This window comes from Drosophila simulans, chromosome 3R (genome assembly GCF_016746395.2).
Source record: "Drosophila simulans strain w501 chromosome 3R, Prin_Dsim_3.1, whole genome shotgun sequence".
NCBI classification, from domain to species: Eukaryota; Metazoa; Arthropoda; class Insecta; order Diptera; family Drosophilidae; genus Drosophila; species Drosophila simulans.
Window position 1 is genome coordinate 13818326 of NC_052523.2, and position 137417 is coordinate 13955742.

Below are 137417 nucleotides of genomic sequence, written 5' to 3' on the forward strand. Positions count from 1 at the left end.
GTATGTTAAAAGGTTCATTCATGTTGCGCTTGTTTTGACTTTTGTTTCGCGCCATCCTCTCAGCCTTCCTGAAAGACATTTGTAGTTCTCGGCTTAGTTTTGGTCTGGGATTCGTTCTGGGGTCCCCGACATCTCGGTGCATCCATGGTATCAGTTTCGCTCAGCAGCTTCACGGTGTTCCCTTGTCTGTAAATTGATAGCCAGCCAAAATAGTCCGCATATTTGCCATGAACAATTTGAGCTCGAGAACATAAAAACCGTAGCAGAGAATGCATTTTACCAGGATTGCACTTTAAAATCTTTTTATTTCAGATGAAATTGATACATTGCTCCCATTTTAAAGACTTTCAAATAACTATTTATAAAATGTAAACTAAAATAAACTTAAATTAGTTCAGATTCCATTCAGTTTTCATAACTCGGTTTTCGTTTCAAGTAGCTTTAGTTTATTTATGCTGCTGCCACAACATTCCATGATGACTCCAATGCCTTATCCTCAGCACCTAAGATCTGTGGGGCTCTAGTTTTCCTACTTTGTTTGTTATCTTTTATGCCTTCATAGCTTATAAAATGGTTTGGATAGGTTTTGGTTTTATACTCCGCAGATCCGCTAATGGCAATTGCCAAGTCGGTGCGCTTTTGAGAAATGCTTAAAGCGTGAGTTAGATCATTTATCGCATTGAGATTAGTAGGGGTCCAGGCCTTAATGACAGCTTCTAAGGAGTAATATCTATTCTCCTGGGTCTGGTTAAACAAAGCCAATTGGTCATTTAAGAATGATAGTTTTCTGATGGAAGTTTTCGTAAGATTTCTAACTTCGGGAACGTTCTTCAGTTCAATTAGAGAATTAACTTGCGATTTGTTCAGATTGGCAAACGAATCCCTTAAGCTATTTACTTTTGGCTCGATATAGCCAAGTATAAGTTGGTTTACAAAGTTGAGTCTGTCATCCAATCCTTTTGCGGTGCGCAGGATTTGTCCTTGGGTAACGTTAAGTTTATCTGCGAGCTTCCTTACACGATCCTGATTCTGCTCTTGGAGTCTAGTTAAATCTGATACGGCTTCGATTGATCGGTTGGCAAATACGTCTATCCTCTGAATAGATGTGACAACGCCTCGAAGAAGTTCCACTTCCCAAAGCAGAAACTCCTGTGTCTGGTTTTGGAGAAGCTTCTCGATGACTTCAATTGCATCAAGGTACTCTGCCTGGTTGTCCAGCTCAGCGTCGATTTTCCAGTTAATTGCGCTGACAGCATCAAGCTGAGTATTAAACAGATCTAGGGCTCCTGCATTTTCAGCCAGGAGTGCAAGAATCAGTTCTTCTTCTGTTGGCCGTTCAGTGGTTGTAGTTGATTCAGTTGTGGTAGTTCTCGAATCTTCCGTTGATACCGAATTTGTGGTGCTATCTATTGTTGAACCAACTGTTGTGGAAGCTGTTGTTGGTGAAGACGAGGTGCTGGTTGCAATTGATCGACTTGTAGTAGTCGTGGAAGACTCGGTTTCGGATTCTGTTGTGCTGAAGTCAGATGTGTTTGGTGAGGAGGTGATTGAATCGGTTGTGCTTGAACTAGTTGTGGAAGTCTTAAAATTTTTGGTGGAGCCCGATGTCGAAATTTCGTTAGTCGTAGAATCGCTTGTGGAAGAATCACTTGTGGATGAAGAAATTGGGCTGGAATCAGTTGTTGAAGAAGATGTGGTCGGAACAGCTGTGGTTTCAGTAGTTGCAGAATCATCTGTGGTGGAGTCACTTGTCGATGGAGAAGTTGTGGATGCAGTTGTCGTGGAAGAAGTAGTGGAAACAGTTGTTTCTAGAATTCTCGTTGAAGCTTGAGCTGTGGTTGAAGGCTCTGTCGCAAAATCGGTTGTGGTGGATTCATCTGTGGTGGAATCATTAGTGGTTGAATGAGGTGTGCTGGAATCAGTTGTTGTTGTAGCAGGCGTTGAAATGTGAGTAGTTGTTGTAGCTCCTGTTGTGGAAATGTTTGGTGTTAATCCGTCTGCGGTAGGTTCACTTGGTAAGCCAGTTGTCGTAGAACTTGTGGTGATTGAAATTGGCGTGGCTGTAATGATTGGAACATCAGTAACTTTTTTGGATCCAGCATTGGCCACTTCGTCGATATCCTCAAAGTCCACGAATTCCTCCATTTGATTGAGGGAATCTGTTGCAAAAGCAGCCCCCGCAACGATCAACAAAAGAGTTGCAATTGGAAGAAACATTTTCAGACCGCACTTAATGCTTGTTCTTATAAAAGAACTAAGAGTTCAACTGCCATTTGATGGCCTTCACCCCAGCTTAAATACACTTTACATTGCCGCCCACGTTCACGTTTCGGTCTCAGGTGGCAGGTGTGCTATCTTCAACCGCTTTCTGATTGTCAGCATTCTTTTTCTTGTACCGTGCACTTTTTCTTTTATCGGTTTTATGCTGTGCTTTATGGGTCAGCTTGTTCAGCACGAGTTTGATGTTTGAAGAAGCCACCGATTCTGGTTCATTGTACTTGCAAATGTAGACAAAGGAAAGAAAAACAAAGAGACACATGGCTAGATTTCCACCAGCGACAATTGCGGAATATCCATCAATAGGAAAGCTAACTATTAACCACATAAAAGTCAACGCCAGTCACATGGGGGTCACACTCAAAGTCAAATTTTAATGAAAAAGTGATTCATCATTTAAGCGGCTGCATCAATTAATGGCCAACGGGGTGAGTGGGGCGCAGAAGGGCGGGCCCCTCAATAAGCGGGTCAAATTAGAATAAATAGTTACACAAACAAGCAGACCCCTTTGCTCTCTGTTGCTCGCGGTAAGGGGGCGGGGAATTATTGCAACAAATCAAAAAATTAAAAATAAATAAAAATGAATTGAATAATTTGGGTCACCAATATATGGCTCTCTCCCCGAGGCGCACAATGCCTACGGAATGGGTCGAGTCAAGATGATGGTGGTCGCTTTTGGTGGTTATATGGGGATTGGGTTGGTTTGCTTTGGGTGGGACGCTTTCGATATTCCTCATTAATTAATTGCCGCATAATTCATGTATTGCATGCTGCATGGAGGTACTCAGAAAAATGACTTAGGTATTAGAAATAAGCTAAAATTACAAACATATTTTTTCAAGTCTCTTAAGTGGAATTTAGAAAAGTTACCATATTCGACGATTTTTTTTTGGGAATTTAGATTATTAATCAAGTAGTACTTTTAAAAATATTAAAAATTAATTAATGTTAGTGATTCATCGAATTATATCTTGTTCTACAACTTAAATTTGGGCTAGCAATAAGATTTCAGATATTTCTCTTATTTATCATCAGTTTTCTATTCCAGTGTTGAAGGAGAACATTCGATGCGCGTTCCATTCGCTATTGAAAACTATGAAAATATTTGGAAATGGCCCTATGTTTCGAGTCCGTTCCGACTTCTTATACTGGTTGACATTTAAACCCATTTCGATCGCGGCAGAACGGGGCTGATCCGTTGGTTGGATGGGAAGGGGATGAGGATGAGGAGCTGGGAGCTGGGCATGCAATTATGCATTCATCAAGATTATGACACGACATGCAAGTTCCTCTTGTGTCTTTAGCAGCAAATGAATTTGTACTTGGCTGTGGGTGTTGTTCTTGTCGCGGTTTTTGCTGTAGCCCCCAGTGTTTTGATAGAACAATTTTGCCGCGGGCTATCTTTTTTTTCCATTTTGCTGCAGGCTGTGGTGGCAGCACACGCGATTTGGAAGCGGCGCGTAATTAATCGTCAAATGAGTTTAATTGTTTATGTCTCTCGCTCGCGTCTGTGAACTGAATGCGGTGTCTTCAGATGACTTTCAGATAGGAGATAGCAGAATGGCAGAGCACATCGAAATTTGGCTCACAAGCACTTAACTAAGCAGTTTAACTAATGGCCTGAGCTAAAAACAAACTGTGCCGCGGATTAACTGGATTACTTGTATTTAATTTATTTATGGATGCAAGCCATCTTTGGTATTTCCTAATGATACATTTTAATTTTTTCCGTACAAAGCCATCGCCTAACAAGCTCTATTAGAACGCGAAATTAGAAAATTACGAACCAGCAGCAGGGAAAATTAGAAGAGCATTTAGAAAAAACAATTTCAGCTTTGCGGGGTGCAAAGTCACCGAAACTGGGGAACCCTGAATCCTGCTTCCTGACATACGCCGTCGTTCAACATTCATCATCATCCAAGTGCAACCACAGTGGATGTGGCTTCCCGCTGATTAAAGCAAAAAACAACAAAATTAACAAAAAATTTGCATTTTAATACAAAAATTTTGGGCACGAGCTACAAAAAAAAAAGAAGATGTGCGTACCACCCAGTTTCGGTTTTTCCACGGGGGCTGAAACAAAAGAAGAGCTAATAATTTTATCAGCGACAAACAGTTGACAAAATCAGCAAAATTCTTCTTTTTTTTTTTCCAGCCAGGTCCTGCATCCGTTTCGCCTGGAAACTTAAATTAACTGTGAAAGAGACCACGCAGCCAAGACATTTGTCTTTTCCCACTCCCCATAACCAGGATTTTCCGCGGCTAGTGGTTAGTGGTTAGTGGTGGAGTGTTCTTGGGAGTCGGAGTCTGTCCTGGAGATTATTAATCATCTTTTGTGCGCTGCTTTTCGTATGCCTCATTGCAGGGTCCTTTCCTCCTTTTGAACTTTCTGTCTTCTCCAAGTCTGAGCTGCTGACTTCCATTCCCGTTCCGTCTATTTGCCGCATTTTCAGAGGAAATCCTTTTCCAAGGAAATTATTTTGTTTTTTCTCTAGCCATACTTTGTATACGGTCTTAGATGCTGGCTAATGAATTTCTCTTGATAAAGAACTTCATAAATTTTCAACTTAATTAAGCTGCACCGCCTGTCAGTCGGCAGCTTAGAACGTGAGAGAGACTTGTGCGTGTACTACTTCTGAAAAAAAAAAAGAAATTGGATGACAAGGTGGTTATGATGATATGAGAATGGTTCTTCGGATTGATTTACAGATGTAGCTGGTAATTAAGATTGCTAAGATAGCGCTTAAAATGTCAGTCAGCACAATCCATAAATCTTCAGGTGCATGGGCTCACTGGGATAGGAAATCATATCCGGCATTATAATATAGCCTCAATATATATTTAAACTTATACCCATTTCCTTATGCTTTTAAGCCCTAGAGTGATTTTTCGATTTGGTAATCTCTAGGAAGTGTGCCAAGCCAGCAAATTGATCAAAGAAAGCCTTCAGCTCTTTCCGTGTTGTGATCCTTGCCTTGTTGGGCTTAAAGCGTTAATTCGTAATTTATGTGTCACACAAATCGAAATTGAATGCCAGGCTAAATTATGGAATATTTATCATTTCACACGGGCCCAAACGAAGTGAGCCAAAAGTTAGCCAACGGGCATACATACATACATAAAAAGGCGATCGGGGCCAAGAAACGTTTGTCAATTCGAATTACGAATTACGACAAAGTGCGCTTAAGTTATGTGCGTGTTTCGTCTGCGGCGGAGAAAGGAGTCGGAATCGGTATTGGCCATAAAGTTGGGCACCCATTTTAAGGGACCGTTCCTCCAGGTCGCCAAGTATGGTGGTGCCTGCTAACCGTAAACCGAAAAGCGTATAGCGTGGACAAAGAGTGAAATATTTATAACGTTTGCATACACAGAGTGTCGAGGAGGAATGGATGCAACTGCCGGCGGCCGTTGGCCAATGTCCACTGTCCCCGTGTCCATTGGCTGGCAATCCCTCCCTGCAGCGGTGGCAAGTGTTAATTGGAATCAATTTGATAATCTCCTCACCCGATCCACGGATATTCAGGGTATTCGAATGGCTGCGGGTCCGGAGTGCAGACCAACTCTGCTGAGTTCATGATAATTTCGCGGATGTGCGATTTTGATTGAAAATTACGCTGTGGGGGGCTCAATGCTCGACTGGCCGAGTGTTTCGCTTTTATCGCAACAAAGAACATAATTCAAGGTGAATTAATTTAAATGCCAATTTATTGCCAAAACAGGGACCCTGCATCCGTGAGGCTCACTGTGTTAAATGGAGCAGCCCGGAACGGGTCAAGAATAACTGTATATATGCAAGCGACAGATTGATCATAAATATGGCTTTAAGGTAGGCGAATCTGTTGTGAAGTTCTTTCCTTGATAAATTTGTTTTGACCGCGAGTTTTATTGTACGTTGCATTGGCATGTTGGTAACAGGATTTTTAGCAATATAAAATACAAAGAATAATAAACAAATAAGAAAGGAAGTAGCTTTTTACACACTTATACTATCTAAAGAACTTTTATGATTCCTGCCTTGGTTTAAAAGTAAGCTTTTTAGTGATGCAATATCCTGGACATCATAATATTGCGACTAACCCCATCCTCACTGAACTTCTAATTAAGCCAGGAGTAAGGGTCGCCACAATGCCCCCTGAAATGCCACCCATATCGCTGGTGGCAAACCCACCCCCAAGGCTGACATGTGGCTGATTAACATATTATGCGACAAAGTGCCACTGGACACACCACACACAGATCCAGGCAACTGTGGCAATTCAACGCCTGTCACTGGCTGTTTGCGCAGATAATTCACGCCAACGCCAAAACAGAGCTAACCCAAAAAGTGGCTGGGGGCGGCGAGTCGAATCCAGATACAGATACAGATTCGTACTCGGATTCAGATACAGATTCAGATCAGTGAGGCCACAGAGCGAGTTTGCATCGGTTTTTCGGGGTAATTGAAAAAGTTACCTCGACTTTTGTCGTTCTGTCTGGCTGCAGGAGTATCTGGTGTATGGGATATGACGATTGCTATCGATGTCAGCGATAGGTGAGTGAGAGACAGTCGGCTTGCCTTATGGGCCAATTAAGGGTTAAACATTTTGCATATGCAGTCTCTGTGATTTGCATAATTTCGGGTTGGTGTATCTGTATCTGTATCTCTATCTGTAGCTGTGGGTCGTATCTGTATCTGGCTATGTTGGTGTCCAATTTCATTAGCAACGTCCAGTCCCCAAAGCGAACCTTTCAATTTGCTTGGTGTTTTGAAATGGAACTTTCAGGCTATCTGTCAACGAAATGTGTGTGTGTGGTGTGCTCGCTCGCCAGATCCCAGCCTTTTTGTCACATTTACGAGCATTTACATAAAATGAAATTGAATACGTTGAACATTTTTGGACATGTGGCCAGGAGGCAGGACAACAACCCTCTCGCAGTCTCCTTTTGTCATAATTTAATTAGTAAAGGTAACAAATGAATCGTAACCCCATCCAGACATTCGGCACCCCGATTGTGTTTGACCCCATCCCAGCTCCTTGAGGGACATAATAAATTTCTGGCCATTTCGCACAAGTCATAAATTAGGCATTTGGAATTTGTTTTCCAATTACACATATTTCACACCGCATGCCAAATAATTTAGCCTCACTGTCAGCCACTCGCGAACAAAAAAATGGCCGAGGGAGAATCGAAAGCTATTTCTATTTGATAATTTATAACGCACGGCAGCCGTACGTACGGACCAGGCTGTACAAGTACAAATTGTCAAAAGTGTTTTGCATCTCGAGAGGCGGCCAAGGACCACCCATGGTGCACTGCCTCCCCCTCTTAGCCCGCTTTCCTGACCCCAACTCCCAAAGATCGCCGCCACGCGACTCGTAACGAGTCACAAATTCGCATTGCAATTGACCAGACTCGGCGCAGTCTCCCATCATAATTTCTCGGCCAACAACACCTTCCTGGCCCCAAAGTCCGGTTTTACAGCAATCCTCCCCGGGGGGACCGAGATTCAGAGGAATCAGGGGGATGCGGTGTTCCACGGGGAGGGGGTATCTGCCACCCGCTTCGCCGGTCCATGGCATGCCACCCAACTGGCCGCTTATTTTTGCGTATTAACGCGCGAAATAATATTTTATTTTGACCATCGTCAAAGGATTGAAAAATGCCCGCTAATATCTTAGGGTCTTTGTGACGGCTTTGTGTGTTCAGCGGAACGAGGACCATAGCCTATGGGTACCTGGCTCCACATATCTGCATTGCATGCATTCTCCGACCTGGAGGCTTATATAATTATTCTTTCTTTTCATAGGAAGTGCGCTTCGTTTGTGAATGGTAGACAAAATGGACAACTTCAAGGAACTTGGCTAGCTACTATTAATAAGCGTTAAGTTTTCTAAAAACTTAATTATAAAATTGCTTAAAAATAACTGCAAAGAGAACTGTAAAATACTGGCCATAAAGTAAAAACAAATTACTCATATTCGTTTTTATTTGCACCACAAAGAGTATTTTCTTATAAGTAAAATGCAGTTTTGCCCCCTCTAATATCTAGTGACAATTGACCTTTATGCCAGACAGACATAAAACTAGTCGCGCATTATATGACCATTAAAAGATATTAAAAAGATTTTATGTGAAAACGATTACCTAGATTTTTGACTCAGCGTAAAATTTGACTATGTAGATTCTGTAGCATTCAAGCTAAATTAAAAGATTGCGACAGGCCACTTTAACACCGCTTAAATATATTAAATTATTCGCAGTTCTTGCTATATTTAATACGAGATTAAAATGCATTGGCCATTTTGCACAATTTTCCGCATAATTTTGCATAGCTCATTTATGGCATCCTAAAGATAACAATTTTGTGGTACGAAATATAGTTCACGGGCACACCTCCTCGCGCGGAAAATTGCGATTCTTCAAGCCAAATTCCCACGTTCCACCACCGCAAGACAAGACCAGGCCAAAAAGGAGAAACAAGCCGAGTGCGAATGCAAATGCAACTGCTGTGGATCAATCATGTGCCTAGAGCCAAGTACTCGGTTTCAGCCGATCAGCACCACTCAAGAGCAAATAAGTGTTGAGTGTGGGGGATTGGGTTTGGGATGGGGATGGGGGAAATAGTAGTGGAAGCAACCGTTACCTTCTTGGCCAATTGGTCACAAAATCTTAACACCTCCTCCAAGGTTGGCGATGATCAGATGCTCAGTTGATCGGATGGTGATGATCGGATCGCACTGATCACTCAGTGGCGGCCATTAAAGTCAAATCATTTTTCACATTTAGATGCCGGCCGTTGAGCAGCTGGAGGATCGTCGTACAGTGAAGCCTGGTGCGGCACGGCGGCTTCAATTGATGCCCAAAATCCGAGTCCATCCATCTGAAATTGCCCCGATCACGATTCGTGGGGCTGTGGGGGGTGGCGCATTGAAGTGAAGAGAAATATATTCGATGGCAATTGCGATGACTTGGCCATCGTGTTTCTGGTACTGGAACTGAAACTCCAACTACAACTCCAACTGGTACTGGGACTGGGCTTACATAAAAGTAATCAAATCAACACCTTCATCAACTCCTTTGGCTACGCTCCAACCGCAAAGTGCCTTCCTTATTTCGGATCTTGGGCCAATTTGGGTTTGGTAATTTTTCTCCCTGGCAACTTTGGAGCTCGGCTGTGGAGCAGTGGCGATCGGCTGTCGATCAAATTGTTATTTTCGATATCTAATTTGTCATTTGCGGCAGCGGCAATTTGCCCATTGGGCTGAATATCGGGTCTTAGCCTGGGCCTTAACTTGGTTTGACTCCAAGCTTGAGCTTGGCTACACGCTGTCTGCAAATGCACGATCCTTGAGATGGGCAGATTGGGCTTTGCCCGGGGCAAACTAGGGAATCCCGGCGATTATCTTGTCGGCGCGTGAAATTCCCCAGCCCCGAGCTCCGGAGGAATTGACCCGCAATTGATACCAATCCACGGCAATCCATTACAGAGGCTAAGCGCACAAGTTGCATGTCTCATTATTGGCAATTTCAGAGCAGTTCGGGTAATTGCCCTCCGCGAATGCGGTTTCAGCCCGGTTTCGCGAGGTGGGTGCTTGCTTCGGCATGACTTGGGCATTTATTCCGGCAACACATGGTATTTGGTTGCATCACGTACCGCTTAATGGCCAGATATATTCGTACATATGCCCGCTTTGAGGAAGTTGTCCCGGAAAGTTATGAAAGTTTCCCTAGTTCAGCGGTCATCAGATGAGTGTTTCTGGGTTAAAGATCAGTTTGGGGTGTGTAAATGTTTTCGAATCGGAATTTTAGTGGAAAGCGGCTTAGTCTCTTAGTTGAAATAACTTAATTAGGCTTGGGAATTTTTAATTTTTTATAATGAAATTAACAATTTAAATAGTTGTCTCGTAATACTTCCGATTATGGAACCATCCTTTCCAAATTGTTCTAAAAAAGCACAAATTTTTGTTTAAATAAAATGGATTTTATTTAACATACATTTTTTCAATTTTTTGGTGACAAAAAGAACTGAATGCTAATGCATTTCATTGAACGCAATAATCATTTCGTGTGCTGCTGATACTGATGTCTGTCTAATGTGATGGGTCTACAATCGGTGATAAGGACACGTATTCGAACACTCACGATTATTCACACTCTCGCCGACACTTGCTTTTTAATTACAACTGCATTCATTATTTGTTATCAGTAGGTTTACTTTATTAAAAACATTGAAATCACTCTTAAAACTGTATTTACACGTGTTTACGTGATGCATTTAATAGGCAATCAAATTGTTTTAATGTTTATTTATACTTAATTTGTATTTACATACGTTTTGTTCGATTCATACTATGTTTTACTTTTTAATACGCATTTCATTTGAGTACTTTACTTATGTACAATTTGGCTGCAGTTGCTTCGTAATAATGTTATTACCCCAGGAAAATGATACCAAACAGAAAATGCAAACACAATAGCGGATTCATTGTAAACGCAAATTTTTATTATTACAAAATATAGAAAACTTTTCATACTCTATACACATAAATAAGATAATGCTTAAGCTTACGAAAAAATCGTTTAAGAACTGAAACTTGCACTGAACATTTTGTGTTTTTACTCGTAATGGTTACTAAATAAAAAATTCGCTAAATTTTGCATTCGTATTCCAACAATTCGAGCTTCCCGTACAGATGCATCTTTGAGATACATCCGGCGAGAAGAACCAGTCGAGAATCGAATGTTTATAAATTTTAAATTTTACTTAAAGTAAAAATAAAATTGCTAAAGCACACATAAAAATTGCCACACATCAAGTAAACATAGCTTAAAATTTTTGGTATATTTCTGCAAACCACTGGGAGTAGAGTTTCGTTTATGTATTCATATATGTACTATATACGTGTATATGCTACATTACATATATAAATATTTTAACTATCTTTATGTTTTGTCTTTTGAAAGTGTTAGGGGTTTTTTTTTTCTCTTTCCACAATGCATCTTCTTTCATTGATTTTCTCAAGTGTTTGTGGTCTAAAATTAAGTAGAACTCAGTGCCATTTAAATATTATACACATTCATTTGTAAAGACGTTTTTTGGCGTCTTTCTTTCTTTTTTGGGGCTTAACTTTTGAAGTTCTCTGGGATATGTCAGCTGAGATTCGTTCTGCTCACAGCTGGGGCGGCCTAGAGAAAAACTTGAATATTTCGAGGAGTTATGTACAAAGTTACAACAAAAGCTACAAATGGAAAATTATTCAATTAAGCTACGCGGCGCTCATCCTTCAACTGTTTTTTTTTTTACATTTTTCAATAGTTTTTTTTTGGGGGTTTTATGGTTTTTGTGGTAGGATGGGGGCAGGGGCGGGGTATCTACAAGGTTGCTTTATAGCCCCATTTCTAGATGCATAAATAATTACACTACTTGACATCCACAATGAGAGGAACTTCGCTGATATCGATTAAATTTGGCGGCGATTGTTGCTGTTGTTGCTGCGCGGCTGTTGCTGCTGCAGTTGCTGTTGCAATTGCAGTTGCAGTTGCTGTTGCTGTTGGCGTCGATGAGGCAGATGACAGTGAGCCAGCCGAGGATGAGGAGGGCATTGCTGCTGCGCCGTTGCTGTTGCTGCTGCTGTTGTTGCTGTTGCTGCTGCTGTTGCTGCTGCCCGCGAGCAACATGCGCTGGTGATGTTGCTGCAGGCACTGATTTGCATTGACTGCAGCAGCGGCCATCATCATGGTGGCGGCATCGCAGTAATTAGACAGCATCGTTGTGGTGTTCACCGTGGATGTGGCTGCCGTCGCTGGTGTCGCATAAGCGGTGGTTGGCGTGGTCATATAATCGGTATTGCTATTGCCACTACTGTGGATGTTGCTGTTGGCCCCGCCGAAGAAACTGCCTGCACTCATATGATTGCCGACGTTGTTGTTGTTGTTGTTGCCGTAGTTGTTGATCTGCTGATTGCAAATGCTGCCGCCGCTGCCGTTGTTACCGTTGTGGCAACTGCTGCTGCCGCTGCCGTATGTTTGCTGCATGACAGCAACATTGGCGAGCTGGTCATGACTGGCAGCGACAACGTTGTGGCTGCCACATCCAGCGACACCGCTACCGCCTCCACTACCGCCACCGCCACTGCCTCCGCCGCCGATGCCGATGCCGCCTCCGCCGGAATTGATGTTGAGCGTTGCAGCCGCCACAGCTGCGGCCGATGATCAAGTTGTTGTCAATTGGCGCCACATCGTGTGTCACATCGAAGGCAGATAGGGCCAGGAGAAACTGTTGCCGCTCAGCAGCATGTCGCGTATCAGCGTTTCAATTGGCGTTTTGCCGACTAGACGCACAAAAAACAATTGCTCAATGACCTAGCCAAAGAAACAGAACGTAAAGGAAAACAAAGATTTTAATTAGGAAAGATATTTAATAAGCAATAACTAAGCCCTTAATCGAACGAGCTAAACTTGTAGCTTAATGAGCTAGAATTTAAAATGATAAATATATTTCATAAAAAGGTTTGTTATGAAACCATGCTGTTACAGCTTTACAATTTGTATTTTCCCTTTCCTTGATATTCCAAGTACCTCATACTTAATGTTTTTTGACGATTTATTGTGTAATAATTAGCTAGATAATAAACTTACTTGTGAGGAGACCGTTCGCAGCGATGGCAGTCTGAGGAGCAGCTTGCCGAATCTCGTGGGCTGGTTGGGATACTGCGTCCGGCAGTATTCCTCGAGGGCGCACTGCGACTTCTCTTGCAGGGATTCAATGTGCGTCACATCGGACAGGCCGCAGGCATCTTAAAGATAGGCATAAAGAAAGGAAACTGATCAGTTCGCGGATTCACAGTTATGAATGCAAATACATGGTCGATACTCAAGGGGGCAGTTCACCTGGCGCCGGCAGAGAGTTTCCAACTCTCGAGTCTGCCTGTCACGTCAAACCAATAACCGAACATGAGCCGCTGCCACGCCCACAACGGCTCAGTTCAATTGCGCTGAGGCTGAGCACACTGAATAGCACAAGACAAGGCAACAATACACAACGGCAGTGGATCGATGACGAAACGGGTAGATTACGTCATGTCTATTTGATTTATGTTCAATTGAAGTCGGTCGGTCTACTGAGAAGTGAACAACAAGCGAGTACAACACTTGGGTTAATTAAATTCGGGAAAATTAAGCCGCAAGACAACGCCCTGTCCCCGCGAAAACGATACGATACCAATGGATTTTCCATCTTGTCGGCGGCTAGCCGTGGCATTTAATTACAGCGATGCTAGATTGCGCATACGCAGCGTGTGCCGTCGAGTGTTAATTGCCAGGCACCAAAAGTTTGCTTATCAATTGCCGCTGTTAAAGCATCAACAGAAACGGCAACGAGCGGTTCTTCTATTTTTTATACTCAAATACTCAAATACACACATATACTTTTTTTTGTTGTTGTTTGAAATTCAAATTAGACATCAGCACTTGTAAATTTGCATAGCTTCAAAGCATTTCAAATGGTCGACGTTGCTGTTAAGAATGGCGTTTCGAAATTGCATATGAAATTTTGTTTGCTTAATTAGTCACTGCACACACGAGGACTCTATTACGCAAGCGAAAAACTGAGACCTGCAGCTGATATATCATTTTGCAGTCGAGCAGGCCGAGCTAATGATTGGGCCATTTGCCATTTGCCCACCGATATCATCGTGATGTGAGCTCATATATCCGATTGCCGAACTCTCTCGCCAGTGATTGCATGGCCAGTTGTCTTGGTCTTAAACTGCATGTCGTTAATGGCACTCTGGGCCGTGTATTGGCCGCACGCAGCTCCGAATCTGAGCTGGCCATAAAAGACGAGTGTCAGCTGAAAGCCAAAACCACAGGCAAGATCTGTTCGATGATTGGCTTTGGCTGGCAGATAAAGTAAAATATTCGACGGCAGTTATCATATAAATTCGCCGTGCTTTGCCCCCACACAAAGCGCGTAAATCAAGCTAAATGATTTGTCGCCAGCGGCAACAGGAATTCAATTAGCCATTATTAACCATTCGGTTTCATAAACAACGGCCAAAACAACGAGGTAACTAGAGGTAATGGTAATAATCGTGAAGCTCTGGCTATACAAATTAGACATGGTCAGTCCGTCGAGCTCAACGAATCACTTCATTGGCCATGGCCATAATTGTCAATTGACTTTCCATTAGCTTGGACGAGATCCGAAGGATCCAAATGGGGGGAGTCATAAGCACAGACGGCGGAGGAGGTGAAATTGTGCCAGGCCAGGCATTGAACATTTTTAGTTTCATTGAAATGCATCGCGGATGACGAGGACTCGGGATGCGGAGGAGTGGGAGTTGCATGCTCAAAGTGAAAGACATTCCACATCCAGGTCGGGCTCCACTCTGGGGAAGCACCAGCCCAGATCGGAGCTTTCTCGAGGGGTTAGCCTCGTCTCTGGGTTTTGATTTTTTGGCTTTGACTCTGGCTTTTGTTAACTGTTTTTGGCTTGTAGTTATGTACCCTACGACGAGCTTGGCTTCGATTTGTATTTGTGTGTTTGCTTTTCAGTTTTCAGTTTTCGGCTTTCAGTATTCAGTATTCAGTTTTCAGTATTCGGTCGGTTTTGGGTCGTCGCAGTTACTAACTCAGCGAGGGAGAGATCGTGACCGCGTGTTTTAAATGCATAATGACCGTAAAGTAGTTGGTTGCCCAACCAACCAACAGCAGACATATCGAAAAAGGAGCAACAGGAGTTGGGGGGCTAAACTGTTTAACAAAATTATGAATTGCTGCATTATATTTTATTAGATTTGTGTTCTTTATGGCTCCAGTTCTGGCCGGGCAGCAGGTCGTGCCGCGACCGCCAGAAACAGTTATAACTTTATTTAGTTTTAATAAGGATCGGGTCGTGTGGGGTCAACTGTGGAAAAGGAGTTCCGCTCTATCGACTGCATCTAAATCTTGAGCAAACAGTGACTCCTCCGAAAGACTGGCAAAAGGGAAAACCCAAACCTAATATCGAAACGCGCCCTTAATGATTCTAATCAACTCAAGTCTGCCCCTGCCCAAAAGTTACTGTTAATTGCCAGAGTCTCAGGCTTCGGGGCACGTCGCTGGCAATTTTCAGGGGAAAAGTAGCGCAGGCGATCAATGAGCGCCACAAAACGATTTGAGCGTTGCTGCTTCGAGCCGAGACTGCTGCTTCAGGCCAGGCGAAAAACACACACAGAATGTTGGTCAAAAAGTGTGGCCAAGACATGAAAGCTACAACTCTTAACAACTGCAACAAACGACAGCAATCAGAGGGGGAGGGACTGGAGCGGGGTGCAGCTGCAGCTAGAGCTGGAGCTGGAGGAAGATGCACCATGGCCAGGCGGCAAGGTGGTGAGGTGGTCCCAGCCAGGTAACTTTGCCAGCCAACGAAGCAGCCAGAGGAGCAGACATGTCGTCAATGCGCTGCAGAAGATCTAGTAAGTCTATACCCGGTATTTTACTACCGCGATCGTGTCTCGTCTCCCACAATCTTCGAGCTGGAGACCATGGGTATGGGCATGGGGATGGGTATGGGTATGGGCTGCGCAGCGATTGATCGGCTGCAGTTTATGGACTCATGCAGCCAATTCAAATGCAATTGCAGCTTGCCAGTCGGTCCAGGGTCTCAGCCAGCGAGACCACGAACTCCACGCCACACACGCCCCCTCAAGAGTGGGGCTAAGCTGATCGCGCCGTGCACTGAGAAAAAGCTTATAGCTTCAATGCAACAAGCTTGAATAATATTCGACATTTTATAAGGTGTGAAGGAGAACTGAAGCCATTAATAGCTTCATCAACAACAATCACATTAACAATATGCCTTTGGACATAAGTCAAAGTTTTATATAATCCTAATCAAATCAAACTATTTCGTTCAGTGTAGTGAGGCCAAGCGACACACACAGCGTTTTGGAAATGGTAAAATTATTTTCATTGCAAGTTTGGCCAAGGCCTGGACTTGGTCCATTGGTCCATTGACTTGGGCTTGTAAGTAAGCGACATAAACGAGTGTTGTATTAATGTTCATAATGTGGTATCTCGACGTCAATAAACGTCGCCACAAAGAGCAGGAGGGGATTTGGGATATCTTCAAGCCAAGTTGAGTTCAGATCAGCGGAAAAACAATTGCGACGTGAATTTGGACAGCTGCTTGACACGACACGGAATGAGGGGGGGGTTACTAAATCATAATCTCAGTTTTCGCTGGCCATGGGGGTACTAAATCAAAATCTCAGTTTTTCCCTACCCATAACTAAGCTGATCTTAAAATCGCTAACTTACGCTTAATTGCAAACTTAGCTTAGGCTAAAGTCAAAGAAAAGCTCAGTTCACTCTATTTGCATACGAAAACTTCAGTGATTTATTTCGCGTGGAACCTAATTGTCTAAAAATAAGTATGTATAAGGTTTAAGGCTTTAAAAATATTTAAATTATTCGCATATAAGCTGGTGTGATTTATTTGAATACGTGTGTGCATGTTTTAGATGTGCATGTGTTTCAGTGTGTGTATAATCCCAAAGTCCAGAGTTTTGTTGCCACGTGCGGATGAGATTAAATTTTGTTTGTTTTTGTGTGAATAGCTTTGTTAAAAAATGAAATAAAAATGTGAGAAGATTAGTGTTAAATAAATGGATGGTTTATGAAACGGAAAACTGATAAATTTGCTGAAATTATGAACAAAATGAATTCAACAAAATTAAAAGTTTTCCAACGAGCTGAAATAAATAGAGTTTCCAATACCTTGGGTTAGAAATGCACCTTAAAAACTTAATCAGAACTGGTTCATCATTTTAAGAATCTAAGGATCTTGATTGAATTTGATTTAAACTTTCATTTAAATAAGTTAAATAATGTGAAACTATATTATCACAGTTCAAACTTTTTGGTAAAATAGTTTCCAAAGTACAAGATATTCAAACTATAAGCGGATTTACGATATAGTGGATTAAATTTCTTTTAAATTTAAGAAATATAAACCAATCTATCAAAGTTTACAGATTTTACATTATGGTACTGAAAAGCAATGATGAAGTTGTTTAATTTCGTTACAAAGTTTAAACAAATTGATCATTGCAAAGCAAAAGTATAAATATTTTTCAAAGCACTCAGATTATACGAATCCAAATTTACATCTTCTAAATAATGTTTTTATACTTATTTATTGTGATCAACGATAGATCCAATTTAATCAACAAAGCAATAGTTTGTTTTTAACAACTGCTAGTAGGATCTCACTTGGAAAGATTTGTATCTTTAAAGATGAAGCATTTATCAGTTCATAAGTTAGTTTGGGTTAGTAAGGTATTTGTTAGTAAGCCAATTGTAATAAGTAATAAACAAATAAATAAATAAACTAAAAATTAGTCAACAAGCGGTGTAAAGCATTAGTAAGCATAAACGAGTAAAAACACAAGCCAGGATTAGATTTTTGTTTAACAGCAACAGCTTTATATATATTCTTAAGATTCTTTTTTTCTCCTCCCTCATCTTAGAGTCTTTGTTTCATCAAATTTTTTGGCAAAAGTTCACTAATTGAATCTATGTAATTACCACTAGAATAAATTATGCTTAGTTTAAGGCAATAAATAGATAGAAACTAGCCATAGGCACTAATGTAAGTACATTTACAGAGGGTTTAGGTCTACCTAACGCTATCGATATAGATACAAGTACATTTACAATACAGGGGCTGCGATTTCTGTGAGATCCTACAACTGCCATCTACTACCGGCCAGGCTATAGGGCGAATACCTGTAACTGGGACTGCCGAAGGACGCGCTGCCGCTGCCGCTCGAGTGGGCAATGGCGTGGGCGTGGCCCACCCCCACTCCGAAGGGCGTGCTGTGGTGGAACATATCGAAGGCCGAACCGAAGGCGGCGCGTGGTGGCGTCTGATAGTGGAACATGGCCGCCGCCGCCGCCGCAGCCGAGGGCGTCTGATAGGCTCCACCACCCAGCGAGGAGGAGGAGGCGGAGGAGGTCACTGGGACGGGAGCGGGCACAGGGAGTTGGGCCACGGAGGAGGTGGGCACGGGAGCGGGAGCCGGAGCGGGAGCGGTTGCCAGCGAAGTACTCAGCGGCGAGGCGGTTAGGTTGCGGGAGGACGAACCGCTTTGCGATTGAGTAGGAAGCGAGGCGCCCAGCCCGCTGCTGTTGTTGTGACCGGAGCCATCGCCTCCGCCGCTGCTAGGGGGCGTGGCCTGGGCCTGGGCATACAAACTGGCTAGCAGATCCATCTCAGAGCCGGCGGACTTGGCCTGACAGCTGCTGAACGCACTGCCGGCGGAGGGAACAAGGGGAGCAGAGGCGGAAGTGGAGGCAGAGGAGGTGGGTACCTGAGCCTGTTCCGCCTGCTGCACTGCAGCCTCAACGCCGGCCACGCAATTCATAAAGGCTGCCAGGTGAAGCGGCGCCTGCTGCTGAGCATGGGACTCCTGCTCCTGACGATTCAGTTCGTCTAGGTGGTCACGCACCACAGCCAGGACATCATCATTGGATGCGGTGGAACCCTTGCCAAGCAGTGCTGAAACCTTGGTGAGCAGTGCCGGCACATCCTTGTACAGAATGTCCAGCAACTTACCGGTGGTGAAGAGCACGATCGCCTTGAGGCAGGAGTACTCCGCGGAGTCGACATGCAGCGCCTTCAGCTTCTCCACCTGCTCCTGGAAGATGCGGATGTGGTCCATGAAGGCCACCACACGATCGGCGGCCATCGGGGAGGCATGAAGTCCGGCGGCGGCCAACAGTGGCGCCACATGGAGCGGCATGGAGCACTGGCTGGCGTTCAGGACGAAGAGCTCTGACCAGACGAGCCGGAGCAGGGCCACCTGGTCGGTCACCTGCAGCTCCGGGAAGAAGGGTATGTTCTTGGCCCACTCGACCGCCGAGAAGAGCAGTCGGGCGGCCAGTTCGCAGATGTTGTCGATGCCCATAATGTTGTTGGGTTGCATGCACTGGCCATATCGCGAAGTTGGATACGGTTCCGCCCGCAGCAGGAGCGAGATGTAGGAACTGAGGTACGAGTGCCCGTTAAAGCCGGCAATGCCCATGGGATCCCCGTTGGCAATCTGGTACTGCCCATGCATGCCGGCCAGACCGGGCTGAGTGGGTGGTACGCGTCCACGTTGGACAGCTGGAAAGAAAGAGGGGAAAGTCAGGATTAGATTGATTGAAGAAAAGGTGATCAATAACTAACAAAAATGCTTGTTTGTATTTTTTCCGAAACTAATCTTAAAGTTAAGGTTTTCTCTTAAGAAAATAATCTTTGGAAGGCTGTACAGGCACCCTGCAAAAAAGGAATCTTGCTTTTGTTGGGCTTATTTTGACCGCCACATCACACTCGGCACAATGCGTGGCATTCAGCTCTGTTGGCAAAGCTGCCACAACTCACAATGCTCGCTATCTGGATATATCTGAGTATCTCGATCTGCATATAGAACTGCGTTGTTGTTGCTCGCCCTTTGTTGCAGGCGAAGACATCGTCATAAGATACTTTGCTGCCACCCCAGAAAGCCTTTCAACCCCTTATTCTATGTTGGCTCGACTGCTTAGATATGCAAATTTCAACTAAATACTTTCAACGCATCCTTCGGATACACACACACTGCGGGTATCTGCAGATACAGCAGATGTGGGGAGAGTCTTGGCAGATTTTGGGCAAGTACGACTACAGGCAGGAAAGGAAATAATGGGCAGGTTTGTCTGTGTGTGTTTTTTTTTTTCATTTTGCAAACAGTGGGGCTATATATAAACATTATAATTAACAATGTAAATGCTTAACAACTGAGCAGCTAAATGGAAAGTGAAAGGCCTTTTGAACTCTGGCCGGAAACGACATTTCGCCAGACATTGACGTGGATTCGGACATGGACATGAGCGCTGTGGATATGGATACACAATATCTGCTGAAAGTTAAGCCGAGGCCACTTGGACACGCTCTCGAGTGTGTGACATGTGAGCGGGAACTTAAAACTTGAGCACGTGCTGGCGGAAGATTCATTCATTAAGCAATCAGGCAAAAGGGCAAGTCGGGTTAGTACTATCTCGAAAACCCATTCCAAGGCAAACCCTTTGCGCTGCTTTCTTGGCTGCTGTAATCTGGGCCTGATCTCGGACGAAACCACAGGCTTAGGCAGATTCTCCATTTGGGTTTTGCGGCCAGCAGCTTTTAGCTTCTTCGCTGCTCTTGCGGTCAGACAATATTTTCCCAGGCGCATAAATAAGGCGCTGGACACTCAACCGGTTTTGCCGTCATAGATCACCAAGTGCATCTTATACAGAGTAGGACCTCTGGGATGGCCAACCCCTCCTCACTCCAAGTCGCACAATTACGCAAATGTATTGTGTAAATAAGTGTCCCTATCTCGCTTGCTCCTCCGCCGGATGGCCAGTGGTCAACTGGTTCGGGTGGTGCAACCCCCGGCTTAATTGCTCCGGCAGGGCAATAAACAAACACCTTCGGACCCGGGACAGAAAGGGATTTCAGGATATGTCCATTGTGCGGACTGACCAGAAACGCTTTCGCTTTTCCCTTAAATCCGTGTAGGAATCGGAAAGACGTTACGTTTCGTAGACGAAGCTGACCAGGTAGAGATCGGCGAATCCAGTTCCAGTGCCAGTGCCAGTTCCACTTCCAGCTGCACCACCATGGGCTTCGATCCACAATGTTTTGTGCATTTTTAGCAATGCTTTGTTTTAGTGCGGATTCGAATTGGTCTGGCCCAAGGCTCCGATTGCGTTGGCCAGATTGCGATGGAGCTCTAGGTGGCCCAGCTAGGCGGGTTGCCAAGGTGTGGAGTTTCCATCTGGCCGTGGAGGTGTTAGAAACCTTTTGCTGACCCACTTTCTTAACCAGCCAACTCTTTTCAACTAACTCCATCTATTGTGTGCCCAGAAATGCGTTCGACCAAGCCCACAAAACCGGCGAATGCAGGTGGTGTTGGCTTGCAACCGGTGGATTTGGAATTCCAGTGGTCAAAGTTCACGAGCAAGAGTTCACAGCTTCGGAATGGCCAGTCAGCGAGTTCCCTTCTCACCCCAAAATAGATGGAAATCCCTCTAAAAATTCATCATAAATCCCGAATAACTTTACATAATTTTGCTACCCCTAAAAAAAAAAAACTAGTTTTTGTGCAGGAAAACTTCAGCTACCAGTTCCGCCCCATCCCACTTCCCTTGACCAATTGACACTGCAATTTAATTAGAGCGACCCGGAACACCGATTTGATGTTGTTTTTTCAGGTTTTGTGAGGCTTTTTGTGCGCCAAACCCGTACAATTTCTTGACCCAGGGTCGTTCCAGGCACAACCTTTGTCCCGCTTCGCAGCTAAGTACCATGGACCTCTCATAAAGAGGGTAAAACCGAAGGAAACCGCCTATGCAGAATTGAGATTTTCTCACGATTTCTCAGCTTTGATAGCGAGGGACTAGTTTTACGCAGAACTTGTCATTAAAGAAATGTGACTCAACATTGAGTGGACAAACGCAAACGTTGAAAACAACCCAGATCCAGAATGTGGCAAAAGGTGTTGAACTCTTTTGCGTTTTACGAGGAGTTCTGGGGCAAGTACTGGGTGAGGAAATATTAGATTTAATGGGCTTAACAGGTAGATCGCCGACCTGGGTTCGGACTATGTCATTAGCCAAAAACTAGTCTTGGCTTAGGTAAATTTCAAATGCCTTTTTCACAATCCGACGTCGACTAAATAAATGTTTATATTCATTTAATTACAAGTGCATTGAGAGGAGGCTGCTGTAGCTGCATTTTAATTGCCCGTAGTCGCCATAAATTAACGTTTTCGTTCTTAACCCAAATCGATGTGTACACTGTTCAGACATCTGTAGCCGTTGCCGTTGGCTATAGCTATGGCTATATCTATTAGCATTTTGCGAAAAACCTGTCAATATTAGTGCAAATAATAACAGCTTAGTGTCCGCTAACTGCAGTCAGTCTCTATCTTTTGTATCTGCGACTCCCTGACAGACGCTAATTGTTAATGCTGACAAGTGTAACTGGCCATTGGCAGTCAGTCACTCAGTCAGTTAGTCAGCCAGCGAGCCAGTCATTCCGTCAATCAGTCAATCATTGTGCCGCTGCAGGAAAACGAGTCTCACCCAAGTATGCCAAATATTTGTCTTGGCCGTGCTTACAAATTAGTTACACATTGGGCTGCATTTGATTAACTGATCAATTGTGTCGCATTTCGCGCAGTGTACCCAACACGACTGGGCTTCATTGTAATTATGAACAAGCGATCGAACAAGTTTGCATTTGATCTTCGGGGTCAATAAGCTGGTCAATCGCCTGCCTAATTGTCTTTTCTCATACGACTTCTATTGGCGGCGGCGGAATATACGAGTACATAGTGATATGTACAGCGAGTATAGCATGTGAATTTGGGTGCCAACACTTGGCCTGATCCGCACTGATCTGGCATAGTTCCTGGCACCCAAATAACTCAACTGATCCGCACCGCAACGAACCGAACCCAATTGTTCTCGGCGAATTCCTAGCATGTGACATTTAGTCATCGAGGAGATGCTCTACTTCCGTTTCTTCGGCCGTTGATTTAATTTATACTGTTTGCCTCTGGGTTTGACTTTTAATTGACCCACAGCACACAGGCAGCAAGCACAGTGCCAGAATTTCTTTGTTCTGAATAACACATTTGTTTTTCTGTTCTATAACTAGTTGAGTTGCTGAAGATGATGATGCTGAGATGATGATCATGATGATGATGCTTACCTTCGCGTCTCATGCCCATTTTGAGGCACTTCTTCAATCGACAATATTGACATTGATTGCGATGATGCTGATCTATGGGACAGTTTCTGCTGCCGCGGCACGAGTAGGTCAGATTGCGCCGCACCGAGCGCTTGAAGAAAGATTTGCAACCTGAAAGGGAAAACATTCGATATTAATAATACTGGTATGTTAAAAAACCAAGCTAATTCAACTTAAACCCAGTCTTAGAATGCCTGCGAGCGCTACAAATTCCTTGGCACCACAGGCTCCTCAAGAAAACAAGAATTGTTACCACTTGTGTGAGGCAAAGTGAGTTCCGAACCACGTTGCCTTCCTGATGCCCATGTCAATGGTCATGTTACACGTTTCATGGCTTAACGCCTCCCATAAAATTACCTTTAATGGCTTTCAATTAACAAAGTGTATCTTGGCCACGGCGATACAACATCCCTCCCGAAAATAAAAGAGGGAATAAAACTGGCAGCAAGTTCAAGTTCGGCTTCAGCTCGAATGCCACGAATTTACTGTTAAGCTAGACGGCGGCCAGATCAGCCATGGCTCGTTGGGCCGCGCGGTTTTGGCCGCAACTTCAACTTGGCTAAGTGCTTTGGGCCGCAGTTGGGTGTTGTTGTAGGACAAGCCAGCGACACGGCAAGTTAATGTCGCCGACGCGTATCTAAACATGTGTATCACCTGGCTCTGCATCAGCGTTTTCTGCATATAGAGCCCAGCTATTTGGTTTGGGGATATATGTACATATATACTATGCGAGTCTGTATAGGAGGCATTGTGTGGACCTGGTTTTCCGTCTTTTTTTTCGCTTTTCCCCAGAGCAAAAAGATTTCTCACAATAACTCAAAACAATGGCATATGCTCATAAAATTCGTTTTAAGCTGTAAAATCATCATCAAACAAAATATGTAAGCGCTGAGCGTTTATGCAGACCCGATCCTATCCTATCCACTCCTACACCTACCCCCCGACTTATATTGCATGCGATCGCTGGCTATAAAAGATCTTTCAATGCTTTTTGCCAATGCGATCGTGTGGCTTCAGCCTCCCACCGAAATGGAAACAAAACGTGGTCCGCAAATTGAAATTGATTGAAAGTCGATGGCTTAATGCACTAGCGGAAGATACTTCAAAAAACCTAGATTAAGATATCGATATCGATTAAATTAAGACAGAGACTTTCATAGTGAAAGCTTAACTGGCCAAATTAAGGATGTCTTGATGATCCTAAATCGGCGATCTTCTTATCCTGAGCACTCGTTATAGTTAATCCACCAAAGGGCATTCAGTGTTCATCACTTTTGGCTCTTTCATAGAGACCAACCGGAGAGACAACTACGAACACATCTAGAAATACCCTCACTTACACACTGCCAGCTTTTACACCATATGATCTACGAATAACGATATTGTACCGAGTCACGATTTCTGCCAAAACGTACCGTTGCCTTTTGGCCGCCCCGTACCCCCCGTAATTTCCCCCACCGACTCTGACTGCGCTTCGAGTGTTCGCAAGAAGGGGAAGGGGGAACGAACGACTTGGCCAGAAAGGCAGAAAGCCACAAAGGCAGAGGTAAATAAAAGAACTTGCAACAGAGGCAAACTGCCCATATGCGCCTATCGCAACTCTATCTAGAGCTGCATCCCATCCCAGTATCCCGAGTATCTCTGGGTATCTTAACTTTTCGGGATGAACACAGGGGGGGAAACGATCCCCAGTGGACTTTGCGATGCGAAAGATGCGCGTCGTTATTGATGAAGATACGAATGCGAGTACGAGTACATCGCGCAGATACCGTAAACAAAATCTGAGACGGGGGATGGAGTGGATATCGTGTTATATCAATAACCGAAAAAGGGTGGATCGCACTAGCGCTTGAGATACGATAGTGTGGGAAGTCCGGGGCGAAGCCCTAGAATCCTTCCCCTTCTCTCTCTCTCTTCTACGGCTTCGGGCTTAAGCGTTTGGCTTTTTGGCTTAGCCAAAAGAGTCGAAGTCTTGAGTTGGCCATCTTCGCATTTGCGGTAGTTTCAATTACCGCTTCACCTAATTGCCAGCGGGTGGCTAAGGGAAGTACATAGTTCGCGTGTGCTACGCGCCATAAAGCGTTCAATACAGTTAGAAGAGGTTCCGAGAACTTAGCTAAGCTAAGCTAAGCGTTTTATTAATTGAACTTCCTGAAAGTGAGCTGGCTGCATCATCTGTGTATCTGCACCGCACGAGATCCCCTTGCCGCTTGGCTGGGCAATTTAAAGCGTTAAATTAGTTGGCTCTAGACCGAGAGTGTATCTGTATCTTTTGGCACATGCACTCGGGTGGCAGATGGCCCAATCAATTGCGGACTCCACTTTTCCCCATTTTCCCCAGCCGCGGTCAATGATCGCTTGGCCCAGAGGTAGCGGAACGGAGATCGGGGGTATGGGAGCCGAGGGGATCGGAAAATGGAGCGATGCAAAGTCAAAGTCGCCTTGACTTTGGCTCATTTTCTAATTACCAATGCACACACACACACACACAGAGGGTGGCCGGGGAGAGGGCCATCATTAAGGTGCAATAATTAAATGTTAAGCTTGCAACACGGAGCAGCCAGCAGCTAGTCCAAGTAATTAGCACAAACGGCAGCGCCAAGAATGGTGCACAAGTCCAGACAAAATATCTGGAGTACAACCGAAACATAATTACAGCCCCCGCCGACAGACACGAAACTGGTAGTAACTCATAACTCGGCTCATGCACTTGGGGTATCTACAAAATGCACTGATTATGAACGGGGTCTCTAGCAGAAAATAAAAAAAAGATACGGAAAATAAGAACCTGGAACGGAACAGGTGAATTCCGATATCCCACAGGGCTCAGACTTTTTATGGCTCAATATGGGTCAACTGTAAACCAAATGCCAATCTGGGAAGTTCCGTATCTACGAGTATCCGCATGAGCCCAGAACCAACCTATGCAATTGTTTCGCTGGAATCGGAGCAGTCTTAGCTGGCTTTTCATTTGCATCTTCCATATGTCACGTTGCCCGAGGGGAAAATGCAAAGAAAATGCCGCCTTAGATAAGCGATTTGGCTTTGATTTAACTGATGCTATGCGAAGTTATGCGGCAAGTCGCGTTCTCTTTTAGCCGCAAAGCCAGAAAGCCGTGCAAATGCCCTGGTCATGTAGCCAAGTACTGGTTCCTTTTGGGCCTGGCCATCCAGTCAGCCAGCCAGCCAGCCAGCGACACATGGCGATAAGCGGGGTTATGGCCAAAGGTAAAGACTCTACCGGCTAGATCGCAGCCGTTCTGGCCAAGTTGCAACTTGTTGTTTTGGCCCTCTGAAAGATGCACACAAAACGTGCTGGGCCTGATCGATTAGCCGAACTTGGTTGAAAACGAAAATTGCGCATGAAGTGGCAACAGAGGAAAATGCAGCAGGCAGTAAGCAGCCGAAAAGTTTTTGGCCCAGAGCTCGAACGCTTGGAGTAGCTGGGGCTTAACATAATTAATTAAACCGTTACATTATAAAGCGGATCAAGTCGGTAGTTCACGATTTCCTTACCCCAGAGACCCTCTTTCATTTCGGGGGCCTTTTTCGAAATCGCATCGTGTCAGGATGAATTTTTTGCGCCTCATTTTAAGAGACTTGAGTCTTGAGTTTCGGAATCGCATTCGGAGATTCGGAATTGAAAATGGAATCGGAATTGGAATTGGAAGTGGAATTGGGGGAGACTGGTCTGCGAGACGGGGCTAGTCTGCTTTATTGGCTCGAACATTTCTTCTAAGTACAACGATTTGTTGTACAAGCCAGCTTTTAATGATTACAATGTCTGCCTGCTTGGCTGCAGTTGCAGCTTGCAGTTGCAGTTTTTGATCCCCAGCCCTATTGGGTTTGTTTGTTTGTCTCACTGCCTTCTGTCTCTTCTGTCTCGGCAATATCTGTACAATTAACTTTTGTTTTTTGGTGATTTTCCTTTGGCTGCCCTTAATGAAGGGTTCAGCTCTGGGGGCTCATTAATGTTGACACAACGCTTGGGCAACAATTTCGCCTATATATACTCGTACAAGTATGGGATTATTGTGACAGCGTCGTTAACCCGATAAATGCCCGCGAATATTTGCCAGTGCAAACATAAAAATTTGTCAAAATAAATATCGTGGCCATAAGTTATCCCATATTCACATGAGTTGGGGAGCAAAGAAAGAGCTACCGAGTTGTAAATCATCAGAAAGCAGACTGCAAATCGCACGGAAGTTATAAATGTTTATCAAAAGGCGATTTATTTGATATATGTTATGGGCATGAAATTGACTCGGCCCGCTTGGTAAAGCCGTTCTCGTACCGCTAAATGCAAATTTTAATACAAGCCTTGAATTTATCTTTGCCTCCTGCTAATTAATAAATAAGAAATTTGCTGCTGCGGGCGTTTTGACCACGCCCACTCGCCACAAAATCCAAAAAAAAAATATATATAAAAAATACGAAATATATGCCCGAAATTGCAGCGTCATAAATTGCAATGTTCGGTGGGCGTTGTTAATTTCTGCATTCGTATTTACTTTGTTGTTTTTACTTGTGCTCTGGTGGGGGGCAGGTCGTATCACAGACAGCAAATTGATTTATGTTTGGCTTTTGTTAAATGCTCAAAGTGGAATGAATTTCCACAGCGAAAAGCGAATTTCAAAAGAGCGCCATTTAACAGATTGTCAAGAGGTGCAAAGTGAAAAGCAGAAATGTATCTTTTATTAATCAACCAAAAATAAATAGCTTTCTTCGCAGAAAACAAATGCGAATTAAAGCTAGATGTTATGGTTTTTTAACCCACAAGCAGTGTATATATTTATCAAGAAACACCATAACAAAATCTATATAATTTCCCCCTACTGTATTTCTTAATCTTTTCACTCAAGTTATTTGCCCACATCATAATGAAGTTAATTAAAAAGCCACACATGCTGAATAAAATTCTGCACAAAGGAAGAAGACAGAGGAAACAAGATTCTCCCCGCCAAATCTTCGGATACTGACCAACAAGTATTGTGCGACATCAAGAAATTCGGACATTTTTCCTCATCTTTTCAAAGACCTGGGATTGGGAGCCTCAGCTTGTGGGATCTTTTTTTTTTTTGGGTTCTGAGCCTTAATTGCTGAACGTGGGAATCTATTTAAATGAGTTTGATGTAAGCTCGTTCGCGGAAAATGTACATACTCGTACATAGTACATACATGTAGCCGGGAGCAAATGGAACAAGCTGAAAAATGTCGGGATTATTTATGCTGCCCCAAGTTGACAATCTGTGGCTGGCGGCTGCACTTCACACACATTATTTGTGGCAGCTAATGGGCTCGGCTGGCGCTTAACAATTAGTTGGGATGGCAATTTTTTACAGCTCTTTATGATCACCCCCGACCCCCCTCTCTTGTGGTCCTGCTCTGCTTACCCGATGTTTGTTTTAATTAATTGCATGCCAGGTACTTGGTACTTAGTGGTGCTGGCAGCTTTTCGCAAAATTTATTTGTCATTGTCATGTGCGCGGTGCGCCACTAAGTTATGCTAATTCCACATTTTGACATGGGTGCTGAGATAGTTTTCTTGTCGAAATTGGAAATTCAATTGGGTACCTAGAAATGGTGGCAGTAATATTTTGTGCAAACTTGCTGTTGTTTGTGCTACAGCGCTAATTGATGGCTGTGCAACTAGCCGAGAGATACGGGAAATCTGAGCTTTTCGGCCACACTAATAGCCATGACAAATAACCAAATTAATAGGGGACACAGGGGGCGGGGGCAGAACGTAAAGGGGTCTTGCCACATTAGAGCCATGCACTCATCATTAATATTATCGAGGCACTTTTATCAGCGCACATTTTTCAGCCGCCACTAAACCGTGACTTTTCCAGTTGGCTAAAGGTTACGGCTGCCATTCGCTTCAGCCTGCCGATGATGAGCGCAAGACTTTTGGCCGCTCGTCCTCCCAATTTCACCAACAGCTGGGCGCGAAATCAAACAAGTTGCCACCACAATGGGAGGACATGGGCAGGAGGATCTTCTGTTCAGCAGGATGGCTGAACAGGAGGAAGGGGGGAGGGAGGGGAATGAGAAGCGGACAACACGCATAAGCTACAATTAATCTTGCAGCTACGAGTACCGCGACTGGCGGGGTGTCTTGGCATAAATTCACATACCCATACCCAGGCACATAGCTAGCTGTGTGCCCTGAAACCTGGAAACTGGACATACGGATAGACATACGGACAGAAGGGACCTCCAGACAGACGGACAAGTGAGCACACACACACACACGAGCTTAGAGCTCAGACAGCCGAAACGAGTTGCCGCGCAACGTAGTGGTGTGGAGTGGAGTATCTTTCTTTTCTAAGAGCCACGAAAAGTATCTGCACCTCGAAGTGAATCAGCTGAAAGGACGCGACCAGGCACCGGAGTAGCAAAACATAAAAAAAAACCCTGAAAACGCCGGCAATGATATGGGGCTCTATGCGCTTTATTATGATTTTTCCTACGTTTTATTTCGCCAGCATTTGAGTGAAGCCAAAGCTACAGCTCTGCGCAGTCTGGGCGATTGCATAGAACAAAATAGATTGCTATCGTGGCAACATCATCAGGCCAACAGGCAACTACATACTATGCCACATGAAGGGATCCGGGGAAACACCTTCAGAATGCAACGAGGCGGTCACAGAGCCGCATATCTTCTGATTGTTGCTCTTGTGGGTTGCGCATGCGTACAAAATGCTCGGTGATTAATAATAATAGCAGCGCCCGCGAACGAACAGTGGGAGCCAACGGAGTGCCAAGTATCTGGGAATCTCTGCGATCATCATACCAATGGCCCACTGTGCCTCACTTCTTGGCTCTTAGCTGTGGCTGTGGCCGTGGCTTTGCCTGTGTGCTCCAGTGCCAGAACATTTGAAGAGATACGAGCATGACAAGTTCAACTTCAAGCTGCACTAAATGCCAGAGCGTATGCCAGATCTCCCTCTATCTCTGAATGCAGTTACCCATCTGGCCCGCCTCCCGCCTTCCATCGCCCATCTGCCGCCCCTCTTGTCCGGAACTCCAGGTGAGGCTCCCCTTATCCAGAAACCCAGTGAGAGAGACAATAAGAAGGTGGGCGCTTCATTTAGCGGCCGCCGCACAATTTGCATGTTTGCACAACAATTGTTTGGCTTAGGACAAAGCACGGACCGTATTTTATTTAGATAATAATTTTTATCTGACGATAAGGCTGAGAGGTAGTGCGTGCCCAGATCGCAATATGTAGCTATATTCAAGAGTAGCTCTCGTGCTGGGAACTCTAGTGTAACGGAACGCTGACCAGAAATGCAAAAGTATCTGAGTATCTGGAAAATCAACTGCCAGAACAGGGATTTTTTTGGGATACTTTATCACCACTTTAGGGGCAATTGCAGTTGTAAAATTTAATTAGACACAATAATATATAACAGCAAAAGACAGTAAGCTTATGCGCAAACATAAATCTCGCTGGGGTCAAACCAAACTATTGTTTCGATCATAAATGTATTTTTTGCTCGTAAAAACATCTTTACATGATTTGGGGCCCCTCCGATCAACTAACTAGCTTTCGGGCTCTGAGTAGGTTTATTGACTGCCCTGGCCCACAGATATACATTCCAGCTGCATCCCGACAACTTTTGCATGGCCCTGGGAAGAATTCCCACTGCTCTGCCATTCCGCCACACACCCACACCTGGCCGAGGGTTTATTGCCAACTCATCAAACTGCCATAACTCACCGAAACTGTCAAAAATCAGCGGCTGGCAGGCACGCTTTTGTGCTCGCTTTCTATTACGTTGGCCATTTCTGTTTGGTCATCCCCAGTTCGAACCCGAGTACGAAATCAATTGACCCCCAATTGCACCTTGGAGGTGAGATCGCTACTCAGCAATAAAAATTGCCAAGATGCGATGGTCCTCAAATAGATACATTGACATAAACACATCTAATGTACTGGTGGAGTGGTAACATCCCTAGCTCACACATTCACTCTAACTATTTCCCCCTATTTGATTATAATTTCGCGCAGTGTACTCACCTTCGCAGGTAAATTGTCCGTAGTGCTTGCCGGAACTCTTGTCGCCGCAGACGACGCACTCGATGTTCTGCTTGCTGTCGATCTGGGATCCACTGTTGCTGCTCTGCGAGTGGGAGCTATTCGCCTGGGAGCTGGGCGTGGTGCTGCCGCAGCCCGTGGGCTGTCCCTTGATGCTGGTGAGCATGTCCTGGCCATGGCCCTTGATCAGGGGCAGCATGTCGGAGCCGTGTCCGGGATTGACGCCCGAACCGGAGCCCGATCCGGAACCGGAGTGATGGCCACCGGCGGATCCACCATTGGCGCTGGGCAGGCTGCTGGACAGATCCTCCTTGATGCCAGGATGATGGCCGGATCCCGCCTGATTGAGGCTGGGGCAGGAGAGGTCCTGTTTGATCACCGCCGACTGCTGGCTGGCCACGCTGCTCGGAGTGGTACCGCCGCCGCCTGTCGCCACGCTGCCGGTGGTGGTGCCCGGTCCGGCGGAGGCGGCGTGCAGGTGACCGCCGAGGGAGGCCGGCGGCTCGTGCCAGGCGCTGTGCGGCGGGACGCCCAGCCCCATCGAGCGGGACAGGCCGATGTCGAAGGCCGACAGCTCCGCGCCGGATTGCGGGCGCGGATTGAAGAAGCCGGGAGCCGTGGACGGGGAGGCGCACATGACGCCGCCGCCGTACACGCTCAGCGAATTGTGCGTAATAATTTTGGCGGCCGGGTCGGAACACGTGGGATAATTGCTGGAATACACTTTGTACGCACTTGGTACGGTTCACACTTTGGTTTCGATAGAGTCCTCGGCTCTAGCTTTTAACTTGTATCCTTTGATTCTTATTTGTCAGCCGCGTTATAATTCTTTTTCTTTATTTTAAAATAAATTTAATATTTTCTTTTAAGCTGCATATGCTGTTAACATTTCAGCTGGCTTCACTAATAAAACACTTGGTTTATTTTTGAATTTTTGAATATTTTTTTGATGTTGCTTATTAATTTCCCGCTCGGCGCACACACGAGATATAATATCTTAAAGACTTTGAAATTTTTCAATTTCGGTATCTTTGCGTCATGCGGAGCAGCGAAATCTCAGCTGTTCTCGTAAGGCCTTTTAGAGCCTGACTGGCACAACATTCGTGGCAAAAGGTACACGACCCGACCCGACTCGACTCGACCGTTTCGACCTAACGACACATCACACAAATCTCTCTCCGCTCCCCATACTCAACTCAAACGGGCAGTGGTGCTGGTCTGCTCACTCCCGTTCAGCTGGCACTGCCGTCTAGTTGAGTGAAATCGACGCTCTCGCTCGCTCGCGTTGGTGGGGCAAGACCTTCGACGCGTTTGGCTGGTTTGCCACCACCACTGAACCACCACCACCAGTGCACCCAGTATGCCCACCACCACCACCGCTGAACAGAAGCAGAGTGGCTGCTCTCTCACTCAACGAAGCACACTCACTCACTCACTCATCCAATCCAACTAGAACCCGTTTGCTCTTATTAGCTCGCTGTTGGACGCATCTGTTAGATACTTTTACCGTTAAGGCTCTTTATCGCCGGACTTTTCGGTTTCGGGGGTCTCAACTTTTTGCCAATTTGTTTAAAATGAGTCTCCACCCCGAAATAAGTTTTTCGGCGCTGTTTATCTTTTTGCTGGCTACTCGAATGGTTCTGCTCTGGTTGGCCAACCGCCTTAAAGTGCGTTCTACTTTGTATTCCACCAATTTCAGTGGCGCTTAAAGTCCGATTTCTTATCTGGAGGAAGAGTTTGGCGGCCATAATGCCCGTTCGCGGTTAAATGTTTGCTTTAAAGCTTCTTTTCTATTGGTTGCCAACCAAAGAACATCGAGATAAGCTGGCTGCTCATGAAGATAGTGCGATTATAGGTGGGCAGGATGATATGGGATAGGAATAGATTACAATATGGAAAAGGTATATGTATAAGTAGTATAATCCATAATCTATAGTATATATACTAAAAGGAAAATCGTTTTAAAATTTTAAAATTGAATTTAAATATATAACCCATAATAGATCCAGTTACTTTATTCGTTTTTATCGCTTTGCTATTTAAGAATAAATAAGCCAATATTTATAGTGGCTCTTTATGGCCCTACAGAAATCAATAAATGGCTAATAGACTTGTTATTATATGAATTTTATGTGATTAAATGGGATTTACTCAGAGCTATTGAAAAGTTGCCATTAAAAAGTCTATCAAGAAGCACGTGTTGCATAGAATATTTATAAAATTGGCATCGCTTTCAGATACCGCGATTCATATAATGTGAAAAGCAGTGGCACTCGATACTGACCCCAATGTCGCGCAACGAAAACGCATCGTATTATTAACGCACAATATACCCGGGGACTGTCCCTAAATGAAAGTTTACCAGCCGTCGTGGCCAAGTGAAGCCCACTGACTGTCGTAATATAATTATAATAATTTCCCTTGGCTAATTGGATCAGTGCCTGGGCTCCTCGACTTGTACGTTGTTGACTTTGTTTACGTGTCTGGTGGAGATGTGGGGTTGGGGAAGTGCCAAAACATGAAATCATAACGATAATTGAATTCATTCTTAACGAGGACACCTCGCGCAACCTGATATGTCCATTTGGCGACTGTTACTTCTTGGCTTTTATTTGGAATTAGCATTTAACTACCGCCCATTTGCACGCAACTAACTTCAGGAGAGTGAAAACTTAAAGGCAATCGCTGGATGCCACGCAATACTGTTGCCACTTCGTTTTTCATCCAAAACGGGTGGTTGGGGAAATGGAAAATATTGGAAAAGTGTCGCTGGCTGCAAAGCCAAGAGTTGCAGGCCAGTCCAAAGGGCCAAATTGTGGCCACCGCACTTTGCACTTCCCCCGCCCCTCACCCTCTCTTGCCAAAGAAATGTGTGATTGGGAGTGGGTGGGCGCAGGGCGTAACGGGCCACGGAGTCTGGCGCCCTCTGTCGGTGCTTATCAAGGGGGTTGGGAAGGCCATGGGAAGGCCAGAGCGAAGTGCAAACGTACAATTGGATGATGAACGATACGCCACCCCGAGTTTGAATTTGCACTCGAATAAGAGAGAGAGAGAGAGAGCCACCTCCAATTGGACTCGGTTTCACTCAGTCGCTAGAGTTTCGTCAAGTTTTTCTTGCTCTTTCGCAGGCCACGCCCCCTTTGCAAGCATATAGCAATCCCACTCTGGCCAAGAGCTCCATCTCTCTCGGCTCCACTGCCATATCATTAACTGTATCGGAATTTCGCTCGTTTGCCTTTTTTTCTGTCCCATAAAGGCGGCTGAAAAGGAACAAAAAGCATTTGGCTGGCTGGCTTTTTATTAACACCGCTAGATGTCTCTCTCTGGCAGCCCCGTTTAGGGTCTAATTCAATTGGCAGCGTCTCTCTTTCTCGGGCCATATGACTTATGTGTGTGGGGTCTCTGTGGCGATGATCTCCCGATCCCCCGAACATCCTGATGTCTCCTCTTCCTTGAACCTAATCCTGTGCTCCTCGCCACCTCTTGTTAGTGTGCCTCGCACTCGCATCCATGTTGGGGGTAACCCCAACTCGAAGCCCAGCCCCAACCCTAATCCTCAATCCACTGGTTACATGGACTTCTGCGGAGTTCGCGCAGTCAGCCGGCACCTCCAACCCCTGTGGGTTAAATACTGACAACCCCATTTGAGCGCCTTTTTGCACTCGCTGCCACAGAAGCCCCAGTTTCCCTCCCTCCCACCTACCGACTCTTTCCCTTCCTGGTTGGCCATTTTTTGTGCTCCTCTTCTGCTTTGGACAGTTCATTGAAAGAGGGTGGTCCTCGGGGGAAAGGTGGGGAGTGGAAAGTGGAAAGTGGGCCCAGCTGGGCGGAAAAAGCTGTACGTGCAACTACTGTTGGCCAGATTGGAATGTGTTCCGTTCTTGTGGTGCAAATATAAAATTCACATGAAAAGATGGACATTTAATAGCCCCAAATTCTATTCAGTATGAAACTTTAATAGATGAAATCATCTTTCTTTTTATTTAAAAAAATAAAAAATATTTTTATAATATACTAAACAACTTAAGTTTACAATAAGATTGCAATCTAATTTTAAAATATTTTTGCACTTTATTCCTCAATTCATAAGTAAGTAAAAGAAGATATAGCATTAATTTTAAGTTCTTTTTGTATGGCGTGTCTGAGCGATTATTATAAAATAATATTAACAAAACCTAGATATAAATTGTTTTTGAAATCAAATGTAGATAACTTATGGTTGCGCCCATCATTAATTTCAGTTTTATGCAACATTATGCTTTGCAGCTCAGTTTGCCACATGTGGATGCACTGCAGCACTCCGATGCACAGAGCTCTGTGTTCCAAGGACTTTGGCTGGCTCTTAAGCATATGCACGGCCAGGGATATATGTTCTCGATCCAACATGGATCTGCTCCCATTCCCGGACAAAGCGAAAGCTGTGGAGCAGCCACTCGCAGTGTGCACCCCCTTTCGTCACCCCCTCCTGAAATAGCAAAACCAACTGGCATATAATTTACATTGTTGCTTGTTTCCTGCTTTCTAGCCACCCCCTTTCCACCCACAACACCCGGCCAACTTTTACATTGATAAATTTTTAGTAATTCCTCTTCTCTCTGGCGGTTTTGCTCTTCCATTTTTTTGCCTTTTGTCTTCCGTTGCTGGCAAGGACTTTATGAATAAGTGCTAAAATGCCAGAGACCAGGACCGCAATGGACCGGGCCATGTCATGCTGGTTAAACTGACGAACACGCGCCCGCCTTCCCTTCCCACGCCCACTACTGCCACGCCCCCTAAGCCGCACCATACCACACCATCCTTTCAGTTGGTCTGCAAAAAAAAGTTCCCTCCGCTGGCTGTTGTTTTTAGCCCGATGATTCATTGTGAAAGTGGAGCTGGTCGTGGCTGGAAAATGCTGAAATTGTATTCTGTTGCTCGGAGTCGCGTACACAAATGTGAAATTCGCCAGCCACAAAAAAAAAACAACAACGAAATTCAACGGCAACAAAAACTTTTGTTGTTACCAACTTTGTCATCCCAATATGCTTGATGAGCATTCATCACCGCGTGATGGATCTATTTCAATGTAAAATCGGTGGAGGGAGTGATTCAGTGATAAACTTTTGGAGGGACTTACAATTTAAATATATAAAGAATCATTTTTGATTCTTGCATTTGGGGGACAAATAAACAGGTTAGTATATACATATTTAATATTTATTCAAATATTATAAAAAATATCATAGAGATATCTTAGAGGTCTTAGATATCTTTCGTTGAATAGATCTTTATTTCTTAAATATATAACATTTTTTATTCCTTGCGTGGTTGTGTATATATGTGTATACCTTAGAACCAATTAAAAGTATCTGCAATTATTTAGTCTGTGTTTGTCCATCCGAAATAGCATTTAGGACGAAACCATTCCATGGAAGCCCCTTTGACATGCGAGCCACAAAGCTGTTAAGGGTTCGCTTGGCCACAAAAAGCCAAAGTAGGTGTACTGAATCGAATGGAGTGGAAGTGGGCGATGGAGGGTGGTGGATGGTGGCTGGGGAATGTGGCAGGGCCCATGTGTTTGTGCTCCACTCGAAATGTATTTCGAGAGCGCATGTCAAAGGTCAGCCACTGCTCACATGTGTCAGTCGCTGTCGAAGTATCTGTATCTGTAACTGTGTATGTGTCCGTGTGCACGTAATTACATGCGAACCTCCCCCTTTTGGGGTTTTTTAGTATGAGCTACTATAATATACGCTCCGCCTTGTTTATGGGTGTCTGTCCAGGCCGAAGCCATGAATTAAACATTCGCCATAAAAGCCTTTAGCTGCCGAACTGAAACATGTCACAAATCATTAGCACTTATTCAAATGCGACGAAGGGAGGCGGCGTCCCTCGAATACACAAAAACACAAGAAAAGCGGCCAACTGTATGCAAAAGATTAATGCAAAATATTCAAATGGAATATGTACATATCTTGTGACCCCGGCCAAGTTTGCCTAATTGCGTGAGACAGCCAAAGGTCAGAGGCGGCAGCGTTAACAATAAGAGATCACTGGACCAGATGCCCAAAAACCCTTGGCCAGGCATCACCAGCATCCCAGGTAGCCGATTGAACTCGAGTTCGAGTGTCCAGCGATGGACTTAACCTCCGCCGAAGGCAGAAGCAAGCTCGAGTCCCTATGGTAGCAACCCCCGTAAGATCGCTGGACATTGTCCAGTGTCTATACGAATTTTCTGCTCGATTTTCTTAAAATTTTACAGCATATTATGGCAGCGCCAAAAGGGTTCCGCTTGTCCACTACGATTACCTGGGTTTTTCGCCCATCTATCCACAGCGTTTTTGGGGTTGATTTTGGGTCGATTTTATACGCATTTCGATTTTAATTCCATCTTCGGCGTTTTTGCATACGGCCCAAGACGCTCGGGGATTTATAGCCACGGCTGCATCGTGGGAATCGGACAGTGGTCAGCCAGCCCGGGGACATTGGCCAGATCAGCTGTGTGTCCTTTGGCAGGACTCCTTGATGCCGGACAATAATCCGATTTTAATGAAGCGCAACGTTGCGGTCGTGATCGCATTTTCTCGGTTTCGGTCAGCCGAAAGAAAAACTCAATTTTGGATTAGGATTCTTGAAGGGAAGAACTTAAAAAAGTTATATAATATCTTTTTTTTTTGGAACTCGGAAAATTCATTAAAAAAATCCACAGAAAAATACTTATTATAACAAAATTTAAACATTTAACAGCATTTCTTTATAGTTAATGCTCGATTGTATCCATTAAACATATATATAATGAAGTGATCGGTAAACACGATATCATTTATTTCAAATCGACTTAACCCCTTGTCGGAATCATTGCGGAAGTGGCATCAGATGTATAGCACCAATCCATCCATTCAAATGTGAAACATTTAACAGCCTTATCCCCAAACCCAAACTTTCTCGCGGCTCCATGCGGGTCTCGAACGATCCGACTCCTTCTGCAGTCCCATCAAACCGATAATTGAGCAGTCAAACCGACGTGAACCCATGCCAAAAAAGACCAAAGTAAAAAAGAAGACTCTCCTCCAAGTTTGAAATGTTTTTGTCCGAACTGCAGCAGCCCGCAACAATGGCAACTCATTTCACTCGGGTTACGGCGGTGATGAATGATCTCATCAGCGAGGTGTCGACCAGAGCCACAATGATTGGCCCCAGGTTTTTATATTTTCTACCGCGGAACAGCTCCCAGAATAGCCTCCGAAGTACAGAGAATCGTTTGTGGCCAAGTGTAAAATTTAAAATTTAATAATTAACAATTGTTTTTTAATTTCCCAGCGGCAAATCAGCGGCACTGCGATCTAAGCTGGCTGCCTAAATTACTTTCCCCCTTTTTGCCGGCTGTCAATCGGTCTGGCCGAGATCTCTTTGTTAGCACCATGATTAATGATGCAAAATTATGAACTCGCTTGTTCTGGGGCGACTGACTGACTGGTCCGCCAGTTGTAAGTAGTTTTGTAAATCGGTTAAAGAAAAATGACTTCATTAAATTCATTAGCGCCCATGTGTGAAATTCGTTCAATTGGTTTCCGATGGATGGTTTCCTTTGTGGCACCCCGATGTGGATGGAGTCTTAAACGTGGGGCACCACCACACCACTCTTATTGTGGCTCCATTTAAAGAAGGCGAATTAAACCCGCCTAATGACACCCTATACGTATCTCTTACCCGCCGATTTTGGTCTAGCCGCAAACGAAATTTGGCAGACTATTCCTCGATGCCCAGAGCTATTTGTTCGGCCTGGGAAAATCAATGGGAGTGAGGTGGGAGTCGCGAGTCCGGAGAAGGAAAAGGAAAAGCCAAGATAATCAAGCCGAGCTGCAGTCAAATGTGCCACATAGATGGATGGATTTGCCAGTTTGGCTGGCTCGACTCATGTGAGTCGCGGTCCGCGACTCCGGCTATAAGTCATCGGCATTGATAGCCATCAATCGCCGACCGCTTTCCACGTTGCCAAGACCACAAAGCTGCCCAAAGTGGCGCGAAATCTAAGTACAATTAGTCGGGGGCTGAGTGTGGAGCTGGCCAAAGCTGGAGCTAACGCTGCATCTGAATCCCAAGACTTGCCTCCGGGACTGGGCTATGGAAATCCATCCACCAGCTCGGGTTCGTTCGTTACCGACTATTACTCCAACGCATTTTCCAAGCTTGACTATTTTTCTTGGCGGCGGCTGCCTCGGCAACCGCAGCTCCCCTCTGTCCATCAATTTGGCTTGTGGTCAGTCGCTTTGTCAGTTGGCAGAGCCAAAAGTCTTGGGCCTCATTCGCTGGCTAAGACGATGGCTCGTTGAACCTTTTTAACCGTTGCTTGGTCAAGAGTTGTTAACCATATTAAAGTGTTCAATGATTAATTACACGCGTCCAAGATTAATTGAAATCAATCAAAGCTGAAGTTAACTAATGGCAACACGTTTGTAATCCCCCAGCGCAAGTCCATTCTCCGTCTGTTTCTGTATCTTTTTCTGGTGTCTGGTAACTGGAATGTCGGTACCCTGGACTCGTACTCCTACTCCAACCCATAGTACCATCTCGCTGAAGAAGCCCCACGCTCATAGTAATTTTATTGGCCACATTTTTCGGTTACTCGGGCTCGGATTCCCAAGTTCTACCGTTGAGGATTCCCATGCTTAATTACAATTAGGGATTTTGTGGGCCATACGCATTACTTGATGGATGTTTAGTTTGGAAAAAGTAAGAGTCAAATTTGGTTGGGAGCTGGGAATCTGGGCATCTATAGAGACAACTCAAGATCGTAAAATTCCATCCACAAACGCCACAAAATACTCTACTCATTTCGAAGCTGTGAATCACAAGGAAAACCATTCAGTAATCATTTATTTGCAGCATGCTCTAGCTAAAGGATTAGATCCTGAAGTAGCCGTAGTACGGGTATTTGTAGTACGTAGGAATACCATTATGATAGGGATAACCATAGATATAGCGTTGCACCTGTCCACGAATGGTGGGCCGATTGAACAATATATTACGCTTGGGACGCAATCGAGGATTCACTGTGGCTCCGACATTGTTCCTTCCTGGCGATGAGCTAGTTTTTGATTGTTCCTTGGCGGAAACCAGGCTGAGGGCCAGGACCGATAACACGACGAATACAAATACGAAACGCATGTCCACTTTTGATATTGGAACTTGCGAAAGCTTAAATCTCTCGCTTGAACTGATACACAGCGAGATATTCAAAGGGTTTTTATAGTCTATGATATAATGAGATTCAAGTAATACCTAAGCAAGCTACTGTAGCCAATTGGTTAACCTATCGTGAATGATTTAGTGCTGGTAACAAAACTACATTTCATTTGGTTAACAAAATAATATTACTTTTTCCAACCGAGTAAATGGTATCTGGTATGGTAAGTCATACAGTCACGTTAATTTTATATTTAGTCATCCATAACATTGCAGCAACACTTCCTAATTTAAATCAGGAGCCCAAAATGATACCTAAAGCCCAAAAGGTGTGTCGTCCCAATTAAAATGAAAATATCCCTTTTTTAATTACGAGGTTACTCCGCTCGGAAGTTGTATCAATTGGCTGGCAGTCGACTAAGTTATGGATTATGCCCTCGGGGCAAAGGAAGGGGACTGAGGGACTTCCCTCAGATCGCTTACAGAGTTACACACGTGACACTAACGGGAGGAAGTAACTTTAACCATCGAGCGGAAGCAGTCAAAGGACATGCTAAACCGCTTCCCCTGACAAACCCCCACACACACATGTGGTTAATTATAATTACGCAATTTTAATATCAAAACAAGCCAGCCAACAGAGGAGAAAGGGAAGCATGTCCAAGTCCTGTTCGGATCCGTGGAGGGTTGTTGCTTTGCTTTTGGCTTGGTCGCGTTGAAAAGGCGAAAAGTGATGAATGAAATGCGATGATTTCCAGCTACCGAGCAACCCCCAACAGACAGGTTGAGTTGGCCACCTCACACTTACGAACACCTCCCACCACCCACCTCCGTCCACATTCAGCTTTGATTGAGCATATCCGGTGGGATTAGAACGAGGGGTTGGCCCAGGTTTGCTGTCAGTTGCGGCTCGTCCAGCCAACCGAGAGTTATTAGCTTTTATGATATTGATAGAGGCCGATGTCTATTGACAATTAAACAATGACAGCACCACCCAGACCCACTCCACTCCTATGCTACTGTCCGGAATCCTCGATTCGAGGGCGTACTATGTTTTGGGGTAAGTCATCGAGTTGGGCGTTTTGTTTGCGCGAACCCCTCGAACCTTCGATAAGAATCTTTTGGTGGTTTTGGCCGCAAATTGATATGCACAAGTGAGCGGAGGATAATTTCCGTGGCTTTCATGTTGATTACAAGGGGATTAGTACATCATTGCGATGGTCCAATAAAACTTTATGTGGTATTTAACGCATATGCTGCAAATTTGATTAGCTGACTGCTAAATGCCTAATTGTTAACTTGATTAATGGCTGCAGCTTTGCAGAAAAGTTGGCAGCGCAAAAAAAAAAGTAAAAGTCTGATGACATCCCTTAAATATTTACATAATTCTTTTGCACTGAGCTACTCGAAGTTGCGACTGCAGAACAAAGAACCATCGCATCTAGGCAGACAGACAGAGATTGGCCCAGAGGTCCAGCTAATAAAATCCAAATGATAATTATGACATTCGTACGTGATAATTGCCGCAAACCCCGACAAACTCCCACACAAGCCACCTAATCTGGAGAGGAGGAGCTCCAAAGTGCCCGAAAAGAAAGCAAACAGATCGTGACAGCTCGTGGAACATAAACAAACACACCCTCCTGGACTTATAATTAGCATGGCTCAGGAGCAAGACCTGGCGAACGCACTAATAAATAAATGGAGATTTTCTGTTATTTATTTTTAAAATATTCCCCAGTCCCCCAAGACAGGCCCGCTTCGAACACGTCGTCGTTTTGGGTCACACACATTCATTTGCTCGAGGTCAAGTTGCCAGATAATTTGGGACTCTGCAGATCCCCAACACTAGGAAAAACGCACACAACTTTCGTTTTCAGTCTTAGTTTACTGGTATAACAAAATTAGTAGTAGTAGATTTAACCAAAGAAAGGACCTCCGAAGCCGCCTCCGTAGAAGGGTCTTCCGTAACCTCCATAGAAGGGACGGCCGTAGCCTCCGTAGAAGGGACGTCCATAACCGAAGCCTCCAAGTCCTCCGTAGCCGCCGTATCCGCCGTATCCACCGAAAGGTCCTCCAAATCCGCCGAAGGGACCACCAAAGCCGAGCTGCCGCTTAGCACGCACCTTGGACTCCACAGCCTGGCCAATATCCTTTTCCACCGACGACAGATCGTTGGATCGATTGATGGACTCCTCCAGGGACAAAACAAGGCTAAAAGCCAGGCAAACAATAAGTCCGAACAAAATCGCGGAACGCATTTTCACTTTCGATACGGAAACAACCAATAGCGATGATATTTTAGGGTTAACTGACTTAGCCGGCACTTGAGATCAGCTTTTATAGTCGACTTGGAACGCAGAATCTAGCATTTATCGTATTTATATTAATGAGATTCAAGAACAATCTAAACAAAATACGATGTCCAAATGTGGAACCCGTTCTACCCAGGTGACTAAATACGAAAGGTAGAAGATTGAGATTCCCACCGGCTTTTGCGGTTTTATTTTCTTCATTTGACAAAATATTCCCAAATTCGATGACGAAAGCAAACAAATCTATAAACAGGTTCACGCGAACATCTCGTGAATTTCCGATCAAACCCAATTACCATAATGCAAAGTTGTATTCAATATTTGTTTAAAGAATTAACCAGATTCGAAGGGGATTCCTTTCATTGGAAAGTACGAATTGCGACTAAGAGATTTATAATTTTAAGGTGGTTAGGTAGGCTTATAACGTTTGTATCTAGCGCAATGTGATGCTAAGTTTCTAGATTTTGGCTAGTCATTCAAGAAACTAGTTTTTGGCCATAATGGGAGGTGTGAATAGTAAGTCATTCCGCCGTTTGTAAACATATATTGTTTTTCGGGCAAAACCTCAGACATGCGGAAGCCAGAATGTAGAATCATCTCGATTCTTAAGTATGTAAACAACAACAGGGCGGCACTTTTTTATTGACTGGAAATACCCCAGTGTGGTCACACGATCGGTGTTCGGTGATCAGTGATCAGTGATCGATGATCAGCTCTTAGTACAAGCATATAAAATTACCAGGGCATAAAGCTCCAGCAGACAGTCTGATTTGCTTTGATCTCTTACTCCGCGGGATCTGTCTGTCTTCATGTCTGATGTGTCCCCGTTTGCATTGCCATAAATCAGTTTGTCTGCCAAGGGGAAGCGTCGATCGATCGACTCGGTATCAGTATCGTTCCCATTGTCCGCCTCCCAGTTCCAGCCCCATTCTGATTTCGATTTCGATTCGGATTCCCATTCCCCGCATCTACAGCCACAGCCCACATCCACATCCAGATCCACACATCCACATGTGCTGCCCAGACATTGTCATCGCATTTGCTCTTCGATTCTCGATCTGGGCCGATCTGTGTGTAGTTGTCATGTGATTTAAGGGTTCCGTAAATCACGCTTCTTGTCTAATTTTGTCTCGCCCGAGATTCCCGGCATACTTGCCAACTCAATGGAATTATTTCTTCGTGTCAAGTGCGCCCATGAGTGCCACCTCACCCCCCCATCCAAAGAAAAGGAAGTTTTTGCACATGATCGCGCCACTTCGATCGCTGGCAGCTGCACATTTGCAACTGTATCTGCAACTGAATCTGCATCTGCATCTTCAATTCGATCTCAGACCGCTGCTGCATCTGTATCTGTATCTGAGTCTGCCATTTCATGTTAACTCACTTGCAACGTCTGCCGTTTGGGGATCCTCAATCGAGCATAACATTCGCAGACCCCATTGAGTTGTCTCCGCCACTTACGAAAAAGGCTTTGCCACAGAGTATCTGGAGTTGTCTGGGCCAAAAGTCGTAGACAACTTGTCAATTTGCATGCCAAAACTAGTTTGCCAAATGGCAGTGAGTTGCAGTTTAGGGTTGGGTCTTTGGAGCTGGAACGCAAGGCAAGTCTCAATTAGGCCCAACCTGAACTCCATAATTAATTTACATATAATTGCCACAATCGGAAGTCCACATCAAATGGCATAACGCTGTCCCCCCACCGGCGAGCTGTAAATTTGTGATTATTGCTGGGCACCGGGAAGTAGACCATATAGACCATGCATATATATGGCCGAACCAAAATGGTAAGCGCCACCTGACACGCCCTCGTCATTTGCCAGATAATTGTGTGTTCGGATTGCTGTCCATTTGGCTGACAGGTGGAATGGTCTTCGAAACAGAAACCATTTGGCGTGTCATCGAAACAATGGCCGTGGCAATCACCACGCAATGAAGTTGCCGCCCCACCGACTTCTTCTAATTTGGGAATGTCACCAGCGATTTGACTGACGTCCAATATGATTTAACTAACTTTTATGACACCAATTATCGTGTTGGACTTGCTGGGCCACTCAATTTGGACAGGTGATGTCAGCGAAACTGGTAACTGGACTTCGAGCGGAAAGAATTCTCATCGCCGTCACCCATTTTCGCCTTCCTCTGCCGAACAATATGAAGTATTTAAATGTATCTTTCGCCAAGAGATTTATGAATATTCAAGGTATTGGAAATGGGAAAAATTTGCACATTTCGATACGCAAATAAACATTTGAGTTTCCTTTGTCCGGCCAAGTTTAATTTTGGGATTTTCCCTGGGATTATGGGGTAGAATTTCGCACTCGCATTCGCTCGCTCCAGTTTGCACAAAAGATCTGTCCCAATCGTGATCGTGACGTGGGTCCCTCAAGCAGCTGGATATCTGGAGATCGGTGGTTGCATTCTGGATATACATTTTCTCGGCTTTGTCTTGGGTGCGTCGAGGTTCTGGGTGAAAATTTACCTAAGATTCCCGTTGGTTGCATGTGAATATTTGATGATCGGTTTTTCTGTATGCAAAACATGTTTGCAAATTTTTTAAGTGTTATTTTTTTTGCAGGCCTGCCCGCTGGGGTGGCGGCAAAATTTGCTCTGTTTTTTATTGTTCTTTGTTCGCATGGTCATAATAAGGCGGAACGTGTTGTAAGGAAAAGAATTGATGGCCTAGGGAGCTGGGATGAAAGTGACCTTAATTAGGAGGTGCTGACCTCGTTTTTTTTGGGAGATTCTTAGGAAAACTTCTGGAATATTGTGTGCCTGAGAAGTGGTTTTAAGATAAACATTCTTAATTCTTGTGGTAATTGTAAGTATACATAGGCTCAAGTTAATTTACGTGGCTTAAAATCTTTGGGACAAATCTTTGCAAAAATTATAGTACAATTACAGTAAATTAACATGTAATTTTTCGTATTTTTTGTAGATTTTATAAATTTGTTAGATTAAGTCGTGGACTTGCTTCACTTCTATAATCTTTAAGAAAGTTCTATCAGCATTTTAGTTTACCTAAAATCTCCGAACCATTTTCTTTGATTAATCTACAAGTATACCCTATTTTTCCCGCCAAAAAAAGTAACTGCATTCTGTCACACAAACCCAAAGTAATGCTCTTATTCAAATCCCGAACTTCACGCCTAATCAGCGAACTGGACAATGGGCAAATGCAAATGCTGCGTACATTTTTCGAAACGAAATCAGAGCATTAACACAGGAAAAGTAGGGAAATTCTTTAGAAAAACCTCCCTCCCTGCCATTTCTGCCCCTCAAGCGTTGATCTTTTGACCTTTACGCTTGAGTTCCTTAACTCGCCAGACATGCAAAGTAATGCATATGAGATTGCATATATGGTCGGGAGACTCTTGGGCGACATTTCTAGGGGTGGTAACCAAGTGAAAGGCGCGTACAGCCCAGAATGAAAAATGGCACTATACTGACCTCTAGTTTTCAGTACAGTCTTGCAGAAAGAAATTCCTAAATTCAATTTCAAACTTCAGCTGCTTAAGCCATAAATGTCATATTAATTACAATTTTCCATCAAACGATCATCATAAAACTCGAGATATCAAGTTTGGTAATTTGAAAAACCATTCCAAATGAATTGCTCCTACTCCGCCGATATATAGCCTATATATACCTATACTCAGGTGCCAGATCCCCACTTGAACACTATCGAAATTTACGAGCCCGAGGCATGAACCCTTTTAGGGCAATTTCACTTCAGCAATTCGATTGGGGAGGTGATAGAGCAAAGAACCCACACTCGAAATGGGGTGAAACTGGAATTGTCAGCACTGGATTCAAGTGGAGATCTGCCGAGGATCTGCTCTTTTTCGTTACTATCCTCTGTGTTGACAGAATACTTTCCGAGATGTGGGTGCAGTCGGTCCATGGAGCACGCGCCAACTTCAAGCTGCAGGCCGGGCCATAACTTCTCCGGTTGTCAGGCGTTTAGCTACTTAAACACTTAGGACAGCAGGCGGGACGCCCTTTCCAGTGGTTCTCTAGATGATTTGGCTGCTTTAATTGCATTTCTTCGATTCCACGCATGCCACTCACTCAACTACTTGGCGCTCCATTTCATTTTCGGCGACATGGGCCCCCCTTCTTGCCGCGCAGCGCGTGTATTAGTAAATTTATTTGGTTTTTGGCAGAGATTTCGTCTCTGGGAAATTTATTAGCACATTAAGATAAAATGAAGTCGTTTGTGCCTCCACGCTCCACTCGATCCACTCGCGGCTCCCTCGTCTGGCATTAAATTTTATTGCCTTTTTTGCCCATTGTCGTCGTATACATCGCCCTGTCCAACTGCTCCGGCTCCAGCTTTCGATGCAGCTCCTCCTCCTTTGGCCAAGGCATTTCGGGAATTCTGTAGTTTTGGTATTTTGAATAATGTCAAGCATCTTTATGGTAGATTTATTCCGGCTAAGCATCGCTCAGCATTTCGATGTGGTGGGGCCGCAGAGCGGTTGGCAGCAGGTGCGGTTGGGTTTTGGGGCATTAAGTATGATTAACAAATGATGAGCGTGTTCCAAGGAGCCCGTTAAACAGATGGATTACCAGTCGATAAATGTGGCTATTTGTGCCAATAACAATGTGGGTGTTTCAAATTGATTGAACCCAATTCATTCAGAATTTTACTACACTTATTGCTTGTGTTTAGTGCTCAGCTATGTTCTGTATTAACCACAGATTGTAGGAAGATATTTAGCTGACATTCTTTTGTAAGACAACCAATTCCCTAAACTTTTGATAAAAGCCAACCACCCTAACATCCTAATTGAGCATCATAAAGTAAGTATGAACTCTAAAAAACTACTACACACTGCTTTCAAAAAGTATCCCCTCTGCAAAGAAGCATAAACTACGTTTAACTAGTTCCCACTGAATTTCCACACAAAGTTGCTATCAGTGCAGCAGCAATCTATTCCCAAACCGAAGCATCAATTAAAGGGTTCCAGTTGCAGCACGCAACTAACTGCATCAATTAGGAGCTGCCAGCATAAACCACAAAGACCGCTGATTACAAGGTTTGGTGCTGCTGCAGTTGCCACCCCGCGAGTCCTGGCATTCCCATGCAAGGATAATGCAGCGAGTTCCGCTTTGGAAGTCTGACTTCCTGGCGGGGAGAAAAGGAACTAAAAACTGCACTTCACGAAGGATGGAGTGGGTGAGGGCGAGGGTGAGGGCGAGTACCCTTTTACATGTCGCAGGGGGTGAACTGCGCCTGTTGTCCTGGCCGGAGTGTCCTGCCACTGATTGAGTGCATGACTGACCAAGTTGACGGACTCTTGTTGACTGACTGACAATTAAATGACACACAGCGGAAAATGCGCTGCATGCAACTTCAAAGCGGCTGCAGTTGTCAGACGGCGTGTGAAACGCTGACTAGGAGATTTCCATGCCACAACAGGAAGTTGATGTTGCCACAGGAAATGTGATTTGTAGTTTTTCCTCTACTTTGCTCTCCTTTCCTTTTTTCTCTATTTTTGATTAAAATTTGTTTGTCCTGCGACGACAGGTGAGGCGGCAAAGCACCCGCAGCCGCAGCTGACTTTTCCACATCGATTTCCGAGCAGCTTTTTAAAGTCCTTGCCGGGCCAGACGCCATTTTGATGGCAGCCAGCCAGCCAAGTCAACGATCCAGCTCCTCCTCCTTCCCTGGCTCCTTCTCCTATTCCGCCGGCTGCCGCTTTTATTTGACAACTCGTTCCAAATAGCACAAAAGCCAAGCTGACATGGATACACATGGAAGTTGCGAGTCGCGAACGGATTTTTATTTCATTTTTTGTCGCTTCTCTCATTTCCTCGCTGGTTTTCATTTCGTTTTTTGTGTTTTTTCATATTTTGGCGCATGTCCTTTGCCGGCTACGACTCAAAAGCGGAAGCAGCGGTCTCATATGTACCACTGCTGTAGATGCACATAAAAAAATATATTACATATAACTGTGTAAAAACAACTTTTAATATTATGTAACGGAAGAGCCATTTAACAATGATATCAGTTACTGTATATTATTTTCGGAATAGATTATTCTTTAAATCATTAAATTAATTAGATGGGTTTTTTTTTTTGTGCATATTTGCTCCTGTTTCGGTGGCTGGTTTTCCTTCGCTGGCTGTAATCAACATTTTTGCAATGCTTCTGTCTGCCGTCTGTTTGTTTATCAAAAGAGTCAACTGTGGCAACCTGGTGGCACCCTTCCCCCGACCCACACTCTCTCTCTACTCCCCCCACCACCGCCTCCCTCTGGTCCTGGTGAAATTTTCAATTTAATTTTCCCCGCTGCCATTTCACTCTGTTTGCTTTGACTTCGTTTCTTTCTGGCTTTCAACTTCCTTTCATTTCTTCCTCCTTTTTTTTGTATTTTGATGCATGACAAGACGCATTTGACAGACGACGGGTGCACCTACACAAACCAATCCAGAACACAGATATATGTATATATCCTGCCGCCAGGATATTCGCATGCAACGCATTGAGGAAGCACACGCGCTGCTCATTTGTCTCGTGTTCTGCGAGCACAAGAAATTGAAGTGTCAAAAATTGTGACACCTACGATTGTGCCCTATGACGGATCGGGGCTAAGAAGGAACGCATATGGCAGGGATTAGCTGCTTCCATTCATTGGAGCCCAGTTCAATAGATGTGCCAACGTAAGACGAAAGTAAGAGCATAACTCTAAGCGTATTAAATAGAAAATAGAAGTCATGTTTTTTGTATGTAAGATATTCCTAATGAGATTCAAAAGCAGAAAAGTATATGAAAATCTTTGTCTAGATATAAATAAATGATTACACTACATGTAGCATTTAACATTCAGAACTCCTTCATCTTGATGTCAGGATCTCCTAGCTAAAACTGCATTCTTCAGTTAGCTATCGCTGAAGGGAAAGTGAAAAACTAGCGACACAGCACACATATCCCTAAACCGGGCAAGGGTTTCCCTCGGGTTGGTGCGAAGAGAAATTGTGATTTTATGCAAATACCGGGTGTGCGAGTGTTATGTTATGTAAGGGAGCGACAAAGATTCATTCCGTGTCATCAGTCAACTTGATGGTGTAATTATATAGCATTACAAAAACACAATAAAAGAGGAACAACCCGAGCCAATGCCGCACCAAGTTCAAGTGGCGAGTCCATAGCCGTGGAAAGTGTTAATAATAATGATGATGATGGTGATGCTGCCGATGTGGAAACTGGATGCTGGAAACAGGATATTTTCGGCCGAATAATTGACTGCAGTTACGCGCCTGTTACGGCCCAAACTCGCTGGCAGTTTATTAATTTAAATGTCACCGTTGCTGGGTAGTTCATCCCAGTACATCCCAGTACCAATGTCAAGAGGTGAAATTTCAAACCAAAACAGTTTCCCATTCTCCCAGATTTTTTCGTTCTTTAGTTCTTGAAAACCAACTACGATTTATCTTCATTAAATTGAGGGTTTTAACGAGCGCGGAAACTTCCGGAGTCGCACTACCTGTATATGAATTTTGAGTGTCAGTTATAGTCGGCTTAGTTCAAAGTTTAAGTCCATGCAGCAAGAAGTGGAAAGCTATGATTTTTCTTATGATCTCAAAAAAAGACGAAATAGAGCTGCAGGTGTCAACAAACCAACTAAGGTGGCCTGGTCAAGTGGAGGCCATTAAAAGAGCGTTGGGCCAGCAGTTAAAAAACACTAAAAGAGGGGACAATTCTAGCGTAGAGGTGATATAAACACAATACCGTTTAAAGAAAATTATAAAAAGTGTTTAATGGTCACCACGAGTCAACGGACAAAGTTCATTTGATGGGTTTATTTCTTCGAAGGGAAATTACTTCCACACCGGATATCATAATTGCTAGTTTTCTACAAAATCAACTATTTTCTGAAGACAACTAAAGCTTTTCCGTATTTAGATACATTTAATTCCGTTGGTGTTCGCTACAAAATGGCCACCCATTTCAGGACTCAACTCATGCGCCCTGAACATCAACTGTTGCCCTTTCGAATTGACCCCTTTGTCGAGGCCATCGAACAAAAAGAGTTGGCAGTAATAAAAGCGACATCCGAACATGGGACATTGGCCATTTTGGATGGGATTCGCACACAGCTTGACCGATGGACGTTGGGCCAATCCTGCCGTCAGCAGGATGCGCGCCTTGCCATTCAGTGGACACTCCCTTGGGTGGTAAGGGAACTGCCCAAACTGGTTGGAGCAATCCGCATTTGAATACAAAAATCATTAGAATTCAACGTGAAAACGTCTTAAGTTTCCTGCTGCTCGGACTGTGAGAAGAAACGGGAAAAAGTACGGTGGTGACCTCTGAACTCTGCCTATCCCGTTGCGAGCTATCGTCCCGAAGGGGTAATACCAAAATTACGTGCGTGACTGACCAATGCGCTGACCACTGTCCAGTTTCGTAGGTCCTCAGCCGCATCCTTTAAGGATATAGAAATACCAGCCCAACCCCGTTTGGCAGGCGCACCCGTTGTCCTTCAACTTTTCTTGGCTATCCCGTCTCGAAAGCTGTCTTCTTAATCATTAATAAAGTCTAATTTATGAAAATAATCTGTTTGCTCTGCGCAGTCTACGGTCCAGAGTTCCAAGTCCAGGTGTAATCCGAATCCATTCTGGGTGCCCAGACAAACGCTTTTGCATGGCCATGGCGCAACTGACAAATCCGAACAATGCGGCCATCAATCAACGGATTTTCGAGTTCAACAAGAGGTTTGCGTTTCAATCTTTTGGATAAGTAAATTCACAAATGTTTGCGTAATTAGCCTAATGGACAATTTGCGTAGCAGCGAGAGTTGAAAATTGGTTTTAGATTAGCTGGCCTTCCTGGAGATGAACATTATTTTGCATATCTGCCAGAAATAGTTTGATGAGCAGCGAATAAATTATACAAAAAAATTGAATTTTCTTTTTTATTACATTTTCTTCTAATTGAATTACAACATATAGTTGTTACCTGCTTTATGGCAATCTTTCGGCACGTGCAGCATCCCAAAGATGAGAGTGCAAAAGTCAAGCCAAATAAAGGGCAGTCCTTAAACAGCATTCGACTGTCCCAGATCGAGATAACCCTGTCCGCTGCAGATATACAAACAAATAAATCATATCAGAGGCAAAGGGATCTCCGACGTAAAAAACGAGATCAACAAGATCAACCCTTCGACGCAAACATTATGATCTTGGGCATTAAGAAGTAAGGGCAAACAAAGCATCCGAAAAAAGGATAAAAGGCGAACAAAGGTCCGTGGAAGCTGAGTGGCCTAATTTGTCGAGTTTCAGTTGCGAGTTGTGAGTTGCGAATGGCAAACCCCGACACAAATGGGCCAAACACCCGGAGAACCGCACTCACTAAATGGTCCACAAAGGAATTTTTGCGGAGGCTGCACGCGTAGGTTCCAAAAGGTCGGGTCCTGAATGCCACAAAGGGTTACCATCCCGGTTTCTCATGATCGGATTGAAAGGATTATGAGTTCGCGATCTTGGTAGTCTGTCTGTTTGTTTTTTTTTCTTTTTCAGTAGCCTCTTAGCTGCTTTGGGACCCCGGGCACTTGAGTGTTCATTGAGTTTTACGCATCTGACGATTAGCATGGGCAATCCGCTTCTGGAGATGAGAGTATCTCCAGATTGGCAACAATTGTGTGTGCAATGGGCTCATTGGGTTTTAACACTTTGATGGGAATCAGGGGTTGTTCGAGGTGGGCGTGTACTGACAAGTGACGACGATTTTCCCACATTAAGTGCGCTCAAAATGCGGCTCAGCTCAGCGGGATTCCCTGTTGTGCACTATCTGCAACTGTGGCTGCTTTTGTATCTGAGTGCCATTGAAGAGGCGTTCAAGCGCGCAATTTCGCATGTTATTTTCGCTAAATTGCGCTAATCGCTTAAACTTTTCAGCGACCACTCGTCGAGGGTGTGGCGAATGGCCTTAAAACCGCATTGTTTACGACTTAAGTCCCATTTAATATGTTGTCATGGCGAAAAAGGTTTATGCCGCATTTGAATTAGGCTTTTCTTTGGCGCAGCGCTTTGACACAAGTCACTTATGAGCTGGGAAACTTTCCACTTAATTTTGATTCTTTTCATATAGCACCCACACCACAAAGAAGCTCTTCAATGGCCACTTGAGGCTTTTTGTCGCATCCTTCTATTCAAATCCGAACCAAATTACATATTCATGTGCGAGGAGAGACTCTCTCAAATGGGTCTCAAGGGCTCGTTTCAATTATCCTTTCAGGGCGCTTTCAGCGGTAAATGTGAAAAGCTGACGACATCAGTTCATACCCTGGCCAGCATCCAACCAATTGGTAGTAGTTTCCTGCTAAGATGCACTGCCACTAAATCCTTTCTCGACAGTTGACGCTGCACATTTTGGGGCTCTAAACCCTTGAATTTAGAGCCTGACATGAATTGCGGAAGGAAGCTGCTAGGGAGCGGGTAATTCAATCGATTATGGAGACTTGGTCAGCGACACTTTGTGGTCAAACAAAGCCGGCTGCATAAAGCAACACGAGTTATGGGCCTCGGAAACCCGAAAAAGCGGATGAATAGAATCGATTTCAATGAGAATAGGCAGCCGGGCCAATATCCTTTGAGTGACTCCCTACGGATGGGATAAGATCTAAGAAATAGTCAAGCTGTGTGCGAGGGCCTCATTAAACGGTATTTTTGTGGCCATTCGTATCTCACAGTTGCATCTTGTTATCTCGTCAAGAGATTCGAGTGCGAGTGTGAGTGTGCGTGGGTAAACTCTCTGCTTGGCGACAATTTTGCGTCATTTGCGGTTGGCCAAGAGAGCGGGGAATCGTGCGGAGGGACCCTGAACCCATCCATCCAGCCATCCAACCATATAGTCGAGCCAACAAAAGGCGCCTTTGTTTGGATCCTAAGTAGTCGTATCTTGAAGAACGTGTATCTGTATCTTGGGCTGCTAAACTGCAGCTTGCATGTGTCGCTGCTCCTGTGAGTGGGCACCCTAATGTGCATCTAATGTGCTGCCACAGACCGCATGAGTATCCATCTATTGTCCCTCGCCAATCGACGGCCTTTGTCTTTCGATTCGAGGCGTGGGATACTGCTAACCGTTTGGCGTTTTCCAGCCGGCGGTGCGGAATACGCAAATACACACAACAATTGCATTATCTGCGGGAAACTACTTGCAGTGCGTTAATCTCAATCGCGGTTCAACGTGAACCTAATTGAAATTGTTCACCCTAAAAATTGATGTCGCCAAAGATCAGGGAACGCGGCTGTTCGTCGCAGGACAAAAGTTCAGTGGGCGGGCAGCCATGTATGTACTATGTGCAGAATTAATCTCACAACTCTCGCCTGATGTGGACATCACTTTGGGTCCTCAGCGGACTGATAAGATGCGACATCTGTAGAGTATATATTTATGTATTTATAGCTACTTATTTGTTCGCTATAAGCGTGTGGAAGTTTTTTAATATTTTTCGCTCTATACACTCGGTTTGTTTACATTTTCGGCCTGGAAATTGACAGACCGACAGAACGAAAACAAAGACGGACACTCGACTGATAGATTAGCGCGGTTGGTTTTTCGGTCCGAGGAGGAGGCTGAGGTAGCGGGATGGCAATCTCGAAAGCACTTTTTGATGAACGGACGTGCACAAGTCTCTGCTTAAAAGCAGGTCAATTGACCTCGCCTCAGTCGCTCTCTCAAATGGCGCTTATCAGGCACTCGTAGAAACGAAATGCTTCTTATCAACAACTGTCTGCAACGACACTGGGTCTCTGAGTGGAAACATCAAGAAGAAAACAGCTTGTAGAACGAATAAGAAGCCCGAGATTCTTCCCCCAATTCGTCGGAATTGATGTGTTTTTTTATTTGCTGAAAACAGCTCTTTGTACTTACGATTGATCGGTTTGAACAAGGGAAGCCATATTGCTTCAATATTTATTTAAATTCTGAAAGGAGTGGAAAGAAATGCACTCTCTTTGAAAACAACAATTAAGCTTTGAGTAAATATGTATTCCTATCTGATGATTATAAAAATCTTAAATATTTAATAGAAATTTCGTTTTCCCCTATCAAACCAGTTTAGTTTGAACAAAGGGTCATAACCCCTGTAATAGCCATCGATTGGGTGGTCAAAACCTGATCCAGTTATCGGTCAGATACCGTTGAATCGGAATGGAACCATTAGGGAAATAATTTTCCCTAATCCATCAGCATCCGTCAACAGCTCGGGCCTCTCAACTCGCCCAGTCTCACCTTTGCCTCCAACTTTCTCACACTCTGCCGGATCTGGATATTAATTAACCATGCCAAAATAGCGAAACTGACCATTAACACCGAAAAGGTTGAGAAGCCGAGGCGAACGGACGAGCAATGTCAAAAACTATTATCTCTCTAATGGGCGAAAACACACGCGTTGTGTCCTGTAAGGGGATACTTTCTCGGCTCATCAGATTCCGGCACAGATATTTCATAACTTCCACTGACCGCTGGCCAGTTCGAGTAGAGCGACCAAAGCAACCCCTTCGCCCAGCTTGAGACTTCTTTGGAATCCTTTCTTCTCTTTGCTTAAGCCTTTGTTTTCCCGGCATTGTCCTGGGCACCGGGCACTTTGCATAATCAATAATCCTTGTCGCTGGCCCGCCATTGTCGCGCTGACCAACACGTCTGAAAAGATAAATTATGGTTTGTAGTCAAATTGAAGGCAAACAATCCCGGACAAAGACCAGACCAAGGGAATGCAATGGGCTGGAAGCGACCGGGATGGGGTGGTCATCCGATCGCCCCGAAGACAGCTGCCGTGTGCTGGAACCGGACAACGTCCAAGGGACCCATGGGCCACAAAAGTCTGCTTTTATAATTTTTGGGATTTATGATTCAATCTTAGTACCGTCTTGGAAAGAGCTTAATGGGCACGATTTTCTTTAAGATTCTTATTTCAGAACAGTGCAGTTTGCAGCATAAATAACTTTATTATAATTTGGAATTACCCATTCCAATAAGTCACTGCTTTATATCAATGATAATCATAGTCAATCATTCCATGCCCATATCCTATTTAAATATTTACATTCCTATGCTGACATAAACATACAAATATTTAATTGAATCGAACCAAGATTCAAATTTAACCAATGAGTTTGCCCAAATCCCTGGCTAAAGCAAACATAATTACACATTTATTTAAATTGCGAACGGTATTCGGCGAAAAGAAAGCAGATAGTTGACCTTTTCCACTCGCTGCAATCGCCGAAAGTCCTTAGACAAACGGCCAGCTGTGCAAATGTCAAGACGTAAGTGTCAAAATGCTCATTAATAACGTCATCCTTAAAGGACGATGGCTGCAGGATCGGAAGCGATGTCCCTCCTGGGCAGGACAAACACACACGGACAGCTATGGCGAAAGATGGAATCGATGAGAATGCAAAAAAGCAAAGGTACGGCTAAGCCACATCATCAAAGCGAAGTCTGGACAATGGGCAAAGTTCGTCAAAGGATGTTTGCGCAAGTAAACATTGGAAACTATACACGCCAGGAAGAAGGATATGAGCTGTGTGTCCCTCGTGTATGGCAGTGTTAAATTGAAAAATTATGATAAATAGCACAATGGGATGGAGGAAGTTGCACAACAACCAAACCCACATCCCACTGAGAGAACGTCTTCGCGACGGTGTGAGTCACATGCAAAAGGATATTAATACCACGGCAGGACGAAAGAAGGGGTTGTGCCCAAGATCTGACTGAGTGTTGCTAAAGTGTGCACTGGCCTATAAAGGAGACCCATTCGCCACGGGATATCATTTACGATGCCGTGTCGTTTGACCGCCCAACGGGACTTTGGACCGCACCGTCTTAACCCCTTCTCCTGCCAGCAGCTTCCGTATCCGGAGGTCCTTTGTTTATCTACCCGGCAATAGTTCACATGAGCTTATCATTCGCAGCGCGAGTGTTTGCGAAAAATGTTTGCCAATTCGCGGGGGGTGTGCGAAGGGGTTAGCCTTCCAGTCCTTTTGGTCCTTCTATTGACAATTGTCGTTACTTTGGCTTTGGTCTGGTGGGATATTGTCGGCTTAGTCATGTAATGCTCCTTTGTCTTTATAGTTCGACTTGGACGTTGGCTGGTGATTACAGGACCGGGATTTGAACTGTTATCACGGGGCACATAACTTTGGATACTTTATTTGTCAGCGGGGTAAAAGCAGAAAGTGGGAAAAACCATCAGTCGATGTAAATGTTATGCACGACGATGGAAGTTTCCGGCTTGTAGCCACACTTCTGGATCCACTCCTCCACCTCCGTCTCGTGGATCACGCGCCTTGTGGTCACTGAATCAATGGTGCACATGGTGTCCCCCTCCAGCTCTTCGCCCACTTGGTCCAGTTGGTCGAGGCGATCGTAGATGATTCCCAGCACTCCGTGCTTCTTTAGCTTATTGCGGATCTCCAGGTCAAAGGTGGAACTCCCATAAACGAAGGCTTCCAGATTTATCTGGCGCAGGTGTGCCATAGTCGAGGGCTTGTTCAGTAGGGAGTTAGCATGAAGGGTCAGCCCCAGGAACTCCAGAGTGTTGCAAAATTTCACGGCGACATCCTCCATGCTTACCCTTTGGTCGGCATACTGAACCGGCGAGTTCGGATCCTCCAGCAGTAGAGTCACGGGATATATATTCTGCTTAAACCGAACCATGGCACAGATGTCGGCATCGAAGCTGCAGAAGACGATGCGCCGCTTTCCTGCCTTATTCAAAACAATCTCCAAGATAGTATCTACATAGAAGTTTCGATCGAAGGTGGGCTTAAAGCTGCCGCTCTCCCAACGCCGCATATTGGTCATCTGGGGCCACTTGATCTCGATGAGGAAGCCCATGTCGACGGGCAGATTCTCCTCATCCAAGAGGTCGAGGAGCAGAGGAAAGGGGCGCTGCTCCTGCAGCATTCGATCACAGGAGTTATCGCAGCCTTTGCTACCAGCGAACCGCAGGACCTTCACCTCCTTCAGCTGATCGTAAGAAAATGCCTCCAGGGGAACGGCAATGAGGTCCTTTCGTTTTGATCCTCCCATAGCGAGGAGCATTAGTTTGTTGAGATTCTCGTAGGCAAATATCAGCAGATCCTGATTCTCCAGAAGATCCTCAAAACTAGGCATTCTCTGCAGCATGAATCTCAGTACAAAATCGTGATACACCACCACCTGGGCATCCTGCGTGAGCTGGATATCCATCTCCACCATGTCCGCATTGGCCAAAGCCGCCTGCTTGAAACCGTACAAGGTATTCTCCCTTACCACATCGGATCCTAACCGGTACGTATTTCCCGATCCTTTGTGCCCAATGTTCATGCACATGCGATTTTTGCGCCAGTAGCGCTCGTAGCTGTGGCTCAAATCGCAACGGAAATTTGGCAAGGGTCGAATTATTAGATAACGCACGCACATCTCCATCAGTGGACGGTGGGTGGAGGCACAGGTAATCTTCACCCGCGCAGAGCCTTCAGTGCCCAGGAGCTGATCTGGCATCAGGAATCCGTACCCGTAATGATACGGTGGTTCATCCAAGCCTGCTTTATGGGCGTATGTGTACAGATCCAGGCGGTAGAGCGTCTCTTCCGGAAAAGCGATGGAACAATGAAATAGCTCCATATCCTTCGGCCCACATCTGGCTCCAAATCGTTGCTGGGAAGCCAAAGGATTTTGGACGCATAGATTGGCCACCTCGACTTGGGCCAATTGAAGATGCAGGTTCTCTGCCTTAATCTTCCGGGTGTCCAGATAATGCGATAAACGTGTTTGCGACGAAACCATTTTTATGGGATTGGCTGGTTCGTTACAAGGATTCTCCGGTACCTCAAACATGGGCTGCACATGGACATACAGGAGCCTCTGTTTCTGACGCTGCCAACAGAACGGAGCATTGAAGATCTTCAGGTGCACAATTGTCTCTGTGGTGGCCCATCCGCGGTCCACCCGGTTCGCTTCATCATCGTCGTGTGGTTTTCCAAAGACGTCGCAGCGCTTCAGCATGTTCTGACAAGTTCGAATCACTCTGGGATGTAATTGGGATTCCCAGAAGCGTATATATACTTCATCCGTCTCCGGATCGTGGATCACAACGCAGTACCGATAGTGGATGTCGATGTTACGTGGTATCTCCAAGTTTGCCTCAAACTGATAGCAATTGCATAGGCAGTTCATGCAGTCATGCTTGGCCAAAATGTACACCTCCTTGGGATCCCAGTTTCCGAGAGAGGGACAGTTGCCACTAATGGCAACATACTCATTTCCGTTGAGTGAACTGTGGAACACCACACAGAAGGGCCACTCGGTAGTCGGAACTGGAGGTGGAGGTGGTGGCTCTTGTGTCTCCGAAGCGTCACTGAGGCCGTCTTCCTCCGGTTTTCGCTCACACTCCTCCCGCTCGTTGGCAAAGAACCATCGATGCATTGTAATAGGCCAGTATCAAATGAAACGAGAATTTCGGAAGGTCTTTATAGGTACTATTGTATAAATTGGTATCAATTTGGTAACAATTATTTCAACAAATTTCAGTGTGTACTTGACAGAAACAAGGTATCATTTTGAAATAACAAATTACTTAAACAAGAAAAGCTGCTGCAGTTTTTTTTTAATACTTTTTTCCAAAAATCACAAGACTGAACTTATCCTTCGTGTTGTCTTAATTAGTTCTTACACGATCGATTCTGGAAATTCCCTCAGCACACTACACCCCAAGAGAAAATTCTTACTTTTGTTTTTTACATGACAAAACATATCATTAGCTAACCACAAAGAAACAGAAATATGTTTTGGGGAATATTACGAAACGCCATGAAACTTTCCCACCAAAGTCAACTAAGCATCCTGTCATACTTCCCGCAGGATGTGATCTTTTGATCCGGAAACTATAAAATTGGTACACCAAGCCCGAGGAAATCTCTGTGTCGCGGAAAAGGCACGCAAGCCCTCTTTCCCCTCGGAAACTGAAAACATTAAAACGAGCCACCTGCGACAGGATCGGAAAAAAGGAACAAGGATCGAGACCGAGTCACGCCAGAAACTAAAACTGAGGGGTTGCACTCCTGCTCGAATAGGAAAATTAGACTACGCTTTAGTCAGGGGGAAAAAACTAAATTAGTGTGGGCTTTAAAATTTAATTTTAATTGTGGCCTCTCCGAAAAACTGTTGGTAAACTGTGAGAAATTTCGAGTCACCGAAATGATTCCAAATATAGAAACGTCAGTCTGAATACTTGCGTCCGGAGCGGTGACAGTTGTCAATGAAACCATTTCGGGCACTTCCCAATTTGAGTATCTCACCTTACCGAAATCAGGGCAACACTTCGCTGGCTTCCCAACGTGGGGCGCTCTCGAATTTCCGTGGTGCCTAATCCGCTTGTTTACTAAACAAATCAGCTGAAAAGGGGTGTCGTCGCATGGAAGGGGGCAGCAGCGTAAGAGGGGTCTCCCAGGATGGATCGAAATTTATGCCCGTCAACGGCGATTAAACAGCAAACGAGGCAATCAAGACGATCCGGACACATGCCAGAAGACTCAACCCCAACCGCAGATGCTGCAACTCGTTAGCACTGTCTTCTGATTCCATTTGAACCACAAAAAGTATAAAAATATCACATAACTTGGAGTTTTAATGATGGAAAAGGGAAGTTACGCAAAAAATGACTGAAATTATTACTCTTCAGTTCTGGTTTTAAGATTAATAACTACATATTTGAAACATGACTATTCTAACTATTTCGCTGATAACAACTTTATTATGACAAGCCGTGTTCACTCGCCAGTATTAACTAATATTTGTTTTAACCCTCTCCAGCCTTTTTTATGGACACAACAACGTCAAGTGTGTCGCAAGTCTGGCTCTCGTTCTGGTTTGAGTCCTCTGCGGTGATACAGCACAAAATTGGAACACATGTGCGCTAGACCGCAGGACGAGTGCCAAAAGTGCTGTCCACCAGCCATGTCCGTTTTCCGCTCCTCGTCCTCTTTTCTGACCTCGTCCTGTGTCCACAAACAGCAGCTGGAACTGAAACCGAAACCGAATCCGCTGCGCCTGCGTACTGGACAGCAGGTAGAAGTCCTTTCGTATCTTTTCGTTTGCGTGCAGAAACACTTGACTCAGATTGTTTTGGACCCTGCGGTTGAGATTTTTATGGGTGTGTTGCAGTTGCAAGTGCAATTAAACGGCAAACAATGCGAGACCGCAGCTTGTGCCCAGGTAGATCAGAGATCAACTGTCAACTGGCAGCCGCAATTTGCTTGGAGCACTTCCTGGAAACTCAATACGCAATCCTAATTAAGCATAAAGAGACTAATTTCCCCCGGTGCCCCTATGTGCTCCATTGTGTGGGAAAATCTAATTGGAAATCTGTGAACACAGTCGCCTTTCTCGCGGTCTTCAAATTACGCTCATTGCACCGAGGCCTGTGCGCAGGCGCTCTGAAAACACACGGGGGAATGGGGGGATTACTGTGGAGAATTCGGATTTTCCGCTTTGTTTTCGTGTAGTTGAATATCCTTGGGAAAGCCGGCGATCAGGATTTCCTCAATGTTCTTCCAAAGGCAGTGTGAGAGCGGTAGGTAAATAATATTTTCTACAATACTTACATACGTGATCTTGGAGCAGTCCGATTTCCTGGTGGATGTCCTCAGGCAAATACGGATGCAGGATGTGCGCACAGGTTGGACAGGATATCCCCAGGACATTCTCTGAATAAACAGGTGTATAGAAGTATTTTCCCAGGGACAAACTGGCTACACTGCAAACTCCAAGAGTAATCATTCCCCCTTTTGGAACGGTAAACATGTCAATAAATCATCCCAGCACTTCGATGTCGTTCCACCACTCGATGGAAATCAATAGCCGGAAAATAGTTTTCCTAGGCAAGCGAAAAACAAATCCAACACCGAAAACACCAAAAATCACAAATTAGCTAAACGACAACTATAGTGTGAGAAAAAACCGAACAGGGACAGCATTTAAATACGGGAAAAATCATTGACACATGGGACTCCATCGGTTGCCCCGTCGAAATCAACTGCAACCTTATAGCAACATCTGGACAAGTATTAAAAAAACAATAACATACCCTTAAGTGACATCCACTGCGTCAGGATCCTCAACGGCAACTCTCGCCCGTTGAAGATTACAATTTATGACTGCGGCTGATTTTCCAAATATTTAACCATAAGTTGGGGCGACAACGTGCATTTCTGAAACCCATTGGAATTTGTTACACTGCGGTGGAGACGAGAAAAAACGACCAGGAAAAAATGGAACAAATTCTGAAAGATTTCCGTGAGAAACAATACAGGATGTAGGGATATTTAAATGAGACTGCGGAGAAGCTAGGCTATTTTAATTGGACGTGGGGGAAATCCAGGCAGTCAGTGACTTCAACCAGCTTTAAAAATCCCTTCCTTGCTGACTTATTTATGATTTCCACGAGCTGTGATCTGAAATTCGAAGCCGGACTATCTTCTCTAGTTATAATTTTCTCATTGCGATAAGCCTTTATCGCCGAATAGAATAGCTCTGAAAATTGAGCAGTTCAAATGTAATTTATTAGACGAACTGGGGTCCAAGATAAGCTAGAGGAGATTACATGGGATCAGAAATGCCACAAGCGAGTCAAATTTCACGTCTAACCAAAGGGCGAAGGAGTCCATATTATGACTCAATAATACTTTCAATATTTATATCAATTGTTATTAAATATTATTGGGCAGCCGAACAACCCTTACCCTCAACCCTTCTGTCGAGCAAATGTTCGATCCCTCCTGGAAATTGGAAACCACAAGGAGCAATCAAAGTCAGCGGCGAATGTGAGAATTATTGGGTTTCGGCAATTTAGTTGCAGAACGGAAAGAAAAGGGGCAATATACCCGCGTGTTGGGTGTCAGGGTTCCGGTGCAATCGAGCTTCTGTTTCTGTCGCAGATCGGACCAAGTGGTCACTCACTCGCTAAAAGCTAATTAACCGGCTGAGCTGAAAGACTATAGTATATCAGGGAACATAAGCGATCCCGGATGTGTCGAATGGAATTAGCATAGGGCGTGGAGGTGGGATATGCAAAGCGAAGCCCCAGATGTTTCCACATCGGAACCACTCTTATCACGACTTGGACTTCCGCTCTGCCCACCTTTAGAGACCCAGAGATCTGGGCTACCAGCAAAGGTTCTGCGGTTCCCACACGCTCCGCTCACCTGCAGAAGAACTATCTCGAGTACGACCCGACCCAGATGCAATGTATTCATCACTATTATCATGGCAAATGTTTGCCGACAGATAAACTATGTTTATATACGGTGCCGAGAGCCATTCTATTCATTAGTTTAAGTTTAGTTGCCTTGTTGACTTGTTACTGCATTACGCATACTCGCACTTCCTTCGGCCCTCGGACTCAGTTGGTTCATTCATAAAATTAGATTCCGCCGGGCGTCTGCTGCAATCCGAATGGCATCCCACGGATCTTGCACTATCTTTGAGATATTCGGAATGCCAAACAAATGTTGCCGCTAAGTGTAAATAAGTTTCGGGCAAATTCGTTCTGTTTGCCCGCCGTTATCTGCGCGTTCTTTTGATAAAAGTTTTTTTTTTACCGAAATGCGGCAGGCAGCTGGCTAAATTCGAGAACATTTCCCACAGGCCGCATACCCATGCACTCGGTTTATTCTAGGATGGACTGGAATTATTGGCCCGTTTTGGATTTTTGGGCTAAGTTCAAAGGTCAAGCTCGAGGAGTATGTTTTAAAAACCGAGCAGAAATTGGTAGTAAAACCCGTTTTTCCGTGTCCGAAATCGAGTTGGTTCCTAGTTTATTTTAAAGCACCGAACTGACCCATGAGAAGTTTTCGTCCATTTTGACCTTTGACACGGACGAACCCGAAAGCACTCACCCCTAAAAGAGCCCGCCAAACGGGATAGATCACAACTGACCGCTACATGGCCGTAAGCAAGAAGAGATTAGTGCCCCCTGGCAGTTCCGTTTTCCATCATTTGATTATGAATTAAAGACACAATCGCTCGCAGTCCGCGATCAGAGTTCAATTGCTCAATTAGCTCCGATCGGAACTCCTGTGCTGGAAGCTGGGAATGGATGGGATCGCTCATAATTGGCCGGCTCAATGGGATTTCCCATGTGGAGACATCATGCGGAGTGGCCACAAAAAGTGGGGCTGCTGGCTCTTAATCATGTTAATGGCATTAAGCAGCTTAATCGACGGCAAAGATCTAAGTGCTCGCGTCGATAATCAGCAACGGAGCAGAGACCACCCAGCCAGAGTTTGACTTCTACTCCTACTCCGATTGCGATGCCGAATCCGACTCCGAGTCGTCTAATTAAAAACAAAAGTCCGCCGCCTTGTAAATGTCAAGCGATTGCCACAGATCACGAACTTCTGCCTCTGCTGCTGTTTTGCAGTTGCAAAATCAAAATGCATTAAGCGAAAAGCAAAAAGCAGCCACAATTAGCCGGCAGTTCGAAGTCGGCAAATGACAAACAAATGAGCAGCAGGGCGACCCAAGTAAGTGGAGCTGTGGGGGGGGAAACCGAAACAAAAACAAAACTACAGTGGAGAATCATAATAAAATAATTGACGGAACTGGGGGAACTGGACCCCCTTGTATTGACATTTGCCATTGGGGGGCTGACATTTTAATACGACTGCTTGCGAAAGCAGAGTTTCTTCTCGTGTTTTTGTCAAACGATTTCATAAAAGCTCTGTACCCAAGGAACTGAAAGGGGTCAAGCTGTCTGGTGATCTTGGACCGGGGGCAGGGTTATGGCTGGTGGCAAAGGTTCGGCTCATGTAAATATTTATGTAAAATAGTGCCGAAATAGTTGAGTTTCGCAGTGACTCCATCGTAAATCTTTGGACCCCCTCAATTAACACCTTTTTGTGCCCAATTCTCACACTCCGGCCATCTGGCCAGCATGAGAACAATAGGCCCAGTTAGAACGCCCTCAAAATGAGCATGAAATTGCTTACGGAAGGAAGTTCGGATGCCACAAAAACACGGCCTAAAACAATTGCTTAGACATTTAGCACGCGGCACGGGAGGCGAGAGTGGAAAAACTAGACTAAAATAGTTGTATTCCCCCATGCGAATGGGAAACCAATGAATGAGCCCAGAATGACCAAAGGGAAGTGTGCCGACATGAAGACATAAAAGGCTAAAATGTCCATAAATATGGTCAATTATTTTGGTAGCCGGACAAACACTGGACCTGCGTAGGAGGTGTCCGCATCCGCAGCAACTCCCGCCTCAGGTCCTTTCCTTTCGCCAGCCCGTAAATCACCGAAAAGGCAAGAAACGGGCAACTGGAAGACAATGGCTCTCGGGTAGGTGTGTCACCTTGCACAACAATGGGCGACACCTTCTGGACGAGACAAAGACATCATCACTGGCCGGCCAGGAGCCGGGTTTTAAACTATTTCCCATTCGGTCCACACCCACGGCAGATGTCTGTCCGCATAGAAGTCGATCCTGATGCGGCTAATGCGGTAATTAGATAATACCTGAACTGCGGCCTAGAAAGGCACGCGGCACTTCCCCCTTTTCGCCGACTTTGAGTTCGATTACCCGGAGGCTGACAAATACGGGTTAACAGATTGCAATCAGCTGCGTAATGCGATACTCGGGGCTAATATAGAAAGCGAAAGAAACAAACAGCGAGCATACGCAATTGTCGCGACTCGAACTCAACTCGTTGCCACAGTTGCAACCCCTTGGCAGGAGGAGATCCTGCCCAGGATCTGTATCAATTTCGGTGACTTCGGGGCATCCCTCAGCGAGCATCCTTTGAAATCAAAACCGCAAGCATTAGTAAACCCATTTTTTTGCGCTCTCTTGTTCGGCAACCGCAATTGTAATTTTATAACCCAATTTGATATGATTTTATCCCGCCAGAGGCAATTAAAAAATGCCCTGCGATTGCTCAGCTCGATTGAAACGGCGGAAAGATTTGGACGATATTTGATACTTTGCGCTAGATGTTTTGATTAGGCTTCAATTTAGTGGGAGCGGGAAAATCAAGCCAAATTCATAGAGTTTCCAGCATCCCCCAGTGCATCATTAGGTCTAACCCTTTCCCATAATCCTGCTGCGAACTTTGAGCTGGTCAACCCTTTGACCAGTGGTCAAATGTCAGTTTTCGGTGATCTCACTGCGACAAGGGCAGCTGCTGATCTTTTCTCAAGATGCTGCTGCATCCCTGCCTACATTCTGGAGTCAACCCCCGGGGTTAACATCTTGTTTCGCAACTTTGTCAAACACAATTAAAAAACACACACGATATAATAATGGAATTTTGATTGAAGTGCCAGCGAAGTGTCAATCACAACAAAATGATGACGTTTTCCAAGGATCAGAATTCGCAAAATGTTATTGTAGTATTAATTAAATGGAGTAGAGCAGGGGGAAGAATAAAAATCAAATGGTTCACTTAACACGACTGCTTGTCCTTTTTCGAAAACCCCTGAGAATGGTGGAAATTTCATTAAAAATTCTCCGGATTTATCCCAAAAAATCTAGTTTTTCTTTTGAGGAAAATTATACACATCATGCACCCAAAAAACGGAATAAAAGCCCTCGAAAATGCTGATATATGCAAATGCAAAAGACGTTGCTGGGTCATCGGGGTCATCTCGTCCACACCGAAGGGTTGCTTCACTATTTGTCCAGGTGTGTCCCAAGAAATAGCGCTCGCTGATGTGGTTTTTCATTAGAAATCCATAAAACTGAAATCGCAAATTGCGCTGCCGGTCAGCATATTATGCGTGACAGCATTTATGGCCATGACAATCGTATCGCCATTGGCATATCTTCAGGGACTTGAGATAGTCGTTTGTTCCGCATTTGAGGCAGATGTCCCACCATCAGATACTTGCCCGGATTCAATTAGCTGCAGATCGAGGGAGTTCGAGAGGGAGGAAGATCCTGGAGCCGTATATTTTTATGATGCTTATCAAATGGAATGCGTACAAAAGATCCCACGATTGTGAAACCTTCAATTAGTTTGAACTTTAGGACTTTATTAAAGTGTGATATATCTGTGTAGCTTTATTGTTCAGATTTTGGATCTTCTTAAACGAACGTAACGTATTTTTGAGGTCATTCAAGTCTCAAGAGTTTTTGGCGGGACTTCGCTATCGAATTTCCCGGATTTTGCCATCGGAATTCAATCAATTTTCAATACCATTTTCTCTATTCTTTTACTTTTGTGCCTCGGAAGCCCTTAAAGGTGCCAAAAATGTAGCATAATCTTAATGAAAATTTGGAGAAAATCTCCTTGGGCTGCCAAATCAAACAAAACAAATCCAAAACAGCCCATTGTATTCGCGGCATTCCGTTCTGAGCTGTCAATAAATATTTATGAATATAATAAAGTCAACTCCTGACTGAGAACAAAAAAGTGATGCCACGCGGCTTTTCTTTTTTCCCTACGCGAAGGAAAACAAATTTGCTTGCTTTCAATGCTGTTGTTCCATTTTCAAAGGAATCAAGACGGCGGCTCATGCATATGCAAAAGGTAAGCAAAAATATTTGCAGAGCCCAAGAAACTGGGTCAAAGGTTACTGCACACGCACACACACATGCATCCTACTCCCAGCCCAAGGGATTTTCACCAGGGTGTGATTTTCCATGAAAACGCATATGCAAAAACCGCGCTACCTCCCCTGGCAGTTTTCCCCCTCTCGAAAGTGCCGCCCCTCACCACGTTCCGCTTGACAATTATTTTTCGCACATTTTCAATGAATTCTGCGTTAATTTCCGTTTGATTTTTGAATTCAATGCGCCGCTTTTTTCACCCATTTTTTCCGTGTCCGGATAACGGAATGGCGAAAATGCCATAGTTACAGTTACTGTTACGCGGCCAGCATCATTAATTATAATTTTCAATTTGATGTGTCGCCGGGACTAATTCGATTTTTATGTTCTGCCTGTGATTTGGCGAAAAAGTCGGTTTTACTATTGCCATGGTAGTTTCTAGAGCTAGTTTTCCACCAATAGGATGACCACATAAAAATAAAAAAGTCTTGTAATATTTCTTTGGAACTTTATTGTACATCATGCGAATAAAAATTTTCCTGTAAATAGGTTAGAATTTTAAAGTTTCCCATGGAAATCTGTGTTTTGGTCCAGTTCTAACGGTCAAATGTCCATCAGACGCCAGAAGTTCAGTTGTTTAACTGGACCAAAACAGCTTGTCACCTCTGAACCCCGCCCCATGTCAGCAGTAATTAATAAAAGAAAGTTCAACATTTTACCCTAAAAAGTAGAGAAGTGAACACGCTTCTTGATTTTGCTCCTTTCAAAGGAGTCAGCGCTAAAAGGCCGAGCATCTTTGATCTTGCGATGATCGCCCTATGAACCCCTCCCCTCAGCATCATCCCTTTACCCACTTTTTACCCTCTCCTTTCCATTTGGCCTGCCTTTGATGAACTCTTTAAAAGAAATTAATTTTTTTCGGGTATTTTTGCACCCAAAAATCGTTGACGAAAAAAGGGGAACTAAGCATCTTTTGATGAGGCAGCATCTTGGCTGCTTGAGTTCAAGGATCTTGTGTGTCTAAAGGGTAATAAGGGTGAGAGGTTTTCTCTGTTTATTGGCAAAACAGTCATTTATTAATTGCGACGATTAGAGGTTTTTGGGGGCAAGCTAAAAATAATAGGATCTGAATAGTTTTCAAATCGAAATCTGGCTCTGCTCGGAATAATCTCATTCTCGATTAGGTCACACTCTATATATGTTCTCAACTATACTTTATAGTCAATATTTTTACGCTCCGCTGATAAGGATTCCCGGAAAAATAATAAATTTTGTAGCAAACCAAACCGAATCGGGCAGCACTAAAAAATTAACAATCCAAACAGTGATAAGCGACCAAGAAATCGGCCAGATAAGCCGCACTATATATTCGAGAAGAGCGTTTAAATGTGGAAAATTCAGCCGTATCCGTAAGATGCCATCGATGCTTTTTGGATGCCGCGTGCGCTCCACTTTACTGCTGCCTTTGTGGTCGCCAACTGGGAAATTCTCTTGTTTCGCCGCTTTCCTTTACAAATTTTCCAATTTCAAACCCCCCACTCACGGAAACATTATCTTCCATCTCGCTCGAGCGTTGGCAAATTGGAGGGGGGAGTTCGGGGAGCCTAGTATTTGATTAACAAATAAAAAAGAGCTCTGCTCCGCTCTCGAAAATTCACAAACACACATAGTTTCTCCAAGGGGGCGTGGCCAGCCGTTGAGTGAGTGAGTTGGCTTTGAGTGGAAACGAGTTTCGTTAAGAATGCTTCTTATAGCGACTCGTCATTTCAATTTCAGTGGGTAGTTTTCCAGTTGGCTTATCTAACAGGAGCAACGGGCTGTTAGTTAACAGAATGTTAGCTTACTTTATGGAAACAATCAGCATGGAGAATTTATGGCAAATGATTGAAGTGGAAATTGTGTATGTTTCATAAAGATAAAAAATTTAGAAATATATTTTAACATAATAATATATATATTCTACAATGTAGTTTAATATTTTATTAATTCTTAATAGCTAAACAAATCAATTGCTTTGCGCTGCACCATTTGCATACCATTCTTATTGGCCAATTTCCCCCTTTCTTTTAATCAATCAATAAAAACTGGTATCGTTTGGCATCCCGTTAAACTAATATAGAAATCGGCGGGCAGTCAAAAATGTAGAATTGTGAAATTCCTCAGCGAAAATGCCTATTAATTAACAACCTTTTGAAGGCAATCCGTTGGCAGTCCGATTCGAGCTTCATCCACAGCCAAGAAATCTCGCAGCTTGTGACTGAAATAATTAATGATGTGGCGCACTGTGTCTCAACTTTGCGCCGTTGCTGTGCAAATATTAGCAAATTATTTTAGTTTTAGAAAATCTCGCTTCCCCCGGCCGGGGATGTTCTGTTCTGTTCGGTGCTGTTTGCATTGCGCCAGCCGTTTGCCAGAAATGTCAATTTTCTCAAATACCAAGAGCCCAAGAGCGCCTTCGTCTTCGAGTTCGTCTTTAAAGGACGAAAAGTCGGGCATTTCCATCCCCCTGCCATTTGACGTGGGGGCACTAATGATGTTCTGGTCCTGTGTGGGTTACATTCACTCTCTCACACTCACCCTTCTGCCTGCGAGGACTCGTCCTGAAGACTCTGACAATATTTGCACTTTTCCATTTGGCTAAATGCTGTCCTGAGCTGTCCCAGTTGAACCTTAATTGTTCCTTTGTCAACTACTCCGAGTAATTAAAAACACCTTTCAACTGTCGAACGACAGAAGGAGAGAGAGAAAGTCCAAGTGAAAGACAGCATTCTGTTTGATTAGCAAATTTGTCAAATTTGCGGCGAAAGTCCATTTATCAATCTACTAATGATTTTTCTCCAACTGAGGCAAATCTACAGCTGCACTTGAGGAGACTGACTCCGCAAGATTTCCATAATTTGCATATGTGCGTAATTTGGGCAAACAAAAAAATTAATTAAAACCGCAGAAGGAGCAGCCGAAAAACCAGCAATTAATTTTCAATTTGAGTCGCATAAACATTTTAATTGTTTGCCTGCAATTTAGCTGCCACACAACACGAGTGAACAACAACAAGCAAACATATGTTAGACATTCGGCGGGGGCTTCCATTTGGCCATAACCATCTAGGCCCATATGTACTCTGATTCAGATTAACGCTTCGGGCACGCTCCGAGCTCCGAGATTGGGGTTTTGCTCCATGAATTTCAATTCGCCCTGGCTCCCTGCCGTATCTGCCACATCCTCGTGGGCTCATTTATGCCACAAAGCGTAGGCAAACTTTCGAGGCGGCAATAAAATCGCAAGACGCCATGTTTAACTGCCGCACAGCTTCCGTAACCACTAAATTCACATGGCGCACATCCTTCTCGTATGTACATTTAGCATGCCATTTGCATATGTGCCTGCCTGAAGGATATAGCGCGGCTTCCTTGTCGTATTTCCATTAGCATTTGCCTCTTAACTCATCATGTGGCTGCGTGCGTCGGCGGATAAGTGTATCATCTTGCCGTGCCGCATTTATTACCCATATTCGAGCATCCGGCTTTTATCCTTTCGTCCCGACGCGCTCCGTAATTGCTGCCTTTGGCGCTTCCTCCATTGTCACGGATGAGCTGCATCGCCACACACTTGCCAAACTTTATTACTGCCATTGTTGCTCGGGATGGCGGGGCGTATGGGTAATAGCTGCCAAGTGACAGATTTATGAAATCGAGCCGGGCTAACTCCTAGTTCAATAATAAAGTTTTGGTGCAGAAGAATCATGGTAAATAAAATATGTATTATTATTTTATATTTAATTTTCAATGGTTCTACATTGTTTCACAACATTTGAAACATGATGAAAAGAACTTAACCCCGAAGCCCAGCGAAATAAGCGCAGCCAATGGAGTGGCTTCTGATTGTTGACCTCTTGAACTGTATCGGGACTTAATAGAAACGCAATCAAATAATTGCGCAAAGTGTGCCACAATCAAATATAGCAACAAATTAACCAAACGCCAACACCACCAACCATTCGCAAACTGCAAATCGATAAAGGCCGTCTTTCGACCGATGCGATGCGATGGAGAAACCGCAGAGAAAATATTATAGAATTATCCAGTTGGTGGATGGATCGGATCGGCGGACAGAGAAGCGATAAGTTTACAATTGCTTATGACTTCAATTAATCTGTGAAAGCGCCTACGCAGCCAGGTCTTCTGGAATATCTGGAGAAGATGTTCCGGGGGCGCAGGGGATCGATGTTTAGATGTCGGAGAATCCGCAAGCACGAAAATGCGAAAAACAAAAAAGAAAATCCAATTGAACTGGCCAAGAACTGGCTGCGGTCCAAGTCTGGTTCTGGTTCTGGGTCCCAGGTTTGGGTTCGGGTTGGAGTTTGGGATTGGGTTTGGGCTGGGGTTTGGAGTTCGGATCCCAGACCGCAAGACACAAACAGCCAAACAGCCAAACGCAGCCGCCGCAAGACAATTGACCTGAAATTTCATTGAAGATGTGCCCGGGGTCTGGCCTCAGAAATCTATACCCGGCTTAGAAACGGTAAATTGCTTAGTCATCTCCCATCGCTGATTGTGATCACGATCATTATAATTATTTGGCTGTGCCATTATTATCAAAATGGAATCGCATGCATGTCCATGTCCACGTCGCCAGGTGGGCGGGGATCTCGGAAGTTGAGGCCTGAACCCGCACGCATCACCTCAAAGCCTTAGAGCTTAGCCCTATTTCACACACCCACACACAATCATCTGTGGGCAGAAATTCACGTGAGTGGGGTTACCATACATGGCTTAAATTTCGAGTAATTCCATGTCCATTACTTAAGTAGTCGTTCAACTGTTATAATTTTCGCAGGTGTTTGAATCCTTTTTCCGCTTCATTTTCAATTTACGCAAATGGACTTCGATTCGCGGCGCTGGGGAAAACGGAAAATGAGCTCTGGATGCGCTCACATGGGGCCCGCCAGGTGCTCAAATTGCCGCAGGTCCAATCCGAAATTCAGCATTCAATGGCAGGAAGGGGTTAGGCGAGCAAAGTTCATGGCCAGCGGACGTGTGTGCTCCTCACCAGATGCATCTCTTCATCTCGATCTTGGGGCTGCAGTTGCAGTTGCAGCTGTGCAGTAGCCACTGCGCCAGTGGATATGCGCCAATGGAGAAGGGGCATTATTTTGGCCAGCCACTGGCCACATACGGATGTCATTTGGGCAGCCTTTGAACTCCTCACGCGCCTCCTGAAAATGATGAAAGCGCCGCATCTAATAGGAAAAATGGTAAGACACTTTTTGCGTTTCGTTTGTTTGCTCAGGCAAAATTGAAAAGTTGATTAAGTTCGAGGATGCGAGTCGAAAGTGCATAGAAAGTAATCTTATACTCTTTAATCGTGAGCTTTGACCCGAGAAAAATAAAAAAAAATGGTAGTAATAACCACTGTAAGCGTACATATACAATTGTACTCCCCATGAAAAGCGGTATATGTAATATATACACGTTATTACGCGCTTCAAAGACTAAATATTATATAAAACCCATATAACGATATTTTATGTTTAATAATAGAATTATTTATTTTCCAAATAGTAACTATATTATTAAATGTCTCCGATGTCATGCATATAAATCATTTAAAGATCCATAAAACAGCAGCAAAAAACAAAGCGAAAATGTCACTGCGAGCGGGCTAAACATAAAATCTAAGATTTGTGCCCGGCGAGCGGGATTTCCATCCCGTCCAATAGGTAGAACCAGTGTCCAGGGTCCAGAGCACAGAAGCAGCCATAAAGAAGCTTTTACGGCCACCGGACTGGAGGCGAAACTGAAGCCCAAGTCGAGATGATAAATCGTCTACCACGCTCAGTTGGCTGGTTGGACGTTTGTCGATTATTTGCCGGGATTTGCCTGCCTTTTATTTTTTGCATTCGCTATTTACTATATTTTGCCAGTGCAGGTCGACAACTTTTCACTGCCGACGACACTAACGGCTACCATAGATCAGTTCCGACCTGGCTGGAGCACAACGACGATGTCGTCCTCCTCCGGGCAGCAGCTCCATGTTCAGCTCCAACTCCAGCTCCCCTGTGCTCCAGGCTGGGCATTAGATTAGACAATTTGTTGGTGCTCCGGCGAACAGTTTGTGCCTGCAAGCGCCAGGGTCGAGGCTCTGTGGAATTTATCACCGCACTTCCCCCTCGAATTTTCCCCTGCGTGTTAATTGAAAATTGTACGGTAATGTTGCTTATCGCGCGGCTATCAGACGTCTTTCCAAAGACCCAAAGCGTCTGGGTAACCACAAGTCACCCAAATATCTGTGGAGCTTGCGTGTGCCGTGTCCATGTTCGTGGGCAGCGTGCCACACCTTGTGGCACCGGCACCTTGGGACACCGAGGCACCACGCATCGACATTGCCTCCCAGCTTGCGGTGAAAATTTCTAACACTTTTTGACAACTTTTTGGGGGAACGCACTTAAAAAATAATTTATCGCCGCTGACATTTTTCGTGACTTTAATTGCCCCGCGCACACTTCGATAGTGATTTACCTGTTGTGGCCCAGCAGCTTCTTGTCTATAGGTTTTTGTTTTTTTATTTCGCTTTGTCTACAGATTAGTTATATAGCCAGGTAAGCTTCGCCTTAGACTCGTAAGCGGTTGACGCGATTCGGGCTTAATTGCTTTTACACCCAGTGGGGATGATGGATCGTAGGGCGATTGAGGAGATCATTGGGCCTCTTAAAGTACGGAAGTACGCCGACCGCAAAATGTTTGAGTTGCCTTTAGACGCCCGGTTTCTGACCTAATCAGAAACTTTTTTTTTAAAACGCCTAAAAAGAGGACAAAGTCGAACGTTGTTTTGGTTAGTTCAAGGTCAGCTTACACCTTAGTAATAAAGCACACCATCATACCTATTATTATTAATTTAACCACAGAAGCACTTCTACTTTCGTATAAAACCTTTGCCGAATTCGCTGAGGCAAAACAGTGCTTAGAATTACTTCAAAGTGTTTGTTTACTTCGTGTTCGGATTAGAGTCCTTACCATGGATACGTTTCAACTGCTCTTAGCCGTGGGAGTGTTTTTCTGGATATACTTTCTATGGAGTCGTCGCCGGCTCTATATGATGCAATTTAAGATACCAGGACCCATGGGATTACCCATTCTGGGCATTGCCTATGAGTATCTGATAACCTATAAACGTGATTTTTGAATACACTTGATAAAAAGGCAATGGATTAATTGAAATCTTTGTGACCATAGGTAAAATGATCATACGAAGCAAGTATATGGATATTTACGGCTCCACATGTATGGTGTGGTTGGGACCCACGCCATTTGTAATCACTCGGGATCCAAAGATTGCCGAGGAAATCTTCATGTCCCCAGAGTGCCTAAATAGGAGCTCGATACTTTCCAAGCCGCTTAATAGCTGTACAGGAGATGGATTATTATCATTGGAGGGTAATGAAGGCGAGGCTTTAACTTACGCCATAATAACATATTTTATTTATTTTAGCATCTAAGTGGGTTGAACGTCGCAAGAACTTGAATCCCGCATTCAGGCAAAATGTTTTGCTCAGTTTTCTTCCCATCTTTAATGCTGAGTCGAAAACTTTGGTGGCCTTCCTGGACTCACTTGTCGGTCAGGGTGAAAAAAAGGTCCGCGACGATATAGTGAGATGGTCTTTTAGAATAGCCACTCGTAAGTGAAATGTTCGTTAAAATGTGTTGAGATGTCTACAGCAATTTTGATGAATTTTTCCATAGAAACCACAGTGGGAACTGATGTGAAGAAGGAAACGGCCTTCAAGAACGATTCAGTTTTGAAAAGTTACGAGTCGTAAGTGAAACCAAATCCGAAAAAGACTAGCATTAATATCCAAAGCTATTTCTACTTTTTAGGCTTATGAAAATAATTGTCATGAATGTTTTGTTGCCCTTCACTCACAACAAGATATTTTCAACACTAGGCGGATTTGAAATGCAGAAAGCTTCGGCCAAATCCAATGTTTACAAAATGATAGGCACGGTGAGTTTGGCCTGGACTAATTGCATCACTTGCCTAAGACCTTTCGCCCTTTAGATTGTTGACAAAAAGTTAATGTCAAAGCCAGAAAGTGGCTCACAGCCTGAAATTACCACTGTGATTAATAAGGCCATCGAACTCCATCGGAATGGAGAAATGTCCCGGGAGGAGGTGCAATCGGAGTGCTGTTCCTTGGTTGCCGCTGCCTTTGAGACAACTGGTGACACGGTGTATCACGCCCTCATCCTGCTGGCCATGTTCCCGGAGCACCAGGACACGGTCTATCAGGAGCTCAAGGAGCTGTTCCCCGTAGCCGGTGACTTTGAGGTCACCTACGACGATTTGCAAAGAATGGTTTTTCTGGAGCGCGTGGTAAACGAAACACTGCGATTGATACCATCTGTACCATTTACACCGAGGGAAACAATCCGGGATTTCCGTCTATCCTCTGGCGTGGTCATTCCAAAAGGAGTTGGAGTTGGTGTCGATATATTTGCAACCCATCGTAACCGGGATTACTGGGGTACTGATCCATCGTCGTTCAACCCAGATCACTTTCTGCCCGACAATGTGCGCGATAGGCATCCTTACGCTTACATTCCATTTTCGAAGGGAAGGCGGAATTGTATAGGTGGGTTTGTTTGCCATCTTAAAATGCACTTCCTTTAATTATTATATTTTAAGGTTGGAAATATGGGTTGATGTCATCCAAGCTTGCTTTGTCTAAGATACTTAGAAACTGCAAAGTAAGCACATCTTTTCGATACGAAGATCTCGAGTTCGTTGACAACATTGGAATGGAACTGGCTCAGTCACCTGGACTGGAATTTCATCGGCGAACTTAGAAACACTAGAAACTCTTTACATTTACGTATTTTTATCAGAATTTCCTAGATATTTATTTTAGGAACTTTCTTGATGGGACTATTTTGCTGTTACTAAGATTTATCTTAAACAAATACGTTGTGACTTAATTATTTATAAAAATAAAATGTAAATCCCAAATTTTTAAAATGTATTCCTTATTTATGTGCGGACCTTCCTAATAAATGATAGCTGAAATGGAAGTGCACCAAAATACAAAGTAATTAAGCAGTAGAGTTCAAAGCCATAAATATGTTGACTTTAGGGTAACGCTATTAGAAAAGATCTTAACCCGAACTCGTCAAATTAATGTAGCCTCCTAAAATATATATATTTATCCATCGCAGCTCAGATGAGCAATACTTGGCTAAAATGATAGTCATACAATTGTTGATCGCTGCGAGTATAATCCTTTGGATCCGTTTTCTATGGAGTCGACGCAAATTGTACATGCTGATGATGCAGTTGCCGGGAAGAATGGGACTCCCTTTACTTGGAAATTCCCTAGGATATCTTATCATTAGCAGGGGTAAGTGCGACTTAAAATCTCGAATTAGCCAAGTTAAATATCCGTATCTTCAGGCAGAATGAGTTCAAGAACCATGTACATGGATAGGCACGGCTCCACATATATGGCCTGGATAGGCACAACTCCAATTGTGGTAACAAGAGATCCCGAGATTGCCGAGAAAGTCCTCACGTCACCGTTATGCATTAACAGGAGCTCTCAGATAACTAATGCGCTCGCACTTTCTATGGGATACGGACTGCTGACATTACAGGGTACTGTACTGTAGTCTATACGCCACATTCATCTAACATTTCACCAATCTTATCTCATGCAGGATCCAAGTGGATGGCCCGTCGCAAGCATATGAATCCCGCATTTAAACATAGTGTCCTGCTCAGCTTTTTTCCCATTTTCAATGCTGAAACGGATTTACTGGTTGGCGTTTTTGACTCATTTGTTGGTCAAGGTGAAAAAGATGTCCTTGCAGATCTCATAAAATGGTCATATACAATAGCTACTCGTAAGTAGACAAATCATTCCAATTTTGGGTTGAACTAAATTTTGACTGTCCACAGAAACCACATTGGGAACCGATGTTACGAAAGATGATAGTTTCGAAAACGACGCAGTATTAAAAAGCTATCAGTCGTAAGCGAGTCCCATATAGTTTGTTTTTCCAACATATATAGATACCCATATTTCTTAGGATATTGCGGCTAACCATCATAAATATTTTCGTGCCCTTTGTGCAAAATAAAATTGTTTCCAAACTCTTCGGACTTGAATGGCTGCGAAGAAGAGACACTTCTACGATTAATAAAATGATAAGCAACGTGAGTTGAGATTGCAAATTGAAGATTAACATATTTAGAACTTTCCTATTCAGATTCTGGACAAAAAGCTAAATTCAAACCCAGAAAATTATTCCGAGTCAGAATCAAAGACTGTTATACACAGGGCGATAGAACTTTTTCGTAATGACGAAATGTCCTTAATGGAGTTACGTGCCGAATGCAGCAGTATGGTTCTCGCTGCATTCGAGACAAGCGGCCACACGGTTTATTATGCCCTCGTTTTGCTGGCCATGTTTCCCGAGCATCAGGAAATGGTCTTCAATGAGATTAAGGAGCACTTCCCTTTGGCCAAAGACTTCGAGGTTACCCACACCGATCTTCAACAATTGGTTCACCTAGATCGCGTTTTGAATGAAACCCTGCGTTTGATACCATCCATTCCGTTAAGCACGCGGGAAACACTGGAGGACTTGCGGCTATCAAATGGAGTTGTCATCCCCAAGGGAGTGTCTATCAGCATAGACATATTTAACACTCAACGCAACAGCGATTATTGGGGCTCAGAAGCAGCGCAGTTCAATCCCGAAAACTTCCTGCCGGAAAAAATCCAGGACAGGCATCCATACGCCTTCATTCCATTTTCAAAGGGAAGGAGAAATTGCATAGGTCGGTTAGCCTTGGGAAATATTTGTATAAGTAATATTTTAATACAACATTTTTTATTTCTTTCAGGCTGGCGATATGGACTGATGTCTTCGAAGCTAGCTTTAGTCAAGATACTAAGAAACTATCAGCTAAAAACCAGCTTTCCGTACGAAAATCTTGAATTCGTTGACCACATGGTAATAAAGCTTGCTCAGTCACCACAACTGGCATTTGAACGACGTACTTCATAACATAACTTTCGTATTTTTAAAATTCTATTATATTGGTTATAAGAACTCTTTTTATACATCTATTACAAATAAAACGGTTTGGCAGTTTTGAATATTCTAATAAATTAGTGAATCTGGACTAATTTTCTATGTTTTTAAAACATGTAAGTATAGATTTGTTACACCCGAGATCTTCTTCATATAAAATATGAAGAAATTATATGCTGTGTACCACCTTTTTGTACAAGGACCTTAGGTTTATAGACAATACCGCTATGAAGCTGGCTGAGCAACCATTACTAGCAGTGAAACCTAGAATATAACCAATCATTAAATAATATTTCCATATTGTTAGAAAGAATGAAATAATAACCTCAAAGTAACCTTATTTCAACGAACTTTCCTTACTGTCACAGGTTCAACCCGACAGTTTTAATAGAAAACCCATTCGAAATGAACACGATATAGACTGCAAAAACTTTCCAAATTCAAAGTGTCCCAAAATGTTGGCTCTGGCCAGGAGTTCGTGGTGTGGCCAATTGCTGTGTCGCGTGGCGAACATCGAAGCCCGCTGCCCGTTCTCGAAGTCATCAACCGGCGGAAAGCAGGCCGAGAAGAAGGGCAAGTACAGGATCGTGATGGTCCGGCATGGGGAGTCCGAGTGGAATCAGAAGAACCTATTCTGCGGATGGTTCGATGCCAAGCTATCGGAGAAGGGACAGCAGGAGGCCTGTGCCGCTGGCAAAGCGCTCAAAGATGCCAAAATTGAGTTCGATGTGGCCCACACCTCGGTGCTGACCAGAGCCCAGGATACACTCAGGGCCGCCCTGAAGTCCAGCGAGCACAAGAAGATCCCGGTGTGCACCACGTGGCGCCTCAACGAGCGCCACTACGGCGGACTGACGGGTCTGAATAAGGCCGAGACCGCCAAGAAGTTCGGCGAGGAGAAGGTTAAGATCTGGCGCCGCAGCTTTGACACCCCACCGCCGCCAATGGAGAAGGATCACGAGTACTACGCCTGCATTGTTGAGGATCCGCGCTACAAGGACCAACTGAAGCCGGAGGAGTTCCCCAAATCCGAGTCACTCAAGCTCACCATCGAGCGCACATTGCCCTATTGGAACGAGGTCATAGTGCCCCAGATCAAGGACGGAATGCGTGTCCTGATCGCCGCCCACGGCAACAGCCTGCGGGGCGTGGTCAAGCACTTGGAATGCATCTCTGACAAGGACATAATGAGCCTCAACCTGCCCACGGGCATTCCTTTCGTCTACGAACTGGACGAGAACCTCAAGCCCTTGGCCACGTTGAAGTTCCTCGGCGATCCGGAGACGGTGAAGAAGGCAATGGAGTCGGTGGCCAACCAGGGCAAAGCCAAGTGATCCGTGATTTCGGGTATGTCCAGCAGCCTCCGAAGAAGGTCAGAGCAATCAGCTCAATGCACTTGTATGCCAAACAAAAGCGGCGAATCGAAAGTGGTGCTCACTGTGGCCAGGCGAATGTCAAGCAGCAAATAAATTTATTTGATTTTAATTGACAATGAAGAGTCAACAACGATGGGCAGGCTGCCTGGCCGTTGGTCTCTTGGTCTTGGTCTTGGTCTCTGGAACTCTGGCGACGGCTCTGGGTCCCAGGGTCTGGGTCTGGATGTGGGTCTGGGTCTGGGTCTGAGCCAAAGTCCAGCCGTATTTATATGTGTTTCCATTGCGCTCGTTTAAGAAATCAGGGAATCGAGTGTGTCGCGTCAATTTTAATTGCTGCGGGATGAGTCCGAGCAGCCTCTGGCATTCCGAACGGGTCGAATTTTAATTTGTTTAAATGAAATACTCATTTAGGGCTTATTGACAAACAAATTGAATTGATTGATCTAAATGAATTTATGTGCTGAGCGCTGTGCCCGGCGAGACTCAGATTCCCTCCGAATGAGATGCGTTGAGATGGATAGGTGGTTGGAGTTTTGGTTTAGGTTTAGTCTTCTGAGCATTTAACCCGCTGCCAGCCGTCTAGCATATGGGAGTTCATTTGGGGCCAGATTTTCCATGTTAGGCTCGCAGAGCGTGGCGAGCTTTGATCCAGTAAATTGAGAGCGTGAAACGAGCTAGGAGACGGGCACTCTGCTGGCAAACTTGGGTCCTCGGCAGGATCATCCTTCCATGGGGGCTGTGTGAACTACAATATCTTGCTGACTAGTGTGGCGCGCATGGGCCTGAGCTCCACATTATTTGAACCTAATTACACAGACGCAGTGGAGCCCAGACCGAAGTTAAAGCTAAAGTCAAAGTCGGCGCCCCGTCAAATTGGTATACCAATTGCAGCATAGAAACGGCGGGAACATAAAAATGTTTGCACTTCGTATTTGTCGCGCATAAAATCTAATATCGAATTACAAGGCCCGGTCTTTGGAGAGGAGTCCAGAGTTCGCAAAACAGTTTGCGTGTCAGCGAAACTTTGTGGCAGGCTCCATCGCCCAAGCGCTCCGGCTCCACATCACCACATCCCCACGTCTCCACATCCTCATGCTCGCATCCACATCCCGCTGCCATAAAGAAACTGAATTGAGTTAAATGCGCGATAAATTGCTTTTTGCATTTATCATGGTCGCCCTGGCAGGCGGCAGCTCAAGTTTTCGCTGGAGTCGGGCCAAGCCTAGACCACGAAGATGGCGAGGCGACTCTGTGGACTCCACCCAGGCACCCAGACACCCGGACTGCTGAACTCCTCCGCCCTCCCTCTGGCTGTGGCGAATATTGAACAAGATTTTTAATTAGTCGCCAAAGCGTAGAAAGTGGGGGGATGTGACCAAGAACGCAAGACTTCGAGGAATTTAGTCAAGTTCGGGCAGAGAATCGGTTTATTTATGCGCTACGGATCGGTATTTATTGGGCCAAGTCTTGGTTGATCACCTGGCTGATGTAGGGCAGAAAACTGGACACCCGCGTGTAGACGTCTGGTCTGCCCTGGGCACAGGTGGATGATCCGTAGGAGACAATTCCCACCAGGTGCGGCTGCTTACCAGGCCTAATCAGTGGTCCACCAGAGTCGCCCTAATATTGGGAAAACATGTTTGATTCTGCTTAGCATGATATTACTATTTAGATGCTTACTACACATGCCCCTTGACCCTGGACAGCCAGGGCACAGATCTCATTCCGAGTCACCCGAAATCCCTTCTGGTTGCAATCCTCGTTCGAAATGGTGCGATAGTTCAAGGCCTGCAACTGATCCGGCAGAGTCGCCGAGGAAGTCGATGGAGAGGTGGATCCCCAGCCGGTGAGGCGTACCGGAACCTTCTCGCCTATGCGATCCGAGCCACCGATAAGAATGGTACTGATATCGGATCGCTCCAATCGGAACGGCGGAGTAACCTTGACCAGGGCGATGTCATTGATAATGCGGGGATTCATCGAGTACTGCGGATGAACATGCTTGGTCGCCACCCGGTGACGTAGTCCACCGGCCTTCCAGTTGAGCGTCCCCACGACCACGCTAACGTCCTCGACCTTCATCTTCTCCATGCAGTGGGCCGCCGTAAGGACGTGCTGGCCGCTCACAATGGATCCTCCACAGAAGTGCTGCCAGCGACCACGTCGCTGCAATTGCAAGGACACCTGGAAGGGCACCGTCTCGTTAACCCGCTGCCCACCATTTATCCTAGTGGGTGATTCGGTGGTCGTGGTCACCACGTCAGCTAGTCCTTGGCGAAGGATCAACAAGATGCAGAAAAGCCGTAGTACCACCATATTAAACTACGATCTCGTTTCAACTATTGCGAATGAATTGCATTCCACTGCAACCGATCCATTTTATACATCTCCATGCAGAACAGCCTTATCATTTATTTGGCAATGCAAACATTTAAATTTCGGTGATCTTGAAATGTAATGTGGGCTGAATCGGGGTGACCTTTCCCAAATATCTCCTACAAATAACACATATGTGCTCACGTACACTTAAAAAAATACTCTACTTTTAGTACTTTAATTACTAATTTAATACATATATTTAATGATACAAAATGGACAGATCAAAGTAATCTATACCATTTTCAAACGTTCTGATTCAAACAGTAGTCGACTGGAATCTCCTGCTGCTCCGCTCCCAGCTGCCCAGTTGTCGCCTTGCGTGCCTGGTTATCATAAGCTGGCCGGGATGCGATCCTCCGATGCCATCATAAAACTGGGCTTGACAGAAGCGCCTACCTGTTGTCATCAATTAGGTAACACGCTCACGCGACCGATAAATATTAAGGCAGCTCTAGCCGAATCCCCATATCGGTATCTGTTTATCTGGGCGACTGCGAATTCGTATCTGGTCGCTGTTCCGTGGCATGATCTCTTATCTGATTTGCAAATAAGAATCTGTTTAATTTGCCAATGCTCGGGCGCAGAACCAACGCCAGATCGCTGCATGTGTTGGTGTCCAGAGTCATAATTTATATTACTAGATGGAGAGGAGTGGAGTGGGATTCCTCTGATTCGCTGGAAGAACGAGGTGCACCTTGTGGTGCGATCCTGGGCAAATTAAGTACTAAAATAAACGACCAATTTACTGATTATGCAAAACACGCAATTAATTTTCCACTTGCAAGCGAGTGCGAAAATTAATTGCCTGCGAAGTGGAAAACTCATTCGACTAACCAGGCTGATCCCGTTTGTTTATGTGGGGCTCAGTCATAATCATTTGCATACGAGTCGATGCAGAGGAAAGTTTTTCCAACCTGTTCTTGATTGACCCCATAATCAGCATGGCTAGTTATACCCTTCCTGAGCTGCTACTGTATTTTAAGCCTGGTACATGCACACACATAAAATGCCACTTCTTCTCCCACTCCGCACAGATCATAAAACCAGCGGCTCTGCTTTATGAACTCGGCCAATAAATCAAGCTGAAGACGTTGGCGGCAAAGAGACAAACAAGAACACAAGTCCCGAAAACAAAAAGCCCATAAAAATTGCACCGGCAATGAATGCCCACTTCGGATGTGGCCTGTTCTTCTGGGCCACACGCACAATTCTACAGAAGTTGGCTGGCAAACTGGCCAACTGGTGAACATGGCCCAGAAGCACGGCCATCCAGCGGGGCAGGCAATCAAACAAAATGTCATAATAATGATGGCGTCCCGTCGGAGCCGACGGGCAGGATGCTTATCTTGTTAACACCGAACCGATCCACCAGCCAGCCCTTCAAGAGGAGGATATGGTCTCGGGAACACCGCTGATGATGAAATGATTAAAGTGCACTTTATTAGTGGGAATTTTGAGCATCGTCTGCGATTTCTGCCTTCATCATTAAAGCGGGTTTTTGTGACTGCTGGTTGTGCAAACTCGAATCTGTTTATCAGCTTATAGTGCAAAATGGTTGTAAGTTTAGAATAATATATGCAATTTTTACTAGCTGATGATGCCTAATAATAGAAATGATACCAATGATAAGTGTTCTTTTAAACTGACATTGCTTCCATTAACATAAAATTTTTAATGTATGTATTTTTTCCCGATTAAATGAAAATGTATAACAAACTTTCTTGTGTGTATATTTTCTTGATTAAATTTCGCTCGCTAGAACAAAGCCTAATGAGTTAACACAGGGATTAACCCGTCAACCTTAAGTCTCCTAAAAACGCACCAAGCCCACATGCAAATTAGAGGCGGGAATCAAGCATAAAGTCTGCAGATAAGTCATGCCTTGACAGGGTGGTCCAATTAACAATTGGAGGCAGGAGGCAACACGACAGGCGCCAGAGTCGGATTCAGATCCGCAGACACATCCTGTGTATGGAGTCTCTCGCTCTCTGGCGATATAATAAAGCCATTTCGGGTTCAAATCGGTTCGCTGGCTCGCAGCTTCGTGGCTCTGCATCGCAGCCCAGGACAATTAACACAGAAGTCCAAAGATCAAGACCTCAACAGCAGCCAGGATGCAAACGGAGGAGCAGCCGGATGGAAGCACGAAGGAGTCGCCACGAAACCGAGAGGTGTGCATAATTAATTCGCGCCTGTGCGCCGCACACACAGTTGAGGCTGGTCCGTCCAATCCGGCTACACCCGAAATGATTCATTAGCTGGATGCAATCAGGCCCGGAACTGACACATCTGACTCCGAATGTGGACCAGATAGCGCTTCCATGGCCCGCCCATGAAAGAAGCATTGGAATTGAGGCAAAACTCGAGGCTGCAATGAAGCCTGATTTGCATCGAACATGTGGATGGCCCTGGATGGAGCTCCTGTCTGGATGCGAAGCTCAAACTGCAACTGCCTCCGAGGTGCCCGAGGTGTCCAAGGTGCTGATTGCCAGCGGCAGGTCTCCTTGTCTCCTTGTCCGCACAATGAATTAAAAGAAATGTCCGCTGCCGTGGCAGGGGCTTGTTTAATCGGAATATTTAAATTATTCGCTGATTAAAACTCGAAGGCAGATCGCTCTGAAAGGAGGAGGTCTTGGTTAGTAGACTGCCTCTTATTCTGATGTTGATTCTTTCAGTGCCTCTGTCCCAACTTTGCGTAGGTGTTATTCTCGTGAATCGAAGAAGCTCACTCATCACCACAGATCTTTAGATGATGTATGGGTTCGAGAAATAGTTGGTGACTTAAGCTGTGATTAAGCAAAGGAACTATCTATATAACCTGTTCAAATAAGTCTTAGTAGGCTTCCACCACAACCAGTCCCACTTGTCTCCCCTTACCAACTGTCGGTTCCTATCGCCTAGACCATTGCTATCGCTGCCCAGCGACCTTGTAACCCATTACATGAGGTGGGACGACCGCCCACAGCTGCACTTGATAAAATTCAAATGAATCGAGCTGAACGAAAAGCCCCAATTAATTGAGACTCTGGCGTGCCTATATAAACCTCGGATGCACTGCTAGTTTCAGGCTCAGTCTAACCATGAACGGAGTAACTTATTTTGTGCTACTTCTTAGCTCCACTTTGTTAGCTCTGGATGGAGTTCAAAGTAAGCCCATGGGCAATGTCATCGATTGTAAGTGAAGTTTATAACTTAACCAACGAGTACTGTATACAGTATACTGTATACATTTTTCCACGACCATTGCAGTGGACAAGTATTTCGAGGAGGCAGATCTTAATTCCCAGGAGCGAGTTGTTGGCGGTTACGATGTGCCAGAGGATGAATACGTTCCCTACCAGGTGTCCATGCAGTTTCTTACTCGTAGTGGAAAGATGCGACACTTCTGTGGTGGATCCCTGATTGCCCCAAATCGCGTCCTTACCGCTGCCCACTGCGTCAATGGCCAGAATGCCAGTCGAATTAGCGTAGTTGCTGGAATTAGGGATCTTAACGATAGCTCCGGCTTCCGATCTCAGGTGCAGTCGTACGAGATGAACGAGAACTACCAGGAGCTGGTGACTAGCGACATCGCCATCCTCAAGATCGATCCGCCCTTTGAGCTGGACGAAAAGCGTGTGTCCACCATTGACGTCAGTGGATCGGACATGGTAGGAGCCGATCAGGAGGTTCTCCTCACCGGATGGGGTTCTGTCTTCCACTTCGGTACAGGTCCCTTCGCCAAATATCCCACTGTACTCCAGAAGCTCGACTACAAGACACTGAGCAATTCCAAGTGCAAGGAGACGATGACCCAGCTGACGGACACCGAGATTTGTGCCTTGGAGCGGTTTGGCAAGGGAGCCTGTAATGTGAGTAGTATATTTAAGTGGAAGTCGGAATAATGTTAGCTAATTTTGAAATACTATTTAAGGGCGATTCTGGCGGTCCTCTGGTGATGAAGAGTGGTGAGTCCTATAAACAGGTGGGCGTCGTCTCCTATGGAACTGCTTTCTGCGCCTCGAACAACCCTGATGTCTATACCAGAGTGTCCATGTTTGACGGTTGGATTAAGGAAAGAATGGCCTAAATCAATATAAGATACAAATTGTAAAAACAGCAATATCAATCTCGGATTTGTTCAAATATATTCTGAGAAACTCTAACCAGACTATATACTTTACCAAGTCAGTAAAATGAAGCATTATCTTTGTCCGTAAAGATGTCTTGCAAGTTCGCAATTAGATATTTGCATACCAGGTAACTGGGCTACGTTACCAGCAGAAGCTCTCATTATAATTTCAATTTCAAGATCAAATATAATGGCATAACCAAGTAGCCAACGTGACCCAGATATTTTGCGATACATATGCAAATTCTTTCGCCAATGTGGGCTAAGCTCTTATTTAAGAAGTGTGGCAGGTGCAAAGCCAGTGGCATTAACCAAACAACGATGGGTCTAACTGAACTACTGCTGATCGGAGTTGTAGCTGTGGGTGGAGTCTTCGGAAGACTGAACTGTGAGTTTGAATTGGAATCAGTGACTCAGAATCCCCTAGTAACAGACGTGTCTTTTGTAAAAGCTCGTCAACCCAGTGGGTATACTCCACATCGTATTGTTGGAGGCGCTGACATCCCACCAGGCGAACATGTGCCCTACCAGGTTTCGCTGCAGTACAGAACACGAGGTGGTCAGATGCACTTCTGCGGTGGATCCATCATCGCCCCCAATCGCATCCTCACTGCAGCTCACTGTTGTCAGGGTCTCAATGCCAGTCGCATGTCTGTGGTGGCCGGAATTCGAGGACTGAACGAGAAGGGTTCCCGCTCCCAGGTGCTATCCTACAGCATCCATCCCAAGTATCAGGAACTGGTTACCAGCGATCTTGCCGTGCTGTCCATCAAGCCTCCGCTGAAATTAAACAACTCCACTATTAGTGCAATTAAGTATCGATCGCAGGGAAAAGACTTCGTTGGCGGTGGAGTTCCAGTAACCCTGACGGGATGGGGCCTCCGCTTACCAGTGCCCTTTCCCTTCCTGGACAACGTGAACTATCCCAATGTTCTTCAGCGCATGAGTTATCACACCATCTCGAACAGTGAGTGCCGGAATGCGGGAATGGAGAGCGTTACGGATACGGAGATCTGCGCCAGAGGTCCTTTTAGAGGAGCCTGTTCGGTGAGTTGGGAGATAATACACTAGCCAACACAATGTAAAATCTATGATCTTGTTTCCAGGGCGACTCTGGCGGTCCTTTGGTAATGGAATCGGAAAATGGATTACAGCAAGTGGGCATAGTATCCTACGGCTTAGTGGTGTGTGGTCTATACATCTCTCCGGATGTCTACACCAGAGTGTCTACCTTCAGTGACTGGATAGGAAATCAAATGGAATCGTGAAGGAGAAGAGGATTCCAACCCTTTTCGATCAGTTTATTCACTTGCAGATAACATCAATTTAACAACTAAGGGAAAACTAATAAACACAGCATGGTATCATCTACTCAGCTGCGGGAGCTTCCTCTGCGGGGGCTTCTTCTGCGGGAGGAGCAGCCTCCTCTGCCGGAGCGGGTTCCTCAGCGGGCGGTGGCGGTGCCGCTGCTTCTTCTGGTGGTGGTGCAGGTGCCGGCTCTTCGGCGGCTTCCGGTGCAGCCTCTTCTGCTGGCGGTGGTGCAGCCTCCTCAGCCGGAGCAGGTGCTGCTTCATCCGCAGGCGCCTCTGCTGCAGGAGCTTCCTCCGCTGGCTGAGCTTCCGCAGCCTCTTCATGAGCTTCTGGCTCTGCTATAGCGGTGGCCGAGGTTCTGGCCGTGGCCGGAGCAGTACCTTGGGCAGATGGCGGCACAGTTCCGGGAGCAGTTGGCATTGGTGTTGGCCCGGCAGTTATCGCAGCAGTTGTCGGTACTGTCGAGAGTGTTACGTCATCAAAGCCATCCTTCGCAGTATCCGGTGAAGAGCTAGCCTCCATTTCAGTTGGTTCAGTTGGTTCGGCACAGGGGTCTACGATTGGCTTGGTAGCCACGCGCTGCAAAATTGGCGTTAAAAATTAACAAAAATAGATTTGAAACTCCCTCTTCTCAAACTCTTGTTACATACCAACATAACCTTGCGGAAGAACCTCTGAAGAACGCTCGCAGCATGTTGCCTGCGCTGTTCCTCCCCGTCGTCCTCTTTTTCCTGTTGGATTTAAGTCAGGACCAAGTTGAGGGGCAGACTGTTAAAGGTAGATTCACTTACCGCTGCGCAGACGCATACGCAGACTTCTTGCGGGAACTGGAGGCGAACCCAGTATCCACGCCAAGCCGCCTGGATCGTGATGGCGGCCTGGTTTCGCGTGGCCTCGTTGATGCGCTTCAGTTCCCTGTCTCGGAAGTACTGGTAGAGCAGCTCCGTTCCATCGGCTCCACGTTCCGCGGACATATAAGCATCCACGAAGCGCTTGTAGGCACTCTCGATGGCCGGCCGTGACATGACCAGCTCCTCGTCGGTGAACTTGCACTTCTGCAGCAGTTCCTCTAGGATGTCCACATCCTCGAAGTTAATCGCCTGCTTGCCACGCCGCATCTCGCAGCGTCGTTTCTCGAGGAAGTTACGGAAACAGTCCTCTAGTACCTGGCCCATCAACTCGGACTTCTCCTTGGAGAGATCGCAGACACACAGGTCCGATATTATGCTGTCCACCTGGCGTAGAGAGCGGTCCAAAATGGTCTTGGCCACTGAAACGAAATAATGGTATACGAAATGAAAAGTTGGATACATTCTACATCCTGCAGAAGTACTTACCCATAGCCTTTTCCCTTGTCACTATCACCGAATGCAGATAGTCAATGATAAACTGACAGAGGCACTCCTTCTTCGGCTGACACCTTAGCACCTCCCGTGTAACATCTGATAGAAGTTCCGGCAGACCCTCCGGAACATTAATTGCCTGTTGGCGCATCTTGCCACGCTGAATCAGGTAATTCATCTTTGTTTTTCAAAAGTATGATGCAAAATTCTATAATTTTGAACAGTTTAGCTGAGAATAATATAATAATTAGGAAATGGATCAGTCTTGAAATCCCTTTTAACCGGTCTACTACGATAAGAGCAAATCAAAATAATAACTTACAGCGCTCGACAATGATTTTTACACGGACTGACTGCAAACTACCTTGCTGATGTAAAAAGTTTAGTTCTGTTTACTTGACATAGATGACGCTAGCAAATAAGGTAGTTCAAATGTTTAAATTGTGAAAAACAATAATACGTTATATACTCTATTTGATCCATGAGCTTAAATGTTTCAAAAAACTGTCTCACACGTGTCCCTGAAAATTCCCAAAGTCCACACTTACTTTGTAATTTGTAAGGTGAGAAAATTGTAATGTGTACTTGTGTTTCATGTGGGTAAAATGCACCTTTGTACCTTTCAACGAAAGTGGGTGTGTATCGGAAATTAGCATTGCCTTATTTCGTATTCAGCCGGTATAGGAAATAAACAGGGTTCTTGGTGGATTCTTCTTTATCCAAATCCATTGAACCGCTTTCCTTTTTTGTTCTTTCAACTGATCTTTAACCCAGAAACTTGGTAATTTCACAAAGTTAGCGCCAAAACAAAATACTTTCGATTTTGGTAGGTAGCCCTATATAGTTAAAACACTATATAAGAGTACAGTGGCGCAGTGGGGACTTCGGCGTTTAGCTTGGGAATCAATACCTTTTTTAATATTAAACTTTAAAACTTGTTAAAAACCGATTATAAATTACAAATTTTAAACTACTAAACCGATTTTAGTAATTCCAACATTCTATTAAAAGCAATTTAAAAAAACAATTTTTCAAAATCGCTTAGTAGTTTTTAATAAATGGGACCCCCTTACATTCTCCTCCCATGTACTTCGCCCCAAAAGCTGCGTATAAAAGCTGTTTTTCTCGGTTGTATTTCGATCGGCTCGTCGACGAGTGCGAAAAAGCTTTCACTACCTCGATCGCAACCGGCACTACAGGCTTGGGATCAGTTGGCGACGGAATGCAGCAGCTGATCAGAGTGGCGCGGACGTTGGGTGAGGAACTGTGTGATTCACGGCTGACTGGATGATCGATTTGCCGCCTCCGTCTTCACAGGTCAACGCTCGAGCGGCGCATGGAGTGCGCGGGGAATCGGTGCTGGAAACCGAGGAATCGCATGCCTGGCCGCCCTCTCCGAGACCCACCAGATTCTCCAGAAGACTTGCCGGGAGTTCGCCAATGCGGAACTGGCCCCCAAAGCGCGCCACCACGACCGCGAGGAGCTTTATCCGGCGGAACAGGTCCGACGGTTGGGAGAACTCGGTCTCATGTCAGTGACGGTACGAGAGGAGTATGGTGAGTTCCTATTTAAAAAATATGATATTTATAATATTTACATAACATAAGTGATGGTACCAGTTTTGAAATGCTATATAAATAGATCATACTAGTAGCAGGCATTAATAAACATTGATTTTTCAGGTGGTTCTGGACTGGATTACCAGGCCTATGCGATTGGCATGGAGGAGGTGGCTCGTGGTGACGCCGCCGTGTCCATTGTGATGGGCGTGAATAACCTGTACCTGGGTGCAGTGCAGCAGCATGGAACCGAGCAGCAGAAGCAGGATTTCCTGGTGCCGTACACCCAGGGTGAGCACATCGCCTTCTACGCCTTGTCGGAACCCGGAAACGGATCGGATGCAGGAGCTGCCAGCACTACGGCCAAGCTGCAAGGGGACAGCTACCAAATAAACGGCACTAAGGCGTGGATATCGAACTCCAAGGAGGCCAGCGGGGGAATCGTCTTCGCCACGGTGGACAAGAGCCTGAGACACAAGGGAATCACTGCCTTTCTCACGCCCAAGGATGTTCCCGGACTTTCCATAGCCAAGAAGGAAAGCAAAATGGGCATGCGCGCCACTTCGACTTGCCAGCTGGTGCTGGAGGACGTGCACGTGCCGCGATCCCGGGTCCTTGGAGCTCCCGGTGATGGTTTCAAGATCGCCATGCAGTCCTTGGACTGTGGCAGGATCGGTATAGCCGCCCAGGCCACCGGCATCGCACAAGCTGCCCTGGAACTGGCCGTGGACTATGCGCAGAAGAGGGTGGCCTTCGGGAAGCAGCTGGCACGGTTGCAGCTCATCCAGCAGAAGCTGGCCGACATGGCCACGCGGGTGGAGATCTCAAGGCTGCTAACGTGGCGTGCCGCTTGGCTGAAAGATAATGGGCTGCCAATCACAAAGGAGGCAGCGATGGCCAAGCTGCATGGCTCCGAGGCCGCCACTTTTTGTGCCCACCAGTGCATCCAGATCCTGGGTGGGATGGGGTACACCACTGATCTGCCTGCAGAGCTTTATTACCGCAACGCCCGCGTCACAGAGATTTACGAGGGAACCTCGGAGATCCAAAGAATTGTGATCGCCAACGCAGTGCTCCGGGAATTGGGAAGGGATTGAAAACCGTTGTTGGTTTTTCTTAATTACTGCTGCCAAACAAATCAGAATACCTGCTTTTATACTTGTTATGAATGTAATTTAGTTTATCTATGCCAGACAAATGCATTTAATAAAGTAAATTTATAAAAATGAAACGTGGACTTAAAAAATATCTTTATTTTTCGATTAAATGAGGTATTTCCCCTAACTAAAACTCTTTATGTTATATTTAAATGTAACGGCTGGCACATAACAGCATATTTAACATTCATACCAACAGTGAAATGTAAACTAACATAAATTTAACAGTCATAGACCGGCTGCGTGAGAGAAAATATCGATGTTGCCAGTCATCGATACATAAATCGATTTTATTACAGCTGCTCCCTTGTTATTGTTTTCTTAATTTAAATAAAACTAATTTGTCGGCTAAATGACGGCCAATTTGTTAAACCTGAACGTGGACACGCTGTTTGAGCAGCACAGCGTGTCCGAGATAGACGCGGTGCACAAAAAGATCCAGTCGGTGGTGGAGAACAAGCGCGAGGAGTTGCGCACCCATGTCGGGTGAGTGATGTGGCACCTCCATAAGATTTGCTGCTGTAAACATTCTAAATCTTTAAGGGAGCGGTACCGGGATCTTCTGCAGGCGGCTGACACCATTGCTGCGATGCAAACGTCGGCCGGCACACTTATGGAGCAAGTCCGACACGTGCAGGCCAATTGCCGCAGTCTGAACGAGCAGCAGCTCCTGGGCTTCCAGTCAACTGTCAATGCAAGTGCTAAAGATGCCGCACTGCAGGAGAGGAACGCCGGAAAAAAGCTGCAGACCTACTACGGCACCATGGCTCAGATTAAGTTGCTCACTGTCCTGCCGGAACTTATCTGGACCCACTTGGACAACGATCGCTTTTACGCCGCTACTGAGTTGTTCATCTTCAGTCGCCACATCAGCACGGGATTGCAACTGGATGGCCAGAGCGCCCTGATGCAGAAACTACCGGTTGCACGAAAGCAATGGGAAATCCTGCGTCCCTTCCACGTGACCATCAAACAAGCCATACTGACCGCACTGGAGAGGGAGGAACTCCTACCCGAAATGGCTGTGGACTGCCTGCAGAGCCTTCTCTTGCTAGACAAAAGCGATCTGAGTACTGTGCTGAAATCCTTCTTGAACCTGCGCTCCTCAGCATTTCTGAACTGCCTGCAAAGCGGACCATCGGAGCCACGTCGCGTCAAGGACCGCATATTGGCTAGCTTAAATGTGCTCAATAGCACCGTGGACTTGCTGGACAGGTGTCTTTTGGGTAAGTTGCCATTAACAGATATGCACACAAAATTATTATTGGAACAATTGGTATTTTCTCTGCTACAGGTGATAGCCTACTTTTTACCCGTCTGGAGGAATGTGCCTCTTCTACGTGTCCACCCAGCATCAACCGAATGGAGAGTAGCGAGCGCCAGCTGGTTCATCTTTTACCCGAAATCATTGCTGGTTTTAAGCCACAATTTGATGTACCTCAGCTAACACCTGAGCAGTTAGGTTCTTCACTTCAACAATGGCTAGATAAAATGAACGCCTTGGCAGCGGCTCACTTGCAGCAAGTCTTTGCACTAGTCACCAACATGCAGACCATCCAGGACATTAAGTCCGCGGCCAGGACTAATGGTCGACCGGATTTCGTTCGCCTAGAACAGCAACTGCATCTAAAGCATAGCCAGTTAGACTTTTACGCCAGAAAGTACGTGCCGTTGATCAACGCCAGAGTACGAGAGATCATCCGCAGCAGCTGGGCTTCCGCCATGAAGCAGACCTACGAACAGGTACTATTGCTTATTGAAACCGGGCAGTCGCAACCGCCTCTACAAATTTGGCGAGAGCAAAGTGATGATTTGCCTTTAAGCTTGGCGGCAGCGCTCAGCGATCAACCAAAGCGACTGGCTAATCGGACAAAGGGCTACGATGGCGCAACAATAGAACTATGCAAACGTTTTGACTCACATCTGGCGGATATCGTCCAGGAGCTGAATGTGATGTTACAAGAACAAACGACTAGGGCTGAGGACAAGGTTTCACTAATCGAGTTTCTGCGCGAAACGGCCGAGGAGCAGCTGACAGAGTATTTAACCAATTTGAAAGGTCTAGAGCTAAGGGAACGCCCTGCTCTGCTCCTGGCTTTGCGGAATAGTCTCGCCTTGGTCGAGCTGTGTCCCAATTTAAAGCTGTGCTTTTGTCAGCCGTCCAGTTGGCGCCAGTGGACTGACAACTCGGCGGGAGTGGGAATCGAGCATTGGCAGCGCATTTGTGGCCTGATCGAAGATGAGATGCTATCCTTTTGGCTGCTCATTGTTGACGATGTGTTGGCCGGCCACAATTGCGAAGAAAAACTGCCGAAGGTCATTAATCACGAAGTGGTTCTCAGCGACTTTGCGGTAATTATATTAAGAGAAGAAATTTATTTGGAACGTAACATAATTATATTCTTGAGTAGCTTTGGCAGACCTTGACACTGGAACAGCGCGACGAGGACCAGGAGCAGAGTGTTCAGTCAACCATTCGAATCCCCAGTCAGCCGCGACTCTCTCTGCAGACGTATCTTCATCAGCTAATTCAGGCATTGAATTTGGTTGTTCCCCAAACTCTGCCACCCAAGGTATTGCAAGCATTTATCCAGCGGCTCATGGGGAAACTGCTCTGCCACTACGAGGGATTGGCCCACGCGGAGTGCACCAAAGCCAGTCAGAATATTGCCCTGCAACTATACTTTGATCTTAAGTTCCTGGAGCGCGTGTTCGCCATTTCACGTGAGGAACGGACTCTCTACGACCAGATTCACGCCCAGCAGAACCAACTGCGCGACTACATAGATCCCTTTGACTTCGAGCTGTTTGCCGAGCACATAACCGCTCATGTTTCTCGAGCTGCAAGCCGTCTGCAGGGTGAACTGGGAGTGCTTACTCCATCGGCAGCTGTTCCCAGTCAGGGCGCAGCTGCTGCCACTTCTTTGGCCCATGAAGCAGATCCCAATGTGCTGTGTCTCAGCTCCTCCGGATCCACGTCGCTGTGGTTCCCGCTGCTGCCCATTGTGATGCCCCAAGCTGCCGGAAGAGTTACTAGCGCAGAGCGGAAATCTTTGGCCCAAGAGCCAGTTGAGAAAGTGAGTATAAAGTGTGATGATATACAGGGCTGTCGGGGTTGGCTTCAAGGATATAAGCTTTACCATTTGGTGGTATATTTATTATTCGAAGTTAATTAGCTGAAGCATAAAATCGACAGCCCTAAAAGATATACAGTTTATCTCTTACCAACTTTATCAAGTTATAATGCTACGTTCCCATGTTTCTTTCCTAGGATTTCTATCGACTGCATTCCTAAGTCAATAGTTTCAACATTTACTCTGGTTGGGTAGGAATGTTATTTGATTGTTGATACTTTGTTATCATTCCTCGTTTGCATGCTGCATGATATTGATTGTTTAACCAATACTTATTAAGAGTGAGCAGAATAGCCGCATTGCTCTTATTAGGTGCTTCATTTCCAAATTTGAAAACCTCTTCAAGTTGAAGCAGCAGTTTAATTAAACTAATTTGGTCCATCCAGCAATAAATAAACCAGAATGCCGCAAGACAAATTTTAATTAGGTGCAACTTTCTGCCGCCCCTTCTCAACCGCTCCTCCCTACTTCGTCCGCAAGTGGTTGGCAAAAGTTTCGCTTGAAACCCAACCCGAAATTTCCAAGTGGATGGCCAGAACATCGGCAGAATGATTATGTATATATTACGGCGGTGTATACGAGTGCCTTAGATGCTAATTAATGAATCGCTGCAATTATTGAAATCAAATCGCTGGGCAAATGTTAATTTATGGCCATGGCTACTTGGCCGTTACTCGCATGTTTTGTAATTAGCTGCGATCTCCGCCGGTATAAATCGTTCTCTAATTATGTCTGTTTTCCATTTGTTGCTGTTTGCTGCTCGCTATAAATCTGAGAGTCCAGCGGCAAATTAACAGATTAATCAGACAAACTACCAATTAATAGTACTAATTAATTAATAACATTTCCCATTTTATCCCTCTATCTCAGACGGCGACAACGACGCCGACGAGGAAGTCGGGTGGCAATGGAGCCCGCAAGGGAGACAGCAGCAAATCCAAATCGAGCGCAGCTTCCTTCTTCGGGATGTCCCAGGAGTGGTTTCGCTAGAGGATTCAAATCAAGTGGCCTGTGAAGTGCATTCAAGTGGAATGCGGATGGGATGCTCTTCCATTGTTAAGCCGAGCATTCAAAATGTTTAACCTACATATATTCAAACGTACTTGTAGTAGAAGAGGCGGGCAGCGCCCAGTAATTGTAAGAAAGTCACATACATTATAGAGATACTCGTATATACACCCTGATATCACTTTTAATTTCAACTTAACTCTAAATTTGTAATTTTTAATGCGCTTTGATGTTGCCACGGTTGCTATTTCTTGCCTCCCTTCTTGCCACCGCCTGCGGCTGCCTTTTGGTCCTGTCCTTTCTTGGCTCCACCTTTGTCACCGCCGCCTCCATCGCCGCCTTTGTTTTTATTTCCGGAGCCACCTCCGCCGCCGCCTCCGCCACCACCGCCGCCCTTTTTCTGTGGGCAAAGAAACACGGAAAGATTTCGCTTTGAGCTGGGACCGAGCAAATAACGAGCCACGGTTGTTTAAGGTTGCGCAGCGAAGTCAGTAAATGAGAAAAAGGTTAGTTGTGCCAGGATTGCAATGGGGGACCATTGTTCCAAAGCGCCAGGAATTCTCTAATTACATACAGCAGCAGCTATTATCCGCATGATAAAATATAATCTAACCATTATTTGTGGTCTACAATAACGTATTAATATAAACAGGTAGCACCAAAGACCATGCTAATTTTAATCTCAAAGTTAATAGTTCTAGTGCACTAAAGTTTTTTTTTAATAATTTGGCAATGCTTTTTGTTTAGAAAGTTGGTCAACGAATTATTTTAAAATTGTGGAAAAGTAGGGATAAAGTTAAATATTGTTAAATTGCTACTTGGAAGCTTAGTGGGACCATGAGCTGAATGAGCTGGCACTAAGATGAGGATTACAAGTAGTTAGACTCACAATTAGTACGCAAGTTGCATAACACAAATATTGCTTACATTGCCGCCGCCTCCACCACCGCCACCTCCTCCTCCACCACCGCCACCCTTATTTTTACCCATTCTATCAACTTCTCGGAAAGGCAATTATTTTATTTATTTGGTTTAGTTTGCGGTGCTTGCTACTGTTGGCTTTGGCTAGAGTAAACTTATGCCAGAGCTGGCAAATTGCAACTAATAAGCATCGCCATTGCCGCAAAGCGAAATGCATGAAATTAAATCATTTGGCCAGAAAAAGAAGGCCAAAATGAACGTTGAGAGCAAAACACAAAATGCGCAACAGCCAAAGGCGGAAGGCGGAAGGGAAAGGCGCCAATGAATTTGGGCGTCGATGGGAGCGGGGGACGGGTTGGTTGGGAGGAGATGACCAGGGGGATTTGGCCCCGGGTAGAGGAGACCTGGCTGCAATGGCCAATGCCTCTTAACTGATTTAATCACCGCCCTGGCACCTCTCTTTGCGGCCGGAAGAAATGGGAAGTGTTTCTCTTGCGGCGACCGTTGGATTATTTTGTAGTGCTTCTCCTCCATCGCTTTTTGGCTCTTTGCTTCCGATTGCGATTCTGATTCTGTTTCGGTTTCGGTTTCGCATTTGCATTTGCATTTGGCCATATGCGCCCATGGCCATGGCATTGACATTGGCCACCTCTCGCATTTCTGGTCTGCGGCCAATGGAAGGCAATACGTCGGTAATCCCACGGCTCACTCGCGAATCCCACGGATACGGGCAGTGCAACAAGATGCTATTTATAGATGCAACGAGAATCGATGCTGGTGATAGCCTAGGCCAAGAGAGATTTTGGCGGATTTCAGTCGGAAAGAAATGGCCCAGAAGGCGATTGAAAGCGCTAATTTATGCAGAAAGAGAAGAACGGGAAGATTGAATGAGGGAGATAAACCAGGGAACGGCAGAATTGATTATGGGTTTAGGGAAGTAATTTAATTGGAGACTATGGGCAACCTAAAAAACGTTAATCAGCACAGATATACCATTTAATCTCCATTGCACTTTCTAATGTATGATACCTGTATTTAAGTATTTGTACAGACTTGTTTAAGGGTGTAATATAAGTATATTGAATATATTTAATAAAACTTGCCGAATAAACTATGCATATGAATAACTTATCCGGACTGTTCCTATGGCAGGTATATGATATGGTTGATTATATAATAATCATATATTATAATTATCTTTCAATAACTGGTATCTTTATCTATAGACCAAAAAGTAAACATTACATATGAAATTTGGGAACTACTTTTACCATTTATAAATCAGTTTATTAAATGAAATAGCATTTTTTATCAAATTACATTCGATCAGTTTAAAACGAATAACTTATCATGCTGCTTTAATTACGACGAGTCTTAATTGGACTGGAATACATTTAACAGCTTTCCACCTGCCTGCGTTCCAAAGAAAACTGTCCAAGTCTGATTTTCTTCATATGCTAATTACAGTTATCAAAAAGTTTTTCTGTCGCTGACAACGGACACTGGAAACTCAATGCATACATAATGAGACATTCTACTTTTCCTGCAGCTTTTCCTTCGGCTTTCCCGCTTTTCCCCTTACAACAGATGTTGGAAAATGGAGAGCGAGCCAGAGAATAAGTCGGAACACCCGTTGGTGTCAGCTAATTAAATTAGATGTTCTATATGGTGAGCCGTAAGTGAAACCGATATCATCCGATGAAAATGAAAGCACCACGACAACGAGGAGAACTCAACAAGTCGAAATCTGCACATGGCAACTAGCGCGGAGCCAAATTAGAAGTGAAAAGTATGAAATAAGCTCATAAAATTACGCTCACACATGCTCGGGAAAACGGATTTGGAGCAGAGGAGCTGGAAAAGGGGGGAGGGAGACCCGTATCCGCAGGCGAGGCTAACAAAGTCGCAGGTCCGGACATTTGCTGCAGGTGCGGCAGGCGAAACTTGCACCTGAAAGATAAACCACCTCACCTGGCGAGCTGGACGGACACTTTGAATTTAAACGAAATGGGCGGACTTTCTGGGAATGGCTAAATACATACGGAAAAGCGAGAGAGACAGTCGGGATAAGTAAGGAATTGGCTCTGTAGAAGTGCGGAACTTTAATTAAGTTTTGGTTCTCCCAGCTGACTGACATCTTGAATTACAAATGAAAAACTTGTGTGCGGCAGCCGAAGGGAAAGCGGCCAAAGGAAACGGGCCAAAAGAAGCGACACAAAAAAGATTAAAAAAAAAGCGGTATAAATAAAAATAAGAGAGAATGCTATAGTCGACTTACCCAACTATCAGATACCTATTACTGAGCTAGTGGAAATGCAAACGGGAAATTTCATAATTATAATTGGTGAATATTGGTGAATAAAATTAGAACAAATTTAAAAATTGTTCAAGGGTGTGGCAGTTTTGGGCGGTTTGTGAGAGGCTTGACTACTGTTCCTGATCAATAATATATTTACTTTATATATACTTCTGCCTGTTACATACTTGGCAACGAATCTAGTATACCCTTTAACTCTACTTTACTCGTATACGAGTAACGGGTATAAAAATGAAATGAAAGAAAAGTGAGTGAAAAACCAGGAAAAACCAGTGCATAATAACACACTGAACTGCAAGAGGTGGAGCTGCAGGAGCAAAAAGCAGTTCCTGCAACAGAATGCGAATAAGTTGCACAGCCAGCAACTCACGAAAAGAAAATAAAGAAAAGCCGAACCACTGGGCGGGAAACCCAAACAACTACCTCAGTCTGTTAGCCAGTTAGCCAGTTAGCCGCTATAAGAATACCCAACTAACTGGGACCGCGAACATCTTTCAACTGGCCGGCCCTTAAAGTACGCGGATCCCGAAATCGAACAAGAGCAGCAGCGACAAAAGTATGTAGTTCCATTCATGGACGGCCAGAGGAAATTCTTCCGGCAGAAGGGTGTATACGGATACGGAATACCCTAAGATAAGCCCGTACCGATTATCAAATTCGATTTCCTCCGTTTCACGTAATTTGCGCCCGGGATGACGATAGTTTCTGCTCGGAAAAATTAATTCCCCACTTCAGTTCATAACCCGATAAGATTACCACCACAAATCAAAGCCAACCAGAGTGCAATGTCTGTGATGTCGGGTACATAAACCACCAGAGGAACCTTATCGAAATCCCATTAAGCCATTACAACTAAGCCCACACCGCGAGCGTGGACTTAGTTCCCAGGCACTTCGATCTTAACTGCCCAAAACAACACTATCGTAAACATAGTTATAATCGAATGAAATGGAAAGCTATATAGTTGTTGAAAATCAGCTTTAATGATCCGATGCGAAGGAATGAAATATGAAATATAATAGCTATAAAATGGAAATGTTTAATAAAATGTAAAATCAGCAGTACCCCAGATTATTGTATTTACCAAGGTAAACCCCTTAGAGCAACCACAAGTCTCCTGTAACCGGAACTTTATCTGCGAACGAACTTCATCATCGGCAGCCTTGCCACAGAATTGGGTTTTAGTTCACGTGCCACCGGGAACGGAAAGTTGATTTTCTCTGCCGGCTGCCATTGCTGGAAAATCAGGAAACAGATGTTTGCAAATATCTTGCAAGCGAACTTTTTCGCCAAGGTATTTAAATAACGTTTTCGCTGCACCAACTTTTTGTCAGCCGCAGCGCGGAAAAACGTCAAAATAAAGGACAAAAATGTAAGAAAAACCATTGAGAGAGCTGGCTGAAAGAAAACCCATTCAATTTCACTGAATGGGTTGTATTTCATTTGGTGGAATTTCCCGAATTATCGTGGCTCTGTTGAATAGGGTATCATGTTGTATTCATATCAAAAGGCCGGCTAAATATATCTCGAAGTAATCCGAAGGTAAACATATTAAGAGCGCGTGTCCATATCGATAATCCATTGGTGACTAATTAAAATGTGGGAAAAAAGTCAAACTTTCCGTTCAGTCTCTGGTATCACGCATTTAAAAGTCATAAGGTATTCCCAGATTAAAGTCCAAAGGTTATTAACCAAATTTCAGTTGCCCCAAAAAAACTACGGGGATTTTTTACATTGAGTTCCCTAAATATCTAAATATCTACATACAACAGAGGCTAAAGGGCTTGTGCTTAAAAATAAATAGTATCTCCTGACAATGATTTCGTTTCTGTCGTATGTCACGTTACGTAAGTGCCGCAGATAAGGGGGAAAACACAACCCGGAACGAAGATAAAACCCTGTGGCAATTAGGGATGGGGCTGTTCTCATTGACCGGCAAGTGGCCAAAAGTTAATAGCTCTTATCACGACTAAGGACACCCTTCAATTAAAGAACCCAACGCACGCCATCTGATTAGTTTCAATAAATATATGCATACATGCCAGTCGGGTGGTCAACTTTGGTCAATGCCTTTTATCTTTCATTGATACCTACCTTGCACTTAACCTAGGCCATGCTTATCACTTGCAGATAAGCTCTTGGCGATCCGTGTCTTTATAAGTAGCCCCTCCGAGCGAATAGCTCCACAGATAGTGGTCGATCTTTCGGGTGTGCATTCAACCTTTATTGCAGCAAAAATGTCCAAGTTACCGTGCAGCTACGATGCGGAGAACAAGATCTGGAAGGGTATTCCGCAGAACAACCCCTTCAAGCCGGAGACCTCCCTGGGTCGCATCATCTTCAAGAACATGAGGAACTGGCCCAAGAACGTGTGTCAGGTGAGTGAAGTGGAGTCCGATCTGCTCCGAGCACTTCCCTAATGTTCTGTGCTTCATCAGATTTCCGACTCCGAGGGCGTGGAGGTCACCTTCGGGCAGGCTCTCACTTGGGCTATTCGCATTGCCCAGCACCTGAAAAGCCGCGGTCTTGACCACAAGGATATCATTGGCATCTCTGCCAGGAACACCACCTACATTATGCCCACCGCTGTGGCCTGTTTCTTCCACGGCACTCCCTTCCAGTCGGCCAATCCAATTCTTGAGGAATGTACGTAACAAAACGTTTATTGACATAATATAATATAAATTAATATTATCAGGGTATATCCTTTAAAATAATATTTTATATGTTTTACTACTTTTTTAGCTACCCTTAAGCACCTGTACAACATTTCCAAGCCAAAGATTATCTTCACCGATGCCGATCACTATGACAAGCTGTACTCGGCCACCAGCGCGTTCAAGCCAGAGATTATCCTTACCACCGGAACTAAGGATGGTGTCCTCAGCATTCAGGATCTGCTGCATCCAACAAAGACAGAGTTCTTCTATCAGTGAGTGTGCCATATAGCAAGGGTCTGGGAAAACGAGGAGTTATCTATATTGTACTCCACTTATATTAGGCCAACCCCGCTGAAGGAAGGACCTTCGCAAACCGTTGCGATCCTCACCTCATCCGGAACTACTGGAATGCCCAAGGCTGTGTGCATCTCGAACGATATTCTGACCCAAGAGACAGTGTGAGTTTAACTATATTGAAACCTTAATTAAGACTTATTCAAATGTATATTCAAGTTTAATTTAAATTGCGAAAATTACAAATATTTCCAACCCTTTTTACAGCTTTGTCAATGGTTACGATACCATCTTCATTTCGGCCAGTTTGGACTGGATCACTGGATTGTGGGCCACCATCTTCAGCACGGTGAACGGTTGCACCCGAATCATCAGCAGCAAGCCCTTCGCCGCGGACTACTTTGTGTACTTAGTGAGCAAGTACAGCATCACATATGCACTGATTCCGCCAGAGCACTGCTGTTCCCTGCTGGATTGCCCCACTGCCACTCCGGAGAAATTGGGCAGCCTGACGAAACTGAACTTCGGAGGCGGACGGATGACTCAGGCCACGGTTGAGAGGATCAAGAAGCTTGCTCCTAATGGAGTGCTAAACTCATCCTACGGCATGACTGAGGTTGGCTTCATAGTGTTCAACCACGGACACTTGAAGCTCACCGCTGCGGGCAACCCGTTGCCCGGAATTCAGGTGAAGATCGTGGACGACGATGGCAACCAATTGGGTGTGAACCAGACTGGCGAGATCATTGTGCACAACGGCTTCAGCTGGAATGGATACTTTGCCGATCCGGAAGCCACCAAGGAGATGCAGGACGAGGAGGGCTGGTTCCACACCGGTGACATGGGCTACTTCGACGAGGACGACTACCTCTACATGACGGACCGCAAGAAGGAGGTGCTCAAGTGGAAGGGTCTGCAGATGTGGCCCGCCGAGGTGGAGGCGGTCATAGACGAGCTGCCGGAGGTGAAGCGCGTGTGCGTGATCGGGGTGTACGACGAGACCCAGGGAGATGTGCCCGGTGCCCTGGTTGTGCGGGAGGATAATGCCAATCTGACCGCCCAGCAGGTGATTGACCACGTGGCCAAGCGACTGCCCGACATCCAGAAGCAGCTGCGAGCTGGTGTCCAGTTCGCCGATGAGATTCCCCAGAACCACAATGGCAAGGCCGTCCGCCGATACGCCCGCGATCTCTTCGTCGCCTTGTCCAAGAAGAACTGAAAACTGCCGTGCTTTCGTTTGGAATAATTTATCCTTGATTAAGTTTATTAAGTTAGGCAATCCTGATTTTCGATTTCTTTCGTCTGAATTTGCCCTTCAAACACTTCTGAAAAGTCGCCCACGACGTTCAATTCTCAGAATAATGTCCCTGTGCACATAAATAAAGAAAATGCTAAAGTATATTAAGGACGACCATTTTCCACACACTTATAGGTACATTTTTTATGTACTTGTAACTTGTAATCTAATTCCTCAAAGTGGTTTTTTATTTGATAAGCCGCCTTCATTAATTTTGCTCAAGTCCACCTTCTGTATCCTGGGTCAAGGACACGTCACAAATCTCTGCGAAATACCCACAGCCCCAATAACATTTCAAAAAACAATTGCCGACAACATTTGATTAACGCTGCCATCCCATCAATTTGGTTATAAAAATATTGTGTGAGTTTGGGCGGGAATTTAGGCCATAACTCAACTGGAATTGTGTCGCTGTTTCTTTATGGCTAAACACTTTCACTGGGTAAACAAAGAATTGCCATTTTGCGTCAAGGGCCGTGACTCCTCCCGCGCCATCTGATAAAAAGCATTTTATTTAGTCATAAAAATCGCACGCATAGAATTGGCCAGGGGTTACCAAGGGGTGCCACCAAATCACGGTGGCCCCACAAAAAGAAGCTTTTCACGAAATTAAAGGTAAATAAAATGTTTATGAGTGGAGAGCAAAGCGCTCATATGATTTCACATTCGATTGAATAACATTTACACACGCAGGCGAGCGCCACACGAAGGATACGCAATCTGTGCCCGGATCTCCATGCTCAATGCTCCGTGCTCCCGGCCCCTGGATCCGTGGAATCCTTGGCTGGCGGAGGTTGGATGCCAGGCACCCAAAGACGGGCAATAAATTCAAACATGTGCACATAAATTTTTATTTCGATTTGCTGAGCCGCTGTCAGTGATGTCCTGTCCCGCCACTCCGCCACTCCCCCCGTTCCCCATCCGGTTTTATGAACTGTGAATATGCGCATGATGAAGTTGCCAAAGGATCTCGGCGGAAGTGAATCGTTCGGCATGCGGTTCCCTCGCTGTGCGTGTGTTTGTGGGGGCGCCCGTCAAATGGGGCGCCTGCAGGAGGGGGCGTGGCAGACGTCGACGGCTTCGCAAATTATTGCATCTCAGTGTGCTGGTAAATCAGGCGATGGGCAAAATGCTCGAATTATGGACACAAAGTTAAGGGTGTTGCACCGGAATTTCGGGACAAATTTCTTAGCAATTTTAATTAATACAATTAATACTCATTCTTTAGCTTGATTTAATCTATGAAAACTTTATAGAGATTATGGATGTATTATGTTGGGAAGATATATATTGAAATATTATAGTGGGATTTATTATCCTGAAAAGGGATGGTTTTGTCCACTGTTCCGACAGCGGAAGCAGCGACACGAGGCGAAATCGAAGCCGTCAGTCAATTGACTTGTCTAAAAGGGGGGAATTGGATTGGGAATGTGGAAGTCGGTGGCCAACGATCCCCCCGCTTGCATAAGTCAAATATCGAAAACGTCAGCAGCTGATTGAAGACCCCCGAAAGCCAGGCTGCAGCAGTTCAATCAAGCTTGAAATATGCAGAAATCAAAAAATAGTTAGGTTGACAGAACAAAAAGTGCAGCTGACCTATGCCTCTTGTGAGAATTGAACTCACGGCCCCTGGTTTACAAGACCAGTGCTCTGCCACTGAGCTAAAGAGGCTCACGTTTTGATGGCGGCAAAAAAGCCAATTTAAGTGGCCCCCATGGGTACTCTTTCTCGTTCTGCCACCGAAAGATATCTCGGCGAAACATAAAAGAACAATAAACACGTGTTTAAACAGTTGCCAGCACCGATAACTGCTCGAGTTTCGAATGAGGCCGAGAGGTACGCAAGTATCCATTCATTTGGGCAATCACTCAGTTGGGTTGGCTAATTAAAACTGTGGAGATGGATCCCAATTACCACTTTCCCGAGTTGTAGCTTTCAGTTTTCAGCTTTCATCTGCCAACTGTCTGTCTGTCCGTCTGTAGTCTCGATGTATCGGTAATTGATAGACTGGTGCACTGAGGCAAATACTCGCATTCGCATTCGCATTCACACTCGCACTCGCACTCGTATTCGAATGCAGCACTCACTCTCTCGAGTCTGTTTATTTGGCAAATTGGCAAATCAATTGCCCGAACTGAATAAGCTGCCACACATCAGCAGCACCATCAGCACCATCAGCACCTGAGATGTCGCGTTCTATCGGATATGTGTCTCTCGAGGCAGCAGACACCGCAAAAGTAATTGGCACAATCAACGAAATTAATTGAACGCATCGAAATCTAGTATGATCTTTGCCAAACTCATTTGCGGTGAAATTCGGGAAGCCAATGCAGATGGGTTTAGAATTGGCAACCACAAGCGAAACCACTTCAAGTTTAAATATTTGGCTATGTTCTGCTTAAGGAAATAAAGTCAGTGCCTAGGGTTTCATATGTTAATTGGTGAATTGATTTCACTTAAAAATAAAAATCGCGGTAAAAACAAAACAAAATTTTAAAGACTTCTAGGTGCGTGTAAAGGGCAATTCAAATCTCTATTGATTTCTAGGGCATACCAAGGTTATATAATCATTCCCATACTTCTCATTGCTAACCACTTTCTACTCAAATATTTAGACATGTGCCCAACGGCCTGGCATTATTCCTTAAAGCACTCACTTAGCCTGGGGTCATAATTCATTCAAGCTGCTCAGTCTTAAGACCGAAGGCAAACACTCTCGAGTGCAGGACCCACTGAGGAAAGAAGTCGTTGAACAATTTCGCTGCCAGTTGGATCCACTTATAAAGTGCAGAAACACGTATACGCACCGTTGCGTTGGCAGAACTCCCCCTTGGGCAGATTATCTGGCAGCAACAGCAGCATACTTAACAACTATTTATCGAGTTTTTCAATATTTTTAATGCCACTTTAAATACTTGACGCGATTATTTCCCACCGATTTTCCTTTGCATGCATACAAATACCTATCCATACATATATATATATTTATATATATATATATAAACCTCGATTCTGCCCTCAGCCAGCACTTTTTGATCCCGCGAAAGCAAAGTTTCAAGTGCCAAACACACGCAAACTTTTTGCTCTGTTGCAGCAGCATGCAAGTTTGCTGCCACCGAGAGACATAAAACTTTTATAGAAGTTATTAAAAGTGCGACGAAATGAAGGGGGCTGAAGGGGTTGAACTGAGGGGTGGAGCAGGAGGGCTCAGATCTGGTAGCAGGTTTCAGCTCCGAAGAGCTGGCAGAAAGAGAGAGAAATGATTCATTTGCCATTCAATAAATCTTCGCTTTACTCTACTACACCAGGCAGCTGGCCGGCAGTTCTCACTTTCGCACACTCGAAGGAAAATCACTGCGAATCAGAAGAAATGAGGTCTCCAATTAAATGCTATTTAATTTAATGATTTCGTTTTTGGCAAGAAATTGAATTCAATTCAGTAAAATGATAGGTAAGTTGGGTGATTCTTTTATAGCTGAAAAATCAGCCTTTGAGTAATTATTATTTAGATTTAAGTTAAAAGTGCTTACAGTTAAGATAAACCGAAATAATTGTAAAATAATTTTATAAATTATTATTATGGAATTAATTTCTTCACCCTTTTCTTTGAGTTCACTTGCTGAGCTCGGTTTTCGCGCTGCTGCATCGGACGGATGCTTTAAGTAATGACCATCAACGGCTGGACGCCGACGGCGCCAGTTTGTACATTGTTATCTGCTAAGGAAGGGACTGCGGGACTACAGGCCGAGTCCAAGGTGCAAGGCCCAAATTCAAATCCAAGACCAAGCCCGGCCCCAACTCCATATCCCCCGGCCGAAAGTCGCCTGCCCCTTCCCTTCCCGCTGCCATTCATTATTCAAACGCATTAACAGAAGTTGTCCGGCTGGAGCAGGACAATTTTCGTGATATCCTTGACTTGGCATAACTTTGTCCGAGGTGCCCAGGGCTGGGCGGGTAGGATCTGCTGCTGCTGTCCCTACTGTTCCTGCTGCTCCATGTAGGACTACGCCTGCCCTTGGTCCTGGTCGTGCAAAAAGTTTCCCTGCTGCACTCGAACAATAACAGAGCCAAGTATTTAAATGCAAATTAGCCCCAAATGATGCAATCATAATGCAAGTGGCTCCAGGACCAGACCCAATGGCTCCAGGGAAAGAGGCAGCGATGGGGATAAAACGGTTAGGAGACTGTTCCTGTACCAGGTTCGCTTTTAATTTCCACTTGCCTGGGCTCATTTAGCACAATTTGGCAGCCACTCATAATTTCCACTTCTTTTTCTTGCGCTCAAATTAATTTCCACCTCTATTTTGTTATCCTCACTGAAATCCTTGCTAGCTAGACTCGGGCTCGTTATGGGTGCGGAAGATAAATGCATTTCAACACATGTTGTTGAAAGTTAATTTCCGAAAAACGTTGCTCATTTATTGTTAAATGTGCATTTAGTTTTCTTTCCGCCCTTCGCCTCCCTACATTTTTTTCACCCCCCCACTGTGGTAATGCCTTTTTGATGGTTGGATTTGGATCCAGGCATTTCTTGCCTGATGCACTTTAAATGAGCTGAACTGGTCAAGCCTTTGAAGTGGCCCAGTCCGGAATTATTCAAATGTTCTCTCGCATTCGCATTCGTATTCGCATTCCCACGGAATGGCCGGAGTTCAAATCTTTGGCCCACAGCTAACTATTTCCAGCTGCTGCAAAAATGGCCAAAACTTGGCAATCGAATAGCCGGCTCGACCACAAACACAATCAGCCAGCTCCCGAAATGAGCAACTTGAGAATTGAACTCGATGCCAGAACAAAGAACACACAGTCCGCACAATCCACACAATCCGCACAATCCCAGCAATCCGGGTGGGCAGGAGCAACTTTTGGTGTTATAATCTGTACCAAATTTAAGTGCTCTTGATATTGCTAATTAACACACAGCCATTCGCACATGCATGAAAGCCATTTGCGAAATTGGAAAAACAAAGACAACGGGCCACCAAAGACTTTTTGCGCTCCTCGGTTGCTGGGTGTAATTGTGATTGGGTTGGTGTTGCTCTTGGCTGGCAGTTCATTATTTGGCCAGCTGCTACTGGATCAGATATTTCCTTGAATTGGGCTCTGCACTTGGATGTGGTCCAAGGAGCCTCACTCGTTTTTTGGTTCAGTAAGGCACTGCAACGGGGCGTATGCGTGATATGTGCGACAACAATGCAGGCCGAGAAATTTCGACGAAACTTTTCAGATATCCAGTGCATGGTGTCTTTGGGACGGAATGTGGCAATGAACGCTTGAGAACACACTTTAAAGTCCATTAGCGTTGAGTGGCCACAAAAGCAAAAGTAGCAGGCAAGGCAACTCCAGAATCCAATCAAACAATTGCAAGTCGCATTGCATATTTATTTATGTATATTCGAATGTACTACAGACGTTCATATTTAGCACAATTTATTCAATTGACAAATTTTCAGTCTGCGACATTTGTCACATGAAAATGTGAATGTCCACAAGGAGGAGGAATATTTTTGTCCATTATTTGTGTTACTCTGCGGTTGTCAAAATATTGATCTCCATATAAAGCAAAGGGAAAATCTTTTTCGCTTTTTATTGCAGCTACTTTATTGAAGTTTTGTGGCAGAATAAAAAGAGAAGCAGAAGAAGCCAAGAGATATTCCATGAAATATTGTAACTGCTGCAAATTATCGTTCTTCGTTGCTAACATAAAACTTTTACCACCACCACCGCCACGAGGACGACCAACCATTCAGCCAGTCCGCCCTCCACAAAACCCTCGAATAACTCTATGCAAATGACTCAGACATTTTGCAATTGATGCTGCTCGGGGGAATGGCAATGCAAGACTGGCGAACCGGCTTAAAGTTCTTTAAAATACGCAAAATACGCTCTTTCAATGCAATCCGACAGCATAGCTCTGCTCCTGAAGTTACCAATTAATATGGGTCATGTGGCTGGAGCATGTAATGAAATTGCTTTCAGCTTAATTCCATTGATTCGGATTGCCTCTATCATTGGTCGCAGTAGAAACCATGTCGGGCATTAGCAGGAGACACGACTCGCCATTTCTCCGGAAATCTTCGATAATTTCACATAATCCACAAGCTCGCCCACTCGCTCCACACACGGAATATCCTCCCAACAGACAACAAACAGAGCAGAACAATAGCCACAATGGCATTGGCAATCAGCACTTGAGATGGGATGCACTGAAAAAAAGCAGTTCATTTTAAAACAAACTGCTTGAGCTTGTAAAAGAGAATATCTTATTTGTTTTATTTGCACTTGGCAAAAAAGAATGCTTTACTAACAAGTAAATAAAAAAGCTATAGTTAGTTGCATACAATGACCCTAACATTTAACATGCATTCATTATACAAATTTTAAAAAATAGCTGAGATAAGATAAGAACTCTAAAAGCCTTTTTTCGCTGTGCAGAAGAGCTTATTGTGAGTTTGTGGCTTTAGAACAATGTCTCGGTGAGTGACTGAGAAAATGAGTGGGCAACTGACTGGGGAATGGGTCATGGGGCGCTGCGGAAGGGTTCATGACGAGACATTGGCATTGGCCGACAGTTGGCTGGCTACAAAGTATGAAACACAGAAAAAGAAACTTTCGCCATTCCCAGTGCAAACACGATGCGGGGAACTTTCAACATTTACTGCTCGGTGGCTGTTGTAACAAAGTTACAAGTAGCATTTGAAACTTGTCCTGCGACTTGTCCGGGAGCATCCTATTGCCGCTGTCCCCCATTGCGTATGAGTGATTTTTATGAGCGTCTCCTCACGTCATGCGTGTTTGTTCCTTGTCTGCCCCGAGTTGTCCCTCCCCCTCCTATCTGGTGTTTATCACGGAGCCCGAGGGCAGGCACAATTATACGAACATGACAAGTGCAATTTGCCAGGGGCTTAACTTTCATGCTCCTCACCTCAATGACTCCCCCGTTTTAGTCTTCGATTGTTGTCTTTGGTCGGCCTTCTGTTGTGTTCGGTCAAATCAAATTAAACCACTTAATTGCATAAATTAGCCCTCGGACCAAACGAAAAATATAAAGTTTTCCCTTGAAGATGTACCAAGGTCTAACATGCTCAGTCGGACTCTGAATTGCCCCGAATTATTTTGTGGCTTGAGCTCTTATTGTCCACTCAACCGAGACTGCACCAATAAATTAAGTTGGTATTTGTAAAGGTTTTTACTAAATTCTAGCCCAGTTAATTAAAGTCCCGCCCGGAGCCGAGTGAAAAATCTGGGTTCTGACTGCAGTAATTAAGCTGTCAGAACGGATTCCGACTCGAGGAGATCTCACCTAAGTCACAACTCATAACTCATGTGGCCCTCGGGTCGAGGAGAAGAACAGAAGCAGAAGCAGGAGCAGGAGCAGGAGCCATGTGTCAGGATATTAGTCTCGAGATGTGCATATGACAAATCTGAAAAGTTTCTAGCCAAGATTTTGGCTCGCTTCGAGTCGCTCCACATTTTTCCTTTGCCAGCCGCAAAAGTTTGCGGATGCAGAATGCAAAGTAATCGAGGGCCTTAACCGGAGTTTTAGCTTTAAGTTGTTTGACTTTGACTTTCAACAAAAGGAAATCTTACCACTCGCTGTTTGCTGCTCATTTTTCCCACAGCTAATTGCGCGGTGTCCCAGAGCGGAGGAGTGGAAACGGAGCGCCGGGCTGAGCCATTGGGCACACAGGGGGAGGGATAATGTCATAAATCACCATGGATATATGCATAAATTATCGCTTGAGCTCTCCCAGCGACCAGCGGCCGGCGAAGTCGATTCCCAGCAAAAGGCGGAGGCTGCGAAAGTTAAAAAACAACGCTCACGATAAACGAAGCGACATTTAAGGATTTAACGAGAAAAAATCGCTGTCACGAGGACGCATCGTTTTAATCAGTGGAAGACAGCTACTGTACCGCCTCGTCCTTCGCTGTGTTCAGCACCATCCGTTGCACGGTGGACCGATTAGGCGTTTTAGTGTGTAAAATAAACTATTATTTGAAAACTAAGCTCAAAAATTCGGGATGTCTCAAATTTTGAAAATAATGTTAACATGCTATTTCTACATAGATCCATAATTATAAAACAATTCTGTTAAACATCATTTAGTCAGATTTTGGGTGCCTAAGCCACTGTCCTCTGGCACGTGCTCATGTCCAGCTGCCCCAGCTTCTCTTCTCCAAACGCGTTCTTTGCGTCTTCGCATCTGAAATGGTAGCAATATTTTGTCAGGCAAAAGTCAACAGCCGGCAGGCAGCAGACGCCAGGACCCGAAAGACAAAGCTCCTCCCGGCGGGACGTGGAGGAAATTTACATTGGCGCTGCAAAGTATGCAACGCATATTTTTACATCACTTCTGTTTGCCTTTCTCCCAGAGCCACAGCTCGCCGGCAGGACCAACAGAGGGATGCAGCGGAGGGAGAGGGTTTTATACATTTAAATGTATTTATTTTTCCCGGAGCTAAAGGCAGACCGAGTGCCGCAGGACTCTTGCCGGCTGGAATATGCTGGAAAAAGGTGTGGGCCAAAGGAAGTGCCGGAGGACATGCGAGCAGGCTGGGGCCTTAAATTATTATATTGATAGCTTATGGGTGGAAAAGGGCTAATCTGGTAATCAAGTTAAGAATTTATTCGGTTTAACACATTTGTGTTTGGTGCTAAGGGGCCAGAGAGCTTAAGGCTTGCTAGTTATTATTAAAGAAAATATCCTGTCATTAAATATTAAAAACTTTAAATTTTATTTAAGGTCCTAATAGTACTCGTCACTTGATAGGTTTTGCTAAGACACAATATGCATTGGTCCCCTTCATATGCATTTCTCGCTAAACTTTGGCAGCTTATCGATCTGAACACCGACCACATGTAGGACCTGCTGCGATGCGAAGATCCCCGTTCGGATGCAGTAATCCAAGGGCATCCTTTGGACGTACATGGCCAGGAATCCGCCGACGAAGGCGTCGCCACAACCATTGGTGTCGAAAATCTCGCCCTGCTTTACGGGTGGAACGGGATATTCCAGAACGCGATCGTTATCCTGGAAGATGAGAACAGGACACACCGCATCCGTGATCATTACTAGTCGTGGTCGGACATTTTCCTTGGGCATTTGTTGCAGCCTAGAGCCGATCTCAAAGATATTTTTCGTCTTCCAGTCGTTGGTGTCGCTAAATGCAATGGCCTCTTCCTTATTGCAGATGATTATATCCACATACTGCAGGATGTTGCCCAGGGCTTCCTTTTGCATCTGCAGCACAAACACGGCGCTAAAGTTGAGGATCATAATTCGATTGGTCTCGCAGCACATCCTAGCCACCCGCTCCACGGCAGGTGGGCAAACGGCCAGAAAGAAGCCCGTAAAGTAGAAGTACTCGGCACGATCCATGGCGCAGATGTTATCATCCTCGTCAATCCAGTCGTCGCTGAAGAGAGAGGCAGCACCCAAGTTGGCCACTAAGGAGCGGTTTGGACCGTTGATGATCACCGCACAAGAGCCTGAGAAATGAAAACTAATGAAATGTAGGTAATCTACTCTGCAAAACTTTTTTTTATTCATAAGGAAAGGTATTTTTCTTTCGCTAAATTTGATCATACCTGTCGGCAGCTCTTCCTTCAGCTGGTAAAGTGTTAGCAGGCCATCGGATCTGGCCCTTTTTTCGATGCGGTCACCTAGCTTATCCTTGCCCACCGATCCTATGAACACAGCTCGAAATGGAGTCTGCACGATCCACTGGAAGATCCGCATCGAGTTCTGACAGGCTCCACCCGCCGAATAGATGACGTTCTCCATGTTCATCAACTCATCGAACAGGGCATCGTGCTTTTCATCAGCAATGATCGCTGCATTCGCTTCCAGGCCGTACTTCTCCAGGATCACATTATCCTCGACGGTGCAGGTGATGTCAAGCAGGGGGTTGCCAAAACCCATCAGTATTCCCTCAGGTAGATCCATTCTTCGGGGCTCCTGGCAATCGCAGAAACTCCTAAATGATGTTCGAAAGGCACCACCAGAATAATGCTGGAATGCTGGGGGATGGATCGGAGTTCTTCGGAACAATCGGAATGATTTTATACTGAGGCCAAAAACCCGTCTGGACATTCCCAATATTAGACCCTCGCCGATTCTTGAGAACTCCTACACCTCATGGATTTTACGCCTATCTGTCGTTCATGCTGTTTTGCTGTATCGAATTGTTTACTTTGATTGATGTGACGAAATTTATGAGTGGAGGAGAACAGCTCGCCCCTTCCGACGAAATTTATTTCCCTCAGTTGCTTAAAACGTTAATTACCTGCATAAATCAATCAGAACAATTAATATTGTTGTGGCCCAATTTAATGTGCTATTAATTACGTATCCATCTTGTCGATGGAAGTATGTATAATTGCTGTGCAATTACGTTGGTGCCTGCCTTCGTGGAGAAGGAGGTGGCTTTGGGGGATTTAATTTTCATTTTTCTGCCGGAGATGAATGAATTGAATGTAAGTGGGCTTGACAAGTAGGCGGAAGGGGCAGGCGGTGTGGGTGCTGGGAATGAATGCAGCCACCCAGAACGTGAATGTCCTTCCGCCGCCAAAAAAACATCAGCAGTGGAGGAGCATCCTGGGGGGTGGGGAATGAAAAACAATGGCATTCGCAGTGCTTTGCACAAGTTGCCTGGCATAAATTTTAATTTTTATGCAACACAAAAGCTGCAGAAGCAGCCCGAGCTTCCGACGCGCGTTGGACCCATACAAAATCAGAAATAATAAATTGAGCACCGATTGATAGATACCCTCGGCTTAGAAGGTAGATGCCTCGTTTAATATTTAATATTAAATGATGTAGGAATCATATTAGTTTAAATACTTAATCTCAAACTTAAGTATAAATATTACATTGTCTTAAACTGATTAACGTTTTGGCTTATGAAAATGCATTGGGCTTTATTATAGGCCATTTAACTTCTATTTCCAAACAATTTCGGTTATTATATTGATTAAGTTAGGTAATTTTTCAAGGCAAGATAGATATCCATGTCAGACGACACCCCATAGCTTTTCTAAATTGTTCCGTCTTGTTATCAATATTTGTCGCCATAAAAATGCAAAATACCATCGACTCCGCGCATTAATTCTCAGTAATTTTGAATATAAATTGTGCTGTGAAAATGTGTTTTTAATTTCGCTTTCAGTTGGATCGCATGCACATAGTATAGCATACCCTTTCGGGCAGGATGAGGTGTTTGGCGGTGGCGGATGGCGGGTGGCAGTGGCGTCGTTTATCGCTCGCGAGCCCCGCAAAGTATGCAAGCGGTTTTTCACTTTGCTTCTCCTGTTGTTATTTTTGTTGGTTGCACTAGTACCAGTAGTAGTTGCTGTTGTTGTTGTCGTTCTTGCTGTTCTTGTTGCTTTTGTTCGCTGGGTAAGTACTTACTTATGTGCCAGGGCATTATTCTTGGCTGTGTTCCTTTCGCCAAGCCGCTACCGCTTTTTCCTACAAGACCGGCAGTGGCAGAAGAAAAGCTTCAGCGGCAGGAGCGATTGCAGATGAGATGAAGATGAGAGGGTAAATCCGAAGGTTGGGGAAGGGTAGGGAAGGGAAGGGGAAGGGGAAGGCGGATGGGAATGGGGAAACCGCAGCGGTGACGTGGCAATGCAGCTGCATAATGTGGCATGCGGTTTGCATTAAAAATGATATTGCAACACGAGCCGCACATCTGCAGCTGTGTGCAGTTAGGCGCCGCCTGCAGTCACTGACAGCCGCATGGCAATTATAATCCACACACACATACACACACTCACTCAGACGCACACTCATCCCCGGCTTATGGCTACACTGAGATCAATTCAATGATAAAATTGGAATTATATCAGTCAAAATAAGTTCAAATTGTGATAGCTCCACAGAACCCATTATTATATTCTTGGTATGCAGTCTTCTATTCTTACATTTGACATAATAATCCCGTAATATTCTCTCAGTGTATCGACAGAGAAGTGCGAGGGAATCTGGAGCCGGGCCATGTAAGCAGCAGCTGCCAGTGACATACACATCAACATGACACCCTGTCGCTTGACAAAGCTTAGCTCAGGATCTGGGAGCTGGAAGAGGGGGGGCGGAGGCACCGCAAACCCACTGCCATCCCGCCCGCCCCCATATCATTTTCCACACATCCAGGCACATTCACACGCTCGACATGTTGCTTTTTGGGGATGAGCCGGGGTGCAGGATGTCCGCTTCCTTTTTCGCCGCCTCGCACGTTGTTATCTAACAAGCTTTTTATGTGATTACCTTTTGCCTTCTGTTAGTTTTACTATAATTTGGCCTTTACGCTTAACGAGATTGTTGTGAGGTGCTCCCAGCCAAGAATAAGGAAACCGAACCGGAACGCAGGGAGGACTGAGCCAAGTTGACCAGATCCAGCATACAGGACAATCGTCCCATTGTAGTGCACTCCGCTGTTGTTCCTTTGCTTTCCTGATACTTGGGCCAGAACAATGGCGCTGGAGTTGGAGTCATATGAATGGAGTCATGTCGATGTGAGCTTAGGTGCGTCGTCAAGTGATAATCCCGTCACAGTACCCCGCTTCCTGTACCATTTCCACAGCTCAACAAATATTTATTTGTGCGCTTAGTAAGGTTTCTTTATAAAAGATAATAAGAAACAAGAATTTGTCGGCTGGAAGGGGATCCCCGCGCCCATCCTGGATCAGCTCACCATGCGGAGGACGAGAATAATCGTGGCCAATGAGAACAGCACGACGTTGACGGAGAACCGATAGACGAACAGGCAATTACACATTTCTTCATTGTGGTTGCGGTGGTGTTTAGTGGGGGGCAGGGCGTCCTCCTATGATTCATTCTCCAAACGTCTTACTTATCACTTTGTGTAGTTTAGAGGGTTTCGGTGTGACTAGAAATTCAAATAAGCCTTAGCTTTGCAAGGTAAACATAATTTTTTGGTAACAGAATATAATTTTTCTGATGACCAGGAATTAGTATCTTTGAGTTTCTCACAATAGGCTTCAATCTACTTACTATAGGCTTTTGAAGAAATCTTTTTAGTTGGCTATCAAAAATTATTTAAAGATTGGATATTCGGTTATGCTTTAGAAGGTAAAACCGCATTTTTCGTAACATATTTTTATCCAAACGTAGGGCTTGGGTATTTTTCCCAAGCTGTCAAACCGGCCATACCCTTTGAAAATCGAAACCAGCTCAGTGTGATTTGTACCTCAACAAATCCGGATCACATAAATGTAAATACTTGCTCTTGGTTATTTAAAGATCTTTCGGGGTGAATATGTCCAACTACGCACCCTTCATCAAGCCATATGTGGAATACAACGAGCACGGCTGGGGTCCTTGCGAGGTTCCCGAATTGGATGTGCCCTACCAGCCGTTCTGCAAAAGTGATCGCCTGGGCAAGATCTGCGACTGGACTGCAATGGTGCCCGAGAAGAAGTTCCCCAGTAAATACGCCTCGACCTTTGGCAACAACAGTCAGTACGCATACTTTTACGAGGACGATGACTCCACCTTCCATTTGGTCGACACCACTGGGTCGAAGGCCACCAAGCCGTATCAGCGCGGACGCTATAGAACCAACATGCGCAACAATGTAAGGACCAGGGGTCGCACTGGGCGTGGCACTCCGAATATAGCAAGTCTCGGAGGATCCACGGCTGGAGGTGCCACTGCCAGTAGCACCAAGTACGGAAAGGGTCGCCATACACGCAACACGCAGAATGTTGGTCGCAGATTCGGTCGCAATGCTCCCACCAGAATTCGCGAGAGCTCTGTGATGGTTCAATCGAATTGGGTTTCGATCGAGGAGATTGATTTTCCACGCCTCCTTAAGCTGGCACTTCCAAATATAAAAGAGGGTAAGGACATTGCCACCTGCGGATCGTTGGAATTTTATGATAAGTTATACGATCGAGTTAACTTACGCAACGAAAAACCATTGCAAAAGATGGCTCGTGTTGTGCACACCGTGACGACCACGGATGACCCGGTTATTCGTCGACTCTCGAAGACCATGGGCAATGTCTTTGCCACCGACGAGATCCTGTCCACCATAATGTGCTGCACTCGTTCCAATTACTCCTGGGATGTGGTAGTCGAGAAATTGGGCACTAAGGTGTTCTTAGATAAGAGATATAATGATCAATTTGATTTGCTGACCGTCAACGAGACTTCAGTAGAACCTCCGATGGAAGAGGAGGGTTCCATCAATTCGGCACATAGCTTGGCAATGGAGGCCACTCTCATTAATCACAATTTTAGCCAACAGGTAGGTTTACTCTAGTTTTGGAATTTAAATCTTATGTTATTTGTTTTAAAAAGGTACTTCGCATTGGCGACCAAGAGCAACGTTTCATGTTTGAGGAGCCCAATCCGTTCGAGGAGCCGGGAGTGGATCTTGCCTCCATTGGCTATCGCTACCGTCAGTGGGATCTGGGCAACGATGTGGTGCTGATTGCTCGCTGCAAGCACAATGCGGTTATCCAAGGACCCAATGGGGACATGCAGTTCCTCTCGATCAAGGCGCTGAATGAATGGGACTCCAAGGTGACCAATAGTGTGGAGTGGCGCCAGAAGTTGGACACCCAGCGCGGTGCAGTCTTGGCCTCCGAGTTGCGAAACAATGCTTGTAAGCTAGCTCGTTGGACTGTTGAGGCTGTATTGGCTGGCTCTGATCAGCTGAAGCTGGGCTATGTGTCCAGGATGAATCCGCGGGATCATCTGCGCCACGTGATCCTGGGCACACAGCAATTCAAGCCGCAGGAATTCGCCACCCAAATCAACCTGAACATGGACAATTCGTGGGGAGTATTGCGTTGCCTGATCGACCTTGTGATGAAGCAACCGGATGGAAAGTATCTGATCATGAAGGATCCCAACAAGCCGATGATCCGTCTGTACGATGTTCCAGAGAATGCTTTCGACTCGGACCGCGATGAGGAGGAGGAGTCCAGCGAGCCCTTGAGCAACTCCAACGATAACTAACGCCCTCACCAATTTATTCAACTAATAGTTCTCCGAGCGAGGGGATCCGTCGACGGACGAGACAAGCCGACACATGCTGACAGATGCGCAGTGAACACAAATGCAATTTAAATTGAGTTTTTGACCATACACAACATATGAACGGAGCCATCACTTGACATGTCAGTGAACAACGGACCGGGTGACCGGGTGCAGAGGATAACATGGCCACATCAATCACTGCGGTTCCAAGAAATACAAAATGAAACCCGGCTAAATAAATATGCATTGTACAGAACATCCCCCGCCATTACCAACTGACAATCACAATAATTGCGGGGGAGTGAAAGTGGGGCTGAGATGGGTGAAGGGCTGTTTGGCTGACAAACCTCAGGTTCAATAAATCACCGAATACGGCATCAATCAATGCAAATTCTGTTGCTGCTGTGGTGCTTGGCGTGCGACAATTTAAGCAAAATGTTTTCGTATTCAAAAGCATTTAATTAAATTCATATATGTGCTCGAATTTCATATGCACATCCTGCCTTTTTTGTTATTTGGCAATTCAATTTGGGCAGTCAGTGAGCACAAAAGTGCAGAAATTATTCCCCAACGGAAATGCAAATCGCTCAACTAAATTACCAAAATGTTTTGCGCATTTTTGTTTTTGTTTCTCCGTCCGCCAATTTCTTTTTGTTCAGCGCCAAATTGAATTTAAACCTATTCAATTTGCATGGATAGGCTTGCACTCCCTTTTTTCCCCAGACAGGATGAGCAAATGATGATGCCTGGGTGTGAAATAAGTGTGTGAAAATATTTAGGGAATTTACGCAAATGAAAATTGAAACCGATTAATTTTAATTCTCTGCCAGCGGCAAATTTGATTGATCAAGTCAGGTCCATTATGCGGCAGTGCACAGATTAACAATGCAGCACGTACATACATGTATATGTATGCCCGTCAAGTATACGCACAGTTGGCCGGAAAGGCACTTGATCTTGCCAGTAAGCAGCAGTGAAACACCAAAGTGTTATTCAATTAAAACATTTTGTTTGCTAAATCAACATGTGTGCCTGTGTGTGCCCCTGCAGGACCAACTTACGGAATGACTATTGCGGACTGGTTTTTTAAAGCGTTTGCCGCAGAAAAGTTGGCTCCGGCTGGTTAGCTGCTCGAGTGGCTTCTGCTACCATGTACCACCAACTACGGACTACGGACTACCGACAACCAGCTGGCAACTACCGGCTTTAGCTACCAGCTTTGGCCTTAGCTGTAGCTGCAGTTGTAGCTGTAGCTTCGGCTTCTGGCCAGGACTGGCGTGGCATTTCAAGGTCTGCGCTTGGCTAACCACGCCGTTGAAAGGCGTTTAACAAACTGGCAGGCCGGGTTGGCTAGGGCACTTGCCAGCGGCAACAACTCCTAGCCCAACTCAAGTGGGGCCTTAACGCAAAACTTTGTACATTTTATCGCATATGCAGGGCTGCGGGCCATTCCGGGGTAACGGAGAACACAGACCGGAGAGCCCAGGACACAGGGTGTGGGTGGGGTTAGTGGGCTGAGGTATGGGTTTAGATGGCCAAGGCATTTGCATATGCAACCACAAACACCGCCCGAGTGAAAAGTTAAGCGTTGAATGAGGGCGACAAATTGCAAATTAAACTCTTTTGCATTTTCCCAGCATCACATCACATGAGGAATAGTTGTAAATAAAACTGCCACACCCGCGTCAACTTTTTCAGCTCCTGCGACCTCCAACTAAATTCAATTTCATTTCAATTTGCCTCACTCGCTTTTTTCGCTGAAATGGGGTGTATGGTTGCTGGAGCCTCGGAAGCCGTCTGAGCCGCATTAGGAAACCAAATGCGACTTTAAGTTGCCACCAAAGCATTTGGCCCCAGGCCCTCTAGCCGTTTAAGCAACGGATTTACCATCTTTGGACTTTAGTTGGGTTCACCAGGATCAGGGGACTCAGAGGGTGCTCCGGGTGCCAGGGGTCACGCATTTCGGGGGAGGCGGACTGAAGAGTTTAGGAATGTTTGTAAGCCAAAAGTTTTGTGTTCTTTTGGCCAGCTCGGATTTCGCCTCTGCCTTTTGGCATATTTAATTTGCCGACTTGTGCCATTTTTTCTTTTCTTGTCTTTCCCTTTCGCAAGATCCTGTCAATTTTGTGACATTTGCTTTGGGCTCCCATCACCGTTAACTTTTCAAATGCAGCTCATTTAAATATCATTTGTCTGGGCAAAAGTTTGCCACGAGGAGTCAGTTAATCGAGGATGAAGCCCACGGCTATTAATATAGGTAAGGATTGAAGTGAAAAAGGAGACCCAAAGCAATCAAATATATTCCAAAATCAAAATATTACTTATATATCAAATCAGAGCTACTTTAGTATTCCCTTCTTATCACAGCACGCACCTGATAGCCCTGCTACTCTTTTTCAGATGAAAATTCGTGAAACTTTCTCACTCAAGTTACCACAATATAATATATTTAAATTACCCCTTCTGCATTTTAGACGCTCGACTAGACAGAGACGAGTGGACACTGTTGTTAGCCACAGAATGAGAAGTGTTATCAATGCCGCCAACACCTCCGCAAAAAACAGAAGCAAAAGCACCTAAAACAAATTTCAGCGTCACCCAACAAATCTGCAACAATAGTGATAATTTTTCCACTTCTTCAGCTCGTTTCGCAACGCAAAAACTTTTTGTGCAAACATTTTTCCAAAGTTATTCTTTTTTCGCCGCGTTTTGAGCTAAAACTTTTTTGGTGGCAAGAGCGAGAATAATGTCTAAAATTATGTAGATGCAATGAGGGGTAACTGGAGCACGGGAATATTCACATAATTCGATGAAATGAATTGGTTGCAGTTGCAATCCCAGCTCCGAGTTAACTGACAATCCGCCCAATGATTGCATATAAAAAGTTCTCAGATGCCGCAAAATTATCGCCCCAGCCGGTCCAGGCCGGAAATCATTTTCCTCTTCCGGCCAGGCAAGGTTCAGTTGCCGATTCCCATCGCAGCTTAAAGAAAAAAAAAGGAATATTTTCCACGTCTCACTCGAATCCTTAGCTCCTGACCGACTGCGCCTGTGGAGCAACTTCTGTTTTACACATTTCTAATTCGTTTCCTGCCTGCGAACGAATGGCTGGCAAAAGTCTGTCTGCTGAAAGTCTGCCTGGATAGGGTCACAAATCTGCACTGAAATTCATTGAATACTTGTCAAAAATATCCCAGTAGCCAACGTAATTGGATTCTTTGTTGGCGCTGTCACCCAAGTTGGGCACATGTGCACTTTTGCACTCCTGAATAAATTTCGGCAGATTACAAATTCGAATGACTCGCATATATGCATCTTACCTTGTATTCTGATTTAATAGTGGCTTATGAATCACTGAATAATTTAAAGCTCTACCATAACCAGGGCCTTGATTTCAAAAATTATATTCATTTGCAGGAGGGATATACTTTTACATTTATTATGTTCAGAAAGACATTCTGTAGGGATTGAAGAAGGGATTTCGGCTATAATATAACCCTTGTTCTAAAGGCCCTTTAGAAAGCCCACTTTGAAAGTGGATTTTTCACTATGCAAATCACTGAAAAGATCAAAAACAATGTGCGATCTTTCACCTGATTATTCCAGGCAGGTCTCACTTAAATGGTAAATTCAAGAGGAAACTGTGATGTGGTTTAACTTTCGCCCCGGAAAGTGGGGCCAAAAGTAAATCAACAAGTTGGATAAACTTGGCTGTCAGACACCGATGGAATATTTTAAGCACGACGAGCTCTTAACTGCTTTAAGTTTTCAACATAAATATCAAGTATACGCACCGGATACCCACATACCCACACGCACGCACACAGCATAAGAATAAGGTGAATGCGAAACCAAAATCCAGCTGCCGAGGGAAAAAACATAAGAATGAAAGCAAACGAAACAGACAACAAAGTTGGTTTACTTTTAGGTTCGTTTCAGTTCTTTTGTGCGTTTCGCCACAAGCATGAAAATCGATTACCTGTTTCAAATGGAAAATATTCGTATATATATACATTTATCTTTGAGTGGGTAAGCTGATTGTCTAACTCCCCCGCTGTCCCGCTGTCCCGTTGGCCCGCAGCTCGTCAGACTTTGCATAAACGAATTGTAAACACAGCAAGTGGGAGGTGGGTGGCATTGAAATTATGCCAAATGCGTTTTCCAGTTTCTAATTTCGGCATCGATCCTCGATTGCGGACGAAGGAGTCGTCCGGCTCTCGGACACCAGCACACGTCGAGTGGCAATTTGCAATGAATTTGCTCAATTGCACCAGCTTGTGATTTTGCTCGTTGTCGTGGTCCTGGTCCTGGTCCTGCTGATGGTGCAACAAGAGGAGCTCCTTGTGTCCATTTGCTTGCCTGCTTTGTTTTTTATTTTATTTGCAACAAATTGGGTTTTATCATCTGCCCAATGTCGATGTTGAGGGACAGCTGATGCAGCGCCGATGACAACCATGTCCTTCTGTGCGAGCTGCCCAAGTTTCGCACAAAATTAAATTCCGTTTCGACCCTCCAGTAAACTGGCATTGTTGGATGGGCATCATCGAATTTTTCATCACCCAACCCCCTGCCGATGTCCAAACAAAAAACAAAAAGGGAAACTGGGAGGATGAGGTCCTGGGCCCTCTTTCTTGGCCCTTGGCTCAGTTGCACATACTCAATCACAATCTGAGTGCGGTGGCAAGTGGCAAGAAAAGATCAAGTGCCACACTTGTTGGCGTCGCAAAAAGGAGACTGATTACTCGGATGGTTCCAGCAGGAAGCCAAACGTTATTGAAGGCAGAATTTTTCATCTTTAAAATGTAAACAGTCTTTTAACGGTAAAATTGTATTTAATCTACTGAATAGCGAACAGGTTTGGACCACCTATTCATGCATAAGCTCCTTGTATTTTTTATATCAATAATAATTTAATTCTTATTAATAATTGATTTATGAGTGACATTTTTATTACACAAAAGATTTACGGGACATTTAGTTCTAAAACATATGAAAAAATTTAAAATTTAATTAAATGGATCAAATATGAAATGTCAAAACGGATTTATGCATATCGTAAAATACGAAAAAACACTCAATTTCAATGAATTATACCGATTATATCCGATTAAATGTATATATATGCCTTATAAATTTATTAAATTCACCGAAATAACAGAGCACATTGATTATGATCTTTGAAGATTCCCAAACACAGTAATAAATTATTAAACTACCTCCAGTTAAATATAATCAAATAATTTAAACAAGCAGGAAGGAACAACAAACATATAAAATATTATAATAAAAGGAAGGAACAAACTTATTGACCGCTGTAAAGTTTCTCTCGGGTCGCCGTATCTGCTCCTTTTGGCCATAAAATATATCTCATTTGCTGACTGCCATCTTACTAATATATCATATTTAATGTGTCTGACTTTCACGTTGTTTGTTCGTTGTGGTTTTTTGGTAGCTGCATTTTTAGTTTCTTTTCGCCCTATAGGTTTTTTGGTACTTGGTCCTTTATGCGCCACTTACTTCCGCACTTTAATGTCTCCCCATAAACTCTCCTTTATGACGCTTTCCCGCACCCAAAAACAAAATGTTTTTCGTGTCTGTGACTCCAATTTCGTGTTTTTTTTTTTTTGTAGGTTGTCCTTTAATAGCTGCTCCCATTGCAGGATATGTGTATCGGTGTCGAGTGCGGTAGGCCTTTAATGAGCTGATTTGAGTTAAATTTTATGTGCTTAAGCGCATTACGAGTGAACAAACTCATTTCAAGAGTCCACCACGAATGAGGTCAACTCCCACACCCACTTCCCGTTTCGCCAGGTTTTCCCAGCAGCTTGCGTGCTCGCCACTTGACACACATTCACTTCAAGATGTTCTACTCCCACCATTTGGTCGAAAAGGAAAAAATTATCAACGTTTGCTGCTAATCAGTGCCTCAGACTTCATTCCTCATTCCTTCGGCGAATTTCTTGTCACCAGATCTTAACATGGCATTCGCCTAATTTGAATTTAAATACCTTCCGAACAATGGCAGCTGGAAAAAGTGTATAAATCTGCCACACACCAGCCAGCAGTAGGTCAAAGAAGGACGAAGGAGAAAATCATGCGAAAATGGGCGAACAACAAAACTGGTACTGGTCCTTGTGGGAGGTCCTGTGCGGCGCCTATCACCTGCTGGCCCTCTAAATAAGAAATTATTATGAGCTGGCAGCGGTTGTCCTCGCAGCGGTCCTTGCAGTAATCACACACACATACAGCTGCTCTCTACCCCCTCCCCCTTTACAACCACCCTGCAGGGACGGCATCAGCCTTGTTTAACTTCCGCCGAAATTCACTCACACAAACGTGGATGAACAGGAAACGCACACACTCACATCCATGTTGGTCAACTTTCATAAACAGCCAAAAACACGAGTCGCGGATTCTTGCAGAGAATAGACTAGGAAGATACTGCGCATTAACAGAAGCAAGATTATAGGACTTTTCAAGAAACGAAGATACATGAAAGTCATATCTGCTGTTAGCCAAAGAACTAAAGACAGACTAACCAATTAATGTAATGCAATGATGCCATAAAATGCATTACCAAGTTCTTGAAAGTGTTGAATCCATGTAAAGTATGGTATTATTACTAAATTCTAATCTATTTGCTAGCTATCAACCTGCTACTCCCCTTGAATACCCTAGGAATCACTCACCCCTTGGAAAAACTTTAGCGTGCCAAAACACGAAAAGGGAAGTTGACCGCTAGCTCCATATGGCCGCCTGTCTGTCTGTGTGAGCCGGCCACGCCTGCTGCGGGCCCCTGTTTGTGTTATTTAATGTATCCTGGATTTATTGTGCTGTTTCCTTGTAGCCTGCTGCCGTGCATTAAATGTACATAAACTTTTTGCCCAGGCCTGTTTTTCTATACCTACATGTGCATGTTGTATACGAATATGTATTTTTTTTATTCGAAGTCACTGCCTCCGCTGGTTGGTTGCTGCAGCTTGTCAGGGTCTGAGTTTGGCTTCCGTTTGGTCTTGAAACCTGCTACAAAAACGAGGAGAAGAAAATGTGCACATGTGCATATCCTCTGGCTGCATTTTTGCAATTTACAGCAGGAAAAAGACGTCGCCCATCGCTGACATTATTATGCGGCGACGACGAGCAGCGGCGACTTTTGCCCTTTGGCCATCGTGTCGCATGCGTTTCCGGAAAATGCCTCCCCTTGGCCCCCAGCCCCCCGTCATCTGCAGTATTCCGCCTGCAGCTACCTAGAAGTGACACAAAGAGCCTTAAACTTTGCGCCCCACACTACCCATGGCAATGGCAAGCCATCCACCCACCGAGTGCATCTGTGTCTGATTGTGTTTTGTAATACAAAACTTTTTACACAACCGAACAATACAATGCAAACAGAGGGGGTCAGGGTTCAGGGGTCCCGTGGTTGGGTTTGGGGCTGGGGGCCAGGGGTCAGGAAGACAGATCGGGCCATGGCAACTGTTGTGTCATACGGGGCGGCTGATTGCTCGTGTAGCCCAGCACACTTGTTTCGCATTTACAAAGTAATAAACAAGCGGGAAAAGCCATTGAAAGGCGTGTTTTCGCCGCCAGTTTATGAAATCAATTTCCATTTCGTTTTCAAAAGGGTAGACGGTTCATTTGGATTGCTGAAAATCTGGAAATCAATGCGAGCTATTCGAGTATTTTATTGAATATTGGAATGGAATGGAATGGTGCGGTGTGCAACGTCTGGTGCCCTAACAGAAATAGCTAAGCGAATCATTCTATCCCATAAGCGGCCACATTACACGCTGCATTGAGGGGCGGCTAAATGACCGCAATGAAACACACACCTCTCCCCGCCCGAAAGGGGTTGCAAGTACACCCAAGCACACCCATTACGCCCCCCTTTCGCCGCCCCAGCATGCTTGGCTTGGCAACATTCAGAGCAATTTGTGTGTGCGAGCAAGTGTGTGCGATTCGAAGTCTGCAGGAAAGCAAAGTTTACTTTCGCTTTAAGTAGTCAGCCAGCTGAGAAGTGGGAGTGGCATGGGTGGGGATATCTGGGGGCAGCTGCGAGGCAGCATGCCACGGCATCTCGACAAAGGCATCCCAAATGCACACACAGTTGGATGCCTGTGTGCCGGTCCAGTCCACCCACATTCCGAGCCGGGTACATTGGTTCCGGGTCCAGCAAATCAAAGAAGTAATCTTAACAAAACAAGTGAATAAATGAGAGTTCTCCTTCAGAATGACGCATGACTGGGTTAATAATGTCTTGGATAAAATAAGAATGAATCAACGACCACAAACGGAATTGATCGAAATTCTTAGCTGGAAAGTACTAATCACCAAAGATTGGTATTGAAGACTCTTAAATTGTTATTAATTCAAAAAAAATGTTCCATGCAACATGACTCTGCATCCACTGTGCCCCAACCGGATACAGTTCGCTTGATGGGCACTTCAACTGTTTGCATTATGAGGCACGGAGCTTCCCGTCCGGCATTGGCATTGGCATCGGCAGCAGGAATCGGGAGCGGCATCAGCCGCAGACGAGCGGCCTCAGCAGTGGCTCGATCATCAGTTTGCCCCCGGGCAAATACAAGCAAATTGAGCTGGTCGCCTCGCCGCGCACCAGCACCACCCAGCCACCCACTCACTACCCACAACCCAGCACCACCCAACCACCCATCACCCACCTCCCATCGAGCCATCAGCCTTCATCCTTCAGCCGAAAGCCCGACTTTTCCGACCAGCCCGCTGCCGCTTTGTGTGTGCAACTGTCAATACTGGCAATGAGTGAAATGGAATTTGTCTTGCTTGCTGGTGACGGCTTCGAGTGGCGCTCGGCAATTTGTTGCATTCGACCTGCGACCCCGATGAGTTGCCATCCCCTATTCACCACCCTTCACCATCAGCCATCAATTGTTGCCTTCTCTGGCGTTGGTAATAGTTTCGAATCACTTTCGAATCGACTAAAAACCCGCCCTTTCTTTGCCCAAATTACTGACAGTGCTCCCAGCTGAGCACTGAGTGCTGAGTTCAAAAAGAAACTAGACAAGTATTTGCTTTCTATCAATATCGAACAGATAGTTTAATCAACTCATGATATTTGGGTGCTTAAACTATCTCTTTAAAATCGTTTACAAATCATTTGCAATTTATGTATCATCGAGACTTTACTGTATCACCCGCCTGTAATTAGATGCTGCTAATTATTCGGTGGATATTTATATCTGCCATTTTTACGAATTTTCCACTTTGTGTTGTGGCTTTAGTTTTGCGGTTTTTGGCCAAACTATGTTTGAAGCACTATTATGCTGAATAAATAAATTTCAACCCTTTTCCGGCTTGCTGAGTGTGAGTAATTAAGTTTATTTTGTTGAAACGCGCGCACATGTAATTCTGGATGAATTTTAATTAAGCAGTTTGATTAGTTTAGCTGGGAATGCAGAGTGGATGGGCATTAGCCTCCATCAAAGTGATGAATAATTTGCGGAGATACCGAATCGCAACGAGATACCATTTTCCTGGACTTCACAGGAGCATTCCAATTTTTCTGAAATTTTTATGCAGCGTTATTGAAAATATCATATCGCTTTTGGACCCCCATTTGTCCGGCTGGGAAACCGCCGGAACTTGACATTGATGCGCATATCAAATCAGAGAAGTGTAAACAAAGAGCCGAAATGCACGACTTTTCGTCAATTCATTTGCATTTATTACAGCTTCAGTTTTCCGAAAGAGACAGGACGCCGAATGCGAGTGTGTGTGGAAAAAGGTAGGAAAAAGACAGTCGGAGACCAAACCGAAATCGCACGCTGAATTATTCATATTTTTGCAACGGCCAAACTTTTGTGGGGAGGCGAAAGGATCCAAGGGGGGCTTTTTTGGGGGGGCATGGCAAATCAGCTTAGCAAATGAAAAATCGAAATTGGGCAAAAGGAAGCAAGCAGGCTGGCAGAAAAGCAAAAGTTGCACTCATTTGTAACAATTTATTTGATTTCGAGCATAGAAATTTCCTCAGCCGGGTTCCCATTTGTTGGCCTTTTTTTCCACTTCCTCCTATGATGGCGCTCAATGCAAAAGCGTTTTTTATTCAATTTTCTGCTCACGTAATATTGACAAATTATTAGCGGGGATTTTTGATGGTAGTGTGGGTCACACGGGGCGCTTCGAGAACAGATGGTGAACCGATGGGAAAATTTTTTATTGTTTCTTCGGCCGAAAGGTGCAGCTGGCAGCGGATTTTCCAGGGGCCAGAATGACTTTGTTTTGCATTTTTTATTGGGATCCGAGAAATAACAAAACGATAGGCATTTTTAAATTGATTATGCCTCCGTAGCCACAGCCACGCTAAATGAGATTTGGCCACCCTCTCATCGATGCGATTTCGCAGCCCCAAGCAAACAAATTGTTGCACAAATATTTGCTATTAATTTCCATAGGCAGCGTTTGTGCCCCCAAATGAGCACGAAAATCGCCTGGAGGTAAGTTGAGTACCGGGGCGTGCCACGCCCCATCGTGAAATACCAATGAAATTTCAATGTATTAATTGACATAAATTAGCTCTGGCTATCACAGTTTAGTCAGGCCATTTGACAAGTTGCCACCTAAGGGCCTTTTATTGCACTGGAAGGCAGAGGAACTCGTTAAAATCACTCCTTCAATCCGTTCAAATGGCTAACAGAGAGGCTAACAGCATCCTTACAGCGAGCGAGAGCATCCGAGGAAGGAGCAGCGCCTGCGTTCTGATTTCTCTCAGCCGAAGGACCTCTTGCTCTTTATGATTTATTAAATTCCTGGCTGCTCTCTTTGCAAGTCCTTAATGGTGGGGTGCGGTGGCTGCAATCGTATCTGATATTGGCCTGTTGACATATATTTTCTAATTGGCATTTCCGCTGCGTTCCAGGCAGCTTGAATCTTTAGATAGCTCCCTGATCCTTTTAACGATGTGGGCACCAAAGCGAAGTTTTAATGATAAGCGGATGTTAAAAAGGTATAGTAGGAATACATCGCTTCTAAGTGTATATTTGGTTAGTAATTATATACAAGTAATTGAAAACAATTGAATGGTGAACATATTGAAAAAATTCAAAGAAGAGTTTAAGAAATATTTTATGTACATGGATTAAAAAAAATGTTTTTTTTACATATGCTTTAAAAACTGACGAAATTTTAAATGTATAAACAAGCATATTGCTACATTTCAATGCATATTAATAACTTTGAAAATATTTATTGGTTTTTAGTAAAACGTAATAAGTATTATGTGCATTGATTATTTAGAAGTTTTGAAAATACAGCGTAATAATTTAATTCAAAGCCAAAACCGAAAAGGACGCACAATTAGTTGCCTGAGTTTCCGCAATAAAGTTGAATGAGCAATCCAAATACTTATTAAATTTGGGTCAAGTATTTAGGAGCTTTGCCCTTTAGCCATCAGAAGCCACAAAATGTGCAATTTGATGAAAATCTTTTATCGAACTATTCACCGAACAAAGCGGAAAGGATGAAAATTAGCGAGTCAAGTATTTCGACGAGGACACGTGCCAAGTTTTAGGACCAAGTGTTTTGCCATGCTAGTTTCGACTGAATGCACACGGACGGACGGCTCAGCATATGGTCTAATGCACTAAGACATACGCAGGGTGTGTGTGCTCTGGCACACACACATCGTAAATCTTTGTGCATTAACAACAAAAGGGTCGCCGAAGGTTTGGGGCAAGGTTGGAGCCAATATTCTAATTAACTCATGCATAAACGAATAATAACAAACAAAAGTGCTATAAATTTCCACTTGACTTGATTGATGGCCTCTAAATTGCACACACATGTATACCCTAACGAATTGCTTGGCACTCTGTGTGTGAGTGTGTGAGTGTGTCTAGGTCTGAATATGTATTGTTGGATTTGACCTTTTCACATCTGACATTTCCGCGGCAGCGTGTTCGCTTAATAGCGAACTTGGATCCAATTTAATATTCGGTTAATGAATTTGCAGTCTTTTTAATTCGTGTATTGTTTGTTTGCTTGCAATTTTCAGCGTAACTTAATTATACGTAAAATGCAAATAGTCTAAAATTATTTTAATATTAATCACGTATGTACATATATCAGCTTATGTACTATTGATTGAATAAACTAAAGGAGGTTTTTGTTCACATATTTGCACAAATTAACAGCGATACATGTAAACATATACTCCTCTATCTTTTAAACCAACGCAACAAAGTATGACAGCTCCATTCGTAGAAGTGTATTCAAAACCGTTTAAATGAAGCACAAAACATTTTAAACAGGTAAGAAAATTCTTTCGGCCTTCGGTCAACACGTCCTACATTGTCTGGGCACTAAATCACAATTTATGTTGTTCTCACGTAAAGCCCATTAGAGGGACATCAAAAAATTATTACTATAGCACTTTATTTACGATTATTTGATCAAATACGGTGGCCATGTCTGAATGCCATTTGCGGCGACCTTCGCCAAACAACAACAACCACATCTCGGGCGGGAAGTCCACCCATCCACATCCAAGTGGGCGTATAATGTTATGTGTTAAGGGTCATAAAGTTAATGCAAGCCAAACACTAGCAACAAAAGCATTTGCTCGAACGAAAACGACCAAAAAGTGAGGGATATGAGGATGTCTAGATTTGACACGTTTCTAAGGTGCTGGGAAATGCAAAGTTGAGAAAATAAAACTGGAATATGACATCATGATTTCCAGGCGCTTACGTACATTGTATTGGATTTATATACCAATTTTATGGCAAACTCTTTGCATTAACATAATTTCCAATACTAACTAATGCTCGCTGGAGCGGTATGAGCATTATGGGTTGCACTTCTCTATATTTGCCTAAACAAAATAAACCGAACACCATCACGGAGATATGTATTAGATCCTGAAGACATAATTTGAAGCGACACACTGGCCAAACTGATCCGAACTAAACCAAGCTAAGGCATCAGGCATCAGGTGTATGGTTTTGGGCTACTGCAGAATGTAAACACGTTTTAATTAAAATACTAAGACAACAATAATGGCCCAGTCTCCAGTGTTCGCAGGAAGGATGTCAAAGTCAGCAGCTGGCCAGGAGCAGCAAGCTGGACTGAAGGCAGTTCAAATGAATTTGTGGTGAACTGGATATCAGTGGAGGGAGCAGCTTGCAACAAGGAACAAATCTAATCGCATTCAACGAATGGGTTTCCTACGGATTTTGTTTGCGTGTGCATGACATAAACAACCGAGAGCTGTTGGGAATGGACACTGGACTGAACCGAAAATGGGAGTACTAAGTTTATTTGGAATAGGCATTTAAAATAATAAATTGGAACTGCATTCAATCAAAGCACTCGAATTATATACGAACAGTTTTGCTTGTGTTAAAATAAATGTGATTTGAAATCAGAATCATTTCTCTCAGTGCCTGTACTTGTTTGAAACGTGCATGTTGGGTGCCCAGTACGTAAAGTCGGCCGTGCACGAGTGTTGGGAACTTAAACAGAGTTCCTGCCAGACAACTGCCTAATGGCTGTGGCTAATGAATGATGACAGCATTTAATGTCTCTCCCACTATTATTTCCTTGACCAGCATCATTAATAACCCGCCCGACCGAAAATGGCAGCAGTCGGCCCATCAGCAACACCTTGACCAATAAAATCAAATTAAAGCCAACAGCAGAGCAACGACCCCACCCGATGGGCAGGGCAGGTCAGAAGGGCGCAGCCCACAAACGGAAGGCCAAAATGTTGACCGCAGCCCATTAAAAACTGATGCCCTTCTATGGCAGCTAGGCGAGCTAACAATGGACACATCATCGATACACCGCACGTCTGACTGGTCAGCCGGCCATTTGTAATGTATCCTCGGATGCGCGGCTGTCGGCGGAGTTGCGATCTCCATCCGCCAGATGCATCCTGCTTGGACCACCACGCTTACTTAATTACTCTTGCCTCGTCCACAGCAAATTAATGATGCTTAAAAGCAGCGGGGGTGCTCCGTCCCTGGATAAGGGAAGCAGGAGGAGGAGGAGGAGAAGGAGGAGGAGCAGGCGGGCGTTATGGCAGACTCAGAGTGGCATTGTGCGTGCGGTGATGTGAGACCGCGGCTGACTGCATTACTCATACGCACCGTTGCACAATTAACTTGGTTAGCTCGTAATGCCATCTGAAATCGGCAGTAAAATTATGAAAGGAGAGCTATACCAAAAATTAAAGGCTGAGATTGAAGTGAGATATGAAGCTTAAAGTCTTTTCAAGAACTTAATGATGATTAATCTAACTAAATGAGGAGGAAAAAATCGCTAAGTTAAAGGTTTAACATTGTGGCGGATGGCAAAATCAAATCTTATCTGGAAAAATCTAGAAACTTAATGTTTAGCTACTCGAAACTATTAGGTTAATTGGTTCTCCCTTATCAGTTTTCCTCGCTTTTAACCCCAGCATTTAACATCCTGCTCGGGCTTTTGAATTAAATTCGCTTTGTTTGCTCTTATTACACAGAGCTTAAATGATGCAATTAAAAAATAGCAAATATTTAGTTTAGATATTCCATAATTTGCCTTTTAAATGGATACTGAAATAGTTTGGTGAACTCGGGACCCCTGGTGACCCAGAATCCGACCCCCGCAGACATTCGATAACCGGTTGGATATTGGAGCTCGGTCGCCATTATACATAGCGTCCGATGTGTTGCACTGATGTTGGCTTAGTTGCGGAGCGAGCCAAAGCCAAATGGCAAACATCGGATGCAATGGCCTGGCCAAAAGGACGACCCGGGCAAACAAAGCGCTGCAATCTACACCAACCCACTTTGCCGTACTCCAAATGGCTTACCCGAAACGGGGGCGCTACACTAAATATAATTGTAACATTCAAGTGGCAAATCGCTGGCCGTTCCGTGATTATTATTATTTGTTGTTGCCGCATTAGAACTTTTGCAAATTGGTTTCGTTTTTACCAGCCGGCTCATATGCCAAGTATCGTGTTTTCACACACTGCATACGGGCAGTGCAGTGCCGCCTGCCCGGCCATTATAAATAATTATGCTGGACGCTGGCCGCTGGCCGGACTCCAAAAAATGTTTCGCATATTTCATTTATTTCGGGGAACACATAAATACCGAGGCACAGACCAGTCCAAACAGAAAAACGTACCATATGCAGGGCAGCCCTAGGTTCATATGCATAGATTTACATTCGGAATGGCATCGCTCAGGGACCTTTGAGTTGATGGTTGTTATTACACGGATTTATATTGTTGGTCGTGGGGATTTTAAAATCATTCCATTTCCGAAAGGTGTAACATTCTTTTGCACCACATAAAGTTAAACCAACTGCAACCGTTAAAACACGGGCTCTTAAATTTCTGACAAGCCACTTAAAAGTAGGCAAAAGTACTCGAATGTTCAAAAGTAGTCATATTAGCTGACTCCAGACGACTAAGACCCACTGAATCCGTGGGAATCCCGACTTAATCGGACTCTTGCAGCTTTAAGATACCTCCGGCAACCACTGAGGCATTTCCTGATGCCGATGTCACTGTCGGCATCGACTTGGGCAATGTGCGCGTCCTCCAGGGCCGGCATATGCAATAAAATTGGGAATCTCTCGACTCGACATTTTTCCATTTTATGGCACACTTCGCTGACGACGGTCTCGATATTCTCGATTCCCTCGCTTTATCGAGTTTATTGCGGGTAAATGCGCTGCGAAAAAATCAACAATAAATGCACACAGATGCAGTGTATTTAAAATGTTATATATATATGTATTTATGTATGTAGCCAAAAGTGGATGTACGAACGGCTGCATGAAACACGCGGACCTGATTATTTGGTAAACATGGCGAATTTACGTAACCAGGACAACTGGTAAATGACCATCGGTGGAAAGGGAAATGGGATGCGAATCAGGAGTCTGGAATGGAAAAAGGCGGTCTGCTTGAAAGAATTGATTTCGCTCTACTTGCTATTCATAAATTGTGAGCTATCAATATAACTTTTATTTGGCTTTAATTAAAGATGGTTAATGACTTTATCTAGTATTTTCTCACCAATGGTAACAATTAAATTGATAACGATTAAACCTCCCTTTTAAATTGAAGTATCGGTACTAAACCCTTTTTGTTAGCCCAAAATGCGAAATAGGCCAAGCAGTTTTTGGCAGCTTTGTACACAAACGATCGACGGAGTGCCTGAAACTTGGGAATAGGTTTCCCCCATGAGGTCAGATAATAGCCACGTTTCCTAGGTTTTCGTGGTGCAAAACGGGGATGGGTTCCAGTTCAAAACCATGCGGAAAAAGCCCGCTTGGCAGCCGTAATCAGTGCAGCCAATGCAAAAATTGTTCCGAAAATGAAAACTAATCGATGGGTGGGGCGGGTGAAATACCACGGGCGAAGGGGGCTGTTAGCCAAAGTGGGCGTGCCCGGCTTGATGGCGTTCCTTTAGGTGTTTTACACGCTGGACGTGCATAAAATTGTGCGCAACCCGACGTACGTGGCAGGAGGGAAAACCGAACGCAGAACCGGAAACGGGGATGCGGCGCCTTCGTTGGATTCCCATCACGTATCGCAATTTAAATTAACACTTTGATATTTTTTGCTAAACGTGTCGCGGTTTTTATGCGCGTTTGCAGAAAGGAGCAAATGAGAGAGAGAGCTTGGCTGCCAAAGGACTTTTGCCGCCGTATAATAGAGCATTTATTATTTTAATAAAGCGTTTAGTGCCGCACAGCCGGATCGTGTGAAATGTGTTCACATATTCGAGAGCCAAACCGTAATCAATCAGTCGGATTGACAGACTCGCTTATTTATGCATTCAATCAGTTTGGTACTTTCGTTTATTAAAATTAACCAATTTGTAGTCATTTCAATTCAAGCTTGCAGGATTCTCTCTGAACCAGATTTCTGGCATTGCTTGAAGGGGAATGGAGAATCCCTTTCCCCGAATAGTAAGCCAAATTAGTTGCTTGTCTATTGCGATTCACAACACCCACAAGGAACGCCGAAAATACAAAAAAGCAAGGTGCAGTGCAAAATGGTCAGGATGGGGCAAAGAAATGCATAATTATGGACAAAGTTCTCATTTATTTTCGAGCTGAATTAATTAAAAGTTCACTTATGCACGGAATTTGCATAAAAATTACATTTTAATTGCGCTTCATTTGCGCGGAGGACCCCAAGTCGTCTTCGTCAGTGCCTTTGGCCCTGGCGTTATGAGAAATTCCCCTACGTCTAGGGCTCCAACAAACGCTCGGAAAGGAAAGGCTTGGGTGCCAAAGGAGGGCTCCAGTGCCAGAGCGTCGGAGAAGTGCACTCGAGGCAGACAAGAACACTCCGAGATCCACTACAAAGCGCACTTGCCAGTCGTAATGAAAAAACACATTTTCCTGTAATGTCTTAGCCGCGTCTGTGAAGGGTGAAGTGTGTGGGGGGGATGGCACGGTTCCGCGGGAAGTAAACAAATATAAATATTTATTAGGATTCCAACATGACTTTTATTCAATCTTAGCTTTGGTGCTGCTTCCAATGCTTTTCTTTTGCCAAAAATACAATCTTCCTAAGCTAGTCGATGGATAGCATTACCAAAGGAACAGGATTATGAAGGGAAAACTTGGAAATTAACGAAAAAAGGGGGAAAACAAGTTGTAATATTTAAATAAAGTACAAGACACAAAGAAAAATAATATTGCTAAAAGTTTAAGCACGGAGATGATCGTATTAAATTTTCACGTAATTTCTTTTGCCAAATAACATTTATTTAAGAACAATTTAGAACAAATATTTCCAGTTTGCACCGATTTTGATTAAAAAACATAATTGAGCGAATTTTCAGACTTTTTGTGGGTAAGTGTCGCCCTGCAAGCAGTATCATCATTTGATATTTGACATTACGAAGTGTATAAATCCACATTAATCGAAATTAGTACAAACCCCGCGCAATGACTGTGCAAATCTTGTGTGACAGCAATTTTCAGCTCATCGCATTAAATGTGCCCCTATTAGCTTAACAAGTACCTGACAAATAAGTTAATTCCCGTACGTAAACATCAACGAACATTAACGCCTTTAGCCGCGCCACGCCCCTGCTCCCACCCAAAAAATATGGTGGTGGCCCCCTGTGGCGGGTGTGAAAGAATCAACTCAGAGTTAATAGGGAAACGCCCCCTCCACACCCACGCCCATGGGGAGGGAAGGCTGGCAGACAACACCCCTCGGCATTTCATCAACTTGGTCCAATGCACAGAGCCAACGAAGGAGAGAAAACGAGACAGATGGAAGCGGGAAGAAAAAAGTTGGCCAAAATATTCTCAAGTTTCGGCTGGATTTGGCTTGTTCTTGTAGCTGTTGTTGGATTTGTCCTCTTTTTTTGCTCATTTCCGAATACGGGCAACCTGAGGTTTGTTTTAATTTGCCGCTTTTCTATGAGGCTCGGGCCCTCCGCCATTCCAACCAGAGCATTGTCTTACCGACCGAAGCAAAACTTTTGCATTTTCTCATTTTCGGAAAATGTGCAAAGGGATTTGTTTTCATGTCTGGCACTGGTACTCGTACTGGTACTGGTTCTGGTGCTCCTGCTGTTCCTGTTTCTGGTCCTTGTGTTGTTGCCTGATATGATTTCTGGCCTTGCCACCCCCCAAATATGCGTGCGTGTGTGTGTGGAGGGGTCCTTTGAGATTATTTTTGTGATGCGGTGGCACAAAAGACAACAAGCGGAGCCCCGATCCGAATCCCCTAACCCAGACTGAAAATAAATAAAGCCGAATACATCTGTTTTGCCATAAATTGTATGAGCATCTGTATGGACTGCGTGGGAGTGAGTGCTTTTATGAACAAGCATATACGGTCCTTGAAATGATATCTTGCTTTCGGTTTGTCGTGCCACAAAGTTTTCCGTTTGCTCCTGCGGTTCCTTTTGCGATAATCTGGAATTATCTTCTGTATACTCGATTCGAGGGCTCATTACCAACCATGGTGCCGACCATGGCTTATAATAATGCTAAAGTGTTTACAACGCAAATAATTTGGATAATTAATCGAAGTTCTGTTCGGAACTAAGCCCTCGATTTTCTTATTTCGAATTTCAAGCGTTCTGCTTCTATTTCAATTCTATTTTCGGTTCAAGGACTTGAGTCCGATTTCCAGGATAACGTTGGGCGCCCTGGCAGCGGTTTTCGGTACGTGTATGTATGTGGAAAGTTTCCTTTGTTGTCGAACATTTCCTTGTGCGGCACCAGCAGGGAGCATTTGCCTATTAGGCCACGTTCTCGGCTTCCTGTGGTAAATTACATTGTTTTATTTGAATTACGATTTGTCCCGGCC

General features: G+C 44.7%; 21 protein-coding genes and 1 non-coding gene across 25 annotated transcripts; 8 read left to right on the top strand and 14 right to left on the bottom strand.

Moving 5' to 3' along the window:
• Positions 1–285: 285 nt before the first annotated feature.
• On the bottom strand, positions 286–2280 carry LOC6728396 (cell wall protein DAN4). Its single transcript, XM_002103707.4, has one exon. It carries the CDS (start codon positions 2215–2217, stop codon positions 451–453), a length of 1767 nt encoding a protein of 588 aa, XP_002103743.2. The 5' UTR covers positions 2218–2280; the 3' UTR covers positions 286–450.
• An 8460-nt stretch (positions 2281–10740) lies between these two features.
• LOC27206440 (homeotic protein ocelliless) lies at positions 10741–12300 on the bottom strand. The gene has a single exon (XM_016175170.3). The coding sequence runs from the start codon at positions 12292–12294 to the stop codon at positions 11680–11682; it is 615 nt and encodes a 204-aa protein (XP_016034998.1). The 5' UTR covers positions 12295–12300; the 3' UTR covers positions 10741–11679.
• Positions 12301–12479: 179 nt separating this feature from the next.
• On the bottom strand, positions 12480–32283 carry LOC6728398 (steroid receptor seven-up, isoforms B/C). 2 transcript variants are annotated; one of them, XM_016175169.3, is made up of 5 exons: positions 31092–32267; positions 23024–23173; positions 18860–19411; positions 12898–13055; positions 12480–12621 (listed from the first exon to the last, which is right to left on the bottom strand). In XM_016175169.3, the coding sequence occupies exons 1-5, from the start codon at positions 31744–31746 to the stop codon at positions 12505–12507; spliced, it is 1632 nt and encodes a 543-aa protein (XP_016034999.1). In that variant the 5' UTR covers positions 31747–32267; the 3' UTR covers positions 12480–12504. The 2 variants fall into 2 exon arrangements, with proteins under 2 accessions (XP_016034999.1, XP_039151947.1); XM_039296013.1 differs by lacking the exons at positions 12480–12621; positions 12898–13055 and having other exon boundaries at positions 14618–19411; positions 31092–32283.
• A 7639-nt stretch (positions 32284–39922) lies between these two features.
• On the bottom strand, positions 39923–40318 carry LOC6728399. The gene has a single exon (XM_002103710.4). The coding sequence runs from the start codon at positions 40254–40256 to the stop codon at positions 39993–39995; it is 264 nt and encodes an 87-aa protein (XP_002103746.1). The 5' UTR covers positions 40257–40318; the 3' UTR covers positions 39923–39992.
• A 1824-nt stretch (positions 40319–42142) lies between these two features.
• On the bottom strand, positions 42143–42615 carry LOC6728400 (keratin-associated protein 19-2). The gene has a single exon (XM_002103711.4). The coding sequence runs from the start codon at positions 42533–42535 to the stop codon at positions 42194–42196; it is 342 nt and encodes a 113-aa protein (XP_002103747.1). The 5' UTR covers positions 42536–42615; the 3' UTR covers positions 42143–42193.
• A 6872-nt stretch (positions 42616–49487) lies between these two features.
• LOC27208945 lies at positions 49488–51398 on the bottom strand. The gene has a single exon (XM_016184476.3). The coding sequence runs from the start codon at positions 50823–50825 to the stop codon at positions 50556–50558; it is 270 nt and encodes an 89-aa protein (XP_016035000.1). The 5' UTR covers positions 50826–51398; the 3' UTR covers positions 49488–50555.
• Positions 51399–51727: 329 nt separating this feature from the next.
• Positions 51728–52804, bottom strand: LOC27207320. The gene has a single exon (XM_016183032.3). It carries the CDS (start codon positions 52330–52332, stop codon positions 52180–52182), a length of 153 nt encoding a protein of 50 aa, XP_016035001.1. The 5' UTR covers positions 52333–52804; the 3' UTR covers positions 51728–52179.
• A 3933-nt stretch (positions 52805–56737) lies between these two features.
• On the bottom strand, positions 56738–59152 carry LOC6728401 (glycerophosphocholine phosphodiesterase GPCPD1). Its single transcript, XM_002103712.4, has one exon. The coding sequence runs from the start codon at positions 59010–59012 to the stop codon at positions 56793–56795; it is 2220 nt and encodes a 739-aa protein (XP_002103748.1). The 5' UTR covers positions 59013–59152; the 3' UTR covers positions 56738–56792.
• A 14909-nt stretch (positions 59153–74061) lies between these two features.
• LOC6728404 lies at positions 74062–78251 on the top strand. Its single transcript, XM_044923410.1, has 14 exons — positions 74062–74307; positions 74369–74569; positions 74625–74810; positions 74876–74948; positions 75011–75137; positions 75192–75765; positions 75819–75975; positions 76346–76527; positions 76581–76781; positions 76844–77029; positions 77085–77157; positions 77216–77342; positions 77396–77969; positions 78036–78251. Exons 1-14 carry the CDS (start codon positions 74151–74153, stop codon positions 78197–78199), a joined length of 2982 nt encoding a protein of 993 aa, XP_044779345.1. The 5' UTR covers positions 74062–74150; the 3' UTR covers positions 78200–78251.
• Positions 78252–78594: 343 nt separating this feature from the next.
• On the top strand, positions 78595–79711 carry LOC6728405 (phosphoglycerate mutase 2). Its single transcript, XM_002103716.4, has one exon. It carries the CDS (start codon positions 78682–78684, stop codon positions 79558–79560), a length of 879 nt encoding a protein of 292 aa, XP_002103752.2. The 5' UTR covers positions 78595–78681; the 3' UTR covers positions 79561–79711.
• A 1259-nt stretch (positions 79712–80970) lies between these two features.
• On the bottom strand, positions 80971–82080 carry LOC6728407 (chymotrypsin-1). The gene is made up of 2 exons (XM_002103718.4): positions 81283–82080; positions 80971–81222 (listed from the first exon to the last, which is right to left on the bottom strand). Exons 1-2 carry the CDS (start codon positions 81916–81918, stop codon positions 81055–81057), a joined length of 804 nt encoding a protein of 267 aa, XP_002103754.1. The 5' UTR covers positions 81919–82080; the 3' UTR covers positions 80971–81054.
• A 2915-nt stretch (positions 82081–84995) lies between these two features.
• On the top strand, positions 84996–86126 carry LOC6728408 (chymotrypsin-1). The gene is made up of 3 exons (XM_002103719.4): positions 84996–85155; positions 85231–85832; positions 85895–86126. Exons 1-3 carry the CDS (start codon positions 85062–85064, stop codon positions 86048–86050), a joined length of 852 nt encoding a protein of 283 aa, XP_002103755.1. The 5' UTR covers positions 84996–85061; the 3' UTR covers positions 86051–86126.
• Positions 86127–86222: 96 nt separating this feature from the next.
• On the top strand, positions 86223–87361 carry LOC6728409 (chymotrypsin-1). The gene is made up of 3 exons (XM_016176856.3): positions 86223–86480; positions 86544–87139; positions 87199–87361. The coding sequence occupies exons 1-3, from the start codon at positions 86330–86332 to the stop codon at positions 87358–87360; spliced, it is 909 nt and encodes a 302-aa protein (XP_016035005.2). The 5' UTR covers positions 86223–86329; the 3' UTR covers position 87361.
• An 11-nt stretch (positions 87362–87372) lies between these two features.
• On the bottom strand, positions 87373–89025 carry LOC6728410 (translation initiation factor IF-2). Its single transcript, XM_002103721.4, has 4 exons — positions 88741–89025; positions 88195–88673; positions 88054–88134; positions 87373–87982 (listed from the first exon to the last, which is right to left on the bottom strand). Exons 1-4 carry the CDS (start codon positions 88922–88924, stop codon positions 87461–87463), a joined length of 1266 nt encoding a protein of 421 aa, XP_002103757.2. The 5' UTR covers positions 88925–89025; the 3' UTR covers positions 87373–87460.
• An 828-nt stretch (positions 89026–89853) lies between these two features.
• LOC6728411 (short-chain specific acyl-CoA dehydrogenase, mitochondrial) lies at positions 89854–91537 on the top strand. The gene is made up of 3 exons (XM_002103722.4): positions 89854–90002; positions 90064–90303; positions 90430–91537. Exons 1-3 carry the CDS (start codon positions 89969–89971, stop codon positions 91401–91403), a joined length of 1248 nt encoding a protein of 415 aa, XP_002103758.1. The 5' UTR covers positions 89854–89968; the 3' UTR covers positions 91404–91537.
• A 177-nt stretch (positions 91538–91714) lies between these two features.
• Positions 91715–96345, top strand: LOC6728412 (conserved oligomeric Golgi complex subunit 1). 2 transcript variants are annotated; one of them, XM_039294728.1, is made up of 6 exons: positions 91715–91949; positions 92007–92689; positions 92758–93815; positions 93875–94540; positions 94735–94788; positions 95468–95781. In XM_039294728.1, the coding sequence occupies exons 1-5, from the start codon at positions 91816–91818 to the stop codon at positions 94756–94758; spliced, it is 2565 nt and encodes an 854-aa protein (XP_039150662.1). In that variant the 5' UTR covers positions 91715–91815; the 3' UTR covers positions 94759–94788; positions 95468–95781. The 2 variants fall into 2 exon arrangements, with proteins under 2 accessions (XP_039150662.1, XP_039150661.1); XM_039294727.2 differs by lacking the exon at positions 94735–94788 and having other exon boundaries at positions 91716–91949; positions 95468–96345.
• On the bottom strand, positions 95762–97630 carry LOC6728413 (glycine-rich cell wall structural protein). Of its 2 annotated transcripts, none has more exons than XM_002103724.4 (2): positions 96533–96813; positions 95762–96005 (listed from the first exon to the last, which is right to left on the bottom strand). In XM_002103724.4, exons 1-2 carry the CDS (start codon positions 96593–96595, stop codon positions 95850–95852), a joined length of 219 nt encoding a protein of 72 aa, XP_002103760.1. In that variant the 5' UTR covers positions 96596–96813; the 3' UTR covers positions 95762–95849. The 2 variants fall into 2 exon arrangements, 1 of the variants encoding a protein (XP_002103760.1); XR_001599896.3 differs by having other exon boundaries at positions 96495–97630.
• Positions 97631–100993: 3363 nt separating this feature from the next.
• On the top strand, positions 100994–103198 carry LOC6728414 (4-coumarate--CoA ligase 1). The gene is made up of 5 exons (XM_016176858.2): positions 100994–101221; positions 101282–101489; positions 101589–101775; positions 101845–101961; positions 102065–103198. Exons 1-5 carry the CDS (start codon positions 101081–101083, stop codon positions 103014–103016), a joined length of 1605 nt encoding a protein of 534 aa, XP_016035007.1. The 5' UTR covers positions 100994–101080; the 3' UTR covers positions 103017–103198.
• Positions 103199–104693: 1495 nt separating this feature from the next.
• Trnat-ugu lies at positions 104694–104765 on the bottom strand. Its single transcript has one exon. It is a non-coding gene; the product is annotated as a tRNA-Thr (tRNA).
• A 7041-nt stretch (positions 104766–111806) lies between these two features.
• LOC6728416 (adenosine kinase 2) lies at positions 111807–113325 on the bottom strand. Its single transcript, XM_002103726.4, has 2 exons — positions 112684–113325; positions 111807–112584 (listed from the first exon to the last, which is right to left on the bottom strand). Exons 1-2 carry the CDS (start codon positions 113186–113188, stop codon positions 111899–111901), a joined length of 1191 nt encoding a protein of 396 aa, XP_002103762.2. The 5' UTR covers positions 113189–113325; the 3' UTR covers positions 111807–111898.
• Positions 113326–114531: 1206 nt separating this feature from the next.
• Positions 114532–116000, bottom strand: LOC27208486. Its single transcript, XM_016184036.3, has one exon. It carries the CDS (start codon positions 115931–115933, stop codon positions 115787–115789), a length of 147 nt encoding a protein of 48 aa, XP_016035008.1. The 5' UTR covers positions 115934–116000; the 3' UTR covers positions 114532–115786.
• Positions 116001–116245: 245 nt separating this feature from the next.
• On the top strand, positions 116246–118600 carry LOC6728418 (eukaryotic translation initiation factor 3 subunit D-2). The gene is made up of 2 exons (XM_002103728.4): positions 116246–117368; positions 117422–118600. Exons 1-2 carry the CDS (start codon positions 116376–116378, stop codon positions 118082–118084), a joined length of 1656 nt encoding a protein of 551 aa, XP_002103764.1. The 5' UTR covers positions 116246–116375; the 3' UTR covers positions 118085–118600.
• Positions 118601–137417: the final 18817 nt, after the last annotated feature.

What these genes read in the sequence shown, in the direction of transcription:
- LOC6728412 (XM_039294727.2), top strand. Translation starts at nt 91,816, where the DNA reads ATGACGGCCAATTTGTTAAACCTGAACGTGGACACGCTGTTTGAGCAG. An exon ending in GAGTTGCGCACCCATGTCGG is followed by an intron (nt 91,950 to 92,006) that starts GTGAGTGATGTG and finishes TAAATCTTTAAG; the next exon opens with GGAGCGGTACCGGGATCTTC. An exon ending in CCCAAGAGCCAGTTGAGAAA is followed by an intron (nt 94,541 to 95,467) that starts GTGAGTATAAAG and finishes CCTCTATCTCAG; the next exon opens with ACGGCGACAACGACGCCGAC.
- LOC6728416 (XM_002103726.4), bottom strand. Translation starts at nt 113,188, where the DNA reads ATGTCCAGACGGGTTTTTGGCCTCAGTATAAAATCATTCCGATTGTTC. An exon ending in GAAGGAAGAGCTGCCGACAG is followed by an intron (nt 112,585 to 112,683) that starts GTATGATCAAAT and finishes TTCATTTCTCAG; the next exon opens with GCTCTTGTGCGGTGATCATC.
- LOC6728399 (XM_002103710.4), bottom strand. Translation starts at nt 40,256, where the DNA reads ATGCGTTTCGTATTTGTATTCGTCGTGTTATCGGTCCTGGCCCTCAGC.
- LOC6728401 (XM_002103712.4), bottom strand. Translation starts at nt 59,012, where the DNA reads ATGCATCGATGGTTCTTTGCCAACGAGCGGGAGGAGTGTGAGCGAAAA.
- LOC6728414 (XM_016176858.2), top strand. Translation starts at nt 101,081, where the DNA reads ATGTCCAAGTTACCGTGCAGCTACGATGCGGAGAACAAGATCTGGAAG. An exon ending in GGCCCAAGAACGTGTGTCAG is followed by an intron (nt 101,222 to 101,281) that starts GTGAGTGAAGTG and finishes GTGCTTCATCAG; the next exon opens with ATTTCCGACTCCGAGGGCGT. An exon ending in CAATCCAATTCTTGAGGAAT is followed by an intron (nt 101,490 to 101,588) that starts GTACGTAACAAA and finishes CTACTTTTTTAG; the next exon opens with CTACCCTTAAGCACCTGTAC.
- LOC27208945 (XM_016184476.3), bottom strand. Translation starts at nt 50,825, where the DNA reads ATGATTTTTGTATTCAAATGCGGATTGCTCCAACCAGTTTGGGCAGTT.
- LOC6728400 (XM_002103711.4), bottom strand. Translation starts at nt 42,535, where the DNA reads ATGCGTTCCGCGATTTTGTTCGGACTTATTGTTTGCCTGGCTTTTAGC.
- LOC6728396 (XM_002103707.4), bottom strand. Translation starts at nt 2,217, where the DNA reads ATGTTTCTTCCAATTGCAACTCTTTTGTTGATCGTTGCGGGGGCTGCT.
- LOC27208486 (XM_016184036.3), bottom strand. Translation starts at nt 115,933, where the DNA reads ATGAATCATAGGAGGACGCCCTGCCCCCCACTAAACACCACCGCAACC.
- LOC6728408 (XM_002103719.4), top strand. Translation starts at nt 85,062, where the DNA reads ATGAACGGAGTAACTTATTTTGTGCTACTTCTTAGCTCCACTTTGTTA. An exon ending in CATGGGCAATGTCATCGATT is followed by an intron (nt 85,156 to 85,230) that starts GTAAGTGAAGTT and finishes CGACCATTGCAG; the next exon opens with TGGACAAGTATTTCGAGGAG. An exon ending in TTGGCAAGGGAGCCTGTAAT is followed by an intron (nt 85,833 to 85,894) that starts GTGAGTAGTATA and finishes ATACTATTTAAG; the next exon opens with GGCGATTCTGGCGGTCCTCT.
- LOC6728411 (XM_002103722.4), top strand. Translation starts at nt 89,969, where the DNA reads ATGCAGCAGCTGATCAGAGTGGCGCGGACGTTGG. An exon ending in CAGAGTGGCGCGGACGTTGG is followed by an intron (nt 90,003 to 90,063) that starts GTGAGGAACTGT and finishes CCGTCTTCACAG; the next exon opens with GTCAACGCTCGAGCGGCGCA. An exon ending in GACGGTACGAGAGGAGTATG is followed by an intron (nt 90,304 to 90,429) that starts GTGAGTTCCTAT and finishes TTGATTTTTCAG; the next exon opens with GTGGTTCTGGACTGGATTAC.
- LOC6728404 (XM_044923410.1), top strand. Translation starts at nt 74,151, where the DNA reads ATGGATACGTTTCAACTGCTCTTAGCCGTGGGAGTGTTTTTCTGGATA. An exon ending in TTAATAAAATGATAAGCAAC is followed by an intron (nt 77,343 to 77,395) that starts GTGAGTTGAGAT and finishes TTTCCTATTCAG; the next exon opens with ATTCTGGACAAAAAGCTAAA. An exon ending in GGGAAGGAGAAATTGCATAG is followed by an intron (nt 77,970 to 78,035) that starts GTCGGTTAGCCT and finishes TATTTCTTTCAG; the next exon opens with GCTGGCGATATGGACTGATG.
- LOC6728398 (XM_039296013.1), bottom strand. Translation starts at nt 31,746, where the DNA reads ATGTGCGCCTCCCCGTCCACGGCTCCCGGCTTCTTCAATCCGCGCCCG. An exon ending in CGGACAATTTACCTGCGAAG is followed by an intron (nt 23,174 to 31,091) that starts GTGAGTACACTG and finishes TTTCCCTTTCAG; the next exon opens with GTTGCAAATCTTTCTTCAAG. An exon ending in AATGGGCATGAGACGCGAAG is followed by an intron (nt 19,412 to 23,023) that starts GTAAGCATCATC and finishes CTTTCTTTCCAG; the next exon opens with CTGTCCAACGTGGACGCGTA.
- LOC27207320 (XM_016183032.3), bottom strand. Translation starts at nt 52,332, where the DNA reads ATGTGGGAAAATCGTCGTCACTTGTCAGTACACGCCCACCTCGAACAA.
- LOC27206440 (XM_016175170.3), bottom strand. Translation starts at nt 12,294, where the DNA reads ATGCAGCAAACATACGGCAGCGGCAGCAGCAGTTGCCACAACGGTAAC.
- LOC6728407 (XM_002103718.4), bottom strand. Translation starts at nt 81,918, where the DNA reads ATGGTGGTACTACGGCTTTTCTGCATCTTGTTGATCCTTCGCCAAGGA. An exon ending in AGGGTCAAGGGGCATGTGTA is followed by an intron (nt 81,223 to 81,282) that starts GTAAGCATCTAA and finishes TCCCAATATTAG; the next exon opens with GGCGACTCTGGTGGACCACT.
- LOC6728409 (XM_016176856.3), top strand. Translation starts at nt 86,330, where the DNA reads ATGCAAATTCTTTCGCCAATGTGGGCTAAGCTCTTATTTAAGAAGTGT. An exon ending in AGTCTTCGGAAGACTGAACT is followed by an intron (nt 86,481 to 86,543) that starts GTGAGTTTGAAT and finishes CTTTTGTAAAAG; the next exon opens with CTCGTCAACCCAGTGGGTAT. An exon ending in CTTTTAGAGGAGCCTGTTCG is followed by an intron (nt 87,140 to 87,198) that starts GTGAGTTGGGAG and finishes TCTTGTTTCCAG; the next exon opens with GGCGACTCTGGCGGTCCTTT.
- LOC6728418 (XM_002103728.4), top strand. Translation starts at nt 116,376, where the DNA reads ATGTCCAACTACGCACCCTTCATCAAGCCATATGTGGAATACAACGAG. An exon ending in ATCACAATTTTAGCCAACAG is followed by an intron (nt 117,369 to 117,421) that starts GTAGGTTTACTC and finishes TGTTTTAAAAAG; the next exon opens with GTACTTCGCATTGGCGACCA.
- LOC6728405 (XM_002103716.4), top strand. Translation starts at nt 78,682, where the DNA reads ATGTTGGCTCTGGCCAGGAGTTCGTGGTGTGGCCAATTGCTGTGTCGC.
- LOC6728413 (XM_002103724.4), bottom strand. Translation starts at nt 96,595, where the DNA reads ATGGGTAAAAATAAGGGTGGCGGTGGTGGAGGAGGAGGTGGCGGTGGT. An exon ending in GTGGTGGAGGCGGCGGCAAT is followed by an intron (nt 96,006 to 96,532) that starts GTAAGCAATATT and finishes CTTTGCCCACAG; the next exon opens with AAAAAGGGCGGCGGTGGTGG.
- LOC6728410 (XM_002103721.4), bottom strand. Translation starts at nt 88,924, where the DNA reads ATGAATTACCTGATTCAGCGTGGCAAGATGCGCCAACAGGCAATTAAT. An exon ending in GACAAGGGAAAAGGCTATGG is followed by an intron (nt 88,674 to 88,740) that starts GTAAGTACTTCT and finishes ATTTCGTTTCAG; the next exon opens with TGGCCAAGACCATTTTGGAC. An exon ending in TCTTCCGCAAGGTTATGTTG is followed by an intron (nt 87,983 to 88,053) that starts GTATGTAACAAG and finishes CCAATTTTGCAG; the next exon opens with CGCGTGGCTACCAAGCCAAT.